General features: G+C 35.5%; 1 protein-coding gene across 1 annotated transcript; it reads right to left on the bottom strand.

Annotated features, from left to right (window-relative positions):
* Positions 1–76,074: 76,074 nt before the first annotated feature.
* On the bottom strand, positions 76,075–143,379 carry LOC149579910 (S-adenosyl-L-methionine-dependent methyltransferases superfamily protein). Its single transcript, XM_089787834.1, has 8 exons — positions 143,186–143,379; positions 133,925–134,051; positions 133,731–133,792; positions 130,894–131,055; positions 130,585–130,729; positions 77,023–77,094; positions 76,665–76,773; positions 76,075–76,562 (listed from the first exon to the last, which is right to left on the bottom strand). The coding sequence occupies exons 1-8, from the start codon at positions 143,286–143,288 to the stop codon at positions 76,461–76,463; spliced, it is 882 nt and encodes a 293-aa protein (XP_089643960.1). The 5' UTR covers positions 143,289–143,379; the 3' UTR covers positions 76,075–76,460.
* Positions 143,380–144,179: the final 800 nt, after the last annotated feature.

Genomic DNA, 144,179 nt, shown 5'->3' with positions numbered 1-144,179 from the left:
CACTAATTTGTGAAAAGTTTTATTTATACATCTGGACCTTGGATAACTGATTCACCCCCCTAGTTATTCTAAAGTATTCCAATAGTAAGGATTTTATGGTTTACACTGATCACTAAGCCCTACATTACATTAACACTCAAGACAAACTAAGTTTGAGGCATATCAAGTGGATGGAACTACTATAGTCCTATACCTTCACCATTAAGAACAAGAAGGGAGTCAATAATAAGGTTGCAGATGCACTTATTAGGAGGTTTCTCACTACTTAGGAAATAAAATTGCAAATCATTAGAGTTGAGGAATTCATGGACCTCTACAAAGGAGATGCAAACTTCTCAGAGATCCAGAAGGTATGCACTAAATTTGATAATCATTTTCATAGTGAATATGTTGACTACACATTGTAGAATGGGTTACTATTCAAGGACAAATAGTTATGTGTCCCAAGAGGCTCTATGAGGGAGAATCTTATTCAAAAAAAACACAATGGGAGTTTGAGTGGCTACTTTGGGATGAATAAGACCCTAGACTTAGTAGAGAGGTCCTACTATTGGCCTAAGATGCAAAAATATGTAAGGAGATATATGGATTAGTGTGAAGAGTATCAAAAGGAAAAGGGGGCATCATCAAATATAGGTCTCAACCATCCATTTCCCATCCAAAATAGGCCTTAGGAGTGCATCAGCATGGAATTTTTAGTATGGTTACCTTCAACTCCAACTAGTTTGGATAGTGTGTTTGTGGTGATGGAAAATTTTAATAAAATGAGTCCCTTTATTCCATGCAAAAAAACACATGATGCCAGTCATAGTTAGGATACATGGCTTACCCATGAGCACAGTGGAAGATAGAAATGTGAAGTTCATGGACCATTTCTAGAAGACCCTTAGGAAGAGACTAGGAACCAAGTTATCTCATAGCTCTACCTATCATTCCCAAATAGATGGGAAAATAGAGGTAGTTAATAGGGTACTTGGTAACTTGTTGAGGTTTTTAACTAAGGAGTATGGACAAGGATGGGAAAAATTCATTCCTTTAGAATAACTTTCTTATAATGATAGTACAAATAGGACTACTAGTATAATTTCATTTGAAGTGGTGTATGGGTTACATTCAAGACATGTTCTTGAGCTTAGAGACTTGAAGGGTTATTAAGGAATCAATGGTCATGTTGATGAATTTTTCCAATCAATGAGAGTGGTTTAGGAGCAAGTAAAGAAGACACTAATGGAGGAAAATCATAGGTTGAAAGCTAAGAAAGATGATGGGAGAAGAGACCTACAATTTTAAGTAGGAGACTTGATGATGGATTTCCTAAACAATGCTAGACTATAGAAAGGCATACCAAGTATGCTACAGATGAAAAGGATTGGACCATGCAAAGATTAGGATAGATAAGATTAAAATTCCTATAATGTAGAATTTCCCAAGGAGATGTCCATCTCTCCTATATTCAATGTGAAGGACTTGATCAAATATAAAGAACCAGAGATGGATGATGAATAGTATAGTAATAGGGTGAGTAAGGATGTGGAAGAACTCAAGGTACCTAATTAGATCAAACTATAGGTTAACAAGATTATATATTTAAGGATGAAGAAGAAGACTAGGCACAAGACATTTATAGAGCACCTAGTGAAGTAAAGACACCAACTAGAGTTAGAGCCTACCTAGATAGTAGAAAGTGACTTCAAGAAGAATGGCATCACTCTAGAGTTATTAACACCAGACATTCCTTAGCTTTTTATTGCAAGGAAGAATGGTGTAGGAGCACCCTAGAGTCTTGCTAGATTCTAGTTCATTTTGGCTTATAGGTGGTTCTTGCTAACCACCAAGGTAATAAGGACTAATCATTAAGTCCTGAGGTTAATTTGGTGTGTCTTTTGAGTTAAGGATGTTTAGTGTGATTTATATGCTCAATTAGGCTTTGAAGTAAAAGTCCTAGAAAAGTCAGCAACAATGGTCAAATTTTGACCAAAATCCAAAAATGAAGTGATATTTATGTTTTTGTTGGTTTTATGTGTTTTGGGATTCAAGGAGTTGATTTTAGAAGAAGATATGCAAGTTAAGAGAGGGAATTGCTCAATGAGCAAAGAGTTACAAAAGTTGATCATGAAAACTTTTCATAAAAACTAGGATAGCTCCTTAATAGTGTTCTAAGCCCAACTGAAGGGCCCAAACATGTATGAATAGGATATATGGTCATACAAACTCTAACCTAATAGCTGGGAATGATATGGTACAGACTGACGATTGGGTTGAGAAATAATTGATTATATTTGTGTAACGGAGCTTTCATCCAATCATATATGGATTTAAAGAATTTAACTAATGTATTGAGAGTTCAACTTATGTAGTGTAGCATTGGTTTAGTTGTTTTATATGACTAGTTATCATTTTGCCAATTTCTTTTATTTTGTTGATTCACTGCCTAGTTCAAAACCCTTGTAAATACGTGCCCCACTTGAATTCTCCTTATTTAACTTCCATGGCCTCTTGGAATCAAGTAACAAACTTTGTATATAATGTAAATATGGTCTGTAGAGTCATGGTTTATAGGCTCATAGTCTTTATGAAACTTCACAGGTGCAATACTAGGGCTTGTGCCTTTGTTGCCATCACCAAAAAACTATCCTCTATCACTGCTTGATTGTGCATCTTCTCATTACATCTTATATAAAAGATAGAGAACAAACATTAGGAACTACTTTCCCAATACTCTATCTCTGAACTACTCTTTGTAAATTAGCTATATCTTTTGTACGTCTTTGACTTAGCCTCTGTGCACTTGACTACGTCATCAAGACATAGTGTAGAACATGTCCATGATTGCATATCACCAAAATATCAAACCATTTTTCATACCATAAAGATCTATGTTTGCTACTTAGCCAATCTTTATAGAAACCATGCTATGTTGACATCAATAACAAACATAGTCATGAAAGCAATATATCAATACTCTCCAATGGTTAGGATATTACCCCAAAGTAGCATCATAAAAATTCATGCTAATAACCATGTTTTTATCTATAGGATATATGTGTACTGACTCCTTAATGGGAGAATTTCAAAGAATGTGATCTTGGTGGGTATGGAACAAATTTTTACTTCTTATTGATTGTAAATTCACTAGGTCTTGGTGTATCACCTTCTTCTAACCTATAACTTCTATGGTATCATAATATTATCATCAAAGAGTTCACTAATAGACTTAGATATTTTATAAGAAGATTATTTCACACTAAGAGAAAAATGTAGTTTTCTACTAGTATTAATGTGTTCATAAGGATCTAGTTCTCTTGGTGGTTCAATATTTTTTGATGACCAACCCTTTCTACCTTTCCCATAAGGACCTTGAGAGTTCTACTAAGTCGCTAATCACTAAAACCAAAACAATGACTTTCATCAAATAGTACTCATGGAATAATTTTTTGACAAAAAAAAATTGACTCTACCCCAATAGGAAAAGGACCTAACATGTACTATAATACTTCAATATATCTCTACAAGACTCCCCAACGGAGTCATCATTTTTTTTGGTTTTTGATTTAATAGATTTAAAATTAATACAAGGAGAAAGGTTTCTGAGACACTAATATCTTGCAACACTCCTTGTATTAATATCTTTGAGAGTAATACATAGTTCTTGTTGGAAATATAAGAGGAGTAACTAAGAGGGGAGGGGTGAATCAATTACCACTAAAATAAATCTCAGATCCCTTAGATTTTAGCACAAGACATAAATACTACTTAAAATATTGATGTTTGGTAAACACACAAGTACTCAGTTTACACTTGTAAATGTTGTAACTTTGTAACCACTAAAATAATAATTGTAACCTGAAAAATTCTTAACATGAAAATCTTATGATAATTTTTGTGATTAACCTTAATTAACTTAATTGCATACACATAAAAGAAATAGCATGAACACAAGTGACATCAAGATTTAACATGGAAATCTAATTTGGGAAAACTATTGATAGCAACTAGTTACTAATTTTCACTCTTCTAAAGTGAGCCATGTTAGGAGCCAACCTTATTAAAGGTTACAAAACACACTATTAGGTATGACCTTGTTAGAGGATTTTATCACCCTATTAGGAGTGGCCTTTATAGAGTTCTTTAGACACTTCGATCTAGAAATTCTACCTTGTTAGAGGATTTCCAAATAGTTGTTAAACCAACTTTGTTAAGACATTTAGATTACTTATGCAATGGTTGGAGAGTAAAAATGAGATGACCTAATTTTTTATGTAACTAAATTGTTGATTACAAATCTCGATTCTTGCTTGAATACTTTATTCTTCCTAATCAAATGTATCTTTGCAACTCCACAAGGATATTCTACTTATCCTTCTAATTCCCTTCTTTTAAGAATATTTTATTCTTCCATTCACTTGCACACATTCAATCCTCAACTTGACCTTATATTTATATTATATCCATTATCAAGTTAGCTTGAATACAACTTAGAAAAATTAATATTCATCTCCTTAGTCTGCTAGAAGGAATAAACGAATCTATTAAACTCAATATGCTAAAAAAAAGAAAATCCTTCATTAGCTGACCCTTCTCAGTAGACACTAACTCAAAAATTATTTTCCTATGTTAACCAAGTGAACTTAGTCAACACTACATCTTTGCAAACTTCCTTTGGTAACTGAGTGAGCTTAGTTAACACTGGTTCCATCCAAAATTTTCTTCATTAACCAAGTGAGCTTGGCTAACACTTAGCTTCTATGAACTTCTCCTTATTTCCGGAGTGAACTCAATAGACACTATCTTTTTAACTTGGTAGATACTAGAATTCTCGGCAAATACAAGAAACTATCTTCATCACTCGATTGAGCTTGGCATACACTAATTGGAAAAGATGTGACATTTTGTGTAACATCAAAGACAATACAAAACTAATGAATTATTTTCAACAATCTCCCTCTTTGGCATTGATGGAAACACAACATGTCATAATACAATGAAATTTTAGAGAAAAATATTAGTAAGGAAAATATCCGTAATTTCATTCTAATTCACATCCAAGAGATAGGAGATTCATTGGGGTCAATTAAGGAAGCCCACTACCTCTATCAGTGTGAACTCTCTCTGCCTTTAATTTTTCCCTCTGTCAACAAACATTTTCTTCATACCTCCAAAGATATTCCAATTGAATCTCACATCATCAACATAACCAATCTATAACCTGCAATCACAAGCCTCAAGAGAAATACCTGCCACATATATACCAAGAAGCTCCCACTATAAAAGATAATGCCAAATCTATAACCAATCCACTCACAACATCTCAAAGAAGTGAATCCATGTAGTCACAAGGACATCCACAATACATAAATCAATAACCTGCAAGAATAAATCTCATAACTAATCTCCAATGCTCTCCCAAGTTCTCCACAACCAATAGAGGAAAGAGATAAAGGAATAACTATGTCATCTCTTACATGACATACATGAGGACAAACCATCAATCACAATCTCTAACCAAACTCAAATCTAATTTAAGTGAAACTAAACATCCAGGAAGATAAACCAAAACCAAAGAGAAACCATACAAATTATAACCTGTATCATGTCCTTCTACACACACCTCTAGATGTAAACTTGCAAGTATGATCTCCTCCATAACACCCCAACCAAGAAGCCTCAACAAAACCCAAACCATACCATATAACTAATCATGGATGTAAGCCTCTCACAAGAAGATCAAACTCATAAATCATTCCTAATCCAAGGGAATATGCTTAATGTAAAACCATCTCCCAAAATCAACCAATATAATAACATATGAACAAGGAGATAACCAATGCTAAACCACCTCTCAAATGAACCCTCTAAAACTAACTCATGTACTATAGCTCAAGATTCATATTCATGAAAGATAAGCATAAATAGAATGCACCTGAGAGAAACAATGGGCTATACCTCTCAAGTAGAAAACCACTGAGTAGACCAAGAGTGGAGAGTAAGAATGCTCATCAAGATATCCAAGTATCCTACCAAGACTTATCTAATAACAATCTCCTCTCAAGTCCATATCAAGTGGATTCCCCTCAGACTTCCTACTAAAACCATCAACCGTCCGAACAAATACTTCTCTAATCCAAGAGAAATCAGCATCACCACCATCTCTAAGTATCCATGAGAACCTAAAACCAATCAATTAATGCCAACTCCAAATGCAACATAGAAATATCATGAAGTATCTAGCTTATGATCAATGTACTCAATACCAAGAAACTAAACCAAGATCATTGTCAAAGTTCCAACCATGGCCTCAGGAACATAAACATGACAACATGATCTTGCCATCTCAACCAAAGAGATAACACGCTCCATATGAACATACTATAACATGTCATAAATCTAAATGTGTATCAAGAGTATATCATGATATAATAATAAAACCATCCTCACACCAAAGATAACATGTCAAATGAAAGCATAAACCACACCTTTACCAAGAAGCTTGTAAGTCCTCAAGATGCAACAATCTTCACACACAATGAAGAAAAACCATATCCACATACCATGAAGAACCATCTCCACACACCATGAAGATAACCAAGAACCCCATGAGTCCTCAAGATCTAACCATCTTCACACACCATGAAGATAACCAAGTGCACCATGCAAATTTCAAAGACACTTCTACAGCAACATGATCTAAGACAAGCCTCCAACATCTGCAAACATTCGATAAATATATCAATGCCAAAAAATCCCACTCAACTATGGTACCAAGGCATCATTAAATCCATCTCCTACATGAAGATCCTCCAGTTCTACACTCAAAGTGTTAATTTTGAGCGAAACCAAAATCTCTAAACTAAGAAGATACAAACCAAAACTAGGAACTAATCCTACACTGTCACCTCATCACCATCACAAGCTCCTCCTACTAAACTATGTATTCAATATATCCATGACATCGTGATGAAAAAATCTATCCTCTAACCATGAGAATCAACTAAGGCATCAAACCATCAAAGAACTCAAAGTGCACATCATGAGCTCTTCAAAAGAAACCAAATAACCATGATCCTCAACCAAGAAGATATACCACCATAACCAAATTAGGAATCCAAACCAATGAAAACCAAAGATGCACCTATATATCCAATCATGTCATGCCAAAATCCATGGCACCATGATCACATCCATGAACCGAGCATCTAACCCTCAATATGTCCAACCTATCAGCATAAAATAGTCAACCACAATCCTCCACCATAGCTATACTTGGTAACAACATCTCATCCCTTCTACATGAATTAAAAATCAAGAAATCATGTGACTTAGGGTGTAGACAACCTAAATTCAAGCCATCAATCTGAATATGCATCAATAATAAAAAATCAATGGGCAAAGACAACCTATAACCAAGCTATTAATGCAACTTGTAAGTATAGACCTCTTACAACACTACACAACTTGTAGACCCAATAAGTCATCATGCATATCCAAACTAAATTTTGATAACCACATCATCATGATACCAATCTAAAATATGAATAGAGTATATAATGACATCAAATCTTAAATCTCAAAAATATACAATGTCATAAACTCACAATCTTACCATAGTCAATATATACTATAAATTATTCAGATCAATATATCACCAAATAAACCGTGCCAAACCTATACCAAATCTGAATCAATGTATAGAGCTCTTCAAGAGCTTTTTGTTGACTACCTGAAGTCTAAAATATGACTCTGTATGCCCAAGTTATGCCCTAATCTGTTCTCAAAATAAATAACATCTAAATTGTGGGCTCTTAAAACCTAATATAATATCAAAATCACAAAACCAAACCTACATCAAGTTGTACTGCTCTGAATTAGTTTTTCAACTCCTATAAGAAGTCTATAATCTGATATCCTAAGAGAAAGTTATGGCCATTTTACTAAGATAGTTTTTTTACCATTTTTACTGCGATTTTTTTTGTGATAAAAATTTTGATGGGATTAAATTTTAATGGCCATCATGGGATCGAACTAAAAAACTCTTTCATTTCCTCTAAACATGGCCAAACTAGGGCATGATTTGATATCAAAATTTATGGAAACATCGACCCAAATCCAATGGTGAGGTTTACTTTTACCTAGGAGGTCATTTCTGCAAGCTCCCCCTAAAACCCTCACTTAGATTAAACATCCAAAAAACCCTTTTTTCCAACAATTCCACATGCCCAAAATCTACCAATATCCCATTATAACAGCAAATCCAAAACCATTAGATTTGCAATAATATCATATATCTTGCCCTTTATTTTTTTCCCTCTCATGCATTCTCATGGATTCATTCTAGGGTTACAATAATAAAACCATAGCTCTGATACCACTTGTAAGGAAACTTGCAGCAAGGAATGTAACTATTTCCACATAATCCATAATAGATCTAAAATGAATATGTATTGAAATCTAAATATAAGAGAATAGACAATATACCCACAAAAATGTGACACAAGATATACCTAGGAAACCCTCATTGAGAGAAAAACCCAAACTCCAAAAGCATCCATCACCATGTATTATTTAGCAAAAAATACAATTGCAATATAAGCATGGAAGACTTCAAAGCCATAGCCACAACTAAGCAATCTATGTGAACAAGCATGAATCCACACATCCCATGCCATACTCCCAACCTTCACAAATGTTCCCTTGGCTAACCTATCAAGCCTTGTCTTGCTCAACTCTTTCCCTTTTTTCCCTTCTCACTTCACTCTCCAACAACTACCCTTGTGGTTTCTTATATAGTAGCAAGTCCCACAAAACCACCAAGTGGTATTACATAAACCATGTGCTACCTAACCCCTTGACCCTACATTTAATATTGGAATTTTAATTCTTTTCTCCAATATTAAATCATTACATAAAATATTATCACAAGGTTACAATACAACTCATCAAGTATATCCCATGGGAATCTTTACATGTTGCACACCCATCTAGCTACAACATTACATAATAAAATAATATAATATAATATAACAATATTATGCAATGTGTGCAACACCCATTATCTCAACAGGTGTCATCATTATGTTGGTTATCTTTGAAGGGTATTTCTTTATGTTCGTCCTCATCATTAGACATGACCTCAATGTAGTGGATCTTTCCTTTTCTGAGGAATCTGTGATCAGGTTCCCAAGGTCCCTTACAGTTGAAACATAGTTTCTTCCTTCAAAGCTCATGTCTCATAGCTTTCTCCAATGATAACTTCCTAGGTAGAGGTTTATTATCTTTGTCCCTCAGAAACACTGGCAGTTTGAAATGTGAGTAACTTCAAGAGGATGATGTCTATAATGATTCCATACTCTATGCCTTCTTAATAGCCTCTGATAGGGTGGTAGGATTGAACCCCTTTACCCAACCTTTCAGTGGTTCTATCAATCCATCGATGAAGAGCACTATCTATATTCTTTCATAAATGTCTGTGACCAAAATAGAAAGTCTCCAAAATCATGCAATGTACTATTTGATCGATCTAGTTTGCCTTAGTTGTGTCAAATATTTGAAATTGAGTTTTGAATCTTTACCATCAAATCAATCTATCAAACTTTTATTCAATTCCACATAAGTATTTATTTGATAGTGTAATAGTTTCGTAATGCCACCACTCATGTGCTACTCCCTCCAAGTGTAATGCCACAAATTTAATTATTTATTCTTTTGGCATGGGATTAAGCTAGAAGTAAGTATCGTCCTTTATTACCCACACTTACATAGATATGGATCTAGATCCATCAAATGCAGACAAATTTACTTTACTTAACTGTCTCTTAAGATGATCGTTAAAATATCCTTTGTTTCTACCTCCAAAGTATCTCATTCTCAGATCTATGTAATCTTTATAGGATATATATTCCTCCAAATTTGTGTTCTTCTAATATTCCCTCGGTTTTTATAGCATTTCTTAAAAGGTCACATATTTGCTTCATGTGGTGTCTTTGTCAATGGTGGAAAAGACAGTATGGAAGGTCAAGAGTGTGTTGTCTGAGGGTTTGCTTTACTAGACATTGATTCTATGTTGTTACCATTTTTCTCACTAGATATGTTATTATTTTCCAACTTCTTAAGAGTTTCTTCCATGATTCATTGAGCACCATTTATCTATGCCTAATTCCTCACAAGTTCTCTTAGTAGTACCACAAATTTGACAGTTATGGATTCTCATTTGATAGCCATTCTATCAATGAAATGGGTTCTTCTTCCCTTTCATCTTTAAACTCTCATTCACTATCCACAAGCTAGTAGGATCAAAGCTCTGATACCACTATAATGTACTATTTTGGGTGTATGCCAGAATAATGGTAGCTACTAGTTTTCATACGGTTGTTTGTTGGAGGTTATATTGTTGCTTCTAGAGGTTGTACAGTTTCTACTCAAATGTCAAATGGTTGCTTCTAGAAGTTGTATGGTTTCTATTTGGATTTCGTATAGTTTCTTCTAGAGGTCATACAATTTCTACTTAGAGGTTGTACGGTTGCTTTTAGAGGTCATATAGTTTCTATTTGGAGGTCATACAGTTACTTTTGAAGGCCGTATGTTTGCTTTGTTACACCACAAGGTATGTAGGAGCCACATGGTGAATGCAAAATGAGTTAAGACAAGATTTCAGAATGTGTATTTACCAAACAATTAATGCTAGAGCATTAGAACCCAGGGATATATAACTATACATATAAATGAATATATAAAAAAGGATGGTGCGTAGATTTTCTAGATCCAAGAAAGTAATGCAGAATGGAATAGGGTGAGAGTTGAAGCCCACTAAAATTGAAAAGCCAAATAGGAAAAGTCTTTCACTTTTGAAATGGTAAACAATAGAGAACTCCAATAGGAATTCACAATAGAGAGAAAATAATCCAAACTTGCACACCTATGACTACCTCCAAGCCATGCTTAAATAATTATTGGGAAAATATTTTGAGGGTATACAAATATAGTCAATGGCTACACTTGCATACAAAAACATAATGAAAATGGGTCTGAGATATTTTACATCAATTAGCCCATTAACAAAGATTTTTTTAATAATCTATTTAATGACTGGGATATTACAGTCCTCCCATCCCAAATTTTGCTTGTCCTCAAAAAAATGCAATATCAAATATTATAGAATGTACTTGCTTTCCCAGGTTACATCATCTAGTGACAAGTGTTTCCAATATACCAAATATTCCTTCACCATTTAGTTCTACAGGTTCTTCTCATATACTTCAATAATCTCAGTTGGTTCCAATATGAGTTTTCCTTCTTCATTGAGTTGTGGTAAATCTATAGCTATTGTGATGTTCTATCCCATGGCTTTCTTCAGGCAGGAAACATGAAAATTTTTATGAATATGGCTCCCCTCTAGAAGTTTCAGCTTGTAGGTGACTTCACCATTGTGGCAAACTACATGATAAGGGTCATAAAATTATGGCTTTAGTTTTTCTTTTCCCTTTTCCTTCAATAAATATTGTCGATATGGTTGGAGCCTAAGATAGAAAAAGTTTCCTACTTCAAAACTCCTCTCTATTTAGTGTCTTCTAGTGTACATCTTTTGTTGTTTTTGTGCCCATTATAAGTTTTCCTTCAAGTGTATTAGGATGTCTTGTCCCTCCTAAAGCCAATCCCTTGCCCTTGGTGCATGACTATCTCCCAAAACTATGCCAATGAAGGAAAGAGATCTGTACCCATATAGATCTTTGAATAGTGTCATCCCGATGGACATGTGGTACATGTTATTATAACAATATTCCCCTAGGTGTATCCATTTGACCCACACCCATTATTGTATTAAAATATAGTTCTAAATGTGTCCTTCAAGCCACTTGTTCACAATCTCCATTTGTTCATCTATTTGAAAGTGGTAAGTAGTACTCAATGACAATTCTTTCCCTACCAACTGAAACAATTATGTCCAGAAGATAATGATAAATTGCCCATCCTGATCACTGGCCATTTTTTGGGGTAACTTGTGCAGACAAAAGACTTCTCTAAAAAATAGATCAGCAACTTGAGTGGCCTAAAAATTTGAGGGGATGGCAAAGAAATGTGCATACTTTGTCAATCTATCAATTGCCATGAAGATACAATCCTTTCTATTCACCTTGGGAAGTCCAGTTATGAAATTTTTCAAGATCCTTTCCCACTTATGTTCTAGAATTGGTAGAGGTTGCAATAATCTAGCAAGTAGCGTATGTTCAAAATTATTCTACTAGAAAACTACACACTCTCTTACAAACTACAATATGTCTCCTTTAAGACCTTTCCATGAAAACCTATCCCTGAGATGTTTGTAAGTTTTGAGGAAACTTGGGTGTTTGGCCAAGGGTGAGTTGTGTACCTCCTTCAAGATTTTCTACATCAATTTGGATTCTGGCACTAAATATATCTAATTCTTATAGTAAATGATATCATCCACCACTTTGTACTAATCATCCTGGGTGTTTCCATCCATTAGCTCACAAGAAATTGTGTTTTTAGAATATTCTACCAACAAATGTACTTTCTAGTCAGCTAAAATCTGGGTCAGTAAGCAAATGTTAGGTTTCTAGGACAAAGCATCTACAGCAACATTGTTTTTTCCTTTCACATATTCAATGTCAAAATAAAAAGCATGAACCTTGCTTACTTAGTTTTGTTACCTCTTGTTCAAGTCTTGTTGCTTTAGAAAATATCTCAAGCTATTGTGATTTGTACGAATGACAAACTTGGCACCCAACAGATACTACCAAAACTTGGTTTGTGCATGTATGATAGCCAACATCTCTTTGTCATAAATAGAATATAAGTGATTCCTACTCTCATAGGCTATGGGGTGCCTATCTTTCATTAGTACTATGCCAATGCCTTCTCCAGATGTGTCGCACTACAAAATAAATGATCAAGTGAAATCGAGTAATGTAAGTACAGGACAAGTTCTCATTACCTCTTTCAGCTTATCAAAAGTGAGTAGCATGCACCTTCTCATTCCACTAGAAAGAAACCTTCCTTATCAGATCCATTAAGGGTGTGCTAATCTAAGAGAATCCTTTCATGAACCTTCAGTAATAACTATACAATCCAAAAAATCCTTGCAATTCCATCAGTGATTTTGAGGGCAGCCAATCAAGGATAGCCTAAATTTTCTTCTGATGAACTTGAACTCCAAATTTACTGACAACATGACCTAGGTACTTCATACCAAATTCATACTTGGATTTCTCAGTAAATGGAGATTGATCCTTCATGATCCTTAGGAATTCATCTAGATGCTTCAAGTGTTCTTCCCATGTCTTTCTATAAATAAGCATATTATCAAAAAATACCAGTAAGTACTTATGAAGTTATTTATTGAAGATGTGATTCATGCATGATTGAAATATAGCAAGTGCATTCATTAATACAAATAGCATGACATAGAACTCATAATGCTTATAGTGACAATGAAAGGATGTATATTCCATGTCTTCCTCCCTCATGTAGATCTAATGGTATCTGAAATAGAGATCTATTTTTGAAAAATAGACTACACCATGTAATTCATTCAGCAACTCATTAATCCTTGGAATGAGATATCTTTTCTTTTCTTTTCTTTGTGCAATGCATGGTAGTCCACACACATGTGCATCATCCTATACTTTTTGACCAATACCACTAATGATATGAAGGGGCTAGAATTGGGATGGATCTATCCTTTATCTAGTAGTTCCTAAATCAACTTTTTGATCTCATCTTTGAATTTTTTGGGATGGTGGTAGGCTTATGATCGGCTTGGCTCCAACTTCCAACTCGATAGTATGTTCAAACTCTTGATGAGGTGGTATGCCAAGAGGAATGTCTAAAACTTTACCATGTTCACTCAAAAGATTCTAGAGATCATCATCCTAGAGAAGTATCGATTGCCCTTTTATAGGCTCTACTAAGACAAAACAATGTACAGCCCAAGCAACATCATCACACCAAAAAATTCCCTCCATTCGATGTGTAGAAACTTCCTTTGAACCCTCATTTTTAATTCCATGGAGAAAAGCTTCTTTTCATCGATAAAAAAGTGAAGTCCATCTTTTTGAAGCTCTAAGTGTATTCATTTAGTGTCTCCATCCATTGTATGCTCAAAATAACCTCCATACCATTAAGGTCCACTATGAAGAAATCCTTGATCATTGTGTGATTTTCCATTGTGATACTTAGCTAAGGAAAAAGATGTGTGTAGGCTAGAAGAGTCCCTCCAAAAATCTTGACCTAGAATCTTGCATATGTCTCTATAGGTAGACCTCTTTGCTTTACCAAAGATGGGTTTATGAAGTTTAAAGTGACTCTACTATTGAGCATCACCATAACCCTTTGTCCTTAAACGGTTTGTTCGAAATATTATAGTAGGCTAAGTTACTGAGAGGGAAGGGGTAAATTAGTAACTTATAAAATTTAATCCTTAATTAGCAATTAATCCTTCATGTGAATTCAGATCTAATTGCATGCATGAGAAACTAAAAACATTAAAGCATACATAACACTTTTGACACACAATTTGGTTACCCAAAAACCTTCCAAATAGAAAGTAAAACTAGGGTGGGGATGATACCCAGAACCTTTAGTACTGTAGTATAAATTTGTCATGTTAAGGCTTACAATGATCACTTTTGATGATCTACCCTATTAGGAGCAATAAGGACTGCTAGGTCCACCTTGCAAAAGGATTTACAAACATACAATGAAGTATGCACTCGATAAAGAGATTTACTCAAGACTGTTAGGTCTTCCTTGTTAAAGGATTTGACTAATCCACCAATTAGAATGAATTAGTAGCTGATCTATGGTCTATAACTTGATTTGTTGAATGAGATTCCTCTGAGTGTAGAAATCACCTTATTGTGATAGATAAATCTTTGTTGCTCCTTATACAACTGTAACCTTTGTAATTCACTCTTTTTCTTCTTTGATTATTAAATTACTTCCATGCCATATCATTTTTTAGATGTGACACAATACATTACATATATACCAATTCAATTTACAAATTACAAAGTCAACCACAATATAAGTTTACACAAATATTACAAAGTTGGCCAAAGTGTAGAAACTTGGGTTCTAAAGACTGATTCAGTTGGGTTCTAATACTTGACATTGTCATGCACTTGGTAGATGTAGAAGCTTAGTCCATACTGATCACTTCTAAGTATTCATGAACTTGGTTTGCACTAGTGACTCAATGAATACTGTGAAACTTAGCATATAAACTAAATCACTCGATTCACACTACATAGCTCAATCAATGTTATCACTAAGAGATTAGTATAAATTGAGTCACTTGGTTAACAATAAGTAGCTTAGTTAACACTAGAATCACATCACATCAACTACAAACTTGGTAAGCATTGCACAACTTAGTTTACACTACTGATCAACAACTTTGTAGTAACTGCTTGGTGCAAACTAAAATTTGTCCAAGGGACTCGATAGAAACTATAGAACTTGGTAGCAACTAAAATGTTTGGTTAATAATGTTGTTTACTTGGTAGATACTCACAATATGAATAAGTATATATTACTAATAAAAAATATGACTAGAATGTCAAAAATCTCCCCCTTTGACATTAGTGACAAAAACACTTATCAGTCAAAACTGAATTCACGAATGCTCAAGAACATATTTATCCATCACCTTATGTCTCCAACTCAGTAGAGTATACTATTTTTGAGATTTTTTAAAATTAGTTTTGTAAGAGATGTATTTCTATACATGAATAATATGGTAATGATTCTCCATACATAATATATAGTATATTATACATCTGATATATATATTTTTCTCCTTTATACAATATACATTTTTTCTTTTTAAATTCTTAATCTTCTCCAATCTTCTCCCCCTTTCTCTTCAAATCTTCTCCCCCTTTTTGACATTAATTTCAAATATTTATGTTATATATATTTATACATTAATGCCAAAATGTGACAAGAAATTTGAATGTATCTTCAGGATAAGTGCCAAAGTCTTGTCCCAATTCTCTTGCAACACCTTGCATGTGTGCAATGAAATTTGCACTTCTACTAACAATTCTATAATATGGTCTACAACGGAGAAGTTGTTTTCATGGATGATCATTTTTGCATGTGTAATGTGCTTTTTTAGTGCATCCATGCTTGGGAGAATCATGTTCTAAATATCTATCAATGTTGATATTATTCTTGTCTCTTCTCTTAGCAATTCTACCTACTTATCTATCAGGAATTTGATCTTGTTGAAGTGGGTAGAGCTTGAACTCAGTTCAAGTTGTGACTATTGTGCACTTGCCTTTAGATCCTCATAAATCTTTGACAATTTATCTCTTATTTCCTTAGTGAAGATTGATGTATCACAAAGTTTACCAAAAAGTAAAGATACATTGATGTAGGAGGTCTCTAGAGAGCCTAGAATAGTAGATAATGCTACTTGATGAATAATACTTTGTTGAGCAATAAGTTCTAAAACTTTATTCTCAAAATTTTTCTCAAATTTCTACAACAATCTGTCCTATCCATCTAAATCTTCATTATATTTTTGGACTACCTCTGCTAACTGATACAAAATTGGTTGACAAGTATCAACCTCTATGCCTTGAGCCTCTACTAGAATATTCTTGGCATCCTCAGTTATCTTAAATTCTTTGTTCTTTCCTCTCTAAGCCTTTGCTACTTAGCTTTCTTTTGAAGAAGTTCTCAAAAACCATGCATATGATCAAGATTGAGATTAGAGATTTCCCAATTAGGAATAACAATCTCCTCATCAAGATCTATATCTTCTTCCTTCTCCTTGCCTTTTCCCAAAAAAATTGTCCTTAGTTGAGGCTTGGTCTCAACTATCCTTGCACTTATTACTTGCATGGTAGGAATGGAAACAATTGTAGAAATGATAGAATGCACTGAAAAAGTGGATACTACACTCATTGTTGAAATACCTATAGAAGAAATACCTTCAGTAGCCAAAAATGATGTAGAGGGAAGAGCTTGTTGTTCGGTAGGTGAAGTGCTTGCCACTTCTATCAATGAAGTACTAAGTTGGATAGGTGCAAAAATTGATTGAGTGCTCATTCTTTTAGTGTTGGTCAAAATCAATTCTATTGAAGTTGTCTCTGAGCTTTGTGTTTTCAATGTTTTGTTTGGAGAATGAGGAAGTGAGTCTGACTATTGCAGAAATTTTTATTGGGTTGGTTTCCTCAATATCTTGCACATTTGGTAAATCTTCCTTGGTAGCTTCTTGCCATTGTTCTTCTTCATCGTCTACATTATCAAAAATATTTCCTAATTAGGAATGACAATCTCCTCATCAAGATCTATATCTTCTTCCTTCTCCTTGCCTTTTCCCAAAAAAAATTTCCTTAGTTGAGGCTTGGTCTCAACTATCCTTGCACTTATTACTTGCATGGTAGGAATGGAAACAATTGTAGAAATGATAGAACTCGCTGAAAAAGTAGATACTACACTCATTGTTGAAATACCTATAGAAGAAATACCTTCAGTAGCCAAAAATGATGTAGAGGGAAGAGCTTGTTGTTAAGTAGATGAAGTGCTTGCCACTTCTATCAATGAAGTACTAAGTTGGACAGGTGCAAAAATTGATTGAGTGCTCATGCTTTTAGTGTTGGTCAAAATCAATTCTGTTGAAGTTGTCTCTAAGATTTGTGTTTTCAATGTTTTGTTTGGAGAATGAGGAAGTGAGGCTATGACTATTGCAGCAATTTTTATTGGGTTGGTTTCCTCAATATCTTGCACATTTGGTAAATCTTCCTTGGTAGCTTCTTGTCATTTTTCTTCTTCATCGTCTACATTATCAAAATGAGTGACTTCTTCATTATCAATCTCTTCATCTTTCTCCTGATCATCATCATCATCCTTGTCACTTACACTAACTAAAAAATAACTCAACTTGTGAAGAAGATAAGAATTCTTCCATGTGTTTGTAGAATTCTTCACAACATATTCAATGTCTTTCAATAACACAAGACAAATGTTGAATCTCAAAGTTAGCTTTTCTTCACTTTTCTTTAGAGATTCCTTCACCTCCTTCTCATCCAAATTTGGCATGAGTTGCTTTAAGGTCTACTCATATATTTCTTTTGTAGCTTTCATGGCATGCTCTCATCTTGGCTTGACTTTCCCAATTAAAACATTAGGAATATGTTTAGCAAGCTAGTCTGGGGAGGATTTCCACTTACCCATTTTAGTTATTAACACTTCTTCTATTTTCTTTTGCTCATCTACAGTCCTAGTCTCATATTTTAGTGCCTTGAAGTTTGTTATGCTCGATCCTAATTCTAATTCTTTCATCCTTTCCTCAAAGGTGGGTGAAGACCTCTTGAAGATTATATCTCTTCCTTTATCTACTTTCTTCCTTGATGATCTTCTAAAGAACATAGTAGTAGATGTCTTGGTAAGCTTGGTAATAATTACCTTACCTTTCTTCTTCATTAGCTCTTCTTCCTCTAGCTTTTCTTCATCTTTTTATTCTTCCTCCTCCCCTTTTCCTTTAGCCAACAGAAGCGTGGAACTGATTTTTAGTTTAGCAATTATCTTCTTGTCCTTATTGACTTCCTAAGAAAGTTTGATTTCTAGTTCTATTTTGGCCTTTTCCTCATCATAGGTACCAAAGTAAGAAGCTTTAGAATCAACAGGCTCATTTATAAATGCCTCAATTATTTCTTTGGTTTCATCAATGTTCACCTCATATCCAAGAGGTTTTACCCATGCTATTCTTGGCCTAATTTCCTGAATGTATACTTTGTCACTATAAACCATGAAACAAACATCATCATTTTAATCCCCAACTAGCTTCCTTGGAATCCTGAATCTATTATTCATATTTTCTTTGAATGAATCAAAGTAGTTATCCATAATACCTGCATAATTCTCTCCCATTTCAGCAATTTACTCATTAATCTGATAAATAATGGATACATCTTTTCTCCAAACTATTACACATTTTGATGGGAAGAACTTTTGAACATTGAAAAATAAAAAAGTCAAGAGTGAACCAAATTTACATGGATTGTTCTTGGAAATTCTAATGCTTTCCATGTTCTTAATGAATTGGTTCAATAGTAACTTGGCAAGATCAAGTGACAAGTTACTCTTGACCACCTTATATGCTAAATCAACTACTTCACAAGATACGTTGTTCAACCTGCTCAAGCTGTAAATTTTGTGAGTAAAGACATATATTTCGAACTTCAATTCCATGTCAATAACACAACTAATCTTCATTCCCCTTCCATCCCACTCAGCGAGGGTTTTCTACTCCAGTTCCATGTGACCTAGGGTTTTGGTCATTTTTGCCTTTGCCAACATGGGAAGACAAGTGATCATGTGGGTCATCTTCTTAGTTATAAAAATTAGTTGTTCCAACCATAGCTAACCATTTTGCACATGACTAAGGATAAATATTATCCATTATACTTGGAAATCTTGTGGCATATGCGGAATGTGAGTTAAACCTTTTGTTTCAAGATGTTGATGCTCGACTTTCAACACACCATTAATGCATAATTCCTTCAATGATATATCCATCTCCAATGTTCTAATATCTTGAATAGTACATTTGAAATGTGAATGAATATCATTGATTAACAGTACCATTGGTGGAATTTGTGACTGCACTCCACTCAGATCTAGGGTTTCTACAATAATAGGAATCAACTTATAACTAGGTGCCTTCCATTCTACACCTTGAACCAACATGTTTGAACCTCTTTTTGTTTTGTTCTTAGTGGATGCCATCTTCACTCAATAGGGTTTGAGAGAATATGAAAAACTTTTAGCAACAAATCGCTTGAATGCTCTAAAGATCACTCTGCATAGATAGCTCTCAAAAATTTATGGTCAAAAATGACTTTGATTTCACCCTTTTTATCAAATTTATCCTTTTGATTTCCATAAATGCTCGGTAGAATTGTTTTCTCAAATGATAGATTGCCATCCACTTTACTTGCATTGAATACTTGGTAGAGTCTTCCATGACTCGTTAACCATACAAAACTTAGTTACTCCTGACCTTGCTCAGTAGAATCTACAACCCAACCTCACTCGGTAAGGATACTAACTTGGTAGTGACTGCCATCTCTTACTCTATGATCCCTTTGCATCTTCAATGTTGATATGGATCTATTGTCCTATCAACTGGAACTGATATTAGATGTCTTCTTCAGTATCCTAGTCCTAGTTCTCCTTTGAGAAATCAAGTGGAAATGGTGGAAGTGACATCATCATTTCTTGGACATGAATTTTCAAAATATTTTGGAACCAATTTTTGTCTCATCTTCTTTTTGATGTTATCATCTTTTTCCTTCATTTCATCTTCAATTCGTCTAGTATTCATATAGTTCTTGGCAAGATGACCAAGTTCTATACAAATGAAACATCTTTTGGTAGTAACTTTTTTCCTCATGTGATGTTTCTCATAGTTCATTCCAATGTGTCCAAAGTCTCCACAATAATGACATCTGCACCATGTGTTGTAGTCCCAACCAAATATAACTTTTACAATCTGTTCTATTGGATTCAATGTCTTAGTTTTGCATTCTGATGACTTGTGTTCATGTTTCTTACATTTTTGACATTTGCCTTCAATTTTTGGTTTCTCTTTGCATTTATTTTCTCTATGACCATGTTGATTACAATTCTAGCATTTTCCATTGAATTTTTCTTTCCTATTGCTCCAACATTTGTTTGATGTATGACCTATCTTACCACATTGAGTACAAGTAGGTCTTTGATTCTTTTGAGCTTTTTTCTTGGATGATTCACCTCCTTCTATATATCCAATTCCTTCTTTTCCCTTTTGTCTATAATGACTTTTCTCATTCAACTAATTCATGTCTGCTTGAGATTTCATTATTCTTTCATTGGTTTTCCTTTCAGTATTTAGATCATTCTGCAATCTTTCATTCTCTAATCTTAGATTCATGATTTCTTCATTTACATTGGTGAGCTAATCAATGAAGTTTGCTTGCTAAAGGGATAGGTGTTGGATTTCATTGTTCTTTCCTTCATCTCTTCTCTTATTTTATTTTTCTCTTCCATGACTTCACACAATCTTACTAACTAAATTTCTTGCTCTCTTTTTATTTTCTTACTTCTTCTTGAAGAGTATTATTATTTTCCAATAGTTCTTTGATTAGTTCGTTAGCTTCATCTAAATTTCTTGAACGGATGTCTTCAATTCTTTTTTCAATGTAGAGTGGATCATTCATCTAGATTGCAAGATCTTCCCTTCTTTTCAGGGATTGAGAGAGTTTCTCTTTTTCTTTCTTGAGTTGTTCAATAGCCAATTCCAAATCTAGCTTCTCATTGTCAATAGCCTTGTCAAGTTTGAATACCTCCATTGCCTTTGATCTTTGCTCAAGTTGTTAAAATTTTCTCTGAGAACCACAAAACTCTAATACCAATTGTTGGAAATATTATGATAGGATAAGTTACTAAGAGGGGAGGGGTGAATCAATAACTTATAAAATTTAATCCTTAATTAGTAATTAATCCTTCATGTGAATTTTGATCTAGTTGCATGCATGACAAATTGAAAACATTAAAGCATACATAACACTTTTGACACACAATTTGGTGATCTAGAAACTTTCCAAATAGAAAGTAAAACTGGGGTGGGGATGATACCCACAAGCTTTAGTATTGTAGTATAAAGTTGGCCTATTAAGGCTTACAATGATCACTTCTAATGATTTTCCCTGTTAGGAGCAATAAGGACTGCTAGGTCCACCTTGCAAAAGGATTTACAAACATACAATGAAGTATGCACTCGGTAAAGATATTTACACAAGACTATTAGGTCTACCTTATTAAAGGATTTCATGGATCCACCTGTTAGGATGAAGTAGTAGCTAATTTATGATTTGCAACTTAGTTTGCTGAATGAAATTCCTCTGAGTGAAGAAATCACCTTGCTATGATAGATAAATCTTTGTTTCTCCTTATACTATTGTAACCTTTGTAATTTTCTCTTTTTCTTCTCTAATTATTACGTTACTTCCATGCCATGTCATTTTTTGGATGTGACACAATACATTACATATATACCAATTCAATTTACAAATTACAAAATCAATCATAATACCAATTTACACAAATATTACAAAGTTGGCCAAAGTGTAGAAACTCAGGTTCTAAAGACTAACTCAGTGAGGTTCTAATACTCGACATCCACTATCAATGCTTGACATTTTCATACACTTAGTAGATGTAGAAATTTTTTCCATACTGATCACTTCCAAGTAGTCTTGAACTTGGTTTGCACTAGTGACTCGGTGAATACTATTAAACTTGACATATAAATTGAATCACTCAATTCACACTACATAGCTTGGTCAATGCTATCACTAAGAGCTCAGTATTGACTAAGCCACTTGGTTAACATTGAGTATCTCGATTAACACTAGACTCTCATCACATCAGCTACAAACTTGATAAGCACTACACAACCTTTTTTTACACTACTAATCAACAACTGTGTAGTAACTGCTTGGTGCAAACTGAAATCTATCCAAGGGACTTAGTAGCAACTTTAGAATTTAGTAGTAACTAAAATACTTGGTTAAGATGGTTAACTACTTGGTAGATACTTACAATTTGAATAAGTATATGTCACTAATAAAAAACATTAATATAATGTCAACAGGGTTCGCTATACAAGAAATATTATGCACCTTAGGCTACTAGCTAGGATGATAGTTCCTTTGCGTCATACCAATACTACAATTCCTTTTGTTCTATTCAAACTAACCATGTCGGTGTCATCATGATCTTGGTTGTCCTTGAAGGATATTTCTTAATGTTCATCCTCATCATCAGACATGACCTCAATGTAGTGGATCTTTCTTTTTTTAAGGTATCTATGGCCAGGATCCCAAGGTCCCTTGCAGTTGAAACATAGTTTCTTGCTTCAGAGCTCCTGTCTGGTAGCTTCATCCAATGAAAACTTCCTAAGTGGAGGTTTATTATATTTTTCCCTCAAAAACATTGGTGGTTTGGAATATGAGTAACTTTGAGAGGATGATGTCGATAATGATGTCATACTTTGTGCGTTCTTAATGACCTCTAATAGGGTGGCAGGATTAAACCCCTTTACCCAACCTTTCAATGGTTCTATCAGTCTGTCCATGAAGAGCACTATCTATCTTCTTTTATAAATTTTTGTGACCAAAGTAGAAAGTTTCTAAAATTCTACAATGTACATGTCGACCAATCCAGTTTGCCTCAATTGTGCCAGATCTTTGAAATTAGTTTCAAATCTTTACCATCAAATTGATCTATCAATCTTTTAGTGGATTCTATATAAGTATTTATTTGATCATGCCCCAGTGTCATGGTGTTGTGATGCCACCATTCATGCGCTACTCCCTCCAACTATAATGCCACAAATTTAAATATTTGTTCTTTTGGCATGGGATTAAGATGGAAGTAAGTATCAGCCTTCATTACGCATACTTGCACAAATATGGATCTAGATCCATCAAATAGAGACAAATTTACTTTACATAACTTCCTCCTAAGATCATCATTAAAATATCCTTTGTTTTCACCTCTTAGGTATCTTATTCTCATATCTACATAATCTTTGTAGGATATATATTCCTCCAAATTCATGTTCTTCCAATATTCCCTCAGTTGTTCTTGCATTTCTTCAAAGATCAGATGTTTCCCTCTGTGTCATGTCTCTATTCATGGTAGAAAAGATAGCATAGAAGGTCAAGAGCATGTTGGATTGCTTTACTTGACAATGAGTCCATGTTGTGACCATTTTATTCACCAGATATTATATTATCTACCAACTTCTTGAGAGTTCCTTCCATGAGTCATTGAGTATTATTGATCTATTCATAATTCCTCACAAGTTCTTTTAGTAGTGCCATGAGTTTGGTAGTTGTGGGTTCTGGTTTGATAGCCATTCTATCAATAGAATGGGTTCTTCTTCTCTTTTGGCTATAAACTCTCATTCATTATCCACAAGCTGGTAGGATTCAAGCTCTGATACCACTGTAATGTTCTATTTTGGGTGTATGCCAAAATAACAATAGCTGCTAGTAGTCATATGGTTGTTTCTTGGAGGTCATATTGTTGCTTCTGGAGGTCGTATTGTTTCTACTTGGAGGTCATACAATTTCTTCTGGAGGTCATACAATTCCTACTTGGAGGTCATATGGTTGCTTCTAGAGGTCATATAGTTTCTACTTGGAGGTCATATAATTTCTACTTGAGGTCATATGGTTGCTTCTAGAGTTTATACAGCTACTTTTGGAGGTTGTCTGTTTGCTCTGTTATGCCATGGGGTATGCAAGAACTACATGGTGAATGCAGAATGATTTACGACAAGATTCTAGAACATATATTTGCTAAAACATTAATGCTAGAGAAATGGAACCCAAAGATATATCTGTGTGTGTGTGTGTGTGTGTGTGTGTGTGTGTGTGTGTGTGTGTGTGTGTGTGTGTGTGTGTGTGTGTGTGTGTGTGTGTGTGTGTGTGAATCTATAACAAAGATGGTGCATGGATTTTCCATATCCAAGCAAGTAATGCAAAACAAAATAGGGTGAGGGTTGAAGCCCACCAAAATTGGAAAGCCAAACAGAGAAGGTATTTCACTTCCAAAATGATGAACAATAAATAATTCTAATGAGAATTCATAGTACAAAGAAAATGATCCAAAATTGCATACCTAAAACTACCTAAATGTTGTGCTTAAATACCCATTAGGAAAACTTTTTGAGGGTGTACAAAGATAGCCGATGGCTACACTTACCTACAAAAACAAAACTAAAATGGGTCTGAGATATTTTACATTAATTGGCCCATTAACAAAGATTCGTTTAATAATCTATTTTATGACAGGGATATTACAATCAAGTTGTAAGTTTTCTTGCAGCAATAAAATTATAGAATTCCTAATTGCATCAAGAACCTTGTAAGGAGAAAAATTCAAATGAAAATCCTTCTAAAAGACATATATTGTCTCATCAAACTTATGCACCTTTGTATTTTATTTTCCTTTCATTTTATATCACCCTCGAGTAGTTAAGCTTCACCAAAAGGGTCTTTTCTCTGATATTGAGTGTTGAACACATTTATGTTGAAATATTTGAAACTTTAGCAATTTTCCCTGGAGCCTTGTGTCCACCTACAACTCTGATAGATTGGAGGTACAATAAATAGAAACTTAAATGTTTTTAGGTGAGTTTAAAATATAGAATGATATGGAAAAAAATTGAAAGCAAGACAAAAGGAAGGAAGCTTATTCATTCAATACATTAGAAAGTAGTGTAGTAGCAAGAGTGGAGAGAAGAGAAGGAAGAAGATTAGCAGATTAGAATAGAGAAGAAAGGAATATTTAGAGCAGAGTTCTAAGGATAGAAGGAAGGTTATATTTTAGTGTATGTAGTAGCATGTGTTGAATCTTTCTATATTTGTTCTAAGAAGTAGTGATTTCTCTAGGCATTATTGTATGTAGCTTTTAGTGTTGTAAGTTTGATCAATTTTATTAGTTAAACTATATTTTGTTTTTTTTGGTTAAATCTGAATGTTCCCATATCTGTAATGTTTGAATTAGTTTTTTTTCAATAGAATGCAAGCAAACAAGAAGGCATATCATTTTGGGTTGTTGTTGTCTTCATCTTTATTGATTTCATATTTGATTTAGTTTATTGTACAAGTCTCTATTTTTATCTTTATATTTTAATAGTGGAGCAAACCAAATATAAAGTTTGTTATGCTCGACTCATGTAATAACTAAGTTCATCTTGTGCTCACTCGGCCTCCTCAAAGTTCCCTTCAGCAACCAAGCTCTCCTCTTTATTTTTGAGCTCACTTGGCATCAATTGTGTTGAGATCACTTACCATCCCATGTGTCAAGCCCCTTTTCTGTTGAGCTCACTCGACTCCTTAGTATGCTGAGTTCACTTAGCACCCACTACCTATCACTTAGCACCTTCTATTGCCAAGAAAAGTTGTCATTCAGCGTTAGTTACTGACAAGAAAAAATTTTAAGTTGTGAAGTTGATTTCTCACATGGTATCAAAACTATGAAGGCCCATGTCCACTGTGAGTTAGGGAATTTTTTTTTGGGTGTTTGACATGGCAAGAGATAAAGGAAAGGTATGGTAGTAGCCACCATCCTTTAATGCACAAAATTATGACATGGGAAAAGAATATGAGAACCATAATGGCTACTAATGATTTGTGGCAGTTTGTGATAAATGAGTTCAATGATGTTACCGACCTAGCATAGTATACTTTCCTCACAAACCCATAGAAGACTTAGTTGAAAGAGTTATGAAGGAAGGGTGCAAAATCATTAAGTTTGATTGAGGCAAAAATGATAGAGACTATTTTTTCCAAGATTGCAGCAGCAAATCACTGAAAGGAAGCATGGGATACCCTTCAGATGAACTCCAAGGGGACTGATAAGGTCATAGTAGTGAAGCTACAGATGATTAGAAGCTAGTTTGAGAACCTTCAAATGAAGGATAATGAACTTGTTGCATAATTCATCTCACAGATCACCACTTTGATAAACCAACTCAAATCAAATGGAGAAGAGTGTGATGAGAAAAGGATAGTGGAGAATATATTGAGGAATTTATCTCAAAGATCTAACAATCTTGTGATGACCATTGAGGATGCAAAAGACCTCACCACATTGACCATGGATGAGTTGATGGAAACTCTTCAAACCCAGGAGCAATGGATCAACATATCAACAACAACTTCCCAAGAGAAGTCTTTCAAGGCTCAAGAGAATTCAAAAAGTAGGGAAAAAGGAAGAAATGGTTCTAGTAGAGGCTCAAGAAGTAGAGGTCATGGAAGGAATGGTCAAAGGAATGTTGGTGTAGAAAGCTCAGGATGAGCAAGAACCTCTCAAAATATCTCTAGAAGAGGTAAGAAGAATTACAACTCCAATAAGAGCAATGTAGAATGCTACTACTATCACAAGTTTGGGCATTATGCAAGTGAATGTTGGAAGTGGGGTAATCAATCAAGACAAAATGTGAATGTGGCCAATGTGAACATGGGAAATACAAATAGTCCCATAGCCTTCATCATGTGTAATATTGGTGAAGAAGGAAGCCCTGAGGTATAGTACTTGGATAGTGGTTGTAGTATCCACATGAGTGATAATTGAAATTTATTCTATTTCATTGATAAAAGGTTCAAGTCTAACATTAGGATGGAAAAAAATGGAACCATTCCCATAGAAGGGAAGGATCTATCATGGTCTACACCAAGAAAGGTGAGAAGAAGGAGATAAAAATGTATAATTTTCCCCAGGCATGAAGCATAACTTGATGGGTGTTGGAAAACTCATTCAAAATGGTTACAAGGTGCTGATGGAAAATAACAAGTGTGTCATTAATGAAAATGATAGGAGTAAGAGAATACTTGCAAAAGTCCAAATGAAAAAGAACTGGATGATCCCCTTGAGGATAGAGACATGCTTCTCTTCTCAAGTAAGTGTTGCACCTCCCAAGCATGCATGTACAGTAGTACATCAGCAATTCACTCTTAGAAGCATGATTGAAGACCCCTCCAAGCTATGGCATCTCACGTATGGACATCTTGGCTTTGCTAGTTTAAATTTGTTATCCAAGAAAAGAATGGTAGATGGTTTACCAAGCATTATAGATTCATATGACAAGTGTGAGACTTTCCTTTTGGTTAAGAAACATAGGTTTCCCTTTGATTCTAGTAATTCTTGAAGGGCAAGGGCACCATTAGAATTGGTGCATTCTAATTTAGTTGTCCCTATGAAAACTACTTCTATTAGGGGGAGTACTTATTTTATGACATTCATAGATGATTTTAGTTGTAGGATATGGGTTTATTTCTTGAAATAAAAATCTAAAGCATTTGATAAATTTGTTAAATTTAAAGCCCTAGCTGAAAAAGAATGTGGACACTATGTAATATTCCTTAGGTCGGATAGAGGAGGGGAGTAAACCTCCAATTTTTTTGTAAATTTTTGTAGGAAGAATGGCATTAAGAAGGAGCTTGTAGCTAGTTATACTCCATAGCAAAATGGAGTGAATGAGAGGAAGAATAGGACCATTATTGAGATGGAAAGGAGCATGATGAAACAAAAAGGAGTTATAGCAATAGCAATCTCTTTGATAAATAGGTGTCCCAAAAAGTCAATTTGTGATAAGATTCCTCTTAAGGCATGGTCAAGGAATAGATGGATAGTTGAGTAGAGTGTTTAGATGTGTAGCATATGCACATGTTTCCAAAAGAACAAAGGCAAAAGTTGGATTAAAAAGGTGTGAAGTGTATCTTCACTAGTTATAGCTCAAAGTCAAAGGCGTATAGGTTGTGTGATCTAATCACAAAGGAGATCATCATTTCAAGAGATGTGGAGTTTCTCAAAAATTGATCATGGGATGACTTGGTAGATGAATCTTCAAGAACTTCAAGCAAAGTGCCTACCATTGAAGAAGAAGAAGACATTGGTGATCAATAAGATGATGGAGCAGCAAACATGGATAATTGCAGACAAAGGAAAAAGGGCAGGCAACCTCTAACATGTCAAGTGACAACTCCTAGTAGTTCAAGATAGCCCCAAGCTAGTATGCAAAATAGTAACAGCAACAATACTAAAAATTCAAATCTCACTCTCACCTCCCTATTGCCAAGAAAGACTATGAGTCAAAGGGAGATATACCAAGAAGAAAGGTATGATGAAGAGTTTTATGAGAGTGTAAATTTTGCATTATTTTCTTGTAGTGATCCAATCTATTTTGAACAAGCTATAAAGAAGGAGAAATGGTGTAATGTCATGGACGAATAGATGCTATTGAAAGAAATGGGATGTGGGAGTTAACTACATTACCTCCCAAGAAAAATGTAATTGGAATGAAATGGGTTTATGACACCAAGTGTAGTGTTGGAGGAAAAATAGATAGGCACAAGGCACATTTAGTGGTCAAGGGGTACAAGCAACAGTATGGAAGATATTACAATGAGACATATGCCATGATTGCAAGAATGGAAACTATGCATGATATCATAGCAATTGTAGCCTAGCACAAATGGAAGGTATACCAAATGGATGTGAAGTCTACCTTCTTGAATGGTGTGTTGAAAGAATAAGTGTATGTGGAGCAGCCACCTGGTTATGAAATCTTGGGTGAAGAACACAAGGTGTATAGATTGAAGAGAGCTCTATATGGGCTCAAGCAAGCTCCTAGGGCATGGTACAGTAGGATTGACTTGTACCTTATGAGAAATGACTTTAGTAAAAGTGTTGGTGAGCCTACTCTCTACATAAAGGCATAAAATGGTAAGGTTTTGATTGTTTTCTTGTATGTAGATGACTTAATCTTCACTGGAAATGATAATTTCCTAATTGGTGAATTCAAAGAGGCCATGAAGAATGAATTTGAAAGGATAGACCTAGATCTCTTGAAGTACTTTCTAAGCATAGAAGTAAAAAAAATGTGCATGATGGCATCTTCATCTCTCAAGAAAGGTATGTGATTCAAATCTTGGAGAGATTCAAAACATAGAATGGTAAGGCAGCCCCAACACCAACAGTAGTAGGTCTAAAGTTGAGCAAGGAAGATGGCAGAAAAAGTGTGAATCTAACATTATACAAGAGTGTGGTTGGAAGCCTAATGTATTTGATAGAAACTCAACTGAATATGATGCATGCAGTATGTTTGATTTCCAAATTTGTGGAAACACCAAAGGATTCCCATTAGCAAGTGGGAAAGAAAGTCCTAAGGTATGTGAAATGTACCAAGGGATTTGGATTTTTGTATATTATGGATGGTTGGTTACACTGATAGTGATTGGATTGGAAGCATAGATGATAGGAAGAGCACTTCTAGATACATGTTTAATATGGAATCGGGTGCATTTCATGGGCATCCAAGAAGCAACCTATTGTTTCTCAATCTACAGCAGAGGTTGAATGCATAGTAGTGAATGTAGCAGCATGTCAAGCTATTTGGTTAATGAGAATCTTAGTAGATTTGAATGAAAGACAAGAGGATGGAACCATAATCTTTTGTGATGATTGCACTATCCAAGAATCTAGTCTTCCATGGGAGAAGTAAGCACATAGAAATCAGATATCACTTCTTTGGAGAGTTAGTGGAGTATGGAGATATAAAGATGGAATTTTGCAAGTCTAAATAGTAGCTAGCAAACATATTTACTAAGCCTTTAGGCATAACAACTTTTGTGCACCTAAGAAGGAGTCTTGGTGTAGTTCATTTGGATCAAGAGTGATCCTTGTTTGTTTGGCTTGCGAAAAAAGGGGAGTGTTGAAATATTTAAAAATTTAGTGGTTTTCCCTAGAGTAATGCATCCACCCACTACTCTAACAATTTGTAGTTGCAACAGATAGAAACTTAAATGTGGGTAGGTGAGTTTAAAATCTAGAATGAAATTGAAAATATTTTTGAAAGCAAGACAAAAGGAATGAAGCTTATTTAATCGATGCATTAGAAAGGAGTGCAACAGAAAGAGTAGAGATTAGAGAAGGAAGAAGATCAGTAGATCAAAATAGAGGAGAAAGGAATATTTAGAGCAAAGCTCAGAGGATAGAAGGAAGGTTCAGTTTTAGTGTATGTAGCAGCATGTGTTGAATCTCTCTATCACTTTGTGAGTTCATTTTTCTTTATCCTGAGAAGCAGTGATTTCTCTAGGCATTATTGTATGTAGCTTTTTATGTTATAAGTTTAAGATTAGTTTTATCAATTAAATTATTTTGTGTTTTTTTTGGTTGAAGTCGAATGCTCCTAAATCTATAATGTTTAAATCAATTTTTTTTTAATAGAATGCAAGCAAGCAAGAAGACATATCATGTTGGGTTGTTGTTGTCTTCATCTTTATTAATTTTATATTGGATTTTGTGTATTGTGAAAGTCTATGTTATTATCTCTTTGTTTTAATGGTGGAGGAAACCAAATAGAAAGTTTGTTAGGCTTGGTTCACATGTTAACTGAGTTCATCTTGTGCTCACTTAGCCTCATTAGAGTTCCCTTCAAGAACCGAGCTCTCCTCTTTGCTACCAAGCTCACTAAGCATCCATTGTGCCAAGTTCACTAGGCATTCATTGTGTCAAGACCCCTTTCTATCAAGCTCACTTGGCTCCCTAGCATGTCGAGTTCACTTGGAACCCACTACCTATCACTCGGCACCTTTTGTTGCTAAGAAAAATTGTTACTCAACATTAACTATTGCCAAGTGAACTTTTTAAATTGTCAACTTGATTTCTCACAATTTAGATGTTGAGAAGGGGATGTGAATCGACACTACTAAAATTTTAATAATATCCCAAATCTAAAATGAGATAGTTAATGTTCAACACAAACTAAGGATTCTAGATACACATGAACATTGTATTTTCTCGGAGAAAAGTATAGTAAGAAATGAATTCACTATATCGAACCATTTGACAAATGTTTAGGTCAAAGGTTAAGGAAGTCATTATCCCTATCAATTTAAGAATATTACCAAAGATTAAACTTAATGAAAAAGGTAATAATTTCATCTTGAATGCTAGATCTTATATTCACTCTTTTATTTCACATAGTTCGCATATATCCAAATCATATTCTTTCTCACCAGCTTCGTTAAAATATATAATGATTTATTGATTGGATGGCATATCCTAATTTTAATATAGAATTTTAATAAATATTAAATAATATAATGTTGTTAAATAAATAATGATAATAAAATCATATTAAAATATAGAAATCATAAATAAGCTTATTTATGAAAAGAAAATTTGAAACCTAATCCCTACTCACAAATGAACATTTGAGAACATGGAATGTGACCTAAACAAATTCAAAAACCTAATGTGAGAAGATCAGATATTGTCAGCAATGTTAAATTACACAATTGATATAATGTGTTAGCTCCAGAACTAGTAGCATGAATTCACCCAACAAAAATGAGTAGTTTTGAAGCTCTGGTTCAACTTCATAAAAGTTGAAATGCAGTCATTTTCATCAAGAAAATAAGTAATGAAACACAAAACATAGATAAATGGTAGAAGGTCACAAGTCAAAGAAACAAAAGATTAGGCCCCTCCACACTCACTTTGGCTCCAAGTAGCAATAAAGAGGCAAAAGATGAGCACTTGAAAAACCAAAAAGTCTTCTTTAGACAAACCAAGTATAGAAAATTTGAAGAAATCAAGGCAAAAAAGGACAATATCTTTGTAATCAAAAATCTTTATTTACACAAATCATCTCTCGACCTACAAAGTTCTTGGTTGCTAATAGTATTAAACTTGCTAGTAAGAAACCATTATGCCCTCTACACAAAAACTCAATTGATCGATCGATTAAGACTATGGTAGTCACCCCCAAGCCATATGTTTATATCACCCTGCATAAGAAGAAATAGCTTTCCATAAATAAGAAAATTGAATTTGAAAACCCTCACCCCAGAGAAATAAACTATGTTCAATGTAGTGACATGATCATAATTAGTAATGAATACAGTGAAGTAAAATGGCAAGAATGCTCTGATTTAGGAGTATATTCCATCTAGAATGGTCTGGAAAGTAAAAAGCTAAATTGGAAAAGACCCTAATAAAGATCTACAGTGTGAAGGTAAGTAACATCGCCCCTTTTAATAATCACTCTTGGTATGTTCAATGTCAAGATAATAGAACAAGGAATGAACTGGTAGAAATATAAAATTGTTACTGTAAAGGGCACCCAAACAAATTTATAGCATGGCAACCTAATTTTAATGAAAATGGTTATCAGAAGTTACAGATAACAAAATGGATGGAATGTGAAAATATTCCCCCATGACCAAATGAAATTATTATTATAAAAAGAATAGGGCAAGCTTTAGGAAATCTTATAGGTTTTCAAGTAAACCATTATAAATCAAGTAAGATCAGATTCTTAGTTTCAATGAAAGTAGAAAAAAGTGAGCCTATAATGAAAAAATTATAATGAATAGATCAATATATAAATTAACCTTCACTAAATATGAAGGACAAATCAATAAAATAATTGGAGAAAATTTCAAAAAGGAAAATATAAAGAACAATCTAAAAGAAGCCTTAAGGAATATCATAAAAAGGAAGAAGAAGGTAGAAGATAATAAGGGAAAAAGAAAATCAGGTGATAAAGAGAGTACAAACATTCAATTCTTGAGGGAAAAAGAGGTAGTGCAAGAAGAACAAAGGGAAAACATAAAGATGACAGAAGATCCAAAGATAGAGAGGAAGAAAAACATGGATTGTCAATTCATAATGGAAAAATACAAAAACTGTGAAGAGTGCAAACAAGAAAAGGAAACCCTAGATGAAATAGAGCTTAATATGAAAAAATTAAACATGCTTTCTCATGAAGTGTTTATCCTTCAAAATTATCTAAAAGATCAATTTACTCTAGCAGATTGTAATCATACGGAGCACAAAGGAAAGTCAATCATTGGATCAGAATTAGAAAAGAGCATAGAAAGAGTATACAAAATAGTAACAAAAGAATCAAATGAGGAGATAAATACAAAATAGGGTGCATTTGAAAGAAAGTTAGAGTCAACAATAGACAAGAGCATATTGGGGGAATAGATAAACATATAACTCAATAACATAGCCAATCAGGCAAGGAAGAAGTAATCACTGAAAAATAAGAATTGGAGTCCTCACATACCACCTACAGATTCAACACAATGAAGTAATGTGACAATGAGGAAAAAATCAAAGAAAAAAGTTATAAATTCTAGTAGACACCCATCAATGGGAAGGATATTTTTGACCTAGATAAGGAAGAGGAAATTAGGACAAAGTGAAAGACTTCTATAGATCCCCTAATACAAGTGGAGATAGAAATTCTAATTATAGAAGAAGAATAGAATAGTAACCAATCAAGAAAATAAAAAGAAGATCAGGAAAATTAGCAAGGGGGCAATACAAACTAGGAAGAATTTGGAATCTTGGGGGAAAAAACATCCAAGGAACAAGGAGTGGAAAACTTAAGAATTGAGGAGGAAGGTAAGAATGTAGAAGAAGAAGAAACTCCAATAAATGATCAAATGATTAGAGAGATTTTAACAAAAGGGAGAACAAGAAGAAAAACATTCTGAAGTCTCGACAACAGTCAGACAGCTGTCAAATTCAAAAAATTTGGGAATATCCATTAACCAAGAAGATCTGAAAACTCCTAATTATGAAAAACTAATGCTAAGAAGAGGACATAAATCACTAAAAGAGCTTAGGGACGCAACAGAGCAAGAAAAAGAACAAACTAAGAATAGTGAAATACTACAAGTTGGGAAGGGGAAAATCCTTCCCAAGGACCAATGAGAATAACGACATGGAATGCTAAGGGCCTAAATGCCCCTAGCAAGAAACACTTTCTTAAGTGCAACCTCACATTATGTAAAATATTTAGATTATAGTGATAAATATTTATAGGCCTACCCAATTAGTGGATAAATTAGCAGTATGGAATGAGGTCAGCACCTTTTTAATCAATCAATAGAATGAGAAATTTATCATTGGAGGAGATTTCAATGCAATACGAAAAAGAGAAGAAAAATATGGGGGTATCTAGACAATCCAATGAGCAATAGTGGACTTCAGAGAGTGGGCAAAAAATAAATCACTTGTAGATATTTCAAACAAGAATGGAACATATACATGGAATAATAGAAGAAAAGACTTCAACTATATAGTAGAAATGTTGGACAGATTCTTTTTTGAAGGAGACTTAAGTAGCTTAGACAAAGAAATCAAGGTAGAAATACTACCAGTGGCACGTTTGGATCACTTTCTAGTAAAAATAGATATTATAGAACCATCTAAACCTTCTAGAAATCTATTTAAATGTGAAAAAATGTGGTTCTTAGATAGTAATTTCATGGATAACGTAAAAAATAGGTGGCAAGAAGGAAAAATCCAAGGATAAAAAATGTTTTGCTTTGTATCTAAACCAAAGATGGTAAAGGAAAAAATTATAAAATGGAACAATTCGCAATTCAACAATATATTTAAAGAAAAACTGGATATAGAAGAAAAGATGGAAAATTTAAATAAAGAAGTTATTAAAAAGGGAATGAATAATGAAACATATGCACAAGAAAAAGAATTCCTATCAAAAAAAAAAGAAATTTTAGCTAAAGAGAGGTATTTTGGAAATAAAAGTCTAGGGAGAAATGGTTGGTAGAAGGAGATCCTAATACAAAATACTTTCATACTAGTGCTTTACAACATAGAGCTACTAACAATATACCAAAATTTAAAAATATAGAGGGAAATTCAATAGATAATCCAGCTAAAATCGTAGAGATTTTTGTAGATTGCTATAAAGATATCCTTAATAATTATGAATCCTCTAATTGAGTAGCACAAGAGGAAATGTTGGAAGCAATTTCTAAGGTTGTCACAGAAGAAGATAATAAAGCTCTCAATAAACCTTTCTCTCTACAAGAGATTAAAATGCTCTTTTTAATATTAATCTAGATAAATCACTAGGACCAGATGAATTTCAAGCTTTCTTTTCCAAAAATGTTGGAAAATCATAGGAGGAGACTTGTGGAAAGCAATTCAAGCATCAAGAAATAAGGGGAAACTACTAGCAAAAATTAATCACACATTCCTAACTCTAATCCCAAAAATAGTAAGGATGAAGAACTAGGAGACTTCTAACCAATAGCTCTTTGCAATACAATCTATATAATATTATCTAAAGCTTTAGCAAACCAACTTAAAGAATATCTCCCTAAATTAATATTAGAAGAATAGACTAGGGTTGTACTTGGGAGATCCATTATAGACAACATCTTAATCATTCAAGAAACCATCCATTCAGCATTAAAGAATAAAGAGGCATGCATGTTACTAGAACTAGACATTCAAAAAGCATATGATAAGGTGGACTGGACATTCCTTTGCAAAACCTTAGAAGCATTTGGAGTCCCATACCAATGGATTAACATCATTTATCAATGTATATCTACCCCAAAAATATCGCTCCTTATAAATGAAACCCCAAAAGGTTTCTTTAGTATTTTCAGGGGAATCCATCAAGGTGACCCTATATATCCCTTCCTCTTCATCATTATGGCTGAAACCTTCAGGAAAACAATAAAGATAGCACAAATAGAAAAGAAAATTAAAGTAATTAAGGTTAAAGGGAATGTTGCTAATATCACACACTAGCAATTCATAGATAATACAATACTAGTTGGATTAAGTACTAAAAAAGAACCAGACAATTTTAAAAGAATCCTAAACAACTACACAAAAGCATTGTGGCAAAAAATTAATGCAAAAAAATTAGAAATTTTTTTCCTTAATACACCATTAGAAAGAGAAGAATATATCTACGATGAATTACTATATACGAAAGGAACCTTCCCTTGCAAGTATCTAGGAATATACTTGGAAAAAGGAGCTAAAACGAATCAAGGATGGGAGAAAATTTTGGAAAGAATAGATAACCATACGGAAGCATGGAAAGGAAAATGGTTAACCAAAGCTAGAAAAGCAACAAAAATCAAAGTAGTTCTATCAACAATACCCACCTATCAACTACCATGTCTTCAATTACTAAAAAAAATCAATCACAAAATATAAACAAAATTGAGAGATTTCTTTTGGAAAGGCATAGAGGATAAAAAAATCCAGCTCTAATAAGATGGGAAAAGATTTGTAGGCCTAAAGAAGCAGGGGGTTAGGAATTAAAAATCTAGAATGCAGAATGAAGCAATAGGTGCAAAATAAGTATGGAGAATGTATCAAGAAAGAGAAAACAAATGAGCAAGAATTTTGTGTAATAAATATCTGAATGTGGTAGACAACACATCTTTATTAAGAACTAGGAACTCCCCCAAAGGTTCAGCAGCATGGAATTTTATGCTAAAATGCCACCCCTTGATTTCAAAATTTTTAACATGGGATATAGGTAGAGGTGACAAAGCCCTATTCTGGGAAGATTCTTGGAATGGGAACCACCACCCCCCCTGATCAATCTAATATAACTAATAATGCAAAAATTGTATTAATATCAGTATGGAGAACCAAGGTTGTGGAGTATATCCAACATGACCCCTCAAATGAAGAAGCCCCATGGAGATGGAAATCCATATAAAATAAAGGTCTTAATCCAGCAGACCTAGAGAAATTAGAATCTATTCTTAAAAAGCACCCAATCAACTATTACAATAGGGAGGACAAGCTCATATGGGTAGCCTCCAAAGATGGAATTTACAAGGTAAAGGAGGTTTATAACCAAATAATTAATTCACAAATGTGGGAAGCAATTAATATGCCTATAAACCTTTATTGGGACCCAATAGGACTACCCAAAGCAGGTATCTTTCTTTGGGAAGCCTCCCAAAATTAAATACTAATAGTAGATAGAATCAACAAAATGGGATTTGAAGGCCCATCGAGACGCATCCTCTGCAAAGAAAACTTAGAAGCTACAGAGCATCTCTTGCACTAATGTAAATACAATAAGTAATGTTGGGAATGGCTTAAACTCAAACTAAATTGGTCAGCCCCACTTCCAGGGAAGTGACAAGACCACCTCATAGGGTGGCCTAAAAAAGAAATAACAAAGTTTATGGAAAACTCTGGAATATCACCCCAACTATCCTAGCATGGGAGATATGGAAGGAAAGAAATAGATGGATCTTTAATGATGAAGAACTCAAAACTTCTTCTCTCCTTAACAAGATTGAAGAAAGTATTATAGAAGTACAAAAGAAGAAGGTATGGGATGCAGAATTGAAAAAGAATTGGCAACATCTAATTAATCCACCTCTCATTTATTTTAAAATTTATTTTTTATAAATAGTATAGCCAGAAAAGAATGCAAATGGGAACCCCCACCCAAAGGATAGAAGAAACTTAATTTTGATGGAGCCTCAAGAGGAAACCTAGGGGTGGTAGGAATAAGGTGTCTGATCAAGGAAGAATCCAAAAATTAGATCTTGAAACAAGCTAAGCCCTTGGAAATAGCTTCGAACAATATAGAGGACTTAGAAGAAATACAAGAAGGGCTAAAACACAGTATAAAATTAAAAATTGAGAAGATTATAATCGAAGGAGACTCTCAAATCATCCTTAATGCTCTTAAAAAAGGGAAAACCCCTAGTTGGATATTAAATTTAGACCTAGAAAAAATTATCAATGTTTTGGATGAATTTTAAGAAGTGAGGTTTATACGTATATATAGAGAAGGTAATATAGAAGTAGACCTATTGGCTAACAAAAGAATAGATGGAGAGAGCATTCATTTGGTTGATAAATTTTAGTTCCCTAAGTTAATCATGAATCTGAGACCTTTTCAAGCATTCTCCTTGGCACTAGGTTAAATGATTATCTGATAACATGTGAATTCAGTTCCCTAATCTCATCTTATGTGGTTTTCAATTCTAATATAACTTATGATCATTGAGCATTTCTTTTTAATCATTAATCCTTAGTTTTGTTTTAATCATTACCCGTATGTATCTTTATTAGGTCATTGCTCAATTCTTTCTAGATCTTTCTCGACTTAGTAGTAAACTTCTATAAATTGGTGTTCTATCATTCTATCTCTATGTTTAATATGAGGTGTCTAGTTATTGGCCAGGGTAGGTGTCAATATGGATACTGATATCAATCTAAGTCATGCTATAGAGGTTTGTCGTATGGATTTTTGAGGTAATGTGAAGCCTGAGAGATGGAATCATTTTCTCAATCCCATAGATGATATGAGTAGGGTAGCCATTAGTAGAGTGTTAGGTGAAGGTTTCTTTAATTATAAATCCTCATGGAGAACAAATAGTGACAATATAGGTTCTTGGATTGGATGCCTAGTTATAGTCAAAGTCAAGAAATGGGATATTATCCGGCTCTGCTATAATGTCTTTGATCATGTTTGGTTGGAAGGTCTAGAATAGGTGGTATTCAACATTGATGAGAAGCTCAAAATTCATTTTCCGAAAGCCTACATTTCACACCCACTAAGGAGTTTTGAGTTTAGCAATTGTACCTAGACACCCCTCTTTGGTCATCCAGGTTAATATCATCTTCTTTCAAGAATGGCCCAGGATAGAAGCCAACATTCAATTCCTTCTACATTGGAGAGGTATTGTGGAGGATCCCTCTAAGGATTGGTTGTTGCATTATCTACATGTCTTCGATGCTTACATTCATCCAAGAGTGGATTTTACAAACCTAGAAGTAGTGGAATTCTGCTTTCCAAATTTGGACAAGTTGAGTAGAGCCAAAAACACCTTTGAATTTCCTCCTGGATCTAGGGCCAAAGATATAAGGAAAGTGACTAAAATCATTATGGTTTTTTGGAAGAAGGATGTTGGAGCTTAGATGGGGTCTTTAGTCTAGCTTTTATAGTTATTTTGGTGTTCTCGATGCTTCTCGATGTCACGGTGCCTCCTAATCTTTTAATATGGTCTAGCATTAGAGTTGCATTTTCTAATTGCTTCTTGGGTTATATTCTGCTAGGGATATTCGGATAGGGCTATGGTGCTTTTATATACTATATATTTGTAGATATCAGGCTTTATGTATTTTGTCCTAGGTAGTTTTTTTGGTTGTTTCTTACCAATGAGTTGCTCTTGAGCTTGTCTAGTTCTTCTTGATATCTTTGGTTTCGATATATCTACCTTAATATGAATATAAAACTAATATTATTTATGTACTTATATTTTCATGGGATTATATATTCTATCTTAGTGTAGTTGAGCTTGGTCCCTTTCATTGGTATGTTATTTCGCTATGATTCTATTGTGCTAAGATTTTAAAATTTATCTGTGTTCATTCCTATTCAGCCTAATATGGATCCAGCTTGTTTTTCAATGGAGGTTCTTTTATCAATGGTTTTGGATGACCTTCTTGGTTTAGCTTTAACCCTCTCTGGTAACTCTTTAATTATCAAATTCATTCAGTAGGTGTTTAGAAATTTGTTTGACATTAATATATACTTAAACTTAACTCTAGCTTAAACCAGTCCTAATCAATCTAAAGATATCTTTTAATTTAAACTAAACAAATCTGATAATCAAGGTTATTATTTTTTATTTTTTCTAACTGAACTAACAACACTCTTAAGTTTCTTTTCTTAGTAGCAGTTGATCCTAGTAGTGTCTACAAGTTAACATTGATTAGGATGATTCTTTATTCCCTTGCTACTACTCTTCAGATGTTTCTCACGATTTTTTTATGTACCCATCTTTTCTAATTCTAAAAAAATTTAGGATCACAATTGTACATTGTATTGATGGTAATGGAAATCAAGTTTTGATATTATAAGAAAAAGATAAAATTGATATTTGAAAATTGGGGTATGCCCCTTTTAAATATGTAATATTTAAGGACTTCGATCTTAGGCAAGACTAGAGGTTTTCTTCTCTGTTTTTTCCTACCAATGCCCACATGAATGAAGATACTTGGATTTTTTTAATTATTTAATTAATATAATCAAAAGGCTTCGATCATTTACCAATCAAAAAAAAAACTATACATAATCTATTATCAATAAAATAATAGTTATATAAGATTTTAGAGAATTAAATAATAAGAAAATTAGGATAAATGGATAAAATTAAATATAAGAGATAATATTGTAGAAATTATGTTACCTTTCTAAACATTATTTAATAATAAATGATGATAAACACAAAGTTAATAAGTTAATAAATTATATAATATATAGAATAGGTTAAATCAACTAATTCTAGTCAAAAATCAAGAGATATAATGAAAAGATGTGACTCAATCAAACTAAGATATAAAAGGGAGGAGAGTTCATTTAAAAGAGGAAGGAAGAAGATAAGAAGATGGGAGTTAAGGAAGGGTTGATGGAAGAGGATATGAATTAGAAGAAAGCAAGGAAGGGAATTTTTCAAATGGTTGTAATGATGAAAGGATGTGTCTCTTCGAAAGGGTTGTAATCATGAAAGGTTGTGACTCTCCAAAAATATTATAATTATGAAGTGTGGTGACTTTTTGGAAGCACTATGAGTATGAAGGGTTGTGACTTTTTGAAAGGATTGTAATTATAAAGGGTTGTGACTTTTCATATATAGATTTAGGTTATCACAATCAAGGGAAATGTAGGAAATTCAATAGACAAATCTTGTAGACCTTAAAGGATGCTCATCAAATAAGATGGCTAACTAATCAAGGATTGTTGTGCAGAACACATGGGGTCCTACCAGAGGGTCCTAAAGAATAACTTGAATAATAGTTTCAAGAAAGAATGTAGAAATTGAAAATCATTCTCTAGGGCACAAGGGATCCTCCTATAGGATTAGGAACCCTATTTTCAAAGAATCCTTAATGATTATGTAGAAAAAAATTTATATCTAAATATTAATTAGTATAATTAAATTTAATATTTTTTATTAACAAGCCTTTTTGGATTCATCTCATTGAGAAATAACTTAAGAGGGAAGGATATTTCAGTGATATCAAAGCATGATCTTGTAATCTTGTAGGGTAAAAGAAGATATAAGAAAATAATTCATATGAAAGACTAATGTGGAATGCCAACAGAGATTGGAAGAGGTTCAATTGTAGTCACAACAACAACCCAAGAATTTGGACTAAAAGACATAAATCTTTAGAATTTGTAGAAGAAGTTATCTAATTTCTTGAGGACAAGCAATTTGAGGAAGGTGAATTGCCATGTCCATATTTTAAAGTAGATTTTTACTAATAATTAGGTAATACAATATTGTTAAATAAATAATGAAAATAAAATCATATTAAATCAATATAAAATGTATAAAAATCAAAAAGAATAATTAAATATATATATAATATTATCAATAAAATAATATTTAATATGACATTGATCTTTACTAAAAGTAAGGGGTTATGTATTTCAGCTAGATAGAGCTTTGCAATTGCATGGCTTCCTTGGATGTAGTGTAGGCTTCATGGCCTGTTTTCCTTCCTATACGTAGTTGCACTTCCTCTTTTTGGCTCTGTCGTGTCAATTTGGGCTATCATTTTTGTTTCATTTTTCTCTTTGCCTACGTGGGGTTTCTTTTCTATTTTAAAGTATTTGAGAGTGCTTGAATAGGGTTTAGATTAATGTCATCAGAGCCAAGTCCTCTCAGTTCCTAGCCTGGCTTGTCCATGTCTAAGGTTGGAGGTTCTTCCAATGATGGAGGGAATGATGTGGAGTTGGAATGTTAGAGTAATAATTGCCATGATAGTGTGCAGAAGGAAGGTGGGGCTTCTCAGCCTTCATTAAAAGATGTTCTTTCTAAGCAATCTGAACCCAAATGTCCATCATCAATTACTTTTAATGGAGTTTTCAATGAGAAAGTTGGTGGTTGTCAAAGGCCCACAGCCAATGGAGATAGATGTGAAGGAGAACTAGCCGAGGATGGAGTCCAAGATAATGGTGGAACTGGTAAGTATGTCCCTAATGACTTTAGAACTCTGTCTTTATCTCCTAATGAAGATATGATTGTGGCTATTAGGGAGCAGAAATGATTAAAGGACATTGCAATTTTCTTTGTTTGTGTTGATAAAGAGTCACTTCCCTCTCGTAAGCTTTTTAAGATTGGATTGCTAATATATGGGGGAGAAAATTAGGGATTCAAGTAAGTTTTTGTAGAAAGATTCAAAAATGTCTTTTTCTGGTTTTTCTTAAAATGCATGGAATGTAGAAAAGAGTTTTGAAAAAGAATTATTGGAATGTTGGTAGGTTGGTAAGTTTCTCTTTAGGGCCTATCAATGGTCAACCTCGTGTAATTTTGAGCAGGTGGTTGCTCGTTCTCCCCCTAGATGGGTTGAGATTAAGAATCTTCAGCCAAAATTTTGGTCATTTATCCCTCAAATTATTCAACTGTTAGATATTTTTGTTCATATTGAGAATGTGAGATACACCTTGCCTCATCTAAATGCTAGAATATTACTTGCTTTAGGACTCGACATTGAATTCCCAGAATTTAATTTGACGATTTTAGAAGAGGAAATTTTTTTATGGGAAATCTCTTTATTAGGGAACCTAGGGTCATGTTTTCATTATAAAAAGAATGTCCATATGAAGAAGGATTTTCTAGCCGTTGTTAATTTGAAGGACCCTAGGTTTGAATCCTTGGCTAAAGCTAACCCTAAAAATGGTGATAAGCAGGAATTATCTAAAAAAGATGATACTATCATTAATGATTCAGTGAAGGATATTTGAACTGATGTTAAATTTGAATCTATTAATACTTCTAAGGATGTGTCACTCAGTGAGGCAATTTCTAAGACCAAGGATGATGGTAAGTTTTGCAGTTTGGATAATCCTTTGTTTGAAATTGACTTTGAGGTTGTACCAGCCCCAAGTCTTTCTACTTCCAAAGCCCTAACTTCTTGTCAACTTTTATCTCCTTCATACATTGATAGTGGTAATGTAGAGGTACATGTTATTCCCCCTTATAAGCTTAATGCTTAACAATTATCTCTTAATACCATTAATGTCAGAGCTGAGAATGTTAGGAGGAACACTAATGGATCCCTAATTGGTAGTAAGAGCCTAAATGGAGCCCTAAAATATGTGGTGGTAAGGAATGTCAATGGTAATTTAGATTTTGTTATGGAGGAGGAACCATTTGCAGAAGTCATTAATAAAAATGCAAAAAAAAAAAAAAAAATTGGTGGAAAGAAAAACTATTTCTAATGGAAGTAGTAGTAATGAGATGCTAGATTGTTTTAACAGATTGTACAATAAACCTGTCTATCCATCATACATGATGCATATACATAGTTGTAATGTGTGTGGTCTAGAGATGTCTGACAGGAAACATTTGGTTAGAAAATGGTGTAACAATCTTACATTAAAATATATTATCTATTTCTGTTTCAAACTCATAACATCTTGAAATTTATTTGGGACCAATCCATAGGGTTTTATTCTAACCAACCTAGAGGAAAAGATGGGTTGGCCCACTTTGGGCTGACAAGATTTATGATAATGGTTTCTCTCCATGTCATAGAGCTATGTGGGTTTTGTTTAAACTTGATGAAATGCTTATTGGGGTTTGCAACATTTATGCCCTTAATGATTATAGAGAGTGTGTTTCATTACGGGAATGGTTAACATATAATTTACCTAAAGCTCACTAGATTTTTATTAGAGATTTTAATATGATAGAGAATAAGGAAGATAAAAGTGGAGGCTCTACACACTATTGGAAAGGTAGTGAGTTTTACTTCTCATCTTGTTTCAAGAGGAAATGCAAAGTTGTCGATCCTATAGCTCTTCAAAAGATAAGATTCTCTAATATTTGGTTCACCTAGTGTAATAATCAATCTAGGAGGAAAAGATTCTATTATCGACTACGTAGGATTTATGTGGAGGATTCAGTGTTTAGTATTGCTAATAAAGGTGGTCATAATCCTGTAAGTGTTATTCATGCATCTCTTTCTTATCATCATCCCATTTATGCAAATATTTTTGTTGACAGTGATCTTGGTAACAATAGGAAAGATAAAAATAGTTTTAAACCCAACACATCTTTATTGAACAATGAGGAGGAGGCTAGTTCCAATCATATGGTGACATATTTATGTAAGTTATGTAACTCGGAGTTGAATCCTATGGATAGATGGAGCCTTTTGATGGACTCTTGGAAAAAACTCTATCAAATTATTGGTAAGGAAAGAGCTACAGATAGGGATGAGGAAGAGTAGGTCCTACACAGCTCCTTGAATTCCATTAAAAGAGATCTTTAGAGTAAGGGTTGTGATCCTAATTTATAGGAGAAACTTATATGGACTAAAGCCCATCTTAGAAAGATTCACCAGTATAGGATAAGAGGACAGAAAATTCAAGCTAGAATGAACTAGATGAAGGAAGGGGATAAAGGTTCTAAATACTTTTTTAATATCATGAGCTAAACATAAGAAGGAATTGATTGAGTCTATCCAAGTAAATGGAATTCTAACTAATGATCCTAGCTACATTAAGAAGGTTTTTTATATTTTTATAAATATCTTTTTACCTCAAAATTCACTAATGAAAAGAAGCAGGAGTTAGATAAATGTCTTAAGCTTATTACCAAAAAGATTAGTAATAAAGGTGTTAAGTAATTTGATAGACTCGTCACTTTGGAGGAGATTAAGGAGACCATTATTTATCTAGCTAATGATAAGGCTTATGGGTTTGATGGCATCCCTACAAGGTTTTATAAACACAATATTCGATGGATTGGTTCTAAATTGTTGCAGTTGTATGAAAATGCTTACCAGCTTGGCTCACTTGGAGCTAACATCAATAAAGGGGTTATTAAGCTTTTACCAAAGGTGGGGATAAATCAGAAGTTAAGAATTGGAGACCTATAACATTATTAAATCTATCATACAAAATTATGCAAGTTCTTGGCTAGGCAGATAGGGGGCTTCTTAATGATTTTATCTCTCCTACCCAAATTGGTTTCATCAAAGGAAGGTTTATTCTGGAAAACCTCATTACTAGCTAGGAAGCAATGCACTAGGTTAAACATTATGGTCAAGATGTAGCAATGGTTCTGATAGATTTTGAAAAATCTTATGACAGAGTAGAGTGGCCTTTTGTGATTGGTATGTTGCAAGCTTTTGGATTCCCTCCTATTTTTGTAAATGGATTAGCATATCACTTAATGATTCTTCTACAGTTATAGATGTTAATGGGGAGTTGACTGAGAGAATTATTCTTCAAAGATCTATAAGGAAGGGATGTCCAATTGCTCCCTTGTTGTTTTAAATTGCTACTAATGCATTATTTTATATTCTCGGAGCTTCTCAACTAGGACACCCCATTAGGGGTATTACTCTGCCCAATCAAGATATTTTGCTTAATGCTCAATTTTTTGATGACAATAACCTATTCAAAGGTTTGGATGAAGTGAATTTTGATAATATGTATCATAGATTGCAATTTTTTTGTTGAACATTTCCAGGGCCAAAGTGGCCCCTCACAAATCATCCATTATTGGACAATCATTGTCACCTCCATATTGGGTGGGGAATAAGGGTTGGAAATGGTTGGGACCTAATATGATTGTTAGGTATCTTGGGATCCCATTCTCTATTGAGCCATCTACTAAAGATATATGAATGTGGCTCTTTTCCAGACTGGAGAAGAGATATTTGAAATGGAAAACTAATCTATTATCTCTAGCAGGTAGAGTTCAAGTGGTACAAAAAGTGTTATCTTCTCATCACATATATTTCTCTTCAGCTTAGCTATTTTCCAAGTATCAAAGCAGCAATTTAGAGAGGATTACGAGCAATTTTTTGTGGTCTGATGGTTTAGGGAATAGAAAAAGCCACTGTGTAAAGTGGGAATGGTGTTGTTTACCCAAAGAGAAGGGAGGATTGGGGATAATTGATTTGAAAGATCAAGGTATGGTATTGGCTTCTAAATGGATTATTTAAGCTCTAAGTGGGGATGAACCATGGAAGGTTTTAATTAGAAACAACATCTCTATATTTGTCATAAAAAGGTGAAAAGTTTGCATAATGTTCAACTATGTGACAAATCCTTTGGGAACTTTGAGCTATCAATGTTTGGATCCAAAGTTTATCATTCTCTATGGAAGGCATGGTCTCAAGTTAGGAAACTTATTCCATTTGTGGATGTAGTTGGTGGCCCCCCTAAATATTTTCTTTTTGATAGATCTATTTGGTGGGGTGTTGAAGCTAATGGTAAACCTCTTGCATTAACCCAGAGTTGTTCAGCAAAAAATTGGAATAGATATGTCATTTCTATTGTTGGTGATATTTTGGTTGACAATAGGTTAGGGTTATGGAATGATATTTCTAGCAAGTTTAACATTCCTATTCTTAAAATAAGATGTATTCCATCATTGTTAAAGTTGTAGGAAATGTCTTTCCTAGACATAGTATGAATTTTAATTAGTTTATGCAAAAGATCAAATGGAAAGATGGCAATCACTTCAATAATGTTTCTCCTATACATATTTATAGAATGCTTAAAGATGATTGTTCTATTTTTGATATGGTTAACCATGGTTGGGGGCTGGGGGTTTTGGATGATAGATGGCCTTTTATCTTTTCCTTTTTTTGACATTGTAGGTGTGAGCCTAAGAAATCTTGTTTTAGATGGTTGTCACTTTTGAAAAAACTTCTTGTGGGTAATACTTTTCCTAATGGTCATGGTAGTCCTATTATGTGTGGTATTTGTTCTATCCATGAGTCCTTTGAGCAACTTTTTTTTTAATGTACCTTTTCCAAGGGTGTTTGGGCTATTTTTATAGAGTCACCAATAGTCTGGAATAGTAGGCCAAGTCTTTCCTAGAGTGAAGTGCTTGCTGGTTTTTTTAATGCTTTTGATTTGAAAATGAATAATTTTTTGTTTGTCTTTACTTGTGAAATTCTTTGGTTTCTTTGAAAGGAGAGAAATGTAGAGATCTTTCAAAAGAGAAGGAGACAACTTATTGAGTTTGTATGTAAACTCGTACATTTTCAAATTATGTCACAGGGTGTTGCTACTTTGGAAATCTCTAGGGATGGATTTATGAAGTTGATGCAAGAGGGTCAGATCCTGATCGACAAAGATGATATTATTTCATGTCAATATTTTGATATACACAAGGATATGCTCAAATGGAGGGAGATCGACAATATTAACCAATTTATTGAAGATCTTAGTATTGGTGATAGAGTTATATTTGGGAATTATATTTCTCATGATCATGTTGTAGATGGATAGAGTGGTTGGCCCAATATATGGGTTATTTGTTGATGTTTGGAAGACAAGCCAGGCTGGTTATATAGTTGTTTTTTGTATTAATTATCTTAAAAATCTTGGTTATGATAGTTGTTACTGTAAATAGTTGACACCTGTACTACATGTAGTACAGAACTTATTTCAATTCTAGTATCACAATTAGGTTGTATGTATATACAACCCATTGAACATATTTTGAAAATATTTGTAACATGCTCAGCGTGTTAAAAAACTTATGATGTGACCTAGATGATTGCACTATGTTAATCAAAAACAAAAACAAAAATTAATATGACATTTAAAAGAATTAAATAATAAGAAAATTTGAATGAATGAATGAATAAAATTAAATACAAGAGAGAATATTGTTAAAAGTATATTATCTTTCTAAATAGGATTTAAAAATACATGATAATAAATAAATAAATAATATAGTATATGTTAAATTAACTAATTCTAATGAAAAGTCAAGTGATCTATCATGAAAAGATGAGAGTCCAAATTAAGATATAAAAGAGAGGAGAGTTCATTTTAAAGAGGAAGGAAGATGAGAAGATAGGAGTTAAATAAGGATTAATAGAAGATGAAAAGGATGAGAAGAAAACAAGGAAGGAATTTTTTTAATGGTTTCAATGATGAAAGGATGTGACTCTTTGAAAGGGTTGTAATCATGAATGGTTTTGACTCTTCAAATTTATTATAATTATGAGTGTTGCAACTTTTTAGAAGCACTGTGATTATGAATAGGTGTGACTTCTCAAAAATATTATGATTATGAAGAGTTGTGACTTTTCATAAGGACATAGATGACAAATAAAACATGGAAGGGACATGGATTTAGGTGATCCCATTCAAGGGAAATGTAGGGGATTTGATAAACAAATCTTGTTGACCTTAAACGATACCCTTCAAAGAAGATGGCTAACTAATCAAGGGTTATTCTGTAGAACACAAAGGGACCTCCTAGAGGGTTATGAAACTCGACTGGAATAATAGTTTCAAGAAAGAAAGCATAATAATCAAGAACCATTCTCTAGGAAATAAGGGATCCTCCCATAGGGTTAGGAAGCTTGATTTGAAAGAATCCTTAATGGTTATGCAGAAACAGTTTGACATCTAAATATTAATTAATATTAATTAAATTTAATATTTTTTATTAATAAATCACTTCAGGTTAGTCTCATTGATAAATAACTTAAGGAGGTACATTACATTGGAAATATCAATAAGGTGAGACATGGAAAAATAGGAATTATTAATACAAGATTGGTCATCATCAATAAATCAAATACTTAATGCAATCTAGTCCAAAAGATGAGAGGATCCAAAAAGATACTAAATCCCAACCAAAGAAATCAATCCATTAGCATTTCAATTAATTCCAAAGCTAGACACATAGGTGATGTGAGAAATAGCATTTTACAATGTGTTACCACTCAACACACAGAATCATTCTCCAATGCATAAAATATCATCTAAAGCAAAGCATGTCATAGCATAAACATTTCAAGCTTATTATACTTCTAGATTATCAAAATCCAAGCCCTCATCCAATACAAATTAAGTCATTGCAAATTGTTCAGTCGTTCAAACAACCAATGCAACCAAAAAGAATAATGCATGTGATAAAGAAACTTGATGACTAGAGAAAACCAACAAAAGATATATGAATTGACATACACCACAAATCATTTCACCAAGTCCATAAGATTATATGCCCTAAATATTCTGTACAAAATAATATGAATCATTCTCCAACCTTGTTTAACCCATTCTGATAATCAACCTTTCTATAAATTAGATAACATTATCAATCTCTATAAATTTTTCAATTTGGGAACTTGTTCACATGATAGTGCAATATTTATAATAATCATTCATGAACTCCAAATTTTCAATCCAACATCATTCCAAATATGATATCCTAATATTCTTTCATGCACATGTTAATCTTTTTCCTTGATCAAATATCATATAGCCTTAATAATGATTCCATCCTTCTTATCAAATCTTCTCAATCAATCATATCTTCTAATTGAAGAAATTCAGCAATAGGATAATGATCATACACTAGAGATGGTTGAAATCAATGGCAACACAAACCATAATGCTAACAAATATATATGTGTGTGCAAGTGATTCCACTTATCTCAAACCCATCACTTTCAAATGTGAAGAGGAATTGTTCTTTTGCTCTCTATTTCAATGTCTACATATACTATTATGTAACTATTTTTTTCTCATGTATCTTTTGAATCTTACTGTCATGCTCAAAATAATGAGGCAAAAACAAATGGAAAAAAAGTTTTTAAGTTAATTAATCCACTAAGTTTGATATAGGTTTGACTACGACTTACATGACACATTAGGTTTTGATATGAATCTATATATTTGTTTCACAAGTTATACTATAGGTATGTTGAAAGGAAGATATAGGTTTCCCTAAAAATACCTTAACACTTCATTTCAGTTTATAACCAATGTGTAGGATTAAATCATTGTATTTAAACATTCGTTATTTAATTGATTTCGACATTTGTTTATATTAAATTAGACCCCAATATAACACCCCCACTAACTAACTTATTTCACTTTCTAATCAAGACAATCAATTATTTAAAATAAGGCAACCAAATACTGATTAATTTAAAAGATCTAAGCCTTAATACTTTTAAATCGTATACTAATTAAACATACTAACTCATCTATTAAAATCAATCTTAGATTTCACTTTATTAATATTAATTAATTTAATATTATCAATCGCACTTTAAACATTACTAATATTAATTAAATCTTACACGACAAAATAATATATATTTTAATTTAATTTAATTAATCTAAAACAATATATTTTGCAAAAAGAGTGGTAAAAATTTATTAAGACAGAAAGGAATACAACAAGGAGAGCTCAACAAGGAGCTCGATCCTGAGCAACAAGATCATCAAATTCTTGCACCATCTCAAAGGACAGTTGCCTCCTATCCCTAATATTCCAACCCAGATCATGACTAGATGCCCATTTGGCTAAACAATCAGCAGTTCTATTCCATTCAAGAGGAATATACGTGAACCTAATGAACTGAAAAGAGGAAGAGAAGAAAAGAATCTGCTTAACAACAGTAGCCAACTGCCAACTAACATCCTCAAGCTCTTGCGAAGAAAGCATGTTCACCACTACCTGGGAATCAGACTCACAGATAATCTTACTCCATCCCCGCAAGCAACACTATTCCATAGCATATAAAATAGCCTGAGCTTCCATGAGATTGTTAGTATAATCACCCTTATGAACTGAGAAGAAAAATTTAACATCCCCAGAACTACAACGAGCCACTCCGCCAATACCAGCCGGACCAGGATTCCCACGGGAAGAACCATCAGTGTTAATTTTCAGAACTCCACAGGGAGGAGTCCAATGCCCATCCCGGTTAACCCGACCCTTCCTCTGATGATGAAGCTACCTGGACATAGAAGGAAACCTATGAGTTGCAGCCCCATCCTGCAGATGAAAATTGAGGCGATTACAGATAGCAAGATCAACCGGATCCATACCCCCATCAAGCTCACACTTCACAAGAATAGTTTCCTGAAGAGAATGTGATATTTTCCACCAAAGATGCAAAACACCAAGCCGAACATCTTGGAATATGCGACGATTCCTCTCCAACCAGATATGCCAAAGCATGAAAGATGGGCCAGCGATCCAAGCAGCATGGAGAAAAGAAGAGTTGGAGGGAGCAGTACCCAAGCGAGCCCAGAACTCAGGCAAAGAGGAAGCATGCCGACAAGAGTAACCCCAAGCGCGCCACCAAAGGTGCCATATCTGAGTAGAATAGGAGCAATGGAAGAACAAATGGGAGGCAGACTCCTCTCCATTACCACACAAAACACAATAAGAGGGGCCCTGAAATCCACGTTTACAAAGATTATCCCAGGTAAGACAACGGTTGTGAGCCACTAGCCACATGAAAAAATTGCACTTGGACCAAGAAACTTTATTCCAAACTTGCTTCCACCAAGGGACCTCAGCATCCCCAAATAATTGTCTAGTTATCTCCTAATACCCAACAAAGACATGATATTTACCAGACAAGGTACCGCCCCAAGCCAAAACATCAGAACCAAGCAAAGAAGAACACTCTCTAGAGGCCAAATTTTGAGAAAGCTCCTGATGCCAATCAGAAGAATGCTTCCATCTGTAACCAACAACAGGTCCCAATTGATAAGGAGTCTTGTAATGAGCCACTTTATCCCATCCAGCGGCAAGAAAAGAGTCACAAAGAGGCTGAAGATGAGGGTATATGGATAAAATGGAAGGGAATCCATCCCAAGCATCAGACCAAAACAAAGCCTGAGAACCTCCTTTACATATCCAAAACAGACCCCTCTTTACCAACATCGCACCTGTCTTCAAAGTATGCCAAACCATTGAGCCATGACCTTCAAGAGGAAGTGCAGAAACAGAGCAAGGATCAGCACCATGAAAATATTTATGAGTGATAATATGAGCCCAAAGTTGATGTTGTCCAGAGCACCATCGCCAATAAAGTTTAGCAGCCAAAGCTTGACTACTCAATAGAGCAGATCGAAGACCAAGACCACCCTCCTTTTTAGGCCTACAAACAGTTGCCGAATTAACCAAGCTCCATTTAGTACTATGCAAATTACCACTCCAAAGGAATTTTCGAGAAAGAGCATCAAACTCCTTGAGAAAGTAAATACGTGCAGCGTGAACCATGCTTCGATAAGTAGGAAGAGCTTGGATAACAGCTTGAAGAAGAGTAACCTGGGCAGCAGTAGAAAGCCATCTATGAGTCCAATGATTTACCTTATCCTGAAGCTTGGTAATCATATTTTTCCAGAAGAGACGTGGCTGCCTGGAAACAGCAATAGGGATGCCAAGATAAGTCAAAGGAAGTGATCCTATCTGAAACCGTAGGATACCAACAATCCTGTGTTGAATAGAATCAGGAGTGTTAAAAAAGTAAATGGAAGATTTGTGCTCATTAACTTTCTGGCCTGAAGCTGCCAAATAAACGTCCAAAGCATGTCGAAAGGCTTCAGCTTCCTTGATCCTAGCAAGACCAACAAGAGCAGAATCATCAACAAATTGAAGATGGGAAAGAGAAGGTAAGCCATTACCCCACTGCCAGCCTTGAATAGAATTTTGGGACACCTGATGCTTAATGAATCTACCCAAGCCTTCAGCCATGATGATGAATAGATATGGGGAGAGAGGGTCACCCTGGCGGAGGCCTCTAGAAGCACCAAATAGTTGAGAAGGTTGACCATTAATAAGAACAGAAAAAGAGGCAGAAGTAACACAACTCATAATCCAACTCACTTAGTCAGAGCTAAATCCAAAAGAAAGAAGAATACTCCTTAGGAAACTCCATTTAAATCTATCGTAGGCCTTAGCCATATCCAGCTTAACAAACATGGCTCTCTCCCTTGAAGTAGCCATAGAGTGAATAGCCTCAGTAGCAATAACCACCCCATCCAAAATTTGTCTGCTAGCAACAAAACCACCTTGTTCTTCTTGTTGAGATAATGGGTGTTGCACACATTGCATAATATTGTTATTTTATTATTTTATTTTTATTATGTAATGTTGTACCTAGATGGACGTGCAACATGTAAAGAGTCTCATGAAATATTCTTGATGAGTTGTATTGTAACATTGTGAAAATATTTCATGTAATTATTTAATATTGGGGAAAAGAATTAAATGCACAATATTAAATGTGGGGTCAATGGGTTAGGTAGCACATGGTTTTAGCATATGGTTTATGTAATACCACTTAGTGGTTTTGTGGGACTTGCTACTATATAAGCAGCCACAAGGGTAGTTGTTCTAGAGAGAGAAAGAGTGACAAGGAGAAGACAAAAGGCAAGAGTCGAGCGGGACAAGGCTTGACAGGTTAGCCAAGGGAGCATTTGTGAAAGTTGGAAGCATGGCATGGGACGTGTGGATTCATGCTTGTTCACATAGTTTTCTCGGTTGTGGCTATGGCCATGAAGGCTTCCATGGTTGTATGGCAATGGTATTTTTGCTGAATAATACATGATGATGGATGCTTTTGGAGGCTGGGTTTTTCCCTCAATGAGAGTTTCCCAAGGTATATCTTGTGTCACAATTTTGTGGGTATGTTGTCTATTCTCTTGCAAGTGGATTTTAATTCCGTGTTTATTTTAGATTTATTATGGGTTATGTGGAAACGGTTATATTCTTTATTGTCAAGTTTCCTTACAAGTGGTATCAGAGCTATGGTTTTATTATTGTAACCCTAGATTGAATCCATGGGAATGCATGAGAGGATAAAAGAAAAGGGCAAGATATATGAATGATTTATTGCAGATCTGAGGGTTTTGGATTTGCTGTTATGATGGGATGGTAAAATATTTGGGCATGTGAAATTGTTGGACAAAAAAAAATTTTGGATGTTTCATTTAAATGAAGGTTTTGGGGGGTAGCATGCAAAAATGACCTCCTGGGTAAAAATAGACCTCACCATTGGATCCGGGTCGACATTTCCATAAATTTTGATATATAATATGCCCTAGTTTGGCCATGTTCAGAGGAAATGAAAGAGTTTTTTAGTTTCAGTCCATGATGACCGTCAAATTTAATCCCTTCGGAATTTTCGTCACTAAAAAAAATTAAAAATGAAAAATCGTACTGAAAATGGTAAAAAGACTATCTTAGTAAAACGGCCATAACTTTCTTTCAGAATATCGAATTTTAGAGTTCTTACAGGCGTTGGAAAGCTAATTCAGAGCACTACAACATGGTGTAGGTTTGGTTTCATGATTTTGAAATTTTGTCAGGTTTTAAGAGTCCTAAAGTCAGATGTTATTTATTTTGAGCATGGATTAGGGTATAACTTGGGCATACAGAGTCAAATTTTGGACTTCGAGTAGTCAACGGAAAGCTCTTGGAGAGCTCTACACATTGGTTTAGATTTGGTGCAAGTTTGGCATGATTTATTTGTTGATATATTTATCTGAACAGTTTATAGGTATATTTTGACTATGGCAACATTGTGAGTTTATGGCATTGGAGATTTAAGATTTGATGTCATTGTATACTCAGTTTATATTTTAGATTGGTCTCATGATGATATGGTTATCAGTGTTTGGTTTGGATATGCATGATGACTTGTTGGGTCTATAAGTTGTGCAGTGTTGTAAGCGATTTATACTTACAGGTTGCATTTATAGCTTGGTTATGGGTTGTCTTTGCCCATTGATCTTTCATTATTGATGAATATTCAGATTGGTGACTTGGATTTGGGTTGTCTATGCCCTAAGTCACATGATTTTATCTTCATGTAGAAGGGATGAGATGTTGTTACCAGGTACAGTCATGGCAGAGGATTGTGGTTGACTATGCTAACAGGTTGGACATATTGAGAGCCAGATGCTCAGTTCATGGATGTGATTATGGTGCCATGGATTTTGGCATGACATGATTGGTTATACAGGTACATCTTTGATATTCATTAGCTTGGATTTCTGATTCAGTTATGGTGGTATATCTTCTTGGTAGAGGATCATGGTTATTTAGTTTCTTTTGAGGAGCTCATGATGTGCACTTTGAGTTCTTTGATAGTTTGATGCCTTGGTTTATTCTCATGGTTAGAGGATGGGTTTTCATCATGATGTCATGGATAGCTTGGATACATGGTTTAGTGGGAGCTTGTGACAGTGATGGGGTGACAGTGTAGGATTAGTTCCTAGTTAGGTTTATATCTTCTTGGTTTGGAGAGGATCAATTTTATGATGCCATAGGTGACTTGGTACCACAGTTGAGTGGGAGTCATTGGAATTGATATATTTATTGAGTGTTTGCAGATGTTGGAGGTTTGTCTTAGATCCTGTTCCTGCAGAAGCATCTTTGACATTTGCATGGTGCACTTATTATCATCATGGTGTGTGAAGATGGTTAGATCTTGAGAACTCACGGAGTTCTTGGTTATCTTCATGCTATGTGGAGATGGTTTTCTTCATGGTGTGTGAAGATGGTTGCATCTTGAGGACTCACAGGGTTCTTAGCAAAGGTGTGGTTTATGTTTTTATTTGGCATGTTATCCTTGGTGTGAGGATGGTTTCATTATTATGTCATGGTATACTCTTGATACGCATTTAGAGTTTTGACAAGTTATGGTGTGTTCATGTGGAGCATGTTATCTCTTTAGTTGAGATGGTAAGATCATGTTGTCATGTTTATGTTCCTGAGGCCATGGTTGGAACTTTGACATTGATCTTGGTTTAGTTTCTTGGTATTGAGTACACTGATCATAAGCTGGATACTTCATGATATTGCTATGTTGCATTTGGAGTTGGCATGGATTGATTGGTTACAGGTGCTCATGGATACTTAGAGACAGTGGTGATGCTGATTTCTCTTAGATTAGAGAAATATTTGTTGGGATGGTTGATGGTTTCAGCAGGAAGTTCGAGGGGCAGTCACCTGATATGGACTTGAGAGGAGATTGTTCTTAGATGAGTCTTGGTTGGAGACTTGGGTATCTTGATGAGCATTCTCATTCCCCACTCTTGGTCTACTCGACGATTTGCTACTTGAGAGGTATAGCCCATTGTTTTCTCTCAGTTGCATTATATTTATGCTTGTCTTTCATGGATATGGATCTTGAGCTATGGTACATGAGTTAGTTCTGGAGGGTTCATTTGAGAGATGGTTTAGCATTGGTTATCTCCATGTGCATATGTTGTTATGCTGGTTGAGTTTGGGAGATGGTTTTATATTGGGCATATTCCTTGGATTAGGAATGGTTATTCCTTGGTTTAGGAATGGTTTTATTGAGTTTGATCTTCTTGTGAGAGGCTTACATCCATGATTAGTTATATGGTATGGTTTGGGTGTTGTTGAGGCTTCTTGTTGGAGTTTAATGGAGGAGATCATACTTGCACAGTTTACATCTAGAGGTGTGTGTACAAGGACATCATACAGGTTATGATTTGCATGGTTTCTCTGGTCTTGGTTATCTTCCTGGATGTTTAGTTTTGCTTACATTGGATTTGAGATTGGTTAGAGATTTTGATCACTAGTTTGTGCTCATGTTTGTCATGTGAGAGATGACATGGTTATTTCTTTATCTCTTTCCTTTGTTGGTTGTGGTGAACTTGGGAGAGCATTGGAGACTTGTTATGAGAGTTATTCTTGCAGGATATTGGATTATGTATTGTGGATGTCCTTGATACTACATGGATTCACTTCTTTGAGATGTGTTGAGTGGATTGGTTATAGATTTGACATTATCTTTTGCAGTGGGAGCTTCTTGGTATATATGTGGCAGGTATTGCTCTTGAGGCTTATGATTGCAGGTTGCAGATTGGATATGTCAGTGATATGAGATTCACTTGTTATACCTTTGAGGTATGGCTAGTTGGATGGGTTGGCACTTTTCTGTGCGTGCTATTTCAACTATGGATATTTTAACAACTATAGATACATGTGATTACCTTTGGATCAGGTTTTTGTGCTTGAAATTTCAATTGGTACAGGATTTTATGATCTTCTAATGCGACAGGTTGGGTGGCTTTCTCTTTGAATGGCTTCTATGTATGTCCAGTGGGAGTGGCATAATAGGAGGTGAGATCATTCATGTTTGAGATGCTAGATACTTTGATTTTGTTGCGGGTACCAGGATAGAGCACTTGGTGTATTTTGATCAATGATGGTGGATGTGCTGGGAGGGATTGTTCCCTTTGTTCATTTATGTGGCTACAGATTGACCTTATGCAATGTATACAACAAGTGGGAGATTGTTGAGATAATGGGTGTTGCACACATTGCATAATATTGTTATTTTATTATTTTATTTTTATTATGTAATGTTGTACCTAGATGGACGTGCAACATGTAAAGAGTCTCATGGAATATTCTTGATGAGTTGTATTGTAACATTGTGAAAATATTTCATGTAATTATTTAATATTGGGGAAAAGAATTAAATGCCCAATATTAAATGTGGGGTCAATGGGTTAGGTAGCACATGGTTTTAGCACATGGTTTATGTAATACCACTTAGTGGTTTTGTGGGACTTGCTACTATATAAGCAGCCACAAGGGTAGTTGTTGTAGAGAGAGAAAGAGTGACAAGGAGAAGACAAAAGGCAAGAGTCGAGCGGGACAAGGCTTGACAAGTTAGCCAAGGGAGCATTTGTGAAGGTTGGAAGCATGGCATGGGATGTGTGGATTCATGCTTGTTCACATAGTTTGCTAAGTTGTGGCTATGACCATGAAGACTTCCATGGTTGTATGGCAATGGTATTTTTGCTGAATAATACATGATGATGGATGCTTTTGGAGGCTGGGTTTTTCCCTCAATGAGGGTTTCCCAGGGTATATCTTGTGTCACAATTTTGTGGGTATATTGTCTATTCTCTTGCATGTGGATTTTAATTCCGTGTTTATTTTAGATTTATTATGGGTTATGTGGAAACGGTTATATTCTTTATTTCCAAGTTTCCTTACACTTCTGAGATAATAATGGGAAGCCACCTTTTCAATCTCTCAGCAATCAACTTAGTAATAACTTTGCAAACCACATTACATAAGGCAATTGGTCTAAAAAACTCCAATTGATTAGCACCCTCTCTCTTAGGAATAAGAGTCAAGAATGTAGAGTTCAAATCTCGAAGCATCTGCTTGCTAGCATAGGATTCTTTAACCACCTCCAACAAATCATGATTAATGATGTCCCAAAATTCCTAAAAGAATTCAACTGGAAAGCCATCAGGACCGAGAGCCTTCCCTTTAGGCATGCCAAAGACCACCTCCTCCAGCTCTTCCAAAGAAATAGGACGCATGAGATAATCATTCATTTCCTAAGTGATAAGGGAAGGAATACAGGACAAAATAAGATCTTCTTCATTATCAGCAAGAGGAGAGTCCTCAGAGAAGAGGGTAGAGAAGTACCAAATAGCCTCCTGGAACAAAGCTGGCAAGGAATTCAGTTGGATACCTTGAGAATTAACCAAAGAAGAGATAGTGCTCTGATTCCGGTGAGATTGCACTGTTTTATGGAAAAAGGCAGTGTTACGATCACCTTCCTGGAGCCAATCAACTCTAGCCTTTTGCTTCTAAAAAATTTCCTCTTGAAGTTCCCATTCTTCTAGAGCTCTAGAAGCAAGGGATTCAGCCTTGCCAAGATCCTCTGAGAAACCTCGATCTCTAATCTCCCTTGTGATGACATCAAGATCTTCTTGAGAAAGCTTCTTCATAAAGTGAAGGTTCCCAAAGCATTCCCTATTCCATATCTTGAGCCGCCTTTTAACATATTGAAGCCTTTTAGAAAATGAGAACATTGCAGTACCATATGCAGGAACACCATCTTTCCACCAACAGAAAAAACAATCATGAAGAGAGGAGTCTCGAAGCCACATCAACTGGAACTTAAAAGGAGGATGCTTCGGAACATAAGCCCCTATAGCGGAAAATTTGATTGGCCAATGATCTGAACCCCTCCAATCAAGGATTTCTGAAGAGATAATAAGGGTGCCACTAACCCAGAAGCAAGAAACAAGAAATCTATCCAGACGTTCTGAGATAGCAGCAACACTACTCCTACGATTATTCTAGGTATAGAGACCATTAGAAGGCTTAACATCAGAGAGATGCAAAAGAGATGTATGTTGCCGAAAAAGAGCAGAAGAAGGCCCCAATCTAGCCAAACCACCATGCTTCTCCTCCAGACTTAAAACTAAATTGAAGTCCCCTGCTAACACCCAAGGATGATAAGGATGACAATTTCTAACATATTGAATATGTTCCCAAAGTTCCTCCTTTCCCACAAGATCAACAGGTGCATACACATTGGTAACCATGATTACCTCTCCTGAGTCTAGAGCAGAAGCTACCATAGAGAGAGCTGAGCGAGAAGACATCCAGCCAAGAGGAGAAATTTTTTGAGGATCCCAAAATATAGCTAAACCACCTGCACTGCCTGTTGCCCCAACACACTGGCATTGGCCACGAGACCAAATACTAGAGGCATGTTGGACCATAGACTCCACAGAAAGCTTAGTCTCTTGGATACAAAAAACATCAGGGCTATGATCAACCACCAAGTTATGAATAGCCTTTTGTCTAGGGATGTTATTCAACCCCCTTACATTCCATGACAGAATAATCATCATTGGGTAGAATTGGGAAAATGAGAATCCAAAGGTTTCACTGAACCAGACTCAATCAATATATCTCCTGTGAGTTTAATCTTCTCTTGGTCTGTTTTGCGCCCACTCCTTAGAGGAGGAGTAGAAGAAGCCTGCTTAAAGGGTCGAGACATCAACCCCAAGGGGAGAGGAGAACCCTTGCCCTTACCTGATGGTAGCACATCCTTAACCAAATCAGCTAAAACAACATCATTATCCTCCAACATTGCAGGAGTCACCAGAGCCTCTGTCACAGGAGCTACAGGGACCTCACAGTTCTGATATACTACAACTTGGGATGCCCCACAAGCATCATTAGGAACAGATCTCTCATCTGGGCAAACTGGATCAGAAGAGATAGGAGGAGGAATACCCTCCTCTAGAACCATACTATCCAGCACCTCAAAGCGGTTAAAACCTAAATCAGATAATCTTTCTTTCAAAGGCCTCTTTTGACCATGGCCCTTAGCACGAGGGTGAACAGGGGTAAATCCATCCTTATCCTGCATTTGAGCCTTACCCTTACCTGTAGCATCTTGCATATTCATCCCCTTGGTAGTATTAGCCATTTGAGATTGTCCTTTCCCTGTAGTATCTGCCAAACCACCAGTATTTCCAGCTCTAGAACCATCCACTCCTTTGAAACTTGAGTTACGGGGGCACTGACGCAGTAAATGACCATACTCATGAAAAATCCGGCAACGGAAAGGGAGAGATTCATAATCTAACTGTTGCACCCAAGAGAAATCCCCCATACAAATTTCCAAAGAATCTGGTAATGGGTTATTCAAATTAATTTCAACACAAATTCTAGCATAAGAAATAACCTTTTTATCGAGGGATTGATGTGCGATCGCAGTCGGCTTCCCCAACAAAGCAGCAATTTTTCAAAGGATGTCTTCACGCCAAAATTCCAAGGGAAGACGAGGCAAGCGAACCCAAACTGGCACTGTTAAAGGGAGATCCTCAGCAGAATTAAAACCTGAATGCCAAGGTTTGACAAATAACCCCACATGGTTGTAGAAATAATGGCCTCCTTCAAAAACACGATCCCGATCAGACATGCAAGAGAATACAACAAAAAAATAACTATTTCCCGCCAACATGATCTCCATATCGCCTTCCACCTGCCATGAGCGGCGAATCCATGCCTCAAGAGCGGATAGGGAAATCCGGATTCCAAGAAGTTTGCATATCAAAGCATGCTTGGTCCAATAATCAATGTCCTCCATTACAGCCGTTGGAGGAATAACCAGAACAAGGCGATCATGGCTACGCAAAAAACAACCATTAACTTTTTTCAGCTTGGAGCTCTCCCCTGAATAAAACGATTCAGACCGCATTGCATGCATAGTTGGAGAAGAACCATCTATTCTCACCAACGAAGAAGAAATCCCAGGCCCTGCCATGCAAACAATAAAACCCCAATCCAAATTTGACTGCAGAAGATTTCCAAAAACACCGACACAAATTATGTCCAGTAGCTAGCAATCCAAACAGAACAGAAAAATAGTAAAGATCAAACACCAAGAACAGGCTAGGGGAAAAACCCTAGCCCAGCCGGCAGCCAACGCTTCTCCACATTCTCCCAACCGTTCCCTCCAGTAGAACATAAAATATGAATGTAATAAATCAATTTTCATCTAAAACAATATATTATTTCTATTTAGCTTTTTAAATATTCCACGCGTAAATCAACAATATACTATATCTACTAGTAAACATAAATTAAAATGAAAACTAATAACACTTAAATCTACCAACCTATTCTAAAATAAACATATGTAACATTAATAATATAGTTTGAATAAATCAAAAATAACATTACATTTTAAAATCATAGACTTATTTAACATTAAATAACATCAATGTACTCTATTAAAAAGAATACTAAACTAAATTATAACTAACTAATCATAAAAATACCAACGTCAACATTTAACAATAATCAACAATCCTAATTTTACCTTACTAACTTTAACATTTACTAACAAATCATAACTTAACATTTAATAATAACCAAACTTTACTAATCCCTAACAACTAACCCCAAACCCACTAACTATTATGAACACCTAACTACCTCTAACCTTACCCTCTACACCTAACCCCAAACTCAAGGACCAATCAAAACAATCTCTCCTTACTTAACTCTCACCTGGCCACTTGGCCACCTATCACTCCCTCTTCCCAAGGACATGGGTGCTTCCCCATGCCTCCACACTCTTTTCAAGAGTTGCAAATTGCAGCAAGAGGATCTCCTAGGAGGTTGTACGCCAAGTTTAAAGTGGAGACAAAGGAAGCTCCAAAAGGGTATATGTCATTCTCAATTAATACATGTCAACTTTAACGGTCCCTCAATCCTCTTTCCCCAACCCACTTGTCATGTCAAGTCTAACATGGGGGCACGTGAGAGTATTTTTGCAGACCTTGGTGGACATGTCAACGCCTAGCATGGGACGAAAGGAGAATTAGTAGTTAAGATTAAAACTTGTCTAGGTGTGGGTAAAGATAAGAGACGTGGAATTTATGAAATAAAGTTAAGTAGGTGGGTTAGGATAGGATAGATAAAGGTTTAATTTCAAAAGTTATTCACCTTTCTTTTTTTTCTTTTTTAAATTACATAGTTTTCTTTAAAAAGATATCAAAGATATTTAAATGGGATCTAAAGAGAATATTCTTTGTCCCAAGGATAATTTAAATTTTCTCATACAAAAGGTAGAGAGCATATTTGCTCTAAGAAGATTTTTAAAAAAAATAAAATTATTTTTTTTTCTAAGTGTAAGATTTTCAAATTTATTTAGTTAGCCAAAGGGGATATTTATTTTTTAAAATTTTCTAGGATAATTAATAGCATAAAGTTTGATGTTGTATGGATGCAATTGGAAAGGATTATTTTTGTTTCCAAAAATTACGCAAATACAAGATGAAATTCCATTCATATAATCAAATTTTCTTAACACAGTTTGAAATCAAATCGCATAACTTTGTATATTATCATTTCATCTAATTACCATTTAAACATATGAATACAAATTTGAATTATACAAATATCGTAGGGAAGGTAAAAAATCATTGCATCTATTTATCGAAAAACATATGTATGTAAATTGAATCATAAGGAATATCATATGAAAGGAAAATACTCAATTTTTTTCAACATACGTGGGTTAGCCACTTCTTACTCATTTTATTCAATCATTTGATTCAAGGACTCCCTCGAGAAAGAACCAAGGAAGAAAACCCAAGATCATAATCATTTCAGAAATAAGGATAAGAATAACTTTTTACAACATGATCATTATCCCAAAGAGAAGTCTCCCATACATTTGAATTGAAACAACAACTCTGAATTCATGCTTGGCTCCATATCAAGGTAGTCACTACGAAATCTATAATTTACATCAAGGTAACCATGGAGAAACTAAAAACTAACCTAGAGACAAGCAGATTCAACACAAAGACACATTCTACCAATCACTCTCATCCCAAGTTTGCACAATAGGTTCATTATCAAACCATACTAGGGAGAAGGTGGATTTTTCCAAGTAGGAGAAGTCGGTCACAACACCATAACAGATGCCCCTTCTGAGGCTATAATCACAAGAACTTCAATTCTTTCACTTCTCAATTTCCCAAAACACAACCATGGTTTGTACTAGTGAGTAGGGGGCCATATCACCCTCCTTTCTCCCTCTCCTTGTCATGAGGAGAGACTCTGCACTGCTTGGAGTCCAATTGAAGCCCTCCTCCTATACATGGTCACTTTTGCCCTATCTGAGGGTGAGTAATGCCAACACAACCCTTACAATTTTCCTCATAAATCAAAATGTAAAACACAAAAAGGAAACATTTAAGAAACCCATCACAATTCCATCCCTAACTTGTTCATCATACATATGAATACACACACATGCAAAAACCTACTTTAAGAAATGAAACACAGCATGAAGACATGAACTTGAGGGATTCCTACCTTTAAAAATGGTTATGGCAAACTGAAATTTGAAAAGAGTTATCCTTCTTCCTCCTTCAATCCTAACTTTACTCTCTAAATGTAGAGATTGAGTGAACACTCTTCCACTCTCAAATCTGAAACTAAATAGGGTCTTAACTCAACCACCTAAAAATTGCAATAACTCCTGACTTGACTAAGGGCTTTTAGAGTCTTCTAACTTAACCCTATCATTAAGAAAAATTTTATGGTGGAGTATAAACTTGTTAAACTCATGGTGAAGCTTCAATTTTCGCACTAAAGCAAAAATGGGATGTTTGAGTGGTCACAAAAGTCAATAAAAGCGGCTAGAGGGGTGGAAAATGCCCCCAACTCATACATATACCCATTAGGAACTTAATTTTCATTAATTTTGGCCTCTAATTTTTATTAATTTTGGCCTCTAGGACTATTTAGGGACCTATTAAATTGTTTGCAAAATTGGACTTTCTAAAAACCCTAGGAATGAAATCTTACCCCTAAACACTGATTAGGGTAATTAACTTCAATTACCCACTAATTAGTATTAGGTTACTAACCTAGTCCATCTCAAATTATTAGGTTACTTGGCTAACCCTAATTATCATGTTCATATACATATATGGATTACGAGTGTCAAGTGACACTATAAAAGTCCCTATTACAAAACATTAAACACTTTACAATTTACAGAATGATACACACATTAAATTTACGATACAAATAAAATACGAAATAACAGGGTCTGCATCTTTCATTAGACTCAACCTTGATTTTCACAAACTGTACATAGGGTCAAGTTCTGATTCTCCGTTAGATTTTCTGGCTAATAATCCTACACACTTCATTTCACATATCAGTAGCTCAAGAAAAATCACATGCATATATTTAAAACTCATCTAGATAATCACATAATTCAAAACATCAATCTTTCATATAAATAACTATTTATCTCATTTCTGCTCACATTTAATCATTAATAATTACATAATCAATATAACATAACTTATTCATTAATTAAGTTAAAATACTAGAATAATCATCATTAGGCATGCATATACCTAAACATCATAAACATCACCAATAAGGAATACTAAACTATTTGAATGTGTATAACTAATCATTGAGGTACCATAATCAACATCATCATCATCAGGTGAAACACCTTATATCATCTTTAGTGCAAATTAATGTTTAAATAGTCGAGATAATGTAGTAGTTTTTGAATCATGAATGTATCAACTGATCTCAATTTTCATTAGGACATCTAAAACATAAAACATTACTTCATATCCGTTCCAATCTCCTATAATGGATTTAACAGAGAAATTCATATTTAATAAGTACATACGAAGAGGGACCTTACACTTGCAATCTGATATAAGCGCTTAATCTTTTAAATGAGTATAATGACTATGTATACAATGTTTCTCCACACTTAATTTTACATATTAGCATTTTAACTATCACTATATCCTCAACCTTTAGTAGTTTGTCTTCCTTTATAAATTGTGCATGGTGTAGCACAATATAGACTTTTATTACCTTAACCTTTTAGATTTTGAATATAGAAGAGATGGACCAAAAGTTTAGTGTATTACAATAGTTGTGATTGCACTTGTTGGTTTCATGCTTATACTTATTAATTTAATGCCCAATTTTTTTGACAACATTGCACCAAAAACTATGACTTTAAATTTGTTACTTCTATGATGATTAACCATAATTGAATGAAATGTTTTCCTTAATAATGAAAAGATATGCATCATAGGACTACACATCAACATACTAATAGATCATGAATTGATGCACAAGTATTGATATCACCTTTTTGGTGGGCTATTTTTGAAACCTTGGCAGAAAATGTGCTAAAATGGCATCATATTTGTTGTTGTGGCCATGTAACCTTAGTTATAAATAGAGACCTTGCCAACTACATTCTTCCAAAAACTTGGGAGCAAAGTGCTCAACTATTAAGTCCTCTCACCTAGTTGTCATCCTTATGATCACCTTACAATTAGCATTATCGTAAATCATATCCAAGTAGGTTTTATACAAATATGGGCGAATCTTCCCAAGTTTCTAAATATACACCCTTTTATCTACTTGAATTCTAACTCCCACGTAGATTACTTCTTGATTTCTCCTAAAACTCAATACATGTGCCTAGACATCACTTGTAACTAGTTTTGTTTCAATATAATTGTTAAATCTAATCATATTATCTAATTACTATGTGCTCTCGTTAGGCCAAATGAAAGTTACATAATTTATCTGGGATGTTATTTACTTAATTGATTTCTTAATAACAATTGGCGCTCCCATGCTTTTTCTAGTGGATTTACATGAGCACTTGAAATCTTATAAATGAGAGTACAAACACTAATGACTTTACTCAAGTCAAGTGAGTGTTATATAAAGTTAATCTTGTTGGATGTTTCGTTTGATCAAATATTGATAAAGAACTTTATTTACAAGACACCATCTATGAGCCTATTTTTAAAGAACTTAAAGAAATATCCAAAGACGATGAATATGCATTAGATGATCTATGCTACAAGAAATGGAAAAATATTTAGAAGATGAGGTGCTTGATGAGTTCCACATTGTATTGATGAACCAAGCAAAAAGTAGAAGAGGAAAAGGATATTGTAGAGGAGGATTCAAAAACAAAAATAATTAATTCTTCTCGAAACAACCAAGCCCTCGTACTATACCCTACTAGCCACCATTTCAAGCACAATAGTCAGTCAAGTAGTTCCAAAATTCTGAAAGAGAATTCGAAGAATTCAACTCCTTTGAAGAAGAAATTCCTCAAGTTTGCACAAGACCTATTGTATTCACTCATTTAGTTGGAAATATTACAAAAGGAAATTTAATTAAAAATCTATACCTAAAGACCTAATTATACAATATATTTCCCAATTCTCTCTAAGACAATCATGTTCCAAAATGTCTAGTTGTCATGCTTCATATTGTCCATCTGTGATCATCCCAACTACATCTTTTTCTAGATTAAATCATAGAAGATCCTACAAAATATAAATGAACTAAACATTTAGAAGATCTTTTGGCTTCTTATTATCTCCAATAGCATGGAATTACAAATTTCAAAAATAAAACATGCAAAGTCTCATGGGTATTTTCCTTACAATATTTTGTAAGCCAAAGCCACCACCAACATCCTAGGACTATCCTAAACAAACCTATGGGCCTTCTTAGTATAGGAAATCTCTCATCGCTTAAGAAAGTTCTAGAAATTTAACCCTAGACTTTGAGGCTGACTAACCCTAAATTATTATTACTTTTCATATTTTATTACATTAGAATACGCCCCAACAACTTTCAAAACTCAAACAAATTTTCAAAGAATTTAATTTTTGTCCATTTCAAGTGGCTTGACTTTTAAAGACCATAACTCATCATCAATTACTCTGATTGACTATTATGATCTCATTTTAGAAATGTCATGACCTAATCGACAACACCTAAATCATGTAACTCCAATCAACCAAGGTCTAACCCCTTTTTGGAGCCCCTAAACAAGTTTTGATACCCTTCTGCCAATACCAAAAAAAATCAATAACTTCAAATATAGACTTGATCTTGTGATGAAACTTTATTTGTAGGCTAATATATCTAAAATGAACCTCTAGGGATGAAATCAAAACATTATGAGCTCAAACAACCAACTTACTAAATTCAGTAAGCCTCTAGAAATAGTAACTATGCACAGAGATAGTCGTTATTGAAAGACAAATCAAAAATATTTTTGGGTGATGCGAGAATACCCTTATACACAGGATGCTCATGCATCAAATACGTGGAGTAATTTGAGAAGTAACATTGTCAAATTTTAGGTGTTCAAAGGAAAACCAAGATGGTTAGCCTCCTTCCTTGTCAATCATGATAAATCTTCAACAGATTGTCGCTTCCATTTGACCAAATATTCTTCATATAGCATGTTTGTTGTGCTTCTATCAACACGACTATCTAAGATCCTTTCAGTCTCCTCCGTAGCTGAAGTAGTTTTTGGAATACTCCACTATGATTTTGTGACCTCATCTTCAACACCTCTTGCATGATACTATGTTAAATCTAAAATGTTAAGCACTAGTGAAATATTCAATGCAGTGGACAACTCTACTTCAAAAGCATTTGTTGAATCATGTTTATTTAGTATCTTGCAAGGTCTAAATTTCTTCATCTTCAACTTATTTAATGTTCCCACTAGAAATTTCTCATTCCTCAAATGAACCATAACTTAATCTCCAATCTAAAAGTCTTTGTCTCCTTTCCTCATATGCCTTAACCTTGTACTATGTATTCATTTTGGTAATGTGCTTCCTCACCTCCTCACGAATGTTCCTCTAAGTGTTGTGCAAAATCTTCAACTTCAACACTAATTGTCTCCACTTTGTCCAACCTCCTTAATTCATATGCATTTCTAGGACTACTTCCATATACTATATGGAATGGTGATTTAACAATGCTCCTATTGACAAAATTATTATAAGAAGATTTTTCTTGTGGTAAAATCAAATCCCATCATATTGGTTTATCTTCGACTTCAACACTACTTGTTCCCCTTTGTCCAACCCCCTTAATTCATAAGCATTTCTAGGACTACTTCCATATACTATCTAGAATGGTGATTTACCAATGCTCCTATTGACAGGCTTGTTATATGCAATTTTTTTCTATGGTAAAATCAAATCTTGTCATTTTGGTTTTTCTCTAACCAAACACTACAACAATTTTCTCAAATTCCTATTCACCAGTTATGTGTGTCCATTAGTTTATCGATGATGTGATGAGTTGAACTTCAATTTTGTCTTTAACTTCTTCCACAATATTCTGCAAAGTACCCAACAAACTTGGAATCTTGATCTAAAACTATGCTCTTTGGTAGACCATGTAGTCTCACTACTTCTCTAGAAAATAATTGTCACTTGAACAACAACATTAGTGTTCTTGTAGGGAATGAAATAAGTCATTTTGAAAACCTGTCAACCACCACAAAATTTGAATCATGTCCTCTCTAAGTCGGTAGACCAAGAACAAAGTCCATACTAATATCCTATCATAGCTTCTCAAGTACAAGTAATGGCTAATAGAACCCTATATTTTATTTTGTTCATTTTGTCATTGGACATATTTTGCAACTTTATACGAATTTCTTGACAACATGTTACAACTATAGTAAGTAATAATCCTCACTAACTAGAGAAATGGTTTCAAAATGTGCACCCAGCTCTAAACTATGCTTCTCCTTGATGAGATTCTCCCTTATAAAACTCCTCGGAATCTGCAATTGACTTCCTCTGAATAGCATATCATCCTGGATGATGAAATCCAACCACTTGGTTATGTCTAGAGTAACAAGCTTTGTACAAGTTTTCCAATCTTCACCAAAGTCAAGATCATCTGGATACAAACTCTTAAATTCGTTAAACCTAGCAAACTCAATTTGTTGTTGTGTCCACAAAATTTGTTTCCTATTAAGAGTGTCTATTACCCTATTAGAGTTCTCACTTGTGTGTTTCAAAACCAATGTGTAACTGTATAAAAACTCAACCCATTTCAAATGCCTCTAATTTAACTTTCCTTGACAGGTCAAATATTGCATAGCTTGATGATTAGTATAAAAGAGAAACATTTTATGAAGAAGATAATGTCTCCACTTCTTCAATTTGTGAACTATAACATAAAGCTATTGATCATAAATAAGATATTTTTATTTGGCATCATTTAACATCTCACTAAAATGAGAAGCAAGTCTAACTTTTGGCTCAAAACAACTCCAATTGCATTAGAATCTACTTAAAACACCTTATTAAAATCTAGAAGTGTCAAAATAGGTTGTTCTATAAACTTTTGTTTCAACAATTCAAAACTCTCTTTTTGTCCTGTAGTCCACTGAAACTCCTTCCTATCCCTCTTCATTGTTTCAATCAAGGGTCCACATACACTGCTAAAACTCTTGATAAACTTCATGTAAAAGTTAGCCAAATTATAAAAGATCTTATCTCACCCACACTTCATAGCCTTCACCTTTTCTAGGTCCATTTTTAGACCTTCTGCAAAAACTACAAATCTTAGAAATACTAACTCCTTCACATAACTGCACTTCTTAACATTAATCAACAATTTGTCTTCCCTTAGCCTCTCAAAGACCCTACAAATGTGCATTATATGATCTTTCAATGTCAGAGTAAAGATCAAAATATCATTTAAGTAAACAATGACAAACTTACCTAGAAATGCTTTCAATGTCTCAATCATGAGCCACATGAATGTGCTTGGTACATTGGTTAGCCCAAAAGACATGACAAACAACTCATACAAGCCCTCATTTGTCTTGAAGATTGTCTTCTATTCATCTCTATTTTTTATCCAATTTTGGCGTATCAACTCTTGAAATCTATCTTTATGAAATACACAAATCTACTCAAATAGTTCATAATGTCATCCATCCTTGACAAGGGAAATTTATACTTGATAATGATTGTGTTGATGGCTCGAGAATCTGTATACATCCTCCATTCTTTATTTGTCTTTGGTACTAATATTGTTGGTACAACACATGGACTCAAACTATCTCAAATCAACCCCTTATGCAATAATTCATGCGCTTATATGCTCAATTCTTCACTTTCTACTAGAGTCGCTCAATGAGTTGTCTTATTCAGCAAATTGGTCATTAAATCAAAATCATCAAATGACTAATCTTTCTCACAAGTGGCAACCTATCAAGCACATTAGCAAATACAGTATCCTTAAACTCATCCAATAAATCTGCAACTTGTGCAAGTACATATTCTACCTCCTCTACCAAATTTTTGAATCAAAGAAAAACATGTGCTCATGCCTAGTGCCTTTTGCAAACTTTATTCCATTGTCTAAACAAATTCTGGCATTACTACATACTTTTTATTCTATTTCTTTCAGTGGCTTGTGTCGAACTCCATCCTTTGCTAGGGAATAGGTATTCCCAAAAACCATGTTTAGCACGCATGTCAAATTGTCACCCCCTTCCCAACAACATATGACATGCATCCATGAGTATGATGTCACATAGTACCTCATCACGGTAGCTCTGAATCTAGAACTTCACCAAGCACTGTTCGTCGACCATGACATTGTGATCATCTTGTTTCTAGGCAATATAGTATGGACATAGGTCTCTCTCTCTCTCTCTCTCTCTCTCTCTCTCTCTCTCTCTCTCTCTCTCTCTCTCTCTGTCTCTCGAGCTTTAATTTTGTGGCCATCTCCTTAACTCCAAATTGTTAGTGTTCTCAATATCGATAATCACATCACAACACTTATTCTCACACTTGCACCTAGTGCAAAACAAACTTTTCATTTGATCCAACTCTATATTTATCAGGGTTCTCCTAACAATGAGGGTTCCCCCTCTCTTGACATTATATTAATGTTTAGACTTAGCTTCTTCTACATGTGCAACTCTTGTGTGGCCCATAACCCTCCTATTTGTCCTTGTGTTGCATTAGGAACATCCATAGGCTCGATGCCCTTCTTAACCACAAAAGAAACAAGTTCCATGAAAACCTCATCTACCTGGGCATTACCTCTTCCTCTTCTTCTCTAATCCCTATTGTTCTAATAACATAAGCTATTTGAATTATTTTCGCTTTTATTTAGATTGTTGCTTGCCTCATCGTTCTTTTTTTCTTATCTTTGTTTTGACCTCCGTAAGACTATCCACTTAAAACTTTTGCCACAACCTCTTCCACCTTGCTTGCTTTCAAAAAAAAAATCAAGTTTTCTGGACCCTTAAGGCAAATTGGTATGCCTCTTTAATACCGATCATTCTAACCAAACTCAGCTCCTCTTGAATACTTTGTCTTAACCCATTAAGGTAATATACAATTTTCTCCTTGTCACCTTCTGCATAACCTATCATGATGAGAACTTGAAAGAAATCTTATGTATACTCCTGAATTGATATTCTTTCTTGCTCCAACCCTTGCATTTTACTTAGCAGATCAAGTTCATAATTGACAGGAATGAATTATCTCTTCAATTTCTACACTATTTGAGCCCACCTTATGGTTTTCTCTTTTTCTCTTCTATTTTGTTCCATTGCCACCAATTTCTTGCATGCCTTTTCAATTTGGTTGTTACAAACTTGAACCTCTCAGGATCTTTGATTTCTTCATGCTCAAGATTTTCTTCTAGATCGTTGATTTCATTGATCAACTCCCCTAGGTTAAGATTTCCCAAAACAGTGGGGACTTTTATCTTGGTTCTTTTTCCAATCCTTTAAATGGCTCTAAAAAACCTATCCTCCTTGGGATCCCTAGCCAATTTTACTCCTTCATGTTCAACATGCCCTTCTTCAAATTATCTCGCTTTCATCTCTTATCACAATATTCACTCATCTACGAATCTCCTCTTGCAATGCTTGCAATTGTTTCTCAAGGGCTCTAGACCCTCATCTGTCACACCTCCAACTCTTTGACCATGGATCCTCTATGGAGGCATTTTGACACTTCCATTAAAACCCACAACCACGGTCTTGATGCAAACTACGTCACAATCGACAATCTCTCTACACTTGGGAATGCCTACTCCAATACCATTTGATGGAGGCACTCCCATTAATTACACAAAGAAATAGAAAAATAACAAGTTGCAAGAACAAAAAAATTGCTTATTATTATCTCCAAAAGTATGGAATTACAAATTTCAGAAATAAAACATAAGCAACTTTTCCCCAACCAAGAAGGTTGCAGAAATTTAACCCTAGATCCTAAGGCCGACCAACCCTAAATTATTACTATTTTTCATATTTTATTACATGAGAGTAACCCAAACTTTCATAACTCAAAAGAAATTTTGAAGAAATTTCATTTTTGCCCATTTCAGGTGACATGACTTTCGAAGACCATAACTTGTCATTAGTTGCTTTGATTGACTATTATGACTCCATTTTGGAAATGTCGCACTCTGATCTATAATGCTTGACTCACATAAGCTCCAACCACTTAGGGTTGATCCCTTTTCGAAGCCCTCTAAATCCTTCAAAATCGAGTTCAAAGTTTTTATACCCTTCTGCCAATACCAAGAAAGTTCAATAACATCACAAATACACTTGATATTACAATAGAACCTTACTTGCAAGTTGATGTGTCTAAAATGAACCTACGGGGATGATATCAAAACATTCTAAGCTCAAATGACCAACTTTCTAGAAATAGTATGCCTCCAGAGATAGTAACTCTACACTCAGATAACCCTATTGAAAGAAAAATCAAAAATATTTTTGGGTGATAAAAGATTGCCCTTACAGCCAAGATACTCCCACATCAACATTTCATTTGTCAATGAACTCAAAACTAATGACAAACTCTTGTTCCTTGACATTTTTCTCATAAAGAAACTAGATGACTCTCTTAGAAATGTTTATCACAAAGCTACTCACATTGACCTTTATCTCCACTCTTCTCATCACGACCCTAGTCAAAAAAAATGCATTTGTAAGATCTTGTCTACAATAGCCTATCACATTTGTGATGCAGAAAATATTAGCCAAGAGCTAGCCCATATTCAACAACTATTCTATCTGAATGGTTACAAGCAAAATTCGAGATTCTCAAACCAAACCATATCTTGTTTTCTCTCTAGTGTTGAACCCATTCAACTTGGTGCCCTTCCTAGTGCTTCCATCTCTTTTATTTCAGGGATTTCCCATAGGATTACCAAGATTCTTCATAAGAAATGTCATTACCCATTCAAGCATTTCTTTTCAATGAAGAAGTGAATCCCTTCTTTGAAAGACCATAGGGACATCTTGCTAGATACTAGGGTCTACAAGATTGTTTTCTCTTATGTCAGTCCCCATATCGAGGAAATAGGTCATTTGATTTGCATTAGAATTAAAGGGCATAATAGAAACATCAAACATGAGCATACTATTAAATCGACTCTAGCTTACTGTTCCTCTTCTACCAAACACCAATTTGCCTTGAGAACACCCAAGTCTAATAGAAGGAAGACAACTCCTTCAAAAGAAAAATTTTGAAAGTTGTTGAAATCTTGAATCACCAGACCAACCTTAATCATGATGATGGTTGGAATTGTACTATGTCATGAGATCCACTTTTATCAAATCTCAACTATTCTTCTTCTTGGTCTCCTCTTAGATTTCTTGCTCCTCTTGCTTTTGTTCCTTCCTTCTTACCCCTCTTTGGTGTGCATTTTCCTCCCCCTTTCGTTGCTTTCCACATCTCCTTCTTTTCCCCTTTTTTCTTTATATAGACAATATGTTGTTTATTAAGGATGTTTGTTCAAAAGATCCTGAAGAAAAATGGGAAAAAGAGATGTCGAAAATGGAAATTAAATTAAAGTCTGGTGCTAAAAAACTTAAGTTGGGAAAATGATACCTATCCCTACTCATGATTATTCTAATATGCAATAACCAATTGAAGAACTTAGAAAAGGGTACATTGTGCATTCACGGTCTGATTTTGATTGTTGCGCCTTTATTGTTTGCAAAGAATCAAGGGAAAAAGGGAAAAGGATAAGAATGATTATTAACTTATAGGCCATTCAATGCAATTGCAGTTCCTTTCCCTGATCCATTTCCAGACAAATCATATTTACTAGAAACAGATTAATGCAAAGGCTTTTTGTCAATTTGATTCTAAATCAGGTATCTACCATATCAAGTTGAAGAGGTAAGACCAATAAAAATTGGTATTCAGTTGTCCATTTGGATGTCATAAATGGACCATCATGGCTTTTGGATTGATGAACGCTCATTTCCAAATCAGAATGGGCAAAACAAAATGTGGCTGTGAAGAATTACTGTGCATATATTGATGATATTCTTATTTTTCATAAAAACTTTGATGAGCACAAATCTCATCTAGAAACATATTATGGTTAGCATTAAATTCTAGGATTGTTTTATCTGTGTCTAAAATTCAACGGTGTTCAAACTATTGTGAATTTCTAGGAATAATTGTCAATCTTGGTAAACTTGAAGTTTGAACTCATATCAAAGATAAAATCCTTGAATTGCAGCCTTCTCTTAACACGAGGGAGATGCAAGGATTTTTAGGAATGTAAAATTTGTAAATAATTTCTATACAAGTGCAGGTTTCGATCGATAACCACTACAAGTTATCACAGAAAGGAAACCACAATGAGGATCAATCCATGATGAAGCAGTAAAGAAAATTCAACCAAAAATCTAGAATCTTACAGTATTAAACGTCCCAACAGCTGAACATCTTATCTTGTACACCAATGCTTTAGATCATGCATGTGGTGGACACCTTTGCTTCAAGGATGGAAAGGAATTCATTGTTGAATACACAAGTGGTGCTTTTCCAGCTGCAGTTAAAAAAATGGATTTCTTTTTATAAAGAAATCTATGGTATCATAAAAAACATGAAGAAGTTTGCACTATATTAATGCTCTTAAAGAAGTTCATCGTCAGGACAGGTTGCACCAGATTTTTGACATCCAAGGGAAAAAATAATGGTCAAAGAGGCAGACAAGGAAAATATGTTAGGTGGCATGAATATTTGAACCAGTTTAATTATGAAGCAAAACACATCCCAGGAAAACAAAATAATGTTGCTGACAATCTAGGCAGAGAAGCTTCTGGTATCTTCATGCAAAATCCTGCTAATCCTCTTCCTAATCCAGGATTCCTGATTAATAAAGAATTTGATGTTCCGGACACTAAATCCACATGCCCAACAGATTATCCTTCTTAAGGGGACAAATAAAAAAATTCAAGTCAGTGCACTTTATGTAACAAATATGTTATCACATCTAGGATGTATTTCTGATCCCATCATAGCCAGTGTAACTTTTAGAGAATTCTCAATCCTTAGAATTACAACAGACCATCAATACCAGGTGCTGCTCGGCTCCATTGATAGGACATTTATTGGACTCACCTTACTTATGTTGGACCTGATCAAGTGAATCCTGACCATATACTTAAGCAAGGAAACTGTCACGAGTTATTATTAAAACAAGATTAAAGTGGGAATCTTTCTTTTCCCCACAAGTGTTATATGACAATAACATCCAAGACTGGAATATACAAAATAAGATTCAGATACTTGCTAAGTAAAAACCATTAACCTGGGAGCAGATATTTGATCATGGAGAATTGAAACCACCAGCGCCAACTCCAGCAACAAGTTCGTCACCTACCAATGATGAATACCATGTGTACAATAATTTAAGTAGCTTTATTAAAATGGAAATGATTGTACAAAGGACTGTTGATGTCAGATATCCATAACCGATAAACCTCCTTTTAGCTATATGGTTTACCCAATATCTTAAGTCAGATTCCCTTTTACCTGCTATACCCGTAATGATTCATTCTATATGAAGGTTTCTTCAACAACTAAAATTCCGTTCCTTAATCAATTTAATATGCACGTTTCTCACCAAAGTAAAAAACAATGTAATATATGAGAACATTGGCCTGGTAATTGAGATTAGATAGTACCTCTTCATTCTCAAACAGCAGTGTATATAAGTTGTAGATTATTCACTTCGGATGCAATATTAATTACTCAACAAAATATATAAAAGGTCAATCTATATTTTTCATAACTTAAAGCCAGAATGAATTGCAACCACTCCGCCTGCAAGGTTCTCATACTCAACTTTCTCAAAGCCTGCCTCCTTAATCATTGCAGCAAATTTCTCCTACACACGATACAAGCTTGTTAACTGTCACCAACAAAATGAGGATACACAATGTGCACACAAGAAAACGGTGCTGCAATATAATCATGATAACATATGAACCTGAGACGGAAATCGCCGTATGCTCTCAACTAAGTACTGGTATGACAGACGGTCCCCAGCAACAATTTCCCCAAGAGATGGAATTACTGAAAAGGAATAATAATCATAGCTGCAACAAACACAAACAACAATTTTCTTTCTTCACTGAGCAGTCTTAACATCAAACAATTAAAAATGTAAGACACTAAATTTAAAGGCTGCAAGGAAAGTAAGCATAACTTATAATCTAGATGAAAGGTAATGCATTAAGAAAGATAAAATGATCCATCTAATAACTCAATCAACTATCAACATGCACTTCTGAACATTTTCAATTTCACTTGTTTTCAGTTTTGAGAAGAAAATTCAACTGTCTTACAGTAGTCGAAAACCAGGAGTATCAACATGGCTCAACTCCAAACAAAGGAATCTACCGCCCCGCCTTAAGATTCTGCATTAAAGTTTTAGAACATGTGAGCAGCTAAACTTCCTCACATTCACTATTATATAAAAATAGCAAAAAATACTCCTACATAGCTTGACAAGCTACAACAGCAATTTAATTTAGCCTCCATCTTTCTAACAGACTTGCCACATTTTGATAACTTCAACTTTTCATACCAATATGACCTTAAGAAACATACAATACAATGCTAATATCAAACCTCTTCCACATGGCATCCCTAATTTACTTCAATGATGTTATATTGTTTAAATTAGCACAATTCTTTGCTGAAATATCTAAATCGTTTTTATTTTTTAATGGAGACAAATCTTATTATGATGGTGTAACTTCAGAAGCCAGTATGATGGGGGGTTAACTCTACTCTAGAATTTGAGTTTTTCTTGTAGGTGATTCTAATACAAAATAGAGGGGTAAGTCATACACATCAAAAGCATTAGAACTAACTTTTCAATGACTAATAAAGAGAGAATTGTAATGAAGATCCATTTGACATAAACCATAATGTGGACTGAATCTTTAAAGAACTGCAAACAATCAGCCAGCATCCAGCTACTCGAATCCTTCAACATACTATGGCACTGTCAAGCCTGCACTTCTCCACAAAAGTTGTGTAAACATAAAAGTGTAGTGTGAAGCTGTCTTGTGGCCTGGACTTGGACTCAATGGAAAAGCCCTTCCAAAACTCGGCAATTGAAATGATGAGTAATATACAAAAAAATGTCTTTTATGGTTTTTTTTGTGTTACACAGCGCTTCCAGGCCGGGGACAACCCAAAACATGAGAACACATTTCAGGGATAGCAGAGATCACAGACATTTTTAGGGGATGGCAATTTAAGAATGGAAAAAAAATATTAAAATACACGACATCTCAGTTATTCATATGACAAGGCATTTATTGTATTTATTCTACTAGCATATTAAAATATATATGAGCTGAATTCAGAATTCAGCGTGAGAGTTGACATACAAAATAATAAAAATTCCATTGTCTAACCATTTGAGTTTATATGCATTTAAAAAAATATTGTGATAAAACTACAAACAATATTTTGTGTGTATGATTCATATCTCTGATACTAGATTCTCTCTTTGCGGGCCTAGAGGTGGATGCGGTGTGATATCCCCATTTTAAGATAGAATTTTAATAAGAATTAGATAATAAAATATTATTAAATAAATAATGATAATAAAGTTATATTTATAAAACTAGGAAATAATAATTATTTAATCTATATTATTAATGAAATAATATTTAATATGATATTTTAAATAAATAAATAATAATAATTTTTCAAAAAGTAAATAAAGAAATAAAATTAAATACAAGAGACAATATTGTAGAAAGTATGTTAACTTTCTAAATAGAACTTCATAATAAATAATTATGAACACAAATAAGTAAGTAAATAAATAATATAACATAGAATAATATAAATTAACTAAATCTAATGAAAAGTCAAGAGAGATTTAACAAATAAACATGACTCCTTAAAATTAAGATATAAAAGGGAGGAGAGTTTATTTTAGAGGGGAAAAAAAGAGATGGAGAAGAGAGAAGTTCAAAAAGGAAAAATGGAAGAGGAAAGTAATATCGTGAAGAAAAATAAGGAAGTGACTTTTTGAAAAGGTATGAATTATATTGAAAGGATGTGAACCTTCAAAAGGGTCATAATTATGAACAATTGCGACTCTTCAAAAATATTGTGATTATAAAGTATTGGGATTTTTCCAAAGGATTTTAGTTATGAAATGTTGTGACTTTTCGAAAGCATTATAACTATGAAGTGTTGTGACTTTTCAAAGGATTTGTTTTATGAAAGGTTGTGACTCTTGGAAAAGAAAAAAGGTAATAAGGTAAATATTTGTTATTTTAAATGTTGTTTAATATTAATTATGATAATAAGGAGGTAACGTAATTATATAGAAATATCAACGTAATAAGAATGAACATTTTCTTTCATTTGACATAATTAAATAAAAGAAATAAAAATCTAGTCAATGTAATTAATTAAGGGATAATGATTCAAGAAAGATCTCAAGATTATGATAATCAATAAGAACTAGGTGGATAAGAGGGTAGGGCTGAGTCCTAAGGCAAGAGGGGAATATACCAACTCTTGGGCTGAGGTTTATCGAGCTATGGGACCCCACCACAATGTTCAAGGACCGAGGTATGGTATAGCATCTAGGCATGGTGAGGGATGGAAAGCACTCATTTGAAAGGCGAGGACCAAGGTCCTGTCAAGCCTTTAATGCGGTCTCCTTGTCCAATCCCCGAATGACCTAGCCTATAAATACAATGTAGTAGATAGGATATGAACATATATGAAGAATTATCTTTGATTAAATAATGCAATGATAATCTTTCAAAATTGATTCCTTGGAAAAAATAGGACAATATTATAAGTCCTTGCAAGTAGGGACATTACATGCGGGTGCGTAAGGATGCTGATGCTAATGCGGATGCTAGGACACTGTGGATGCACATAGAAAGCGCATCACAGGGCTATGGATGTGTTTGAACACATCCATGAGGCATCCACTGCCCTATGATGCGCTTTCTGTGTGCATGCACTTCCTAGGCAATACGCACACCCACAACACACCATGACGCATCACCAAAGCATCTAGGCCCCAATTAGCTAGAAAATGTCAAAATTGACATTTTTCACCTTAAAAACAAAATAAAACATGTACAAAATACCTTCCTTGCCTCTAAACCCTAAAATGGCCCTAACCGAGGGCATTCTTTGTTTTTTCGTCTCATTTTGTTTACTGTTTTGCTCTCTTCTCATTCCGTCTCCATTTTGGTATTTTGAAGGCCATGTCATTATTTAGAGGATCTTTTGCAGGTGCTAGATACCTTCCAAAAAGGAGATCTACATGTCTAAGGTAAGCTTTGATCCCATTCTTGAGTCCTTTAATGATTTTTTTTGAGATTTTGTTCAATTTTTTTAAGTTTGGAATATTTTCTTTTTTTTTAAAGAAATAAAGAAACAAGTTTAGCTATCTATTTTCATATTTTTGTATCCTTTTTGCACTTGTATGCTTGGCATTCATTGTTTTTTCTAGTTGAAGTTTATTCAATTTCTTATAATAGCAAAAAATTAAATTGTATTGTGCAAGAATGGCCACTAGTGGTTGTCAAAGACCAAAGGGAGGGTAAGGAGCTGATAGATTCAAAACTGATGTGAGATCTCCTTTATAGATACATACCACAAGAATATCACGAGTTTTGGGAGGTGGGTCATAGCTTTGAAAGTGTAATGTATGTGATAGTTAAAAACCATTTAATATAGCTCATATTCTCAAGTCAAACTTCATTTTAAGGGTCATTCTAATAAAGGAATGAGAATGTGCAAAACCAAAGATGGGAAGGGGATGTCTAATGCACAAATAGCAGCATATATAAAAAAACAAGAAGAGGCTAATAAATTGATTAGAAGATCAAAACAAACTTCTTCTCAACCTCCATTCGGAAAGAAAAAAATGCGATTACCCACTGAACCAATTGTATACTCCACACTTCAAAGTTCAAACATCCATTCTTGCAAGTAACTATACAACATGTGGGAGAGGAAGAAGCAGAAATTACCGCCCACAAAAGAGGTCCATCGGACACAGCATTTAAAATGGAACCAAGAGAAATTGTTGATCAAGTCATTGCACATTGCCTTTATGCCAGTGGTCTTCCTTTCAACTTGGTGGGATCACCATATTGGAAGGAGATGGTGGCAGCCATTAATATAGCACCAGCTGATTGCACCAGTCTTGGATATGAAAAGGTGCATACCACCTTACTATAAACAAAGTGGACTTTTGTAGAGAGATCTCTTCAACCAATTAGAAGTTCTTGAAAAACTTCGGGTGTTACTATTGTTTCTGATGGATGGAAAGATACAAGAAACCATCCATTGATTAACGTGATTGCAGTGTCCCCCAAAGGGGCAATGTTGTTTAAGGCAATTGATTGTGAAGGGAAAGTGAAAGATGCGCAGTTCATTTCCAGAATCCCCATTGAGACCATACAGATTTGGGTAGTGAGAATGTGGCCAGGTAGTCATAGACAATGCAAAAAATTGTAGGGGTGCAAGTGCTTTAGCTAAGGGCCGATATGACCACATATTTTAGATACCATGCACTGATGCAGCAAGTGGGCACTCAAATAGATTGGGTTGACTAACCACCAAATATCACAATTGATATTCAAATCTTTCTCCAAATTGCAATTGTTGAAGGTAAATTGTAATTACTATATTTGGTTTACTTATTTAATTATAATAAAAAAAATATCATGTTCAATAATCAAATTGTATTAAAAAAAAATTAATATTTATTGACATAATGTTATAAACTTACGTTGTTGAGACTCGATTTGCATCTCATACAATTGTCATGAGATGACTTGTCAAGGTGAAAGAGGCACTGAGCCAAATGGTTATTTCCAACCACAAGGATATATGGAAGGATTCACATTTTCAATAGGCCCAAAAGGTGAATACATTGGTCTTTGATGATGGTGAGATTGTGTGCAATATGTATTGGATTTCACCGAGCCTATCATGACTATGTTGTGATTTGCCGACACAAATTCGCCTTGTTTGGGGGAGTTGATGTTGTGTTGCTTTTGTCGGATAAATCCTATGAGACTAAAATCTTGAAGATATATATATACATGTCTAAAATATTATTAGGAGAAATATGTGCGTGCGTGTGTGTGTGTGTGTGTATTTATGGTTACATAATCAATTATTATTATTATATTGGTTTCACCTTAATGAATAGACATGTCCCATGAAGGGATATGTTTCTCTATTTGCCTCATTCCCAAATATAAATGCAAGAGAGATTGCTCCATTTGAAACATACAGAAATCACAGGCAGTATTATTTCATTTGCAGCAATCCTCTAACTTTAACATGGTATCAAAACTAGGTTCCTTTGAAGAAAGTTTTACCACTTAAAGGAAGATCCTAAAGACAAATAAATCACTATTAAGTTACAGTAGAGTTACAATTGTGAGTTTGGTATGACTGTGAGATATCTTCATTTCACTGGTATTATGGTGACAAGAACAATATGTTGAAGATTGTAGCTGTGACAGAGATAGAAATATGTCGCTATGACCGTGCGGTCATCTTCAGCTGAAAGAGATATTTGTGATTATATTTAAGTTAATAGTATGTAATAAGACGTGTTATACGAAGAGGCATGCTTATGGAAATATGAAGTGTTGAATGTGTGGAAATATGGTCTTATTTTTGGGACTCAAAGAGACCTTTGTGTGAAACATGAAGAGTCTTATGCAATCTATTTATGTGATTGCTAGGTATACTGTAATTCAATGAAGTGAAAGCCTAGTACTAAAGCATTTTATTGTCAATAAAAGGGTATTTTGCTAGTGTGGCTGGGTTTTTTCCCCTCAAGTGGAAGGGTTTTCCCACAAATAATTGTATTGAGACTTTTGTGTATTGTTTTTCTCTTCGTTGTTACTATTTATCTAATTTTTGGGCAAAATCATTAGCATGGTATCAGAACTTAGTTAGATAACAGCAATTAAGACTTTAGAATGTTGATCTACGTAACCAGAGCACCCTTAACTTCCCATGTGATGCCCTACAAGGGCTGTAGATGGTCAAGAGAGAAAAATGCCTTCAAAGTTTCCATTTTGATTGACCAAAGCGCAAGGAGGGTCTATGTTGTATTATCTTCAGATCTTACAATAGACTATTAATAGCTCGTGCTTCTATTGGAGGTCTGTGTTACTAGCAATTTTGTATGCTAGACATCAATTTGATGCCTTGGTTCAGTATTCCTTGATACTCAAGGAGGTAGTCAGTCCACTCAGGGCTCATCTTGAACCATCCAAAGGCATCATTTGTTGCTTATCTTTATATTCGAGTTGCAATCTTTATATCGTAGCATGATCTGTCCTAAGGTGTATCTTTCCTATGAGGGGTAAGAAGAATTTGTCAAATACACTTTAGTATTTCCTATCATTCTCATGCTATGAAGAGATTTTTTTCAATCAGTCATTTGTTTGTCAGGATTGTTGCTTTCCCCTCCGAGGGCGTTTTGATTTGTTTTGCTAGAGTCATCTATTGGGTATCAGCTGAGTGTTCCTTGAGTTTGCAGCAGTTACATCTCCACTTCAGTTATGAGTTATAGTATATGAAGCGGCATTCGTACGTGTATCTATTCGGTGCAGAATCACTATCTTGTCTTGTGCATTACCTTCAGCGTTTTGCATGTGAGTTTTGGTTTTTGTATCAAAAGTCTTTTTTTGGGTTCTTACTAAGTTATCATCACTTGGTGAATAGACTAAGGGCACCGTAAGACACAAAAAGATTTTTTTTCCCTTTCTTGCATCGGAAATATTCAAGGTGCCTGTCGTGATTATACAATAAGGTGTGTTGTAATTCTACAGGGAAGTAGTGTGTCGTGTTTATTCAAGAACTAGTATGTTGTGATTCTTCTAGAGGAGTATGCCATGATTCTACAATTTTTTATTCAAATGTTATCATGACAGTTGTCTTGTCTTGGTATTTGTCTATAGCAAAGCTTGGTTCAATCGGTTGTTGAAAATGAATTCATTAGTTTTGACAGGAAGATTCACAAGAAGCACATATACGTTTCAGATCACAATTATTAATCACAAGCAATATCGGGAGTTGTTTCTTGGCAGAAGTATGCATATCACCTTCAATGTGTTAAAAGCAAAGTATTTGTTTTCGTTCAATTTAAAAGCAACTATTATCGTGAATGTGTAAGAGATGATTATTTTTAATTATTTATTTATTGTGTTTGTCTTTTTCAAGCAGAACTAGGACTTTTGAAATAAGTCTATTTTATCATCATCTTTGAAGATAGATTCTTTGTTGAGCACATTAAGCTTTTATGATCAGTGTGTATTGAAGAGATTGTAGGTCAAATAATTTCTTCAGAGCAATAACTGATTTTTTATTCTGTGTGTGAAGGTGTCCTATATCATTTTTATTATTCTCAATTTTGTCATAAGTTTTTGGGCACTCTCTCTGGACAAAGTCACTCTATTGCCATTATGTTTGAAGGAACCTCTGGGTAGAAGAGTTTGCCTCAGCTTCTCAAATTTATCAACGGTTCTTGCAAATTGTTAGTGCTCGGCTCGAACATAACTAACTCATCTTCTGAATGTCGTCTCCTTCAGTGGAGAAGAAAATTGTTGATAATTTGGGTTGACGCACTTTGCTTTCCTGGCCCTATTGTTGGCATCGTGCAGCATTCCCTTGTTTTTACGAGATTGCATATTCACTATCATCAATCCTTGCTGATTAAAAATTAGAATTTCAAATTCACTTGGTCATTTGGTAGTGGGGATCATTATGTATGAATATGTGAAATCACTCAATAGGCAAATTGAGTTGGAAGTGTGATTTGTTGTCACATGATGTCTTTAATTAGCAAGGAATATTTTGCACTTCATCATGCTTGTTCGGTCAATAAAAGTTTATTCTTACATTTAGACTCTGGATGCTGGTGGGTTGCTTCTCTGTGTAGGGTAGTTTCTATTTGTTGCAACCTCAGTTGTTGTGATGATAACTAATGAGGAATTCTCAAGTTACACAGCATTCTGGAGCCTGTGATTTAACTAGCATATTCAAAAGAGATAAGTATTCTATGATTTTTTCTTTTCTTTGATCTCTATGATAAAGTGGATCTTACGAGTTGTTACTAAAAATCTCTCTTGGCTGCAGGGTGCAATGGGATAGTGCGTTACATCCTATAATTTTGACCTAATTTAAATTTATTTATAGTCCTTGGATTGAATGGATTTTCTTTCATGATCATGTGAAAAGAGTGGTAAAATATATCCATTGTATTCATTATGTTAACTGTTTAATGATGATGGTTGTTATATATTGTTTGTCATGTGATGATTAACAGTTGCCTTGATTTCGAAATTATGGTTAATAATTAAATTCCTTATCCACATTAAATGTTATTATGGATTTATCATCAAACTTGTTATCATCGTGGAAAATGTTGCACGAGTGATTGCAGAAAAAGATGAAGGGGAGAAGCATTGTTAAACAGGATCAACGGAATGGGACACTAGTTTAGTCCAATTATCGAGTTGATAAGTATGACTGTTAATTGTTTTGGTAAGGACATAGCAACTTGAACATCAGGATACAATCTATGGACCCGCATATGCTATTAAATAAACATTTAAAACATTAATTATTTTAATAAAAAATAATGCGTATCTCAAATAGTTTTTGATTAACTTTTCCACCACATCATTATAACGTATATTTTTGTACATGCACATAGATATAAAAATAAAAGTGACACCTTAATATTATTTTTATACAAAATTTTATCTAGTATGTTCATTTAAATACATGTATAAGAAGATAAAATAATCTTCCAAATAAAGCATGTATTTAGATATACTTAATAATAGATACAACCTTGGATAAAATAAATAATATGATGCCACCTCATAAGTAAATCTACATGCAAGTAGATAAATATATTATAATTATCCTTGATTTATAACCTTCAAATCTTTTTCCATATTTATTCAATTTCTTGCTAAAAACCGAAATGCACATTTGGCATATTTTATTGGCGAACAAGAAGCCAAGTCTCTTCTTTATGAGTTATGGCTTCTTGGAAGCCAAGAAGATATCGAATACCTCTTTAAATTATGAAAGCCGTGAAAGACCAAGACCAATATATACCTCTGCAGTACTTCTTACGATGGATTCTCTCTAAGATCTTTTTCTTTATTCTTTCCCTACATATCAATTCTGCCATGATAACTTCCCTTTCATTATATATTTTCCTTGCTAAAGCACGTGATTAGTAACCGCACTAAGTCTACAACCAAAGTTCTTCTGTGAAGGGGGCTAATTGAGAGCATCCAACCAAGACTCAATTATATTTCCAGATTTTACCAGGTTATGTGGTTGCCCCCATATCCCAATGATTGTAATATGTTTTATTTTCAGATACTACTACATTTTTAAATTACAGCAGTAAGATACAATCCTAGAATATGTTGTAAATCATCTTTGTTTAAATATCACCGGTTAGTCTCTTTTTAGGACAAAACTGCTTATGATAAGTCAAAACCAAGTATCCGTAACATGACATCATATCTTTATTATGCCGTTGAATGTCAAAATCAAATGGTATTTACTCTGCAAGTCTTAAAGTTACATTTCTCAAATCACAGAAATGTGATAAGCTGGAAACATATAATTTTCTTATATCAGTTGAGGATCAACAGAAAGAGCTAGTTGCTCTGAGATTCAAACACCTGGGACTCACCCAGTTGTATGGCCAAGGAAGAGGTGAAGAGGTGAGATAGAAATCTGCAATAACATGGAAATAAGAATCAGACATGACATAACAATTCTAAATTATTTTTAAAAAGAAAATCATTTAATAGCTCATGCATGTTCATACTTATTGTTCCCTTGTTATCAAGTCGAGCAGTGATGATCAGGTCATTGAACCCATCCGAAAACTTTAGCCAATGTTGTTAAAAGCATGTTTGTCCTCTATGATCACTTGATGTCAGTAGTGTTAGTTATTTAGACATGTTCGTCCATAACTGTGTGAACATTCTAAACACCGAAATGCTCAGGTGGCTGGACTAAAAGTATCCCAAGTTTGATCCCAGGGTAGGGAGGGCCTTTCTATTTAATAGATTGTGTGGGGATGAATATGGTTCGAGGTTAGGAAGTTAAGACTAAGTCAACGCTTCTTCTCTTACCGAAAGATGAGGCTTGCACAACCAATTAAAGACTCACCAGTTACTTCTCATATGTTTTTTCCATTTCATGTTATGCATTTACTTTACTTGCATGCAAGGAAAGATAGTAAATCATTATTTCAGTTATATCAGTTGATCGTTATTACAATTATTTTAGTTGATCACTGTTATAGGTATTTCAGTTGATCGTTATTACAATTATTTCAGTTGATCGTTATTACAGTAATTTCAATTAATCATTATTACAGTTATTTCAATTGAACGTTATTACAATTATCTCAGTTGGGTTTTGTTATCTCATTAGTAATTAAAATCAGTTAATGTCTCATGAAAAGGAATTCAAGATATTTTGTTTCAATATTTAGTTGTGGAAAACTCTTTCTAGATCACCTTTATTTTGTTATGAAAATCTGTTTGTTACATAGTGAAAGATTTTGCAAATGTTGTTTGCAGTCTTGATAGTAAATTGGCGATACATTATCTTCATTAAAAGAGGAAGATCATATTTAGAGAGAGACTTTTCAGCTTCAAAGAGAGGTTACATGACAAAGGAAGATGTCCAACCCCTTGCAAAAAGCTTGTGTGACTGTAAACTATTGGAATCAACTTCTTTTTTAATGGTGTTCATAGCTGTCCTCACTGAGAGGGAGTCTCTATAAGAGAAAATATCAATTATTAATCATTTCTTCTCTGGGAGAAGTTTGAGGTGAAAGTCCTCGTTCCACCCTCGACAAGTAGGTACAGTGGACTACCCTTTGCAAATAGGTACAGTGGACCACCCTCTGTGAGTAGGAATGATGGACATGGATCCTTCTCTAGGAGAAGTTTTTAAGGTGAAAGTCTTTGTTCTACCCTCTATGAGTAGGCATGGTGAAAGTCATGAGTGTAACTCCATTCTACGTGTTTATGAAGTAACTATGGTGGATTATATTTTGCTGAGATAACATATGTTATGTGAATTTATCATCTTTGGTTGCAGCTATGTGTGTGTGCCTGACTAAAGATATCTCTCTTTCTAAGAGGGAAATATGTCATTATGACCGTTTGGTCATCTTCAGCTAAAAGAAATATTTGTAATTATATTTAAGTTAATATTATGTAATAAGACATGTCATACGAAAAGGCATGCATATGAAAATATGAAGTGTTGAATGTGTGGACATATGAAGGGTCTTATTTTTGGGACTCAAAGAGACCTTTGTGTGAAAAATGAAGAGTCTTATGCAATCTATTTATGTGATTGTTTGGTACATTGTAATTCAATGAAGCGAAAGCCTTGTACTAAAACATTTTATTATCAATAAAAGAGGTATTTTGCTGGTGTGGCTGGGTTTTTCCCTTCAAGTGGAAGGGTTTTCCCAGGATAAATGTATTGAGTCTTTTGTGTATTGTTTTTCTCTTCTTTGTTACTGTTTATCTAATTTTTGGGCAAAAACATTAACACAATATTCATTGGCAAAAACAGTATTTTTCTGTGTCTGGAACAAAATTTAAAATGACAGAAATTCAGATCTGTAGTGAATGTTTTAACTACTTTCCAGTCTGCTACAGGAATATAATAGTATGTGACAGGAACAGATTAACTGTGATGACAGGAAGGTTAGACATGGGCTCTAGAACAGTCAGAATTTTCATTCATCTGTAAATGAAAATTTACATTTCTGACATCACGATGACAGGAAGAAGATAATGCAGCAACAGGAATCTTGTATGGAAATAAAATTACTACAAATATTGATAACATGTCAGTTCAAAATGCTCTCCATATCAAAAAACTAACATATCTATCATGCAGCTTCAAAGGTTGTGTGGAGGCTGATTGGAAGTTTAATGACTATTGATTTTGTTTAGAACTTGTGCCACATATGAAATATTTTTACGGTGTCAACATTTTACTTTATATAGAACCAATTAATAATCATGGTTATTGTTTCTTTAAGAACACAATGGCTATGTAAAAGAAAATGATCCTCACATGTAACAAATCAATAAAGAAGTCAGATTTTCATATTTGGAGAGATCAATTTGTCTCAAAGATCAAATATAATCAAGTTTTAATGTAAACTATAGGAAACCTTTATTGGTTTCTAGTTATTGGTTTTTTATCAAAAGACTATCAGTTCTATAAGACAAAAAAAATGAAATATATTGTTATCTGAAGAATATTTAAAATTATTGTTTATCTCCATATCGGTTTTGAAAGTGAACTGATTTTATTTTGGATTACAGATTTTTAAAAACCGATCTCTTTGTCTAAACCGACTTCTAACAGAAGCTTGATCAATTTTGGAAACTATCAATTGGGAAAAGAGTATCTTAAGCCAAGGACTGAATCATCAGCTATGTATGAATTATAATTGGGATGATATCACCTGAAGAAGTTTAGAAAACGTGATGGGATGGATCATAACCAAAGAAAAATCCCTATACAGAGGTGGAATCCACTCTCCTCTTAGGATTATAAATCCCAACTCCTCTCTGATTCCTGCCTTGACTTCATGAGGCTAAGAGATGAATGAAAACAATGGTAAGAAAATCGACATGGAAGTGGAATCCACATTAGAGTCGGGATTCCCAATCTCAATTCACTCCCAAATTCTGCCCATATTCAGTGAACAATTAAATCAGATCGCTGGGAGTTGAGAAGGGATCAGAAGGCATAAGTTAATAGATTGGGGTGTGCCTTTTCACTCCAATAAAAGTCAGCCTATTTGGACATAAAGGGAAAGTAATTCAAAATTGTTTTTAGCCAAACTCGATGCGATTTGGCCCAAATAAATCACCAGGCATTTAAAACTACCAATATGGGTGCACGAATAAAACACGGGCAGATTTCCAAACAAATCACCAGGCAGAGCAACTTCGTTGTATGCAACTTCCTTCTGCATACGGTAGACCGGAATTTGTAAAATCGCTACGTTTACATCTATGCTCTCCATGTGGCAAGCAGATACAAAGATGACTAAATTCATACAGGAGAGTTGACTGGGTTATGGCAGACCCAATGAACAGTTGTTTCCTCCTTGATGTAATGCATTCAATTAATACCAAGGGTCCCTACTGAAGATTAAATAAAGTCACTACCTGTACCAAACAGGTTTTCCACTCATGGCACAAAAAGAGAGATGAATTGATTTCTCAGAATTGAGTCAGGACAAGCAATTACTTTCTCCATGCTATACATGCATTATTATCTGTTTCCTTGTAGCTGTAGACACGTGGTCTCTTAATACAGAATTATTATTTCGATCTAAGACCTGTGAAACAATTTTGATACGAAACCAGAGCTAGAACTACAAGGGGCTTTTACCAGTCGAACTACCAAGGCATGAGGGTCTGATATATCAGCTCACATTTCAATAAGGGAAAATCAATTCATAATTCCGCATGCAGTAATAAAGAGTGATTTGGGAGAGTCAAATGCTCAAATCATGGCACTTGTTTATCAATTGAATGCAAATTGATTGATTGTCTCTCATTGGACTTCATAGTGATTGAAAACTCTATAAAATGGAGTAAGCGGAAATTTTACACAGTGGGGGAATAATAACAATTGTTTCATTCCTAGTGTTTGACAAATACTTAAATGGAGGCATTTTCTGATTTACTGCATATGGACCTTCATTGGAGCAACTTGTATCAAGGATGTTGATGTGCAGATAAGTATTTATTGTCCTTTAGTATTACATTTATCTACTCACTATAGTTTCTCTCTTATTTGTATTTCTATAAGAGATATTTGCCTTGATCTTTACCTCTATCTTTGAGGGTGTTCTTGCAGGAAAAGAAGAATGATACATTAGGCATGTTAGCAAATATTTTACAGGACTCAATCTTATGATAGCAGCTCCATAATGGTTTTGGATCAAGGATTCATTAGTATTACATCCCAAATTTTGGCACATTTAAAAATAATCTGCTAGTCATTGAAAAATTATGTGAAGTTGGTTGGTTGTTCAGTAAATTTGTTGAGATAATTGATTCATGTGAAGTTGATTTATCAGTAAAGTTGTTAAGATATTTGATCCTTGTGAAATGGAATTTCAGTTATTAGTTATTATTTCATGTGACATGTTAGTTAGCTATTATGATGAGAACTGAAAAAATGAATATCTTAGAAATTTAAAATGATTATGTAAGATTTTTAATTTCAAATTATGGAAATGTGTTATTACTCCGAAACCATTTCTTTTATTTTGTAGGAGCACAATGAAGAGGGGAGTGTTGCCAAAATGGGAGTTAGGAATGGGACACCCAAATCCACAATCAAACCATCAAGTATGACATCTAACCACCTGGATCTAGGATGAAACGGCTAGACAAGCAAGAAAGTACAAAGGATGACCATGCACTAACCAATCAAATTATAACATTATAAAAACTCAAATAAGAAAGATTACTTTTATTATATGGATGATCTTGATATATCCTGCAAATTCTATCATGTCTTAGTTTAATACTATCATGTCTATACTCATACTTGTGTGGGTATAAAATATGTATGTAGGAAAACACGCGCGCGCGCGCACACACACACATATATATGTATGTATCCAAATCTCAAATTTAGCATATACATGCATACATACATACATATATACATACATATATATGTATGTATGTATATGTATATGTATACATGTGAAGGCTACTCAAACAAGCATGAATACAAAGGGTCGGCATTAATATATTAAAGCATGAATGAAGAAATTGTTCCCACCCTTATTTTTTCATTTCGAACCTTGGCTATGATTTACTTATTTATTTATTTTCCTTGAGCAGCCACCCTTTTCATGTCTCCTTTTATAGCATCGAGCTATATGTCTTTCTATTTTATTCAAATATGAAATTGGAAGACTCGTGCGAACGTTTTTTTTGCCACCTTAGTCATTATTGCATAACTGAGCATGCACGCAGGTGTCTATTTGTTTATCTTGCTCGCCTCTTTAAGGATGCATTATATATATACATTGCCTCTCACCCTCCCAGGCGGTTCTTCCATTCATTATACTTCCACAACGATTCATTCTTGTTCATGCTATATTTTTCTTTGCTGATTCCAAGTAGGCGTGTGATTATAATCGAAGACTGTCTCTAACTTTGCCGAGCTTGTGACATATTTCAGTATTCCTTTTTCTTGGACAGAATTGAAAGCTTTGGTAGCGTAGGTAGGTAGCATCTACCCTACACCAGCGCCATTCATATTTCCCAAATCACACCTACCAATTCAAGTCATGCATTACATTTATATACTATTTATCATGCTTAAGTTATGCATTTTGAACTTGTCACCTTGCCTCATAGAGCAAGCTTCTGCATTTGTTTCCCTTGAAAATCCAAAATCCAGATGTGTTATTTTGAGTATTCTTCTTCTATTAAAAACTTGTCACGAGAAAAGAATTATCTGATTTTCGAAAGCCTTTGCCTATGATAGCATTTGAATATGAAAGCGCATATGTTAATCTGTCAAAGAGTGCTAACCCATACAGAAATATGGTCAATTTATCTCTGAGATAGGGTGTTGCTCCTTATGATACAGAAATAATCAGAATGAAGATTTAACTCATTTATGATGCCATAGGCTAGAACTGGCATGAAAGATGGCAATGTATAAGTACTCTATAAACCAAATATCATATGAGAAACCTCCCTAGAATTCATCCATGAGGACCGCATGGTCGAGATGAAGGGAGAGTGGGAATAATCCTACAATGAAAAGAAAATATAATCAGTAACAACACTCAAATTCAATAACTAAGTGAGCTCATGGAAATTATTCGCATAAATCCTTATTGTCAAGTCCAACAGTGGGTGATCAAGCATCTAAGTTGCCCATCTGAAATCCTTGGCCAAGGTAGATTAATGGCATGATTGTCGCTGTGATGACCAGAGATCAGAGTGAAAGGGGTTAGAAGATAGGTTGTTTGGAAAGTGTCCATAACCTTGTCAGTTGACTAGTCGACACTCTAACACTAGGATGCTCAGTGGCAGAATAGGGATGTCCTAGGCCAACTCCCAGGGTAGGGAGGGTCTTTCTCAATGGAGATCATGTGGGTATACTTAAGCCCTGTGGTTGGGAGGTTAAGCCCATGGTAATGCTTCTCCTCTCTTCCAAATGCCAAGGCTTGCACAACACAGGGACATCATCCGCTTATTCTTTGGTATCTATTTCATGCTTCTCGTATTTCATTTGATGAATATATTGCTATTAGCTTGCATAACACAAGGACATCATCCACTTATTCTCTGTTATCTATTTTATGCTTCTCATATTTCATTTGATGAATATATTGCTATTGTATATTTTAAATATTTCTTAATTCTAGATGTCAAGAAATTAGATATATGAAATGCAAGTGAAATGGTAGTTATTAACTGAATGTCATCTGAACCTAGTAGTTGAAATGATTGATAGACTCTAGTTATTTGGAAATGTAAATTATGGTTAACTTATATTTTTCCTTCATGTGAAAGAATAGAATAACTGATGTACTACATCTCCTTTCATTCGGTTAAGATTGTGATGTTATTTCCTTTATTTAATCAGTTAATTAGTTTACAGATTTTTAACATGTTACAATTAGTCATATGTTGATCATGCTCGATAAAGTGAGGCTGTTGGAACAACATATCTTCTATGATTGGAATGATGCATATTCTTCTATAACAAAAGGGAATTTGACATTTTATTAGAGGCAACCTTAGACAAAGAAAGGGAGCAGATAGAGGATATGTTTCAATTAACCTAACGGAGTTTGACATCTAACACTTCATCAGAGGTAACTTTGAACGAGGAACTCACTAGTTGATATCAAATTCAAAGGGAGTTTTGACACCTTATTGGAAGTAACCTCAACAAGGAGGTTAACAAATTAGTGTTTCTTCGTGAAGAAGATGTTCCCAGTGCAAACCCTCGTAATATATTCTTCTCTATGAGAGATAAGTTTGAGCTGAAAACCTTATTCTCTAATATGGTTCATGGGGGTGTCATGATAACACTACATGATAGTACCCATGGCGATTGTGTAAACTTTTGATGTCATGTGTATATGGGTCTGCCCCCAGTGTACATCATGAGGAAGTGACAACTTCCAAATGATTATTGCTTGTATTTGTATAAGTTATTGGAAGGTGACAATCTTACAACTTAAATCATGACATACATTTTATATAAACGTTGAAACAGATCATGATAGACTATATCTTGTAAATCAACAACTAAGTGTTAGATGTCATTCAATTGATGGTCTATGAGTTGTTTCATAGATATATAATAGGTACTTGGTGAATTTCATGTGACATGATATTCAAAAGGCCATTACCTTATTTTTGAATAATTGGTGGATATCATGTGTTGATATTTTGTAGGTATAACCATACAAAAAGAGAGCTCATAACACCATTATTTGTTAACTAGGGAAACCCTAGCCAAGGAAAAACCCCAGTGGGGATGGTACCCACAAAATGATCCACTAAACAAAAGAATCTTGTTAAGGATATTGACCCTGTTAAGAGTCTGTGAATTACATATAGTGTCTCGGTCCTTGTTAGAGGATTAGGCCATGTTAAAAGCCTCAACCCTGTTAGGAGTTGGTATTACAATTACAACCATATGCAAGAAGAGCCCACTACCCTAACATGCAATTATACAATATAGTGCCTTTATACAAAAAAGATAGATACAAAAACTTCTTTATTAGTGACTGTCGTACTTCGCATAACCTGATCTGACATCAAAATTCGCTTCACAGATCTCTCAATTAACTTCACATGTCATATAGATAGTTTGCATATATATCATAAACTTTGCATTCTCAGATATATCGCACACACACTTTACTTCGCATAAAGTAACTCTTTACTTATACCATTTCCTTTCACAAAACTCTTGTGTAGTCGGCTTGATGTAAACAAATGCTACACTGATTTAGGGTAAACATCTAGGATGTCGTCCCTACAAACATAAGTAATTATTTTGTAACAAAAATAATTCTTTAACATTTTATACCTCTTTTTCCCGGTGTACCGTGTTCTTCTATGCATACTGTCTTTACTAGTATTTGGCCTGTAACTCTGTCTATATTGTTCGTACTAACTTGCGCACTTAGGTATGTCATCATGACACTCTGATATACCTTCCTTTAACTTTGCACGTGCCAAATATCTTTGTAGCCTTCACTATGCCAAAAACAATCTCTGCATTTTCTGTGAAACTGTCTAACACTTACACAATTTTCTATCTCTGACTGTAGAATCTTCAATAGTATATTTTGTCATTACATCCTGAAATATATGTTGCCATAAATGACAACCATAACTCATCTTACCTAGCCATATTGCCAACACCATCTCCAATTTTTTCCATGTGAAAAAAAAAAGTAAACAAAAAAATATAAAAACTTTGCTTCCTACATGGTGGCAAGGGCAGAATAGGAGCAGCCTATATTTTGTTTTCTACATTGAACTTGAACATGATGATGATAGATTGATATTTAATGGCAGCCCTCTAGCCTTTGGGCATATTCAGATTTTCAGATTTTTGTAATATTGTTCACTCCTAAACTTATATTTAAATATTTTTGTTCACATATTGATATGCGTATTGACAATTAAGTACTGAAATCAGTTAACATTTGCTAAATGGCATTCAAATGGTGTATGTTAAGGATCTATAATGTTTAAATGATATGTGTTGTGCTTAGTTTCATATGAATGACATGTATATTTGCAAAGTTCAGTGTAAATTTTAAAATTTCCCTCTATCTATCTATCTATCTATATATAGTCATCCTCGTTTGCCACCCCCCGTCCCCAAAACTGCCATAAAAATCTGTCATCCTGGAAACACATCCCCCCGTCCCAGAAACTCAGGGGAACATAGAAATCTATAGTTGAGAAAAGGGGTTATTGTTGATATGTGAGTGTAGGCGGTTAGAAGTGAGGGAGGGGAGGGGATGTTCCCCCCTTGCTAGGCGCTGAGGGAAGCATGTCCTAGTGAGGATTTTCAGGGGCAGCACCCCTAAAAAAATTATTTTATAATTTGTCATGAATCTTGATTGGTTATCATTAGGTCAAAGGTCCAAAGGTGGATATATTGTGCACCTTTTTTGGGTGGTTTTAGCCCATGGTTTTGTAATACCATTTGACAGTTTAATGTTTTGTATCTACTAAATATTAGGCGCATGAGAGATATTGTAATATACTCTACAAGTCTGATACATGTTGAGCTACCTTTGGATCTCTGGTGGTGGTATTCCTATGAGAAGCTTTCTGTGCAAGTTTATTGTAATAAGTTATTGATTTCTAAATAATATATTGGTTGGCTTTTGTGGTGTAGGATTTTTCTCCTTGAAGGGTTTTCTATGCATAAATCACTGTGTTATAGTATGCATGTTAGTTATGTTAACCTTTTGTAACTCTTGAAAAAACTTGACAAAGTTTAGAATGATTTCTTTTAAGTTCAGTGTAGGAGTTGGTCCGCTGAACTTTCTTACAATGCTATAACCCCATATGGCAAACTGAGGAGTATCCTTATATAATCAACAACTTCAAACAAAATGAATAGTGCATACCATAGTTTGCAAACTCTTCGAGTACTCTCAATTATTTTTGCTGGCCGAGTACTCTCAAGTTTAACTCTCGCGTATTTATAGATGTAAAAATATGTGGGTAAAAAGTCTCAATGCAGAGAAAACATTAGATTAGATGCATTTTTCGCATGATGATAATGCTATAAAACTATGCATTTTCTCTATTGAGATGTCAATTTCTAATTTAATACATTTTGTAATTGAATCCTACAAAAAATATATGTTTCTTTAAGAGATTTTAAATATCGGTACTTCCTGATTTGCCGAGTTTTTCTAGAGTTTTTGTCAAGTATATGGCAAGTTTTTGCCAAGTTGAAAATTTTGGACTTGCCAAGTACTCTCTGAGTCCGAGTTTGCAAACTATGGTGCATACTGGCACAATTAGATATTGGTCCTCAAAGACAGGCACCTTCAACAGCATCACAAACTCCACTATTAGTAGAAGAATAATCAAACCCTTGCAGTACATCCAACCCTTTCTAGTCCCCACAAGCAAGATATACAATTTCAAGTTTTGATTATTTCCAAATCTGAGTTCCAGAATCTTGTTTTATCAATTGTGTGTTTTTCCAAACGTTTCGGTCATGTAAGGAAAGTCCATCATTTCCTAGATGGTCAAAGGATGTCATCCTTGATAAAATCATCCATCCACAACCATTCCAGACGGTTGAATGCCATTTCCAGATCAGCAAGCAAAATTGGGGACAACCCAAATATTTTACAACACACCATTGCATCCCCAAAATGCGGTAGGTACAAGTAAAGCCAAAAAATCCTAAAGGACAAAGATTGTTGACTCACCAAACCTAACTCAGGCTCAGATCCAGGAGCCCTCACCAAGTCTCATCAATATTAGTTAAATAGTAAAGATAGTAAATGAGACTTCAATGCCCTTCCCAATGTTTTGAAAGTTCTCTAGTTTTCTGAATTGCTTTCATAAGTTGTATTTTTCACTCCAATATAACAGTAATAGTATACATCATCTTAGCCTCTTGACCAAGTATTCTATTGATATTTGTAGTATTTTCCTTTTAATGTCTTTATGCACTTCTTGTTGGGAAAGGTGTTTCAACCTAGCATTATATTGTTAAGAATGTTAAAAATGCAATTTTGTAGGCTCTAGAAGTTGATTTTAGCCCCCAAAAAAATGGGTGAGGTGTGTTTACCGTACAAGTAAAATGAACACATACAAACAATGGAACAGAATAGCAGTATTATATTCGCATATGCCAAACATACATTATGCTTGATAAGATTCATGATAGAAGATGCTTTACAATGATCCTAGACGGGATATAAATACTATCCGCCGAACCTTCCCGAAGGAGTCCGTTAGCCACAAACATTATGTTCACTACAAACTATTTACCCGTCGGCTGCAAAATACAAAACACCGACGACAATCATTCCGTCGGCTACAGAAACACCGCCGGGACCATCCAGTCGGCTGACACCATCCCCCCCAAAAAGAAAAGTCGTCTCCGGACGACAATTACAAAATATCTGAGACAAATTAACAAACAAAATACATTATCAGAGTGACTACAACAAGAAAAATCTGCTTCTGTCACATCACTTCCACATTCATCCCGTTACATCTGTAGCCTCTGCTAACACAATACTGTCTCCTCAAGCTGACCTTGATAGCCACCCGTGCTGCTTTCTCTGCTTCCAACACTGGGTCCACTGAGCTAAGTGTTGCTGCATTGCCTCCAATTGGATGATCAGCTCCTCCCGAGCTCTCTACGCATCCACCAAGACAGCCTCCCGTCCAACACCTACTCCCAGTGCCTCTGGTACACAAACAATCCATGCCTGCAGCAACTTCAACTCTTCTCAACTGATCAGACTCCCAGAACTGATATCTGCAACGATTGGGGGTCCATGGGGCAACGCCCCCGGCGGGGCGGGGTCACCAAATTAGCACTTTGAAACCCACACAAAAATGCACGGAACAGACTATTTCTGACATTTTCTGCCGATTCCACGCTCTTTTTGGCAATCACTGAGACTTCCCCTTCCCTTAGGCATTATCCGTTACTCATTCTGAACAATTTGAATTTGTAAAGTCGTCTTTTTTTTTTTTTTAGAAAGCTTCCTGCCACCTTCCCCTGCCGAACTCAAGACACCTCTGAAGCATAGACACAACAGTTACAACCTCCCGGAGCAATTGACTTGGCAGTTAACACGAAGCCTACGGGGAAAAGGCCTCCGCCGGTTTGCATCTCGCAGATAGGGGAGTTGGCCTTTAGTCTAAACCATTCCCACCTTAGACCTTAGAATCTGACGATCTTTCTTGAAACGGAGGAAATCCTAATCCGCCCGTGGAAGACTGTTATTCCCGCCTGCTGGTCTTCCTCAAGATCGAACACGGGAACTGCAGAGCACACAAAATGACCTTGTTCTCCTACACCACAAGGAAAGTATGCGGGATTGCTTGAATCTTTTCACGAGAGATGTGAATATACCCCTTACGCAAAAAAGAATTATGAAGTTTGAAGACAAAACTCCGCGGCAGTGTTATATCAAAACAACCTCCGTGTGAACACCCCGCGGGAAGAAGATAAAACAGTCTCCGCGTGAACACCCCGCCAGACAAACTGCCGCGGAAAGGTGTCTGCGGAGCACCTCCCACGGACAGGTGCCCGCGGCCGGTGTCCGCGGAGGTCCTTCCGCAGACAGATGTCCATGAGGCTCCTTCCACGCAGAGAACCTCCCACGGAGAACTTTTTTCTTTTTTTTTTTAGTTTATTTTTTAACGGCGCCAAATGTTTACCGCACAAGTAAAATGAACACATACAGACAATGGAACAGAATAGCAGTATTATATTCACATATGCCAAACATACATTATGCTTGATAAGATTCATGATAGAAGATGCTTTACAATGATCCCAGACGGGATATAAATACTATCCGCCGAACCTTCCCGAAGGAGTCCGTCGGCCACAAACATTATGTTCGCTACAAACTATTTACCCGTCGGCTACAAAATACAAAACACCGACGACAATCATTCCGTCGGCTACAGAAACACCGCCAGGACCATCCAGTCGGCTGACAAGGTGGGCCTTAACCAGAGTGTGTTTGTTATGACAATATGGACCTCTCTGATCTACAATTGCAAAAGGATCTTCCGAATCAAATTTATAGCCTTTGAAATTTGGGCCCTCCCATCAAAAAAGTGAGACCAGCAATGACAAATAAGAGAGTTGTAAGAGGGAGCCACACTTAGATGACCAACTTGTGAGGCATGTGATTACACATGGTAAGTCATATTTGAACAATGATAATGGAGCCAAAATGAGGCACCCAAGTGATGAGCGAACAGCATAGTAACACGGGGATGCGTCCCCCCCTTTTCTGCCCCACGCACCAGGGAATTGGGGACTCTATTCCCCTGTCCCCAATAGTGCCACCAAATTCCACCAACTCCACCAAGGACAAGGGGCCATCGCGATGTTAACTATTTGCTGATTTGACTATTTATGATAAATGTTTGATGTTCCAATTCAATGCCATGTTAAAGTATTTACTCTTTTACATATTTATATCTTATATTGCCATACATCTTTTCATAACTAGCATTTTAAGTACCATATGTATAGTATATACAACCCCCCTGGTCCCCTGCCGTCATTCTTGTGTCGTCCCCAAATTAAGGCCCCTATGTCCCCTCGTCCCGGAAACTTGTTCCCCTAGCCCCCCGTTTTGTAGGATGGTGTAACTATGGTGAACAATGACAATGCTTCGACAAGTATACAGAATAACGTTAAACTAGTTTTAGCCCATGGACTCATCCTGAGATTTTTGTGTTCAATTTCAACTCGACATTTAGGGACCAACATTTTCAGTAGTTTTGGCTTATTTGTTTCAAATTACCATTTGACAATTTCATGTATTGTTTCTCTTATTTCATTAGGTGTTTGAGGTGGAGGATCCATAGTGTGTTTTGTAGGTATTGTTATGCTGGCAAAATTGATCCCAATCTCTTGTTGGTGATGCCCATATAAGGCTTAGACTCTACAAATATGTTGTAACCATTGATTATTGAATAACATGTTGAGCTCTTTTTCAGATATTGGAACTTTCTCCCAAAATGGTTTTCCCGACTTCAATCACAAAGTAAAAGTATATTACTTTTGTCTTTATTTCCTTGCAACCATAAGATAATTTAAATTTAACATATATTTCCTCTCATGGATTAGCATAGGAAGCATATGCTACACTTCCTGCGTCCTTTCATTTCAGCATACTTTATATGTTGTGATTCATATTCTTAATTTGAGTTATACTCATAAACAGAATTTAGAAAGAAATTCCCTAGGTAAGACAATAATGAGAAGAACTTGGATGCATACACAGTCAAGAATTTCCAAGGTTTCCAACCAAATGGCAAAGACACTAGAAAGATAAATCCACTGATGCAAATAAGCAACTTCAATACTCTCATGCAATGCACCTGCAGCAACTCCCAGTTACCCTCTCACAGCACTTCTTTCCCACTAAAAACAAGGATTCATGAGATTATTGCTCTTTATCTCGCAACTACTGTAGCGATTAGCAGCCTGCATCTTAACCACCAAGCTTGTGAACCAGAAAATGAGAAGCCAAATCTGAAACTGAATTTCTTACTTCCCATAGACTGTGAGGCTTGGTCATGGCGTGATCAACAATCAATTGAAATATCAACAAAAAACAATTTTAGAGCATCAAACTCAATAAGAAGCACAATTAACACATCACTGTGATTTCATTAACTTGTATAAATCGATACAAGATGGTTATGAAGATGATGCACAGAGAATTCCATTTCTATTTCAATTGAGATAAAGTACAATCTCGGCATGCAAGGGCAATGTTAATCCTAATATAAGGACACTTACCTAACTCTTTTACCTGACAGGAATACCCTCTATATCTCTAAACTTAGCAGCTCGGTCTCCTTTCTTTATGTAGTAAACGAACAAGACAAAAAACCAATTATGTGATCTTCACCCTCACATGAACTGATTGCAACAGCATTGACTTGGGTAATCTAGAGAGAGGGTGGATAGGAAGCCGTAGTATCGTAGTGGCATTTCATTTACATGGTTTTGACATGGAGTGGCAAAACTGTAAATGGAACTTGCCTATGTTTTAAACTAGATGAACTAATTTTCCAAAAAAATTGTTTTACTTTTACCAAATATGGTTTATGTAATAAATATAAGGTTGTTTCTAGAGTAGTACACATTATTTTGAGGAGAAATTGTCAGAATTAACAAAGGAGTTCTTCCAACAATTGTTAAGGATGGGAACCTTCTTCAAGCTTACTAGTTTTAGTGGTCAGAGACCAACCTAGCTGGCTGGTGTTTTCACACAGGAAACACGGATTTTATAGAGTTTGGCATTCTAGTGTTTTAAGAAATGAAGATTTACGTGGTTTTCTGATTTCAAATTTTGGAGTTTGTGGTGTTGATGAAATGCAGGGATTTTATGTGATTCACAATAGTTTTCTAGTGATGTTTCATAGTTGTGCCTCTTCCTCGTGCTGGCTCTACCTTTCAAAATAGACATGTAAGTTAGGGTTATGTTGTCCTCAATTTTGACATCACAAAATTGCAGTGTTACCCTGGCTCGAGGGTGCGGCGGTGCGGGGGGGCATTGAGATGAGTCTCGGGTGCGGGAAAAAAATAGCCTCAATTTGGGGACAGCGGGGGGACGGCAGGGGTGCGGCAGTGGGGGAGCGGAGGGGGGGTGGGGGGGTAGGGGAGGAGGGGGAGTGGAAGGAGGGGGTTGCATAGTATATATATAATATATATGAGTGAAAATGCTAATTATGAAATGATACTTCAATATATTATATAACATTAACATACCAAATATAGTTGAATACAATGAATAGAGAAAATTGAAATGTGATTCACAAACCATAAGTTCAAACTTGAAACTTGAAACCTCATAACTATTTCTAATGACCATTTAACAAATTAACTTAGTTCAAGTTGCAAGATTCAAAATTCATTCTTCAAATATGATTCTATAAATATCATATATCATAAAGATGCTCATGATGACAATGAGCCGAATAGCATGAAACAGTGAAATAATAATAATGTATCATAGCCATATCAAAGTGAGTACCCAGGAAGCACCCCGCAAGCACCCAGGAAGCACCCCATGAGCACCCAGGAAGCACCCTGCGAGCACTTGAGAAGCACCCTGAAGCAACCACGCACCCAAGCACCCTAGAAGCACCCAAGCACCGCGTCCCCCCCGAGTGCTTGACTGGTGCGGCGGGGGTGCGACGGCGGAAATACTCCCGGCAGGGGTACTCGAGTGCGTGACGCACCCGCATCGAGTGCGCCAGGGTTTTGACCCAGGTGCGTGCACCCGGATTACACTACAAAATTGAGGCAACCCTACAGAATTTTCTCATGGATACATAGGTGCATCCTCTTTGCTTCAATGTATTTATGAGACATCATGAAAACAACTCATTATCCCCGAGTTGTTCTTTGTGTACTCTTATTTATGCATTCTTTTAAAAGTTTCTTGTCGAGATCATCCTCAATTGTTTGTAGGTAAGAGTTTTTCTTTCTTACACTTCAAACACTCGATTTTTGGCAAAATTTCACATCTTTTCTTTGATTTTCTTTGTGTTGTAAATAGTTTTTGCTCTTGTTTTTGCCTTAGGTGAATAGCCCTTGGAATTTTGCTCGATTTGAGCTAACTTTGGTTGAAATCAGAGTTGTCTAACTCAAGCTATAATGGAAAAAGTGGGGTTTTTCAAGTCAACTACCTATTTTTATTAAAAACCTCATAAAAGTGGACTTTTTATTGATAATTGCACAATATAAAATTATAATTGATATTTAAAGTGGATTTTATGGTCCATTTTAAAATTTCAGCTCATTCTGAGTTGATTTGACCATAATTTTTTATGTTTTATGAAAATAGTTTTTTTTTAAACTATTTTTTATATTACTTTATTAAAAATTATTGTTAAATATTAAATATAATTACATGAGACCACTTAAGTTCATATAGTGGGATCTTTATTTCATTTTGCATACATCCATATGAAAATTACTTCATGAAAATCCGCTTTCAATAAAATCTAAGTCCCAACATCATTAAAACTAAAAGTGTGTTTTAAAATGCGATTGCATATGTGATTGTGTTTTAAAAATTATTTTTAATAATTAAATGCATATGTTTTAAGTCACCATTTAAAGTGGGTTTTTTAAACTCATTTACATATAAATGTTAAATTAAAATGAGTTCTTTATTCTTTTTAATTTAAAGTGGTGATTTTGGACCCAAATACATATGTTTTAATTATAAATATGTTTTCCTTTCAATCTTATGGCAAAAGTGGCGATTTTAAAGCCAAATGCATATGTTTATAACATATGTCAATGCATCTCAAAAACGCATTACACTTTTGGTCATAAAGGAAAGAGTCAAAGTGTGGCGATTTTCTTTGAGAATGCATGTATTTTGAAATATGTGTAAGACCCTAAAAAGTTTGTTTTATACTAACTAAAGCCCTGATTTTTAAAAGTGGTGATTTTTCATAATAATACATGTTTTGAAACATATGTTATTTAATTCCCATTATGTTTTTCCCTCTATAAACCCAAGGAGTGGCAATTTTCTTTAGAAATACATGTATATTGAACATGTCTTTGCTCCTCTAAAAAGTGTTTATAAGGCTGAACAGCGATTTTGGCAGAAAATGCATGGAGTTTATATTATGTTATATCTCCCAAAAAGTGTGTTTTGACTTAAAAATGCCTTATCCCTTATATTGGCAATTTCTAAAGGAAATACATGTTATTCGTAGCATGTCAATGTTCTTCTATAGAGCGTTTATTATTTGGATGAGGCTGATTGGCGATTTTTGGATGAAAATGCATGTATCTCAATATGCTATGATCTTCAAAAAACACATTTAGTCTTACAAACACTGTATCTTCTCATAGGCGGCGATTTTGAGAGCTCTTGCATATATTGTTTCCATATGCGTTTGGGCAAAGAACAGCCTATTTTGGGTCAGATTTCTATCAAAATACCTTGTAATTTCAAAGCACTTTTGCATCAAATCTCTTCAAGAAGCTATCTAAGATGAGGTTTTTTAAATCCAAGCTTGTTTTTTATCATTTTACAAGCTTTATCTTGCCTTAGACATTATTTTTATACACCTTTGCATTTGAAGTTGCTAAGTCAAAGTTGTTCCACATTTTGGGCATTGCATTTCTCTAACCATATACACATGTCCAAATTCGAACCTTGTAATGAGGATTTCGATATCTATTTAAGTCTAGGTTTGGGCAACTCTAAAATTCGAACATCTCTTGGAGTTTTTCAGATTTGCTCAAAGCTTTGGACAAGGTTTTTGTCTTTCTCATTTTTGGTGAAGTGGAGGTAATTTTTCTTGTATATTTTTGTTTGAATGTTCATGCAAGTCACTGACATTTCCATTTTCAGATTTGTGTGATTTTCATTCTTTAAGTTGTTCCTTCTGTCTTCTTTCTTCTTCTTTAAGTTGCATATGCAAGATCTCCTCTTACTTGCATATGCAGTCGGGTGTAAAATCTCATTCTAAAAAGAGAAGTTTGGCTCTTCCCTTACATGCAAGTGCGAGTTACGCATTTCATGTATCTCCATAAGGTTCCCTGTGGATAAAGTCTTTCCCAAATGCTTGCCAGATAATATCTCACGTTTTGCACTTATTTAAACATGAAGTGTTCAATGTGTTATTCATTCTTCTCCTTGCTCACTCAAATCCAAGCTTGCTGGTTGCATATGCAATTCATCCTAAAAAACCCGTTTTAGGCAAATTTACTCACAATTTAGCCATTCTGAGTTTGACCCATTTGTTCATTATCCATTCTCATTTATTTCATCCATTTTTCCACTTATATCTTGTTCAAAATCCATCAAAATCTTGCTCTGGATCCTTCACATGCTGATGGTTTCATTTTATGGGATTATCATATAACAGTTACACAGGCATACCATTTTGCAATGTCAAGAGAATCTACTCCAGCAAAGGGCAAAGACAAAAAGAAGATGAGGTGCCAGTATGATCAGTATCATAACTCCATTCCTTCATCACAAGTAACCTCATATTGTGATGAAGTACGGGATACTGATATTTCTCATATGAACATTGAAGACTTTCTTGCAAGAGTTGAGGCTTCAATTACTAAGGAGATGGTGTGGATCAAACAGAGTCATATTCATCATTTGTCTACCTTCCCCTTGGCGGCTCATGAACTGGAATTCATCCTTGCTTGTGCAAGAAATTTTGATGCTACTTCACAGACCTTCAAAGATCAAGACGATAATACTATCATTAGTCTTGCCCTTGAGACTATTGATCGTATATTTCATGTTCCTCATACTCCAATTGTTACAAACATCAGAAGACGGAAGGCTATGGAGCGATGGAATGAGGATACTTCACCCTGCGTCAAGTTTGTGAATGATAACTAGTTGATTACCAAGAGACCAAATCTTGTCTAATGGTCGGTCAAGGGAGTCCGCAAATGTGATTTAAAAGAAGAAATCAATCACCTCATCACACTTCTCAACTGCTTGGCAGGGCTCAAGGATTCAAACATCTCACTCATAATACGATCAAAAAAGAACGTGTTTTGTGCTGAATTGGTGAGTGATTCCATATGCGAACAATTGGTGATGATTATATCAATTGATGTGTTCAACATGTACTCCCACATGGTATACATTGCTGCTGCTCTAATTACTTTCTTTGGTTTATCAACTAAGCATGACAAGTCTATAGTTCATATGTGGGAATATTATAAACAGCTGCCTTTGAAACAAAGTCGGATACACATTAGAAGAGTTCAGGATGCCTTCTTTGGGCATTTTTGCTTGTTTGATAAAGAGCTCCCTAACAAATGACTAATGAGTATCTAATGAGGCATGGAACAAGGTTAATGAGTATGGTTGCATGTTTCTACAATTTCCTAACTTTACATACTTGTGAGTTGAATGCTTCAAAGGAGAGCCATACAAATTACCAAGGTATCCTACTAATAGAATTATACTGATGGAGTTAGTGAGACAACTTATGGAATTTCGGGCTTATTAGTCTAGTTTGCACCGGCCTAGACTGGGAATTTCATCTTGAAACCCATTAAAGATTGCAAGATGTTCAATTGACACTATTCCTAAGGCCAAGAAAATGGAGTTTGAACTTCAGAGAATCACGCTGAAAAAGTTTGCAGCCATAAGTTGTTTTGATTGGACGGGATTCTATGACAAGATGAGGAAGCAGTTCTTGCAAATACATCGTTTAGAAGATCTCTAGATTGATGTACGTACTAAGGTGGAAATACGGCATATGGATTATACTCCATTAACTGCAAAGCAAATTGTAGATTTCCATTTGGCACCAATTCCCCCTGGTTTTGAAGATGATCAAATTCTGGATCCTGAATATTTTCAGCATGATGTGGACAAGTTACCCATTCTTCCTCCTCCATGGTCATGCAAAGACAATACATCCATTTGGGGTAGATTTCAGTCTATTCTTGCTAATACCAACACAAGAATGAAGCAAAGGCGTCATTAATGCATAAAGATAAAACCTGGTAAAGATTTTGATCCTGCTGGTCTGATTGGTTTGAGATCAGAGATAAAGGCTAAAGAAAAAGATGGTACATCTTCGTCTACATCTGAACCCCTTGTTCATAGTTTGCCTAAGCTGTCTATCAAAGGCGGAAAAGATTCAAGAGTACTTGAAGTGAAAGACATTGGATCTCAATCAATTCAAGTTGACTCAAGTGATGATGAAGTGAGGAAATCAAAGGAATCGTCCCCTTTTGCTTCATATCCTTTGGAAGTTCTTGCTGCAACCTCTCTTCCAGATTCAACTCCAATGTCAAATGAATCTCATGATTCGCCTTTAGGTGTTGCTATGGGATCATTCTGATGGAGCCCAAAATTTTAGCTTCCATTTTTTATCTTGAAGAGTGAGCAATATGAAATCCGGAGCCTAAATTTTCACAGGAGTTAGAGCTTCCATTTGTGAAGCATGTTGGAGATCAATATTCTATTTTCAGATCATAATTACTCACTTCAAACAGGAGCTTGTTTACAGATTCTTACATGAACACTCTACAAATGTAAAATTTTGCATGTGGCATTGGTATATATAGGGAGTATTAAGTGTTATCTTTGGTAAAGACTATCATAGACAGGGAAGATCAGAAGCCCGAGCAAACCCTTATCTCTAGAATTGTTATAACAGCCTCAGGAGAATGTTTGAAGGTTGCCTTTATCTGGAGTAGGCAGATTTTGGTGCCCAAGTTTTCTACCAAGATATAGCAGATAAGGAGAAGGCATGAATTTGAATTCAATCTGTTATTGTTCAGGCTTGTTAATAATATCTAGCAAATAGTTTATGCATGTGTATAGAGTCAAAGATTTTGGCAGAACCAGCCAAACGGCATGTCCAGGAATAATGGTCACTATATTACCTACTGACAGCAAATTGTTCAAGTGTATAATCCAAACAATTCATATATATGATCTTCATGAGTCTTCAAGCATACAAAAGAAGCATTCTGCACTTGGTCATCCGTTGAATCTCAATTTCAAGTCAGTACCTGCACCAGTTTAGAAGTTTCAAAGAATGTAAAGAAACAATGTTGTTACAGTAAAACCGTAGCATAGGTAAAAATGGATTGTATGTGCAGAGTAATGATTTTGACAAGTAATAACATGTTGAATCTGATATGAAATGGACCTGAGCACCCTTTTTTTTGAAATCATCTAACATGTTATCTGGACAAGGACGCTGCCAGTTGTCTACAGATTTCGAGCTCTTCAAACACAGTATGCCCCAACAACAGAGTTGATTCTCCTCACAAAATCTCACAACATTAAGCATTTGCAGTTCAAGAAGATCTCAAATCAACGCTATGATTAAAGAAGGAAGTCACTAGAGAGTATGAACCTTTTTGAATCATGTTGCAGCAATTCAGATCTTCATTCATTTAGTTTCTGCACTTATATATCTGATGTTACTCTTATTTATGTTTCATGGAAATTTGTTTATTATGGTAAAGTTTATAGCCATCACTGAAGTGTTCGTTCTCCATGATTATAAGCAAAGATGCAAAAGGTTTATCCCGAAGTATTATTGTTCAGATTGTGATCATTTGAAGATGAATTGTAGATTCCTACTCTAGCAACTGGAAATTAGTGGAAAGATGGGCAAGCTGCTTCTATAGTAATAATGAATCCAGAAAATATTTAATATACCTTCAAGTTTTATAGCCCTCAGACAAACAAGCATGAGAAATAAAATCAAGAGCATTCAAACTTTGTAAATTGTGTAAGATTTTCTCCAGATGGAAATAAGTTCATTACTGTTGGTTCAGACAAGAAAGGGGTGCTTTTTGGTGGGAAGACACGTGAAAAGATTGGGGGGTTCGCTGAAGATGGTGTTCACACAGGAAGCATTTATTCTGCTAGAAAGCAAGTACTTACTATGTCAGCAGATAAGTCTAAAGTGAAGTTTACTCAAGGAGCTATGACGGCATAATTGTTAGATGGATACTTGGTTCTATCCATGCTGGCCGTATAAAGGGGAGTGATGGTCAGTTTCTGAACACTAAAAAGGATGAGCCCCTTCTGATCAAGTTGATGCAGGTCCAAGTGTTTCATATCACAATTATTTGAAGCCAGGCTGGTACATGGACACCAGTAGCATTTAAGACTATCAACAAGATCCACCATGATGACTCATACAGGAGCCTAACATATGCCCACGGTCCTTGAGAAATGAAGCCACAAAATATGACTGATATATTCCAGAATTCCACTTTCAGATGTATATCTCACTAACATACGCTTGATCTGAATATCGTGGCTAATCTGTTGCAATCTATCATGCAAGGTCAGTGCTAATGACAATGAGGGCAGTGAATACTACAGGTTCATATTGAGAAACTTATCTTTAAAAGAGAATAGAGATGTCCACCATTCAGAGGCATCCATTTATTCAGACGTGAATAAAAGCATTAGTTTTGAACGCCGACTTTCAAAGGATACTTTGGTGCCCGCACGTGTTTCCCTCTGTGCTTTGCATTCTGCAATCTCGGGGGTCTTGATGTTCATCGTTCCAACAAAGCCACTGGAGTATTGCTTATTATTATTATTATTATATATTTATCCATATGTAATGTTGTCTTGTTTTGATCGCAGGTCTGTGTGCTGTGCGATTAAGGAGAAATATTGCGTTTGAAGATTTGATCGCGGGAATGATGCAACCAGTCTTTATCTAAACCATATTAAATTTTTAACTATTGGTTAGTTTTCTTTATGAAAAGGTGTGATGATTCAAAAAAAACAAACCGACACCTCTTGTAGGTTTATAAATATATGAAATGTAAAAGCCATAAAAAAATAGGGGATAGAAGACAATTCAATATTCATATTTTCAATTTTTTACCTATGCTATATTTTATGTTATATTATATTTTTCATTTGAAAAGAAAATGACCTTTTGAACTAAGCCTGTGGATGGTGAATTATGGAATAAATTCTTGTGCGATTCTGGAGTTGAATTATATTGGATGGATCACCTACAGTACAATTTATTTCCGGATCAGTAAGAAGTATTTATTTAATTTATTTGCATTAGAGTTTTAAATTTTTATTAAGTTGTGTCCTTTATAAGTGTTTTTTATTATTTTCTATAAATATTTTAATATTTGGATAAGTGGACTGGATCATTATTGCATTTTAAATTTGATAAACATAGATATTGTGAAATGTTTTATTATTTCCGTATTTATGTCTAATTTGTCTCCGTAAGGATTAAAGTGCATATTAGACTAATTTAAAATTGCATTTAAATAATTGATCCGTCGCGTCTAATGATTAAATTTGTTTATAGTTTGAATATATTAGACTTTATAAAGTTGTACGTTTCAACTAATAATATTGACTCTATTGCCCATTTAATTAAGCACTGGTCTTTTATTCTTGATTCATAATCCATATGCTGGCAAATGTTTCATTTCTTGCCTTTGAAGAATTAATATATTCATTTGTTGCATTAATCTATATTTATTCTTTATTCAAAACATTATTTCAATCATTTACCTTCGTTCTCAATTCATAAATCGCAAGTTTGAAGTTTTCAATATTTCTTGCCATTTTGAAAGCTTTTGTTGTATTCGCATTCTAACTAATATGCTTTGAGCATCTTGGATATAAAGTTGTTGTCCAAGATCAAGTACACCCGCCTCGGTTTTGCAGAGCCGAAAGTGCAGGGAACTTGGACTATGTTGTTCAGTTCCGTCAAGTTGGCCTTAACCGGTTGGATATCTCAGCATCGAGCAAGCAAGGCTCGTAGGATTCCAATCTGCGGTTTTGGGAACCAACACATTCTTTGTTAAGCATTCCTCCTTCAAGCATTCTGTGACTATTATGCCAGCTTTGCCAATATCCTAAATTAACTATGGTAACTACCGTTTCAGCTAATGCATCTTCTTTCAGTCTTTCTCCATGGTCGTGCACTATCACACAAAAGAGAAAGAAGGAAGAGATCCCACAAGAAGAGGTTGATAATCAAGTAAGTAAATCAAGGGTTTCCAAGAATAAAAAAGCAAAGGTAGTTTCTCGAGTGACGATTGATGAAAATCACATCAAATTTGTTGAGGTCGCTAAACCACTTATGGAGAGATCTACTGAAGACATGCAACCTACTAATTATAGAATCACAAGGGTTGAACTTGGTAAGCCGACAAGGTTGGGTTATCAACAAGATGCGCATGAGGCAATTAATTTTCTTTCTCGAAAGAATGATGAACTATGGGAAAAGAAAGAGAAACTAAAAGAAAAGAATGCACACTTGTTGAGAATCATTGAAGAGATGAAAAGAGCTTTTGTTGCGAATGAACCTGTTTCAGTTGAATGCACAGAGAGGGAGAAGCAGAAGGCACATGCTATTGATGAATGGGGCAGCAATATTGGAAAAAAGGGAATCCAAGTGTTTCTTGAAGTGTACTGAGAGTTGAAGAAAGAGGGTGAAATGTCTGCTAAACTCAAAGACATGTTGAAATCAATTAATCATCAATTTGAGTTGATAGACGTTGATTTTGGAGCTTGGAGCAGCCTTGTGGAAGTTGATTTAGACTTCTTGTGTGAATATAATGTTATTACATCTGTTGAAATGTATCATAACTCCATGCATGTGATGGAAAACAAGAAACAAGTTCTCCAAAAGCTCATTGAAGAGGTAAAGGCAGCGATACCCATAATGTCTACTCAAGAAGATAAGAATAAAGGAGCTTTAAAAGAATTGCCATGTGAAGTTATTGATGAAGACAACAAAGTAAGAAATCAACAAGAAGTTCTCACCAAGTTTACAGAGGCTGTTAGCCTACAACTTAAGTCGGAAGATTTCAACATCCATGCGCTTGACATGCTTGCAAACTGGAAGTTTTCACTAAAGAATTTGCATAATCAAGTGGAAGATTCAAGCAAGGAAACATCTAGGGCAGCAAGCACACTCCGAAAGGTCATCATGATTTTGCAACACTGGGGTGAACCAGATGCTACAGTTGTACGAGAGTCCCTAAGTAAATTTGGAGAACTAGTTGATACCATGTGAAAACTCCAAATTACATTTTCATATGCTTTTAGTAGAACAATTGTAAGAAGACTACATGTAAAAGAACATCCAAATTGTCAATACAAGATAACATGTACATGTATATTCAGCTCATGTAGTTTAGTTGCAATCGCATTAGGCATGCAATTTTGAATAAAGTCAAAATAGTCAATAGGATAAGGATGAGTGGTTAAAGTTGTTCCACTTTTTCCTCCACCTTTCTCTATTTGTTTTTCCTATATAAAGGTGAGAGTTCATTGTTAAATTTCTATAGAGTCCGTTTTTGGCTATAGAGGCGAAGGTTGAGCTTGTGAATAGAAGGCTTTGTATTTCTTGTTGCAAATTTCTTAAGTGAATAAAGAAGCAAGTTTTTCCCAAACTTTGTGTTGAGATACTTCAAATTGATCTTTGTTTCTTATGTTACATTGATTCATTCGTTTTTGTTACTTCTCTCTTTGAAAGCATTTGAGAATTTTGGTGTTGTTTTTGAAAGACTTTGAGCTTTCATTAACGAGATTGATTTAGTTAAATAGTGGCTGCAAGTGCTAAGAATTTCAGACTTTGAGCTTAACTTCTTAGTATATTATTTCATACTTGGATAGCTGAACGACGACTCTGAGCTTTGTTAGTTGTTCGCTCTTTTATTTCAAGAAGATTGTTCGTAGGAGACTTTGAGTTCTTGTTATCAATCACCCAAGTCAAGATATAACTGCTCTCTTAAGGTTGTTCTTACGTCAACACTTAAGCCACCAGTATTACCGTAGCAATAAATCCCTTTTGTTTAATTTCAAGTAGTAGTTGGTAATATAAAATAATTTCTGAAGAAAGAGGAATTGATGTCGTCGGCAGAAATTGTGCATCGGCCGATGGGTCCCTTCGGTAAAAGTTCTTGTTATGTAGCCGACGGTAAATAGTTTGTAGTGGACATGATGTATCTGGCCGACGGATACCTTCGGGAAGGTTCGTCGGAAAGTATTTATAAACCCCTTCGGGAAGCATTGTAATCATGATAGGATATCTTGTCATCAAAGCATAATGTACTGTTGGTCTATGCGAATAATAATAAGAGTTCTGCTGTTTGCTGTTCAGTGTTCGTGTCTATTTCCTGTGTGCGTTGCTTAATTAATCCATACGGTAAACATTTGGCTTTGGATTTGGAATTTTTCAGATTTTAACGGTAAAGATTTCAAATTCCAAAAACCCACCTGCTACATCTGATAAATTTGTCCTTTCTGTTGCTATCCCCAATGATGCTCAGAAATATGAAAGTACACTGCTGAAGGCTACCAAAAGTTGAACTCATTCTGAATTTCAACTCCAAATTGACCTCCAAACAATAATTAATTGAACCGGCACTAAACTTCATGCTCCAGCAGTAATATGATTAATTTTCCAATCAAAAATTACTTCATTGTGAAAATTACGGAAGTAACTTTATTTGTAAATCAAACCCTTATCCCCTACAATCTTGTCTCAAATGGAAATCTCAAAAAAGTGGCCCAATTATGAACTCCATTGCAAACCCACCTTTAAAAAGAGACAGGTTTCGTCCAACCCTTGCTGATCTACAAAAGGTTTTTGTCCTTAGCTTCTTATAAATTATCATACAGATTCATCACATGAAATCCATAATTCATGCTTACGACAACCCAAAAGCCTCCTTCTAAAGAACTACAAGCTCTATCTAGATGATTAAGCCACATTTAACTTTTGCAGGGCCTCGCTAGATAATTGTCACAACTGAAGAAGTTTATTTGATAAAGTAATTTATTTTAGTATTTTATGACTTTGACTTTATTTTATTTGTAAATTAAAAAATTAATATCATCCCTTTTATAGTCATATTTATTTTTGGACAGCTTGACTAATTAATTTAATCAAATCACTTTATAAGGATTTGGGGACATCACAGTCTCCCTGCAAATCATTGCTCATCCTCGAGCAATTCACTGCTGCACCACTAGGATCCCAAACCAGCCGTATGAACAATACTATATCACTCTACCACTCCATTTTATTCCATTGTCATTGCTCAAACCTGTAACTCTGTCATGACTCATTCTAAAGTATTCCAACTATCATGGAGATCAATGGATCCCAATTTTGGGAATGATCATGACTCCTAGAGAAATGACGATTGTCTCTTAGCCATTCTCCTACCCGAAACGTTTCATTACAATTCCAGGACTCCATAGTCATGGTACAAAGTTCTGAACTGAAAATTGATCAACACCATGCTGCATACTCACAAGTAATCGCATACTCATCCATCTCAGACACTCCAAGCTGCCCATTATAGATGCATAAGCAATAGGAAACTCCACATGAAATGACTTACCTGAAAACTCTCTTGCAACAATATCATGTCTACACCTTGGAAAAGAAACTAGCAAGGCTGCCCAATCAACAAATACAAAAGATAAGAAGAATAAGAAAGATGTGTATGGTCTAGAGTCTATGTCAAACAAGTATCACGGGGATAAAATTATGTCTAACATTGAATGTTACTATGATAGGCTTAACTAATGCCACCAGTCTTCAGTGGCATCGTGGCACCATGCCATGTGATGGGATCACATGTGCAATCATTGATGATTGCCTTGACAAGTAAATATGTCGTGTGGCTGTGATCTCACTCTGTGTTAAAGATGTGTTGCTAGCATCTCCTCCATGTGTTGGATTACCTGATGTGTCACATTCCATGCCTATTTTAATTTTTAGCTGCTTGGCAACCCTGCTCCTCCTGTTCTCACCCAGTTACCGAAAATCATATCGGCAATTGATAGAAAGTCCCATTCAACGTAGAGCTATTGGATACTTAGATATTTAAATGGTGATAACACTGTGCACAAAGCCAATACTTAGAATAATTATTTCAGATTTGATTCTATTTTTCATAAATTGCCCATACAAATAAACATAGTGCCCTGATAATTTCAAATCACTACTTCAATTCCCACTTTAGAGTTTAACTGGATTCTTTTTTGAAGCCCCGTCGAAGTTGAATTCAAAAGCTCTTTCTTAGGGTGGGTCACAAACTGTTTGGATTGAATATTCATCCAATGGAAAAGAATTTTAAGAGAGGAGAGCTAAATGTGAATAGTACATTTTGGCGGACAAATCTGTTTGCAGTTATTGAGGAATATAAGGCAGTATTTATTGTTTTGCTCTGGATAAGTCCAGTTAACTACCCAGCTTTAAGGTGGGGTAAATTAAGAGCTTTGCTAAAAAATTATATTAAGATAGACCCACACACAAATGTATCTTTGAATGAAACCAATAAGATCTGTCACTCAATTACAGTATAAACTAACTTCTCACAATGAAATTTTATGTAGCCCTGAGTCTAAAGTCTGGGTACCTTGTTTAGGGTAAACTTGAAGAATGCAATTTCCATAGAACCATGTTTCATTCCTTGTCCTACAATCTGAAGCAGTGTCCACTTATGAAGTACATTTTGGGATTTTAAATGTCCCATGTTGCATAAAACAAAGTACAGTGCTGACGCATTATCAATCATGTCCACGGAAGAGTTGTCAATTGAGTATCAAATATATCAGAGATACACCTGCTCAAAATATTATTGCACACCAAAAAAAGCAGAAAACATTAAACACTATGCAAAAAATTCTCTTTGGAACTCAAAATATACCTTTAAAGATTATATTGGAAACACAAAGTAAATATATCTCTAAAGATCGTTTTAGTGTTGCAAGGGTAGCAACTTCTCTACTACACAACAAAAAAACATCCTTACGCTATTCTAGTTTTCTTTCCCAAAAGGAACACATTTATTACTTCTTGCACCCTTCACAAATTCACCTTGAAACAAGGTAAGTTTGGGAAATCCGTGATACTATATTATAGCTTCACGTACTAAAACCTTTCAACTGTAATGGAAGCAGTTATTCACCACTAGTGTTGTTCTTTCTGCATAGAAGATGAGTTTAGCATACTTGAGCACTGCATGTTTTCAAGATTATAAACATGTCTAGATCTGAAATTGAGTTGATCAATTGCATTTAGAGCCTAGCCAAGGGTGCCTACCATTTAGATAGGTTCATGATCATCGACAGGATTTATTTGTGTCTTACTGACATACAACATTCGTGCATCCCCCCACCTACAGATGCAAGTGCCTCTGGTCATTATCCGGAGATGGGATGTGTCTAGGTGCTCACAGGGAGCGCATTCACCTTTATGGGTACCTATGGATGCACTGGCCAGCTGATGCAAGTTGGGAGGTGTTAAACAGTTAAACCAGTTCTTCTCACAACTCTTCAACTTGGCTTCTTCTAAGCCTTACCGATCATATCACAATCAATCCCTCGGGACTCCCACAAGGCTAGAGACCAGGTGGTTGGCCATTTCCTCATGCCACACCCACCTCTTCCTAATATCTCTACCAATCTCTTCACAAACACCAAACAACTACCCCTCTTGCCACACAACACCCCCACTCCCTTACACCCTCCAAGACCTTTCACAAACTCCACACCCCAAATGCTTCCAAGGGGCTTAACTGATCACAAACAATGTGATTGCAAACATTCATAAGGTTTCATGCACTTTAGTGGGCTCCATACACCAACCTAACAAACTGACCTAATAAGAGGCTCTTCCTTGTAGCCTTATTTTGAGGTGGTTTTCAACCAAAAACTCAAAAATCCTTTAAAGCAAAAGCCTGAACTGATGGAGGCTTAAGACACTTATTATTGAACCCTATTAAACTTCAAAAGCATAACTTCCCAACTCATATAAGGCACTCAAATAACAGGCCCTAGTTGAGGGCTAATAGGCCTAATTGGCACAACAAATTTCAAACTCACAAAAACTTCAAAGGACTTGAGCAAATGAACTTGGAAACACAATTACCTTATCAAATGCCTTAAAACTTCCAACTTTTGGGCTTGGGCTCCTAGCCGCTGTGGAGATAGCTGATCCTTCAAACCCTTGCTCCCATGACGGTTTCATTGCCATTTATAGCAATTGTCACCAAATCTTCATTATCTCGCCTACCCAACTCTTCCAATGGGTTCTTCAACCTTATATGAGTGCATGTGAGGTCCCTAACACACATTCAGACTATAAACAAACCTCTGTCACGTTTTCCTTAATACTAGTTCATTGTATTCTTCATGCAACAGCAAAAATCTTATAGGTTCTTGGCCAAATCCTTTATCAAGATCAGGGTTATGGTGTGAATCCATGAGAGGGCAATCTCAAACAACAAGGAATACCTTTAAACCTTCCCTAACTCAACACAACGAGATCATACAGTCACCGAGGTACTTCGCTATGAAAATATACACAGTTTGTTGTCTAACCAGTGAGCAATGAGATCTTGACAATAAACCAATGGTGTTAGGTACACCTTTAACATTAACATTAGTTGTAGACTTCATTCAACTATATAGAAAGCTTAAGAACCATCACATCCACAAGGTAAGGGAGAAAGTACCAAAATTGCAGTCAAATACAAGTACCCAGTCTAATTTCACCATAACCAAAAACTGATTAACTTATTCAAAAACCACACCATACCCTTCTACCCCTCTTCATTACAATGGATTGCATAAAATATGCAATAGAAAATGAATTTTCAACTTCCTAAAGACTCCTATCCAAGTGTACAAGCTTGATGACCCTTCACATCCCAAAACTGTCATTTTGCAAGAAAATGTTGTCAGCAACATTTTTGACAACTTTGCAATATTTTACAACTTTTTGCATTTTTGACATTTTATGCTACCACATGCCTACTTGGCAACTCAAATAGGTCCAAAGGCTTACAATGAGCGTTTTAACATCACATTTTAATCCATCTATGGCCTTGCATGGCATTTTACACCTTTAGGGTCTTTGACTCACTTTGACCAACACTGACTGAAACATAGCCTTGGTCTACGTGACCTTAATTGAACACACAATTACATGAAATTGAAATAACTATTTCACTAATCCTATCATGACTTAAAATATACTAAAATGACTCAAAATTCAATGGAGATGGTCAGGGTATCATGACTTAAAATATACTAAAATGACTCAAAATTCAATGGAGATGGTCAAGGTGCTCTTGAACCACCAGCACATTCAGATGCACCCACAGGGGGTGGATGTGCTCCCTCTGAGCATTGTTATGGTAAATTGATGTTGTTGTAGTTGTATTAAACAAAGGAGATGAAAGCTCCTTATATAGATTAACAAAGACAAAGTTTCTATAAGAAACAATCGTAAACTAATGACAGAAATAGAAACTACCTAATAAACTAAAGACTGACTAAGATGACCATTAAAGAAACATTATAATATTTTAATACCCTCCCTTAACGGTCATTAACTAACTGTTGTCTTTTGGTCACAAATTCTATAGGACATTTTGTTGCTACTGAGACCCTCCCTGGATCTGCAAAATGTTAATGACCAAGAAGCCAAAATCTGTCCAAAAAAGAATAAAGAAGGGTGCCCCTTCTTCAGAATGCTTTGCAAAACGAGGCAAAAACCTAAAACTGACCCTGCAACTAAGATAAGTCTACCACTAACCCTCCCAAAATCAACAACGCAACTAACCAGAAATCATCACAAAATATCCAACCTAATGTTGGATAACAAAGCTGCTCATTCCTGGAGATAGAGACAAACACTGAGAATAGCTAGCAAAATTTTGAGGAAAAAAACATCAAACCCTCCAAACTTTGTAGATGAGGGTGATGCTCCAAAACAAACTATAAAAAAGTGTGATTTTAAGGAGAATAATTGAAAAACCCAAACACAATTTTTGAGGTGAAAACTCGATCAAAACCAACATAATTTTTTAGGTGAAAAATCAATCAAAACCAAACAAAATCCAAGACACAGATAAGAGAATACAAAGCTTCATTTTTTGGGACAAACGATAAAACCCAACATATAATCTTTTAGGAATCCACACAACTTTGTGAAGTACAGAATCATAAATTTTTAAGGGAAAATTTATAGAAACCCATCACAAATTTTTGGAGGGAAAAATTTATGAAAACCCATCAAAAAATTTTAAGGGTGGCAAAGACGCGACTTCACACGGTATACCAACACATGCAACCCTAAAAAATCAGAGACTTTTGCTGCAACCAAGAAATCAAGGGATCAAAACACTTAACTAGGCTTGCGATTTCTAGCAAAAATCCTCGAAGAGGAACCACAAAAGTTTCATAAAATACCTCTTAACGATTTTTATTTCTGAAAATTGAAAAACAGATTTCTGGTAAAAATTCCAAATCAAAAGCGGCTCAAATTTTCCTTAAAAAATCCACCAAATTTTATGAAATCTCATTGACCTACTTTGATACTATGTTATGGTCAATCGATGTTGTTGTAGTTTGTATTAAACAAAGAAAATGAAAGCTCCTTATGTAGATTTACAAAGACCATGTTTCTAAAAGAAACAATCATGAACTAATGACAAATATAGAAACTACCTAATAAACTAGAGACTGACAAAGATAAGCATTAAAGAAACATTATAATATTTTAATAAGCATCTGGATGCCACTGCCCATATTTTTACAAAAGAAATTTTGAAAAATGAAATTTCACTAATAATATGTATATTAAAATAGTTTTCTTTTCTCTCCAAAAAAAAACCCTAAAACAACCCTTTTTGAGGCAAAACATATCATTTTATTTGCTAAATTCCTCTCTTCTCATTTGATCTCCATTTTGGCATTTTGAAAGGCAAGTGATTATTTTTTCAAAGGATCATTCATGGGGTGTGAGATAGATTCCCCAAATGAGATCTAAGCATCTAAGGTAAGCATTTGACCCTATTCTTGAGTCTTTTAATATATAAAATTAGATCTTGATGATTTTTTTTAAAGCTTGAGATGAAATTTTTCAACTTTTTTTCCCAAAAAAAAAAAAAGATGTAAGAAATAAAGAAACAAATTAAGTTGTTTGTTATAATGTTTTTCTATCTTTATGTTGCACTAATATGCTTGTATTTCTTAGCTTTCTCTAATTTAAATTTATTTAATTTCTTATTATGGCAAGAAATCATATTGCAAGAATGGTCCTTGGTAAAAGTTTAGTAGGTGGGGAAGTAACTGCTCAATTGAAGATTGATATAGCATCTCCTTTATGGAGACATACCACAAGTATTTCAACAGTTCTGGGAGGTGGAGCATACATTTGGAAGTGTAATTATTGTAATACTGAACCAAAAAATAGCTCATATTCTCAAAGTGAAACTTTGCTTTGCCCTACTAGTAAAGGGATGAGAATGTGTCAAGGCCTTGATAAAAAGGGGTTTGTCTCCTGTAGAAATAGCAAGATTTGTGCAAAAACAAGAAGAGGTTGATAAATTGGTTCTAAGATCAAATCAAAGTGCTTATACTAGAAAACCCAGAATGTAATGTCACCATTTTTTGAGTTGTGGCAGATTTGATGGATTCAGTCTAATATTGGGTCCTTGTAGGCTGATATTGGTGTTTTTAGGACCTTGTTGTGATGTTATTAGGCTCTCCAATGGCCTATGGTGAGTTTTGGCTCTGTTTTGAGAGACTTACTATTTATAGTAAGTTAACATTTGGTCCAAATGAGTTGGAGAAGTTGAGTGATGCCCTCTATTTTTATTTCTAGCTTCTGATCTAGGCTAGAAGAAAATTGGAGGAAGCGTCTATTTTTAGTAAGTCACCTCGTCAAGTTCATTCATCATCTTTCTTCATCAAGATCGCGCATGTTGTTGCCAGATTTTGAATCGGATGCTTCATCAATCATTTTTGCAAGACAGGTGAATTATAATTATTATTCAACTAATATGTTGAGGTTGCTATTTTTGCTGGTATTGGTTGTGGTCGATACTCCTATTTAGCTTTTTGTTCATCTGTGTCTACTGCACGTGTTGAGTCTGGTTCTCGCGCACATTGTTCGTATGCACAGGCCTCTTCTCTACTCGGTTCGATTGGGATTGATATTGACCGCCTCCCCCCCCCCCCTTTCAGTTCTCGCTAGATGCCACAATTCATCTTCTCCCCTCCCGGCAAGAGTTGAATGAGCATGTCAAACTTGACATCTATAGATAGTACATTACCACTACCTAGGTTAGCCCTCCTGGTGGGTTACGCCCACGAATGTCCTTTTACGCGAAGCACTTTTTGGAGATGTCTGATGGTATTATTGTTTGTCCTAGCTACCTTTCCCGAAGGTGGTCTCATGCCCTACATATCTCTTTGGGGTCTTTCAGAATTGGTTCTCACTGTTTTCGAGTCCAAACTGACCATCATATTGATAGTGGTGAGCAGATCTGTAGGCTTTGTACTTTGGGTGAGGTGGAGACTAAGACACTTCATTTTCCATTGCCTCGTTTATTATGAGATCAGAAGGAGATTTTTCTATCTGCTTCAGGAATGCTTCTCTCTATGGATTTTTCAGCTACTATGATCAGCATTGTCTTGCACTTTATCTTCGAGAGACCACTATGCTCTGTAATCGCACAATCTAGTCACTGCTTCTACATCAGCATTCATCTACTCAACTCATTACTGCCTTTTTCACACCATTATCTCCTTTGCATGGTGTGAAAAGGCCTTCTAGCTCCACTAGATCTACCAGGCATTCCAAATGCATCAGTTCCCGGACCGGCTATTTGCACTAGCGACACTCCTCTATGTGTAGCCACAGACAGAGAAGGGCCTTTACTTATCGGCACGTATATCATTCAATGACTGACTTCTTTTCACCTAGAAAGGACTTCTTGTCTATCTCTTGGCCTCCTTTCTGGTTCCTTGTTTGCTTTCTCTTGTTGTTGTTTGTATTTGTTTTCGGACACCTTTGTGTGCTCCTACTGTTGCTAGCCTCATTGATGTAATCCTCCAATCCCATAGACCTTTTGTTGGTCTTTTGTTGGACATTAATATCATTATCTTATATTATCTTATAGGCCACCTTAGTGTCATAGCTCGTTGGAGCCGGGTTGAAAAGTTTTAAATCTTGGGCCCAAGAAATAATGACCTTGTGCATTAAAATATCATAATATGGTTGAAAAGGTCATTTTTGGAGCCAAAGGGAATTAATAAATTGTATTATTCAATTATGTGCCTAAGAATAAAGCAACGAGGCCTTTAAGTGAAAGGTGTCTTAAAGAAGCCATCTTTATTTATTATAAAAGCATTGTTTTGTGAGAAAGGAATTCATTCTTGCCTATTGCTTTTTAATTACTTGTGAAGTCTCTTGAGGGTTTGAAAAGGAGGCAAGTTCGTACAGAGCTTAGGAGTCATACGGTGCATAGTTGAGGCCAACATATTGTGGGGGAATGGGGGAAATTATGGCATACGAAGTAGATGGCGAGTGGTACCTAAGGGAAATTATGGGGGAAATTATGGAATAGGGTGAACAATTAGATCGCACAAAACCCCAAAGAAGAATGCCACAATATGTATTTATGCCAAAGATTAAAATAGATTTCTCAAATGTACATCAAAGTAGCATTTCAGATTTGGCAAAATCTGAAACCCACAAGCAGAATAGGGCGAAAGATTAATCCCACTGAAACTGTGTTAGCAAAATAGGGAAGATCTTTCACTTCCGAATGGGGAAACCAAGCAAAATTACAACTAGAATTCGCATTAACATAATTCAAGTCACATGCCTACAAAAATCCAACATGAAGGACATATACACCTTGTTGTAGAAATGCTCCTGAGGCATAAAACTATGTGCAGACACAACACAACAAACACCAACGAATAAATTAAAATAAAAATGGGCCCTAAGATATACTAAATCGATCGGTCCCACATGCAAAGTTTTTAAGTATTTTATTTATTTTATCACAGTGATATTACATTCCTATCCCGAAAATTGCTTGTCCTCAAGCGATTAGAGCACATGGTGCTCCAAAATCTATTCACCTTCCCAGTGGCGTCATTGAGTAGCAAATGTTTCCAACATATCAAGAACTCCTTGATAGTACAATCAGTTAATTTCCTCTCTCAGACATCGAGGATCTTGGCAAGTTCCAATACCAGTTTCCCTTCTTCGTTGAGAGGTGGCAAGCCGGCCAACACGTGGAAGAGTGTGACCCTTTCATAAGGGCATTAACAAATGAAAGGGTGCAACTCCCTACACTCAAAGGAGATATAAAAGAGAACTTCATTAAAGGACATGCAATAAAAAAGGGAGATCAATTGGAAATAATATAGTATTCACAAAGTCAACAACGAAACGTGGTGATTCAAATCTCATGAAAGGTGGTGACCATTTCACATATAAATTATTAAGGGCAGATCGTTCCAAGCAAACATTGATATGTCATCACTCATCAATGTGTCTCAAAAGCAAGCAATCTATGAATCAAAAAAGGTTGAATCAAAAAATCTATCAATTCACCAAAGTCAATAAACAAGCAATTGACCACCACTGGTGATTGCTCTGCGAAATGTGCTCTGCTAGGGTTTGTACAGTTTGTGTCTGAACCCTTTCTGCCACACTACTTGTCATTTCGCATTTAGTGCGGGAATCTCCTTTAGGATATAGTGGCCTCGACCCTCTCCAGCCCAGCACTTGTTGCTAGTGCTGGAGTTGTTGCTGCATGCGAAAATGGCCTCGCCGAACAAACGCCTGCTCAAATTTGTGCCCAAGGTATTTCATGAGGTAATTCCTCTCCCAACCTGGTTTTGAATATTTTTGATTTTGAATCTGTTTGTCAATGGCTAGAAACCCAAACCCTTATTGGGTATTTTGTGGGTCGCACTCCATCTGAAAGCACGCTACGTCAATGGGTCACCAAGGCCTAGGCCCCCCACGGGATTCGCCTTGAAGGGATGCAAAGCCTCACTAAGGGCTTTGTTTTGTTTCATTTTGGTAACCCCTCCCAGGTCGAGAGCATTTTCAACCATGGGCAGTGGACAGTTCGCTTGTCTCTACTTGTTTTTCAAAGATGGTCTCGAGACTTTTGTGCCTCGGATGACCGCAAACCTAGGGTTCCAATTTTGGTAGAGTTTCCTAGGCTGCCCATCCCTTGCTGGTCTTTCCTCCCAGAAATTGCCCAAACTATGGGCAAAGTGATTTGTGTGGAACCGGACAAATTTTTCAATGCCCACCCTCAGCAGAGGGCTTGCATTGAGGACGACCTCTGTAGGGGCCTTAAAGAATCCATGGAAATTCAAATTGGTGCTACCACCTTTACACAAAAGGTGTTTTACCTAAATCTCTCAAATACTTGTTTTCACTATCAATCCGCTAGCCATAAGATAAAGGATTGTCCTCTACTTGAGTGCAATCGCTCTTTGGTCCAGGAAACCAAGCTAGCTTCGGCCGTTAAAAAAGATGAATGGACAACAGTTGTCAAGAAAGGCAAGGGTGCTGCTAAGCCAAGCCCCGTTTCTCAAGAACCCAGTTGTCCCAGCTCCAATGCGGCTCCTCTTCTGTCTACGCACTCGAGGTTCCCATGGTTGTGCCACCGCCTATTTCAAACCCTACGTCACAAGGGATAGAACAGCCGGAGGTCCAAGCTACTTGGGTTTGTGCGCCTCAAGCAACTTCTATGATTTCCTCTCAGTCTCTCTGTCGCTCTCACAGCCCTGAAGGCCAGAATGTAGTTTCTATCACTGGAGATAAACGAAGAGCCATCACTTTGGGTGACCCCTTGTTTGAATCCTCCACTTTCTTGCATAACAGCTTTTCCTCGCTTGGGGACGAGGAGAATATGCAAGCCGGTTTATAATGAATTTTCTCTCATGGAATGTGCGGGGGCTAACAGACCTCCCTAGAAAATATTATGTTCATGATACCAAGTGTAGGCTTGGCAATATTGATGTTTTATGCCTACAAGAAGTCAAAGTCTCTAGGTTTCTTCTCAACTCAGCCTATCATGTGATATGGCCAAATGGTGTTAGTTTTGCTTCTCAACATGAAGCTGGTCGAGGTGGTGTAGTCACTCTCCTCTCCCCTCGGCTTTTTCCTTTTGTTATTTCCCATGGTTCTGACCCCATGCAAAGAGTTGTTTGGATTTTGATGTCTTTTCAAAATCATTCTTTTGGCATTGTCAATGCCTATGCCCCTAATGATGCAGTTGAGCGCTAACACTTGTGGAGGTGGCTAGCTGATTCTTTGCCACCTGCCACCTGAATATTCTGCGAAGATTTCAATATGGTTGAGCTAGCTATTGATAAAGTGGGCCTTCTACCTTTTCGATGGTCAGCTGGAGAGCGAGAAGCCTGGTTTTACATGCGGAACAAGCTGGATCTCTTTAATCCCAATGTTCATCGCTGCCGGACTGATGGTGTCTGGTACACTTGGTCCAACTTTCGAGAGGAATATCACAAGGTTCTTAAAAGGCTAGACCGTGCTATGATTTTTGCTCAATCCTTTTTTCCCTTTTCTCACACAAGTCTGCTACCTATCACTCCACTCCCTGATGGGACTCTTTCTGACCATTTTCCCATTCACTTTTCCATTAGATGGCATTCCGCCCCTCCTCGTACTTGTAAAACTCAATTTTACCTTAATACTTCAATGCTGTCACATTCACCCACCGCCTCTCAAATTTTACAAACTTGGATTCTTGAACCCAAGCCCCATTCCACCTATGGGTGGATTCAGTAGTGGAATGATGCCATCACTCATATTGCGAGGTTTCTTCGCATTTATGGGAGACAATTGGCCACTTACCGCATGAGATCCTATGAGGCCACTACCAAAGATCTTTGTATGGCCACTGAAGCTCTAGCCATGAATCTGTTTGACACGGATCTCCAGGTTCGGCTTGCCAACCTTCGCCACCAGAAGTAGGTTGCAAACAATTATACTACCTGGGAAGCTCAACTCAAGCCCGCCTATACTGGGTGGAGGTTGGAGATCAAGCTTCCAAGGAATTTTTTAATGTGTTGAGGGCTCGCCATTCTGCAGTGGGGATCAAATGCATTCGGGAGGGTCAACACTCCTTCTGTGAGCTTCCTGACATTCTCCAAGCTTTTGTTCGCCGCTATGAAAAAGCTTTCACAACGTAGGGCCCTTCAAAAGCCTGGAATCAAGCCTTGCAGGCTTCTTTGGATGTGACTCCTAAAAGACTCACTCCAGAACAATGTGTTCTACGAGCAGAAGCTCACTTTAGCAGACCTCAAGGAAGCCATCTTCTCCAGGGCAGACGATAAGGCCCCTAGTTGTGATGGTTTCCCTTGTGAATTTTACAAAGCCTTTTGCGAAGAGATTGGACCAGACCTGTATAAGGTTTACCTTGAAGCCTACAATTCCTACTCTTTACACAATATTATTAATAAGGGGAATGTCAAATTCATACCTAAGGCAGGTGACCCTGAAGATATATGCAATTGGAGGGCCATCACTTTGTTGAATGTCTCTTACAAGATCATTGCCAAGGCTCTCTCTTAAAATCCGTCATCTTCTTCCTTAGATTATTCGCCCTGAAAAAATGGGTTTTATCAAATCCCGTTATATCCTAGACAATATAATTGTTGTGTGGGAAGGGATGGAATGGGCTTAGCATTCCAAGCAACAGGCCATCTTTCTCAAGATTGATTTTGCCAAAGCTTATGACCGGATTGAGTGGCCTTTCATCCTTGCAATGCTTCAGGTGCTTGGGTTTGGCCCTACTTTTCTACAGTCAATCCAGATGCTTTTTGGGGATGCCTCTACTCGCATCTCCATTAATGGCCGCCAATCTCAAGCCTTTGGGCTTTATCGTTCAATTCGACAAGGCTGCCCGCTAGCACCCTTTCTATATGTGTTGGCGGCTGAAGGTTTTGGGTACTTGCTTGCAAATGCCATCTCACAAGGGAGGGTCCATGGTATTTCCCTTCCGAACTCCCTTGATCAGCTTGTGAATTGTCATTTCGCAGATGACTCTTTCCTCCCTCTCATTGAGGATGAAGAGAATGTTGCCTCCGCTTTGCAATGTCTTGACACCTATCTTGCTTCAGGGTCTGCCATTCAGTGGCACAAAACTCTCTACTACAGGCAATCTTCCCTTCCCCTTCCTACTTGGCTTGGGCAATATCAACGGAAATGGGTTCAGCATGGTGAAGTTTTTCGTTTTTGCGCAACCTTTTGCCTTCCAAGCTTCCGTTATCGAGCTCTAGAATGCGGTTCTTGCAAGAATAGAGAAGAAACTAGAATATTGGATCACCAAACCTCTCTCCCTTGTGGGCAAATTCCAAATTTGTTCCAAAGTGTTGGCCGTCACCGATGTGTACTACTCCTGTTGGGCTCCTTCAAAGGCCTCTTATCGCAAACTTGAGTGCCTATTACGCAACTTCCTCTAGGCTTCAGATGCTTCTCACCGGGGCTTTCATAAAGTTGCTTGGGATTTTTGTTGTCTTCCCAAAGAGTCTGGTGGCTTAGGCTTGATATCTAGCTAGAAGCAAGGTACTGCTCTTTGTGCCAAATGGGTGATCCAAGCTCTTTCTGGCGATGAAGCTTGGAAGATTTTGTTAACATTGCATTTCTTCAGGCTTTCCGATTCACCAACCAGCCTGGAAGGGGATTGGTTTTCAGACCCTTCTTGTGACCACTGAACCTATCCAAATTCAAGGCACTTTTGTTGCCAAGAGTATTTGGAAAGCCTGGGAAGCAATTAAGCCCTGGCTTCATTGGGTTGGTAATGGGTTCAGAGATGGGATCTCCATGAACCAACACAATCTCTGGTGGTCACCATTATTTGCTATCCAAGGTGTTCCCCTGGCTAAAGTGTATGGGGCTAGTGCTTTGCGTTTTTTTAAACGCGGCATAAGAACCCCTAAAGATCTTTTCTCCAGAGTTACTATGAGCTTACGGTGGTGGGAGGACATGAAAGTGCAATTGCGACTCACTCGTCCAGATTAACAAACTTTTGATCTTCTAGTTTCTGTGGTGCCTCCACATTTGTTACATAAAGTTGGCATTTAGTCCTCTTGCCCTTGGTGGAAAGACTAGAAGTGGTATCCAGACACCCCGGTAACCAACTATAAGCCTAGGTTGGGCTACCGATGGCTGGTTCCTCACCTGCCCATGGTTGAAGTTCTCAACCAACGATGGCATTCGCAATCTTCTCACCGTACTTGTAGCCATAGATTCTCTACTGTGTGGCAAACCATTACTGAGCCTAAAATTGTGCATTTCACCTGGTGTATTCTTTTCCAGGGCTTGCCTTTGGGCCCCTGGCTGCAGCACCTGGGTGTTCCTAGCCCCGTTACCCTTTATGTGGTCAACCAAAGACTTTTTTGCACAATTTTTGGTTCTGTAGATAGGCTCAGTGTTACTAGCAATGGATCCAAGATCTCTTTCAACCCTTCCACCCAGAACCTTTCTCTTGGCATATGGTTGTTCTGGGTGACAACACTCAAATTCCCTTCAAGTACTCCTAGATATGGCATGCTTTCAAATTGGAGATCTTATTTACCATTTGGAAAAAGATCACAATGCAATTATTTATGCTAATAACACACTTGACATTAATGTTGCTATGTGTGCTAAAGCATGCATTTATAACAACGTCATGTTGTAGATTCAAGTACAAACAAATAAAGTGGCTCTAGAGGTGGCTCACCTACAAGAGCTCTTGGAATATTGGGGAAATGCCCCCTGTACAGTAGCTCGTGTCCCACTGGATTTGGTCTCCGACATCCGTACCCCTCCTTGCAGTCGTTGTCGAGGACGTAGCACTTTTGCTCGCCACTCCCACACGCCTCGCTCTCAATCGCACTGCTCTCCCAGTGGTGGTGCTTTTGGTCGATGCCGCTCTTCTGGAGGCTCTAGTGGTCGGCACCGCTCCGCCTCACCTCCTTGGAGGTCTGGCTCGGGGTGGTCCCCAATGGCTCCTCCTGCTGCTCCTGCTACTCGTTGGCCCTCTACACACTCAAACCCCAAGTGGGTGTTTCCTCGGCTGGACTTAGCCATTTCTCCTCCCAGGCCTGAGGGAGAAAAAGATGGAGATAATGTTGCTACTACTGATGACGAATGGGCTCCCCGTGAGCCGTCTACTCACCCCACACCCTCGGGTGGGGATCTGATGATAAGGATCCTCCTCCCGAGGGTGGCGCTGCGCTGGAAGCCTGAGGCTTTTTATGTTTTCTAAAGTTTTTTTTTTATGAATAGTTGATATCCAGCCTTAGGCTGTTTGAACTCGCGGGGTGATCCTATTTCCCCCAGCCCCTTTTTTTGTGAATATGTAACTTTATTGTATTTATTTCAATATAAGGAAGGGACTATTCATCAAAAAATAAATAAATAAATAAACAAGCAATCAAATCATCAATCGACTTACATCTTGGAATTGGAAATCAATCATCAAATGTCCATCAAATCAAACAATTCATCATTCAAACATAAATAAATTGTGATTTTATAATATCCACATTCAATCATCCAGAAGGAAGAAAGGAAAACATCAAGAATGGATTTTAAAAATAACTTCAGAACAGCAATTTATTGTAAGAGTATCACATGAAATAAGTATTTCATAATGATGTTTTAATGCATGTTCTCTATTTAGATTATGTATGCATTTCAGTGATATGATATCATATTATGTAGATATATATATTCAAATACATACACCTGTATACCAGTGGTTTTATATGCATTTTTTTGATGACTCATTAAGGATGTAATATAAAATTTATGTGTGAAATATCAAGTATGTTTTCTGTCTACTGCAATTAGTCATGTTAGGGTAAATAAGGTAGTCACAAGTAGCAAATAGGGTGATGAGGTCACCTTCTAAGCACGCCACCCCGTGCTGTGTGACTAAGGAGTCCCATGAGGCCAAAGGGGGAGATTCGCCACCTCTATCATGGTGAACCAATGCATATGGATGCTGAGCCAGTGGAGGTGAGGTAGAAGTGACAAGGATGAGGAGAAAGGTGAAAGGACACCACACTAGGGAAACCACTTCATTTGTGGGTTAAAGGCCTTAGGAGACAAGGAGGGATAGTATGGCCTAGGGTAGGGTCTCTTAGGCACCCTCATCAAATGACCCTACCTTATTACTTCTACAGTTGATACATTTTTAAAATCTGACTCAAGCAATCTATTTATCTGATATATGTTTTTTCTAACTCAAAAATGTCTAATTATGAATTGTGATTATGATTATCATGTTTCCTGACTTGTAAATCTCAATCAAAGTAAAAAGGTACTCTAAAATCCCTTCTTTCTTTTATATAGAAAATTATAATCTAAGGCAAAACTTGAGTTCTCCTGAGTTTGGGGACATTACATATTTCTAAGAATGTTTTATTGTTTTCTTAGGTTGAATAATGAACAGCAGCATAATCAGCTAGGTTGTTTTATCCAAAGATAAATTTCTTGTTGCTCTATTATATATGGAATACCCGTGCTGATTATGGATCAAGTGCAGACTATATTAAATTTTTCATAAGGAAAGAATTTCAACATAAAACACCAATTACTGCATACCTTTTATATACAAAGGTTCCAGTTGCACTCTACAAAAATTCTTTAAAATACAGAAGGTTCAGTAATTTCAAGTTTTACCGGTACGCTTCACTGAGAGCTTTCTCTATATGTGTCACATTTCTTATTCCAAAAGCAATAGTGTAACCATCCATTGATGCATCTTCAAACTTAAGGGCTTCTGCATCTCCTTCAATCCATACTAAGGAGGGGGTTTCTCCAAGTCCTGCAGGATAATATTACCTTATGCAAAAGCATGTTCTGTAATAACTTGGATAAAAGAAATGTCAATAATTAAAAAGCAGGCATTTAAGCATTGCAAACAAAGAAACAAAAAGAAGCCCATGTGTACAGTATTGGCAATATTTACATGATTTGATATAGGTTCACCTCTAACAACTGCTCGATTCCTACCAACATCCAGCATTGCAGGGTTGATATCACAGACAAAGACGCGTGTCTCATCTTCTTCATCTTCATCAGCAGCAACACGTAAAGTCCTACAATGTTCTACACCATGGATAGCTTCCAAAACACGAAATGCAATATCTCCTAGCAAATAGCATACAAATAGTAAGACAAGATTCACTCTTAATAAAGTTCTTTGCACACAATACAAGTCTAACCTAATTGAAATCCATCTCAATACTTGTAATATTGCACAGTAGTACACACTCAGAAAAAAAGGATCCAAGGTAGTGTCTCCACTAAATAAATGAAGAGCTAATTCAGATTTTCCTCATAAGGATTAAAAAAAAGCATGTACTGTGAGAAACTATCTTCTCAACAACCAGAGTCCAGATTATTTATGAATCATGCATATTAGAGAACAGAAAACTAAGTGTCTTTTTGTGTGCTTGTCAATTCTAATGAATGTGAATAATTCTTGTTGGTAGTACTCAGCAGTGTAACCATCCTGCTTTACCACAGGATCATTCCTACATAGAAAAATCCATGCTAACAAGCTTCATGATATAAGCTTCCATGGAGACACATTATTTCCAATCCGGACAAAAGTAAGAAGCATCTAACATCAGTTGCCTGTTGTGCACTGTGCAACAAGTATAAAATTAATAAATTCTCTCATGAGAGTAGAGGTACTAGAATTATAAGATCTACTCATTGGGTAAGGAACGGATGGCACATGCAGGAAAATGAACTTCAAAAAAACATAATGCTTCGGATATAATTTTTCTGAAAGATGCCATTAATCATGTCATGATCTATACCAAACATTGTGACTTTGTTATTTAAATCTGTTTAGAATTTTCATGAGTCTCGAACACTCCTCATATGTTGAAGCATTCTAGAATATTTATTATATTTATTATATTTATAATCATAGAAAAGGTTATAAATTAATGTCTATCTAAGTTTAATTAATGCCCATCTAGGCTTAGAGCTACACAAACACCAATTTAAATATACATGGCCTGTAACCAGTTAATTGATTAGCGTTGCCTAAAAGTTGAAGACTGGCATTTTTAAAATATCAGGCACAAAATTGATGTTTCATGACTAATAAATAAAGAGGCCCAAGTAATAAAATATGTCAACCTATTTGCAACCTTCCAGACACTTCTTCCAGCTCTTTATAAGGTTGTTGTTGGCATTGTCGGAACACATTGTGAGGAGTTATATTCTGTCTGTATAATTGCAATTACAGTTGGAATTCGGCCCGTATGAAGTTTTGGAGGTGCAAGACCCTCCCTATTCTATAATCGCATTTTCATTGATTTACAGCCACCCTAGTTTGTCATTGGAGATATCACTCAAATATTTTACTTTACTTCATTGTTATATTTGTGAAATCAAAGATATTGAATGAAAATATAATTACTCATTGGTGTGAGTTCATACTGTTCTATTCCTATGCTCTTGACCATGTTATTGGCCAAATTTTGTGCAATTTTGATATTCTGATGGAGATTGCCATCCACATTTTTATATTGTAAAAATTGAGCAATTGTGAAAATGTTACAGTCTCGTTTGAGACGTTGAACTTTGAACTTGAACTCTCAAAGTTCAAAATTCCAGTTCAATATTGTTCTAAGCACTATGGTAGTCTCACCATTCCCTTTTGTCAAAGTTCACAGTTTCATTTATGCGAAGCCCTCCCAGTTCACTGCATGTAGAGTCTTATTTTGTGTTCAAAGATGAAAGTGCTCTTTATTAAAATTGAACTTTGAACATTACACGTCATAATTCAAAGTTCAAAGTTCATAAAGTCATAGTGAGTCATTGATGTGACATGCCTTAGTTTCGAAGCCCTTCGTTCCGAAATCTTTTGGCAGATGAATTTGAACTTTTGAACCTCTTATTTCATGGTTCAAAGTTCAAGATTACCAAGTCTAGAAAGACCGCCCATAGACACATGGAGCCCAATCATCATGAATCAGTTTGCGCAAAAGGACATGCATTTAGTGAGATGCAAATAGAAAGAAGCCAAAAAAATGCATATGTAATAGCATGTATGCTATAATAAAATGTAATTAGGTGTGTTATACTACAGTTGCAGAAGATGAATGTAGTTAGTCTTATTTAGGAGTAGAGGTTTAAGTTGAAGTCTGAAATCTTAATGGGCTGAAATGTAATATCTGATGTAATCTTTTTATTATATTATTAAAATAGTATTGTTACCAATCAAAAAAAATAACAAATATCACTTACCACACTAAATATATTAAGTAATTAATATTATTATGAATAATTTATCAGTATCTTACAAATAGAGCCTTAATAATAGTAATTATTTTCCACGAATTGATTAATGACTATAGTGAAAAAATTAACAAATCATATTGTAAATAACTAGTGTCATATTAATTTATTTATTATTGACTGATATCAATTTTTCAAATTCCATATGGAACAATTAGTTTATAACAATGATATGAGGATAATTAATTAATTAAATAAATCCTATTAAATAAGCATGATTAATGTTATGATGTCAAATCATTAACAATCAAATTAATTAAGCATCATAACCATCAAACTGGATAAACACACACACCTACGAATAAGACACACCAAGACAAGCACAACTGCACACAAAACACAAGCAAAAGGATAGGACATGTATTACAACAATTTTAAAAAAATAAAATCCAGAATCCCTGGTCAAGGAGACTGTAAATTTGCAGAGGGTGAGATAACCATTACAAATTCTAAAGCATGGCTCTTTGAAACTAAACCAGTATTTATGAAGAAAAAAATGTGGTCACCTGTTCCACCTGCAACATCAAGATGCTGCATCCCAGGAAATGGACTCAGTTTTGAGACAAGTCTGCCAAAATAAAATACAAAAAAGACAAGATCAGCTTGCATTGCTCATCTAATATAACTCAAGGCAGGGTTTCAAGCACTAGCGTATTTCTTATGATATATTCAAAGAGATGGTTGTATCAGGTAGAAGAACCTGTCTTTCCAAAATCGATGAAGACCACAACTCATTAGGTCATTCATAATGTCGTATTTTGAAGCAACCCTTTTGAAAACATCACCAACCATTCTTCTCTTTTCCTCTTCTGGCACTTCTTTAAATCCTGCATCAAGTCGCACCAATATACATGAGCACAGAAAAATTCTATTATAACCTTATTTGAGAAATTTACTAGAAGAAAACAAGGACCAAGTATCAGAGCTTCACACAGAACAGAGGATATGTGTGGGAGAGTCTAATCAGACTCTACTAATGCAAGATCAATAGTGATTGATAATTGCTCTGCCCTTTAATAATAGCAGATTTCCACAATCCATAATATCTAGCTAGAATGCTTCTGGATCTGATTGTGTGTGTGTTTTTTTACCATTAAAGTTTTGGATCATACTCCATGATCCATCATCAAGATGCAAGAATTCAAGGATGCCCTGTCCTCAGTCAGATATAAATCATTGTATCTTGTAAACAATCAAAAGACAAAAGTTTTAATTCTGAGAAAGTATTTATTTGATTTCCTTGTGTTAATCACAATGACAAATGGTTGTGCAATAAATGACAGTGGCTATACCAATCCCTGCACCCAGTCCAACCAGACAGGTTAACACTAGTCCCTAGTCCTGAGACATTATTCACCTAAATCAATTACAATTTATGAGCCGCACATGGTACATATTGGAGTCTGGAGACTAGTTTCTAGGCCTTATTTGTTTAATGACAGTGGCACATTATCAAACAGAGTGCAATCTTCTACAATAAAACACAAATTGCAGGTGGCACTAATTAAACACAGTGAAATATCCACAGCCTATTATGTGGTCCAGAAGTCATGATAATGAGAGTACCTGTACCTCAAAACTTTTAATAATTTATCTTTTGCAGTCTCACAATCAAAAATTCTGCAAAATTCATAATAAAATAGACCCAGTAAAAAATTAAAAATCAATGGTCTGATATGATTATTTAAGATCCAACAGCGTGAAGAAAACTACATGAGATAAGCTATGTGAAATTTAAAAAGACCATTTTTGCCCAATGTCAAACATGTGTCCTCAAGGTAGAACCACCTTCAATTAATTTGTTAAAAGTGCACAGATACAATAAAACCCAAACAGTCAACTATCTCAAGTATATGTGTTAAGATTTCATTGATTCATTGTATTGTAATCCACATCATTGAACTTATTATATCTTCAACCAATGAGATTGCAACAAACTGAATTCCTTTTTGTTTTACTCATGATTATGTGACCGTAAATTAAATTGAGTTAATAGGCTTGTTCAGGCCCACACCGTCAAATGGTGTCATAGTCCTACAGCTCGGAAAAAACTAATAGGATTGGATAGATGGGATTACAATACAAGCTCCAGGTTAAAGCATTCACTCATTTGCCCCAAAGTTGACACATGGCTCCAGAACCAATTATAAATATAAGCATGTGCCAAGTAATCAAGCCAACCACTCACTTAAGTTGTCAAGGTTCTCTTTATTCATAGGTTAATATGCAAATATCTCACGGCACTGTAGAAGCAAAAGAAGATGATTTGAGCAGGTCCAAACAGAAAATACATGCATGCAAAGCTCATTTTGCCATTTAAACCCTATTGCAACATGTATACCATATGAACGATGGTCTGCAGCTAAACAAAAGAATACTTTGTAAGCAATGTGCATTACCACAAAAGCCATTCAATTTCAAAAAATGAAGCAACAACTTAAGATCTTGACCACCTCCAGCCAGTCAACATGTGGTTATAACAAAAGTGGATAAGCAGAATGTACAACCTAGACACTCGAGAAAAAACTCAAGGAATCAAAGGTTATCTGCAATGATCTATATAAAATAGGATACTATAGATTTTGAAAGAAAATAAACCAAGGTCCCATATGAACATCGTCACATGCACCAGACCATAGGAGAGTTCATAAGAGAGGTCCATAAATTAAGGCAAAGCTCCCAAGTAATGAGATAGAATGAGATGGAGAGAATTAACTAGGATTCTACAAAATATAAAGTTCAACCAAGAGACCAATATCCATTTTAAGCTCTTTAAATTAAGTTGTGTTATTAGTTATTTTTATCTATTTTTTTGTTATTTTTTTCCTTTGTCCTTTTTATTTATTTGTTATCTATGACTAAAAGAGGGATGGTTGATATCAAAGTTAACACCAATTATCACGAGCGACTTCGTGCTCATCCCAAAAATGCCAATTGTACCAAGTCAAGGTTATGGTTCAGACTGTGGTGGAGAATTTCAAGGAATCTGAAAAGGTTTGTATCAAAAAAGAGACCACCTCAAGAAGAGCTTCAAGCTGCAATTATGGTCTTGAGTTGTTATCGACTAGTACACTAGAGGCCAAGATCCAAGACATGCAAGATGAAAGCAATAGCCTCACATATGCATACTCAAATCTCAAGGATGACTACAAGTTCCTCAAAGATGGTATGCCCTTCTTAATTCACTTGTGATCCAAGGAGGGTCACAACCACATCAAAGCCAAGAGAGTCAAAACAATATGATGGGCGAGGGCCCCTCCTTTTTTCCTCACCCTTTCTCCCTCTGTCTTTCTTTGTTTTTTTCCTTTTTTTTCCTCTGCTATAACTCTATTGTTTCTAGGGCAATATTGTTTCTTTGGAGAATAAACTCTCTTCTTCTCTTTGCAATGTTGGATCCTGTTGGCAATTTGGCTAGGATAAGTTGATAGAGTTGTCATTAATGGCAACATATTACCTTTTTTGAGATGGCAGAACTTAAGGATAAGTTTGGTATCAATATACATAGAAAATTGACTAAGTATAATGCAAAGGAACGGGTAACAGCCAGATAGTTTTATTCAACGAGCTTCACTGGAAGCACATAAAGTTATGTGGACTGAAAGGAAGGTAGTATGGACTACCAGAGAGTATATATTCAAGACTGCTGAAAATTATGTCAAATTTTGACTGAGTTATGGGCAGTTTACTAGAAACATGTTTGACAGGACAAAACAGTGTAAACAGCAAAGTATTGGCATTTGGTTAAGGAATTATTTTGGCTTGCCAAAATAATTACTTAACAAGGTTGGGATGACATCCTAGATGTTAACCCACATGTGGCAGAACCTAATTTGAAGATTTGGTAACATGCAAGGTAGTACAAGGCCGACTGAATTAAAGATTTTGATATAAAGGACTTATCTTTTGTTTAGCAAAGCATGGCATTGTATTGTAATAATACAATGTTTATATGCACACTTTGTATGCCTAGTATAGATGTGAATTTGATGTACAGAGCAGTAGTATGATTGTTTTGTGAAGAGAAACAAAAAGGATTGATCAGATATTGAAGAGAGCAGCAGCAGTTGCAAAGATTTGCATTCTGAAGATATCTTTTCAACTCCAACGAAAAGACACAAGCATTTAAGGCTAAGTACATTTGCATTTTGTCTTAAATTAGCACAAAATTAGATGTGACAAGTTCTTTGCATTTGCGTGTGATCTGCTGGTTGAAATTTAACGCATTTACTAACCGTTGTTAAGTAAGGACATTGAAAGGCAACATTTTGTCGGAATGTCCTTGTATTGCGAATTTGTTGTTCTGTTCTTGTGCAGGTGTTAAAGACTCTTCACCACAGGACTGTCCATTCAAGCATACAATGAGCATGACGACCCAAAACCAGTTAAGCAGCCAGATTTATTACCGGCAGAGGAGGACCAACTTGATGTTCTTAACAGTATGTATGTAGCAGCCTGGGATTTGCTGAAGAATTATGCCAGCTACATCAGCAATGTACAGGAGTTGGAGCTTGAAGAAGATAGACCGAGGTCCAAGCCATCTTGGCTGAGTTTGGAGACCGTCGTGGGAACCATCATTTTGAAGAAATTCTTGATATGATTTGAGGATTTTGATACTTTGTTTTAAAAGCTTATCATTGTAAAAATCTTGCAAATGGTTGCAATTAGTTATTAGTTAGTTTTTCTATAAAGGTCTGAAGCTTTTTTGCACCCTTTCATTTTCTAGAAGAAGGGGTACCAAGGCCTTATAGATATAGGAAGACAAATATATAGAAAAAGCAAATATAGGAACATGCGGTATAGAGATAGACATTGCAACCACTCACCACCCTATTGTACTTATTTTCAAAATTAATAAAAATACTCTATTTCTCTTCTAAAGTTTGGGAATAGATCATAATTGTTGGCACTTGCAAATCGTCTTCTTGGACTTACATTGTTATTGATGGATTGAAATTAAAGAAATAAATCCTTGATAAGCAAAATCTATGCATGGGTTTTGTGTAATTGGTCTTCATTACTATTGGAGTTAAATTCAATTAACTAGGGTTTTATAATCTCAAGTTCTCTATCCACCAATTGATAGAAGCACGCCTGTCTCCAAGTAATTGGATGATATCAACGAACATTGTTATTGACTCCATTCTCCCATCAGCAAAGGATTGGCTTTTCTAAGGAAAAGTGTAATTCGGTGGAAGGTGAGATTCTTTGTCTCATTCTCTTGTTCGCATATATTACTTCACATTTTTCACTTTCAAGAATATTATCACCTGATTTCTCCTTGAGAAAAGTACTTGCATACTCAAAAGCATCAGTTTTAAGTCTGCATTGGCAATTTTTCTCCTTTATAAGAGTTGAGATAAGAAGGTACAACCACCTAGGTTTTGCAAAGCCTGAAGGGTGAAGGTTGCGTAAGTGTGTTTTCAGCCTTCTTCATTGATCAAAATTGTGTTGATTTGCCAACATCAAGCAGGCAAGGCTTGTAGGTTTTCAAACAACAATTTTGAGAACCAACATGTACCACGTGGGGTCGAGGGCTGACATGCTCCACTAATAGAGTACGGGACCTAAAAAATAAAGAGTGCTCCCCTAACAACACTTGCGTCAACAAGGACCTGTAGGTCCCAAAAAAAATTCCAACTTGTCAAAAAACGCCTTCCCTTTAGAAATATAAATTGCATGCACATTAATTGTTAAGGCATGCAAAAAAAAAGGTTTAAAATTTGGTGCTTCCGAATTTTATTTTTTTTAAAATAAAATAAAAATAATAGCCATCTTGATTTGCATGCCTAGGTCGAACAATTTGGGTGCTAAATGATTTTGTCTCAAAAGCAACTTTGTCAAAAATAGACAAATTTAAATGGAAATGGGGCTTTTGGGGCGCTCCAAGTTCAACAGTGATGTCTGTTTGGGCTCAAAGTGACATGAAATAAAGGTCCAAACACAAATCTGAAAACTGCTACCAAATCTCTCATAAAGAGAACAATGGAATGGAATTTTGGAGCTCTGATACCCTGTTGAAGTTGAGGAAAGCTCAACCCACAACTCCCAAGAATCACCTACATGCAAACACTTGTCACAAAAGAGAAGAGCAAAGCTATTTTGAGACTAGAATTCACAAATCCATAAGAGAGGAGACATTCTTGATGTGCAAAACAGAAATTACTGTTCAATCAAAAGGTGTTAATTACAAAGAGAGATCAATCCTTATAAAGAAGATCATAATCCTAATTGGAAACTAACATTGATTGCATGATAATAATTAATAAAAGAATTAATTATTATATGCCTAAAGTTTAGCTTAAGTAGAATTAAGTTAATAAGAAAACATCTTATTACTCTAACAATCTTTATTATTTTTCTTTTTTTGTAAGAATAAGGCCTTCTCTATTAATTTAAACTATTAAAGTACATATTCAAGGGATCAGGGGATACAAGATCACCCCACAAAAGCCACACAACCCACGGCCAAAAGGCAAAGCAACTATTCATCAAGGAAACATATAAAAACCTCAGGCAACCAAAGCAATGCCAACCGAGGGAGAAGGGTCATTCTGATCATCATTGCCCCATCAATATTGGGGCCAATAGGGGGGATCGAGAATAGACCACACATCTTCTTCTTTATCTTTATCCTCCTCAGCCCTAGGAGATTGAAATGGCCAAGGCCGAGGTAAGTAAAAACCCTTTAGAAGAAGTGGGAGGATGGCACGAAGAATCACCACGAGCAAACCAAACAGTAGCATAAGGAGGCATAGCCAGATCATTAGGGGACCAACTGGAGCCACAACGAGGTAGGGAAGTCATGCAACGACGCAAGCCACATCCCCACAACCAAAGGAACGATCGGGAGCTTAGGCTTGGAAGCAACAAGCAAAAGAGATGTATCTACGGCAACATCCACGAGGCAGAGTATAGTTGACAGAGGTGGAGTCTGATGGTACTCTGACAACCATACACGGGGCATTTCCCCAATGCTGTAAAAGCTACTGAAGGTAAGCCACCTTCTGCATAATCACGTTGTTGCATAAGCACGCTTTAGTATACATAGGAACATTTAAACCCAAACAGTTGTGAGCGAAAAAACGAAATTTCTCTCCTTCCAAAGAGTGAAAAGAATCTCCATCCTAAAAGCACGCCAAATTTGGGAGAACTTAAAGGGAATTCTTGATGAACCACCCAAAAGAATCATATGCCAAGCAAAAGGTTTGAGCCGAAACAATCAAAAGAAATCATGGATCCAGCACCAAAGTTGCTAAGCACACTCACAAATCTAGAGGATATGAAAAAAAAGTTTCAAGGTGGCCACAAAAAGGACATCTAGGGTCCAAGAATCCCAAGTGCTTGATCGAGATACCAAGGGCAACCCTTGGAAGAGCACACACCAAGCAAAGTGTGCAATCTTTGGTTATGTAATGACAAACGAAATAGTAAGAATTGAAGTCTCCAAGACTTCTGGGAGGACTGTAAGTGCCAATGCTGATTAAAAGTGGTGACCATGGGCAAATGTGGGGAGCCAGTGGTATCCCAACTTGGGCTTGTAGCTGGTAAGAGGCGTCCAAGGATACCATTTTCAATCTTTCCACCACAACTTGATAGGCTGGCACCAAGTTTGTGCAACAAGTAAAGCAGAATGGCAAAAACGAAAAAGTCATAAGTCTATCGACCTAGACGAGATAGACGAAACTGAACCTGAAGGTCCTCCCAAGTCCTAAGGCTCATAGCAGCTCTAGCTAACAAATCTTTGAGCTTCCTAATGTCGGGTTTGTGAAAATGCAGAGCACCAACCCTATGAGTCTTGACATGGGGCAACACCTAGACATAGAAAAGGAGAGACCACCAAAGATTGTATTGTTTCATGGGAAGACTACCCCCAAAGCCATCATTAGCCCACCAAAGCCAAGGCTTTATTGCCTCCCAGGCTTTCCAAATGCTCTTGGCCACAAACATGCCCAAGATTTGAATAGGATCTTGCATAATGAGAAGGGTTTGTAAGCCAATCCCCTTAGAGGAAGTTTTGTTGACAGAAACACCTAAAGAAATACAATGCTTGAGAAGATTTTTCCAAGCCTCATCTCCAATTAGGGCATGGAGAACCCACTTAGCACACAAATTTAAGCCCTAATTTTGGGTGGAAATAAGACGAAGACCTCCAAACTCCTTGGGAAGGCAACAAAATTCCCAGGTGACTGTAAAACCCAGTATGGTCAGCTCCAAAACCCAGAGAAAGCCTCAAAGGAGCTTTTCCAACTTCAAATAAGAGGCTTTGGAGAGAGCCCAACAAGAGGAATAGTACACATGAATAGTAGAAAGAACCTTAAAGCATACCTACAATTTACCAGCCAAAGAAAGAGGCTTGGTAATCCAATACGCCATCTTTTTCCCAATCTTAAGCAAGAACTGCATTCCACAAATCAACAAGTGACACCTGAAAAGAAAAGTGAATGGGAAGAATGCGGAATATCTCTCCACAATGAATCCATTTCCATTCATAATGCAAGAGCCATAGCAACCGAGGCAAAAAAGATTGTTTGCAGCAAAAAGTTTTGTGACTCTGGATGGCTGAACCAAAAGCCTAACAAACGGTATTCAGGCACTACAAAGTATTACTAATATTCTCCTCTTCCTCAATGAGAGTGAGAAAGGAGTCATCAGCAACGTGTCCATTGACAGGTTGAGCGGGTGACTCGAGCAAGGAAATTCCTCTGACAAGGCCAAAAGAGATTGCATTTGCAAGCCAGGAAACCAAAGCCTTTAGCAACAAGCAAATAGAGAGTTGAGGCTAGCGGGCAACCATAGCGGATGGACTCGAAGAGACAAAAAGTCTCAGATGGTCGTCCATTGATAATAATGCAAGCATAAGCAACCCCAAAAAAGCATGCGCAAAGATTGAAGGGGGCCAAAATCTAAGGTTTAAGCATCACAGGAATAAAAGGTCATTCAATACTATCATAAGCTTTGGAAAAATTACAAAAATCAATCTTGAGAAAAATAGTCAGCTGGTTGGATTTTCTAGCCCAATGCATTCCCTCCCAAATAGCAATAGTGTTGTCAAGAATGTAGCTTGATTTGATAAAGCTAGTCTGCTCTGGCCACACAACCAAAGGCAGAAGATGGTGGATCTTAAGTGCTAAAGCCTTGGCAATGATCAATGTTCTTTTCAACTTCATGACTTCTTGATGTTGATTCTTCCAAAACCAAAGTGACATCTCTTATTTGTGAAACAAATCTTTCATTGACGACATTTCATTAACATCTTGACAACTTCCAATCTTTTGAAACCCATTTCGATTTGCCTTTAATCCCTAAAATGCTTTGCCTATGAATCTGAGCTCAGAGATTGATAACCTGCTCACATCCTAAGGAGAAGACTTAAAAGCTAAAACTATGACTAAACCTCAACCTGAACAAGACAACTGGAAGAACTAAGCGAAAAAAGGGGACCCATTTGCAACGGAGTGATGTGTGCAAAGGTCACAAAAGGGCCAACATTGACGGGATTTAAAACCTATTAGAACCTTGCGGATAGAACACAGCCAGCTCTCTTGTAAAGATTCGTTCTGAAGAATGGCCTTAAAATTTTCCAGGTATGGCAAAGGAGGCCCACCGTGCCCAGTTGCAGGTACTAAATAGAGCAACTCCTTGAACCATAATAGTCAGTGTTCGAGGACACGAACAAATTGAGAATTGCAAAAGATATGAATCATAATTGTAAGAAAAGAAAAAGAATAAGACACAGAACTATTCTAGGGCGGATAAATAGAGACCTACATAGTTTTTCAGAATTCTAAGTCAATTTTTGAAAGAAAATGAACTTCGTAGCTGAAAACAAGTAACCGTGATACTGATATATTCCAATTGCTAATTTAATTACAAGTTGGTTAAAAAAAATACGACAATAATTCCATGGATGAAGTAGAGAAAACATAAATATTATAAACGCAAAACGTAGAGTAGATGTTACCAAAACTAGTGGCGTGTGAGTGCAATGAGGCGGCGGTGGTGCCAGGGGCGAGCAGAGATAGTAAGCGTGAACAGCACCTGCGGAGATTCGATGTCAGCGCCATTTTCCCTTCCAAATTTCTTCTGCACTTCTCGGGCACTTAAATTTGAACGTAAATATTGCCTTAACTTTGTCATTTGGATGACCTTGTGGTCGAAGTAAAAATTTGCTTTAAGGCTTATGCCTAGTGATTGACCGTGGGAATTTTTTGTTGAATAATTGTTTTTAGAGGCATAAAATTCAAAAACACTGAAATAATATTATTATTATTAATAATAAGAAGGGCTCTATTAATAATAATAAGAACGGCTTGCAAGAGCTAGAGTCCCTGTCTTTTGATGAAAAAATAGATGATTGTTTTAATGATTGATTTGTCAAATTTTGTATTAATCATATATAATTTTTAAAATATTAATTCATAAGTATGTCATTAGAACATAATGTACAAATATATAGTATAGATAAAAGATCGAATGCATTTCTTGCAAACAATTTTATGGTAACAAAATTTATATTAGTTATTGTAAATAAATCTATTTTAAGATAGACAATAATAAAATAATTGTATATACTTATTTCAATATATATTCATAGTTGATGTTTTAGAGAAAAGATATCTGAATACACTAATTTGTCCCTCAAACTATCACATGTAACAATTAGTCTAAAAATTTGAAGGCAAGAAAAAGATTAATCAGATAGTAGAAAGAAATTATAAAATTTACTACAAGATGGGTCAAACACTAAAATATTCACCGTGCAAAAAAAGCCCTATCTTTAAAAAATATTTCCTTTAAAAAAAGATGTCAAAGAATATGTATCTGGCTAAGGAGGAGAATAGATACATGGCCAAGGAGGAGCTTCACATTGAATGGTAGCACAAACTGAAAGTTAGTAACTACAAATATAAAAAATGCCTAGAACATAGAAAATTACGGAAAGAAGAAGAATGAAG

The sequence above is a fragment of the Cupressus sempervirens genome, chromosome 1, assembly GCF_028749045.1.
Source record: "Cupressus sempervirens isolate cs-2001-9-10 chromosome 1, ASM2874904v1, whole genome shotgun sequence".
Taxonomy (NCBI): domain Eukaryota; kingdom Viridiplantae; phylum Streptophyta; class Pinopsida; order Cupressales; family Cupressaceae; genus Cupressus; species Cupressus sempervirens.
This window is presented reverse-complemented; position numbering and strand designations above follow the sequence as displayed.

Coding starts and splice junctions, on each gene's coding strand:
- LOC149579910 (XM_089787834.1), bottom strand. CDS start 143,288: ATGGCGCTGACATCGAATCTCCGCAGGTGCTGTTCACGCTTACTATCT. Junction 134,052..143,185: donor CTCACACGCCACTAGTTTTG/GTAACATCTACT, acceptor GACTTGATGCAG/GATTTAAAGAAGTGCCAGAA. Junction 131,056..133,730: donor TGATGTTGCAGGTGGAACAG/GTGACCACATTT, acceptor GCTATTTGCTAG/GAGATATTGCATTTCGTGTT.